General features: G+C 37.5%; 4 protein-coding genes across 10 annotated transcripts; 1 reads left to right on the top strand and 3 right to left on the bottom strand.

Moving 5' to 3' along the window:
• Window positions 1-29,597: 29,597 nt before the first annotated feature.
• On the bottom strand, window positions 29,598-42,423 carry LOC116149725 (uncharacterized). Its single transcript, XM_031441661.2, has 9 exons — window positions 42,264-42,423; window positions 39,779-40,009; window positions 39,082-39,288; window positions 37,590-37,820; window positions 36,578-36,731; window positions 35,108-35,217; window positions 34,437-34,550; window positions 32,987-33,133; window positions 29,598-29,732 (listed from the first exon to the last, which is right to left on the bottom strand). Exons 1-9 carry the CDS (start codon window positions 42,345-42,347, stop codon window positions 29,598-29,600), a joined length of 1,413 nt encoding a protein of 470 aa, XP_031297521.1. The 5' UTR covers window positions 42,348-42,423.
• A 20,259-nt stretch (window positions 42,424-62,682) lies between these two features.
• C28H18orf54 (chromosome 28 C18orf54 homolog) lies at window positions 62,683-86,318 on the bottom strand. Of its 4 annotated transcripts, XM_010997192.3 has the most exons (9): window positions 86,134-86,318; window positions 85,447-85,542; window positions 83,522-83,850; window positions 81,360-82,145; window positions 80,878-81,028; window positions 77,981-78,083; window positions 73,307-73,438; window positions 71,272-71,342; window positions 62,683-67,556 (listed from the first exon to the last, which is right to left on the bottom strand). In XM_010997192.3, exons 3-9 carry the CDS (start codon window positions 83,802-83,804, stop codon window positions 67,484-67,486), a joined length of 1,599 nt encoding a protein of 532 aa, XP_010995494.1. In that variant the 5' UTR covers window positions 83,805-83,850; window positions 85,447-85,542; window positions 86,134-86,318; the 3' UTR covers window positions 62,683-67,483. The 4 variants fall into 4 exon arrangements, with proteins under 4 accessions (XP_010995494.1, XP_064336423.1, XP_064336424.1 ...); XM_064480353.1 differs by lacking the exon at window positions 83,522-83,850 and having other exon boundaries at window positions 62,684-67,556; window positions 86,134-86,316; XM_064480354.1 differs by lacking the exons at window positions 85,447-85,542; window positions 86,134-86,318 and having other exon boundaries at window positions 62,684-67,556; window positions 81,360-82,096; window positions 83,522-83,589.
• A 91-nt stretch (window positions 86,319-86,409) lies between these two features.
• Window positions 86,410-101,452, top strand: STARD6 (StAR related lipid transfer domain containing 6). 2 transcript variants are annotated; one of them, XM_010997190.3, is made up of 9 exons: window positions 86,410-86,596; window positions 87,179-87,238; window positions 87,860-87,943; window positions 89,350-89,443; window positions 89,645-89,694; window positions 91,460-91,586; window positions 94,630-94,747; window positions 96,997-97,090; window positions 100,935-101,452. In XM_010997190.3, exons 4-9 carry the CDS (start codon window positions 89,354-89,356, stop codon window positions 101,131-101,133), a joined length of 678 nt encoding a protein of 225 aa, XP_010995492.1. In that variant the 5' UTR covers window positions 86,410-86,596; window positions 87,179-87,238; window positions 87,860-87,943; window positions 89,350-89,353; the 3' UTR covers window positions 101,134-101,452. The 2 variants fall into 2 exon arrangements, with proteins under 2 accessions (XP_010995492.1, XP_010995491.1); XM_010997189.3 differs by having other exon boundaries at window positions 86,410-87,238.
• A 5,407-nt stretch (window positions 101,453-106,859) lies between these two features.
• Window positions 106,860-128,924, bottom strand: POLI (DNA polymerase iota). 3 transcript variants are annotated; one of them, XR_004133388.2, is made up of 11 exons: window positions 128,777-128,924; window positions 127,238-127,360; window positions 125,100-125,264; window positions 122,248-122,400; window positions 119,015-119,251; window positions 117,299-117,477; window positions 116,380-116,471; window positions 113,987-114,117; window positions 112,455-112,660; window positions 108,352-110,860; window positions 106,860-107,694 (listed from the first exon to the last, which is right to left on the bottom strand). XR_004133388.2 is itself a non-coding variant. In XM_031441884.2 (10 exons), exons 1-10 carry the CDS (start codon window positions 128,922-128,924, stop codon window positions 110,045-110,047), a joined length of 2,250 nt encoding a protein of 749 aa, XP_031297744.1. In that variant the 3' UTR covers window positions 106,860-110,044. The 3 variants fall into 3 exon arrangements, 2 of the variants coding, with proteins under 2 accessions (XP_031297744.1, XP_064336421.1); XM_031441884.2 differs by having other exon boundaries at window positions 106,860-110,860; XM_064480351.1 differs by having other exon boundaries at window positions 106,860-110,860; window positions 128,816-128,924.
• Window positions 128,925-144,179: the final 15,255 nt, after the last annotated feature.

The following is a 144,179-nucleotide window of genomic DNA, read 5'->3' as shown; positions in this document are numbered from 1 at the left end:
ACAGAACTTGGTGACTGATTAGAGGTGACATCTCAGCAAGGGTGAGGGAGGAGTCAGTGAAGTCAGAGGTTTGAGAACAGAGATCTTAAAAAATGGTGATGGCCTTAACCTAAATAGGAATGCCAAGAAAAAGAGTTGGTTTGTTGAGAAGGGCTTGTGAGTTCAGGTTGGAAATAATTAATTTGCCAGCAAGACTTGTAGGACAGTTGGAAAATTAAGAGTAGTATTCAAAGAGGAACAATGGTAAAAAAATTATTAATAAATTGCTAAATGGTAGGCACACTGCCCAGCACCTTACAAACCTAATCTAGTATAATCTCCCCAAGCATAGTGAGACAGAAACTCTCAACTATACACATATGCCCTTTGTATGATGGAAACTGAAGCTTCAGAAGGTTAAGTCTCTTAGGAGATGGTGAGTCAGAGGAACAGTAAGAAGGCCAGTGTGGCTGGAGAGCTGTGAGCAAGAGGGGACAGGGGTAGAAAACGAGACTGAAAACGCCAGCAGCCAGGTCAGGGAGGGCCTCTGAAGGTATCTGCATAGATTCTAAGGGTGATGAGAAGTCACTGGGGGAGCAAAGGACTCGGGTTTTTAATGTAATTTAATGTTTCAGAAGAACCACTCTGGCTGCTGTGTGGGAATAGACTATAGAGGACAAGAGAAGCAAAACACCAAGATCTAAGCCTCTTGGGGGAACCCAAGCAGAAGAAGATGATGCTTCAGACCAGAGTAGGTGAGATGGGGTTGCAGTGGGGATACATTTTGAAGTCAGAGCCTCCAGACTTCATTTAGGAGCTCAGTATTGGGTAATAGAGAAAGAAGGAAACCAAGGATGATTCCAGGAAGTCTGGACTCAGCAAGCGGGTGTCTGGTGGTGCCATTTACCACTGTGGGAAGCAAGGTGGGGGAGAGAAAGCACTAGGGAGCGGGAAACCATGAGCTCTGCTTTAGACATGTGCAAGTTATCAGCGTAATTTAGTAAAAATAACAATATCCCACATTGTTATGTGGGCTGAGCACAGGCTGGCAGAGTAGAATCTCAAATACTGAAATGTGCTCCAGACAAATACTGTCTCACTGTTTTTGCCCGTGAGGGCTTGTCACTTTGGGGACTGAACCATTTTATGTACGTCATAAACCTAACCTAAGCCTCACTATCCCACAAACTGTAAACCAAACAGTGCTCCCCAATAAGCCATAGGTCAAGCCCTAAAAAAAGTCCTGGAGGAGTGGAAGTGATGGATAAGAAGTTAACCTTTCCCTCCTGGGGAGGGAGAAGCTAATGGAGGCTCTCTGGACCAATATTTAAGGGGGATTTAACCATGCTAAGTCATTACCTGCAGGTTTCATTTAACCATGTAAATGGTTAGTAGTATTCTAGCCCTCACTCTGTCGAGAATTCAGCTAAGCAACATACTAGAATGATTTGCTTGGTTGCTGTATGCTAAACAGAATAAGGAGAGAAAGTTGAAACCAGGAAACCAGTTAGAAGTCTGGCTACAATGTCCCACATTTATTAATGAAAAAAATGGGAACAGGACTGGAGAGAGACTGCCTAGAATGTAAGCCCCAGCAGGGCAGGAACCTCATCCGTCTTGATCGCATCTGTCTTACTGCACTCTAAATGAGGATAATGAGTAGAATATAGCAGACATCAAAAAATACATGCTTAAGGAAAAAAGGAAGAATGGGAGGGAGGGAGGAAGGAAGAGCGGATGGAAGGGAGGGAAGAAGGAACATAGAAAGGAAGGAGAAAGGTAAGGATATAAAACTGGGTTCCTGTGTGTGAGTTTAGGAAGCAGTTACACACTGGGAATTTTTACTGCCCAACTTGTCAAATTTTCTGAAAATCTGTCTCGTTCTCCTTAAGCAAGGTCTAGTTTCTCCATCTAAACTTGCCACCAGGTGTCATGTTTTTCCCAGTATTACAATCAAATAGGTGTTGGTGATTACATATAATTACCACTAGGTGTTCTTCAATTTCTTCCTTATTCCTCAGAAGTGCCATAAATGTCTGTAGGTTCAAAGGACTTAATGGAGAGAGAAAACTCCCGACTCAATTTTCTATCACAACTGTAAAACTGTATTATTGTTACTCACATAATAGCTCCCCATATTTTTTCAAAATGATTTATAATTACATGTGAGTTTGTTAATAAATAGGAATTAAGCATGAATACAATCCTCCACCTGAATACTTAATATTTTTTATTCAACATATTTGCCATACAAATGATTATTTCTAAGTACATAGGGTAATTACTTTTGCCCTAAAGATAAGTATCTGGACATGCAAACACATGACTTAAAAATTAAAGGATGTACTAATAGAAAGAAAAAATTCTCTGGAAACTCAAATATCTCAGTCAAAATTGTTCACAATATGCACTGAATTCAAGTGAGCTGTGTCAAAACAAATCTGACATATGTTGTTTTTCTACTCAGTCTTCTCAAGATCTCATTCTGTTGTTTCCTTCTTTGTTTCCTTTTTTCCTTTTTTTTTTTAATTTTTCTCTTCTGTCACTTACATGTGAGTTTAGGACTCACGATCGCAGTACCATCACTCTAGAGAATCCTCAGCACAAAAGAAAGTACTAATCTTGCTGGGTATTGTCTTCACTGATTGCACCAACAATGAACAAACAGATTGTCATAAATATTCTCACTTCAAATGAAATAAAACAATGTTTCCCAAAAATTGTTTTTGAGAATTCTGGGTATTCTACCTGTAGAGGGTATAAATTTCACTGTTATCAAAGGTTGAGAAATCAGAGGTGATTCTGTTTCGGCAGCAACGTAAAATTCTGGTTAACACAAAGAATTGGCCTTGGAATCAGGCTGCCAAGGTTCACATTCAGGCTCAGCAGCTTGTAATTTTTCTGTACCTCAGTTTTCCTCTAGAGAAAGCAGACATACTGGTGATAATAAGGGTGCCTAACTTATAAGACTGTTGTAAGGATTGAATAGGCTAATTTACATAAAGCATTGTGACACCTGGCACTTACTATCATTTCTTCCAGAAACACAAACTGCTGACAGGCAAGCCAGTTTCAAGAAATCAAAAGGTAAAAATCTTTACTGATCTGGAATTTAACAGGCATGGAGATTCTCACCCAGAGAAGCTTGCTGCACATTCTAATTAGGATGGGAATTATTTGCTGTTATGATACTTAAAGCACCAGGAAAAAATAAAAAATTTTGAAAGTGGAAGATAGATCTGGGTTTGTTTTGGTAGCATTAGAAGGCTTGGTGAATAATTGGCTTTTATTTACTTTGATGTCATAATTTTTTAATAATATGCCCATCTCTTTATGTCCTGCCCCATTAACCCTCTTCTTAAAAGTTTTCTTTCATTAAGTCCTCTGATCATTTCCTGTATATTAGGTCTGTCCTCAACTGAACATTACCTGAAGTGATGCTGGGCTCCTCTCATTTTTCTCTAGATCTATGCACCATATTTCAAGCTCTCAAAAAATATCTGTGTTGATTGATTGCTAGTAAGGCCTTAAATTTGTATAGTACTTTATAATTGATAAAGCACCACGACATGTCATCCTAACAAAAAATTACCATTTTCCAGTTTAGGAAACTGGAATTGAGAAAAATTAAATATTCGCTTTTGCATAAAAGCTAGTAAGTATTAAAAGCCAAACTTTGAGTCTGGGTCCTCAAAGAAAGCCCAGTGCTTGTCACGGTACACACTTTCCCACCACTGACTCCCCATGCTCAACTCCCACAACTCCCTCTTGCATATGCCAAGCCCCTCGGTTTTATGTATGTAGCAGTAAAATGGCTTACCCAAGGTCAAGGTTTGAAATTCACAGTTCTGATCCCCAGTCCAGCGCTCTTTGCACAGATGGGAAAGTTCATTAGTCAAATATGGAAAGGAAAGGAAACCAAGTGGGAAGGAAGTCAATGACTCCCCTCCTCGTTCTCACCTCAAACTTTGCCCAAAATGATTGCAAATCCCGAGAATTCAAAAATGTGTATACTCTGTAAAAGAAACTCTGACTAGGGTTTTTGAACCCTGAGCTTTTATAGAAAAACAACCTTATGTTTTTACTTGTTCCTTCTCCTCTCCCTTATTAATACATGAAGTTAATGTAGTTCCTGCTTTTGTTGGGACTTACTCGACCATTTGCCTTTGGTGTGAAAGATCAGTATTTTCCCCTCAAATCAATTAGCCATGAATTAATTCTAGTGTTGCAGATGTGATTCTCAGCCCACAAGCTCAGGTGTTCAAGAAATATTGCTGTTTTATTGCATTTAAATCAACTTAATATGGCACCAAGCCTGCATTTCATCCCAGTCATTATGAGCACCCCTTCCTTTCCCAGGTTGCACCAGAATCTCTGGAGTCATGTGGAATGCAGAAAAGGCAGGAAGAGCTTTAGGTGAACATACTCCAAGCCTGGAGTGGTCCTACAAGGGCAGGAGACCCAGCCTCCTTGCCATACGTGGGCACTAGGGATCTTTCCCTGGACGGACAACCCTCATGCTCAATGTCTCTTCTCCCTTAGGTGCCATTTTTCTGGGGTCTTCCCAATTCCTCAACCATTGCTCCAAATCAATGCATTTATTCCCCCCCATGAGACCTCAAACTCCTTTCTTATGAGTTTGGGGAGAATCTTGGGCCTCAACTTCTCCAGGCCATTATAGGCCTTATCTATGTCCCTTCTCCTACTAGGAAATTATCATTAGCTCTTTTTTTCATTGAAATATAGTTGACTTACAATATTATACTCGTTTCAGGTGTACTACACAGTGATTCAGCGTTTTAGATTATATTCCATTTAGCTTTATTACAAAATAATGGCTCTATTTCCCTGTCCTGGCCATTAGCTAAAGAAGGAAGGGAGGGAAGGAGAGCTGCTTCTCCTTTCTATCCCACAAGAATCTCTGAACAACAACAAAACCAACAACAACAACAACAACAACAACAACAACAGCAACAACAACAACAAAAACTAGACCAGGCTATATCCTCAAATAGAGAAGAAGGGGAAATAAAAGGAGAAGACAAGCAGCTAACATTTCAGTAATTTATTCCACCACACTATTTTCACTCCTATGTCTTTGACATAAGTAAGCCATTGATGCTAAACTATTTCACATGAAACAAGTTTTAACAAGACTGGGTCCTCAAAATATAAAGGTGAGTACTATTGAAAGCACTCATTAAGAAGCATTATGCAAATACAAACTTCTAACAGGCCCTGTGGACATGGTGCACAGCTGCCAGATAAACATGATCTCTCTCTTGGGAGGGAGGGAGGCACATGAGAGGTGACCATGACTGAGGCCCTGCTTAACAGAAGCAGAAATCCCTGACACACCCACTGCCTCGTCCTCCCAGATCCTCTCCTGATCCCTTTCACACCTTCAAATATACCCATCTTTTCAAGGGTTGGCCAAAAGGGAAACAGAAATAGCCTTTGGAGAATAAAATATTTTTCACTTTTCCAAAAACTTCTTTAGCTAAAGGAAGAGTTAGTGAATACCCATAAAACAATACTGGAGGGAAGGGCAGGGGATGGAGAGAAAGAGGAGGAACGACATGGTCAAAGTCTACTCTCTTTGATGTCAGCAAAACATAACTACCCCAGCCTCATTTTTCTAAGTGAAAGGAAACAATAAAAAGTCTCTACAGAATCAGCCAAAACACTGTATTACAGGATTGTAAACTTGAAAATCACTTAAAAAAATTTGTGAAAAACTCAAGTTTTCCAAAGTAGAAAGTTATCAATATTGTTTTTATAGTTTTTGAAGGAAGAACGTCTCCCTCTAACACCCTGACCTCTCCGATGTTTAACTCGCTGTCATTCACAAGTATTATTATGATTTCTTGAGGACATCCTGGGTTTTTCTTTTCCCAAATTAATGTTTGTTTTATTTATCATCAGACACTTTGGTTTTGAACCAGGATTGAAACACAGATTGGACTTTGGAATTATTTGTAATTCTTCTGCACAGATTTGCTTAGTCTCCCTCTATTTATTTATTAATCAATTGTGTATTTATGTCAGTGTTGATATTTTATTTATTTTATGCTTTGAGTTTTAGTATCATTTCATTTGGTGTTCCCCAAATTGTTCCAGCATTGTAAAATAGGTTTTTGTAAAGCCAAATACTATTAGTAATTTTTAAAACAGCAATAAAAAGGCAACCCTATAAAACAGAGACTATTACTATCTCCACTTTACAAAAGAGAAACTGAGGCTCAGAGATCTTAATTAATTTTTCAAAGAGAATTATTTGAACCCTTAACTACAGGGGTCCGAGGCAAGTATAATTTTTACACACTTGCCTCTGTTGTCCAACAGAAAATACTGGAGAAAGGCCAAACTCAGTATCTGTATTGCATTTAAATGAAAAATCTAATGTTTTAGTAAAGCAGACTATTTTGTAAAGCAGAATTGTAATGTGAGCCAAAACACAGTCATTTGATATTATTCTGTCTGGACATACATCAGATCTTACCCGCGATTGAAGAGCAAGTGGATGCAGAAAAACGCCAAATAAATGTCCACAAAGAGCAAAAGTAACTTTGGGGAGTAAAGTGAAGTAAGACTAATACTGTTCACCCAGTATTAATACATTGCCAGCTGGCTCCATGTCTCCAACTTTTAATAGGTCAAAAGTGACCAATCTGAATTTTTTCTCCTATTCTTCAACTTCTTCTACCTGTCTCATTTTTAAAAGCTCCCTTTAAAACCCCTCGATTGCAGAGATGAGCTGAACCAACAAGGTAAAGCTGTAAATAGTGATCTAGGAAAGCTTGCAAGTCCAAGTCAAACCTAAATCCCCTTAGTCTGAGCAGGAACTGTGCATGGTCCCATGTTGTGAGGAAGAATTGTCCACGGTCCCCTGGTGGAAAAGCTCAGGGAGAAGAGAGGGTGGGAAAGGTAGGGTGGGTCCAACCTGCACTTTCCCAGTCCCTCAGAACACACGGGTCCAGCCAAGCAACTCTGAAAGGCAGATGCCTGACAGAGGAGAATTCTAACTCTACTCTCATGCCTGGGAGTCCCCCTTTCCTGTACACTTTTCCCAATAATAAGTCTAAATTCTTCTGTTCTGATTTCACCTCAGAGGCTGGAGTAGCAGAGCCCACCCCTTCACCCCTTCCCTCTTGCATCTGCTTCGACGAGATGCATCCTCACTCTGATTCTGCGTGGCTCAGTCACTTTGTCTCCCACCCTGTAGTGTATCTGTGTCTTGCTTCCCTTTGGATCCAGAGTATTTGGAATTCCAATTCTGTTCCTAATTCTAGCCAATTCTCAATGCTTCTCACCAATTGTTCTCTCTACCGGCCAAGCATAAGTGTTTTTAGAACCATTTTAAAATAAGTCAATAATTCAGAATTTCATCCTTCAGGAAATATCCCTATGAAAAAGTAGAGAGCAGATTTCCAACAGCAGCTGTGCGCTAAAATCATCTATTAAATCCAGAGGCCCAGGCCACAATCAGGGCCAATTAACTTAAAAGCCCTGGAAAGACACTCAGGCACTGACATCTCTAAACATCCTGCAGTGATCCCAACGGATGGCTACATTTGAGAACTACTGTTTGCAGACAGAACCTGCTGGCAGAGGCCGAGCAAAGGTGAACATTCACTTCTAATTTGTTTCAAAAACAAAAAACAAAAAAAACTACCAATGACATGAAGCAAAAAGCCACTTTGGGTACACTTGTAACACTCTTCTATAATATCTGTTCAACTTGTATTTCCATACTAACATAAAGTAATCTTTTAAACCCAGATTATCCATAAGTTCCAAAAACTTTATTGTAGTTAAAAATGTCATTTGCTTGGAAAGAAAGATGCAAGGAGAGAAGAGGGAGGAAAGGGAAAACTAAACCTATTTGCCTTAATGACTGTCATTTATGAGTTCTACATTTTTATATAATATCTCTGTCTTAGATACTCATGCTCTGATCTTGGAGGGGAATTTTTGAGGAACAGAGCTGTTACAGAAAGGTAAGTCAATGTCTTAATTAAAAGTAACTATTTAATAGCTGACAGGAAAAGTGAAATGCATCCTCAGAGCAGAGTTGGGACTCAAATGTGGCAATGCCAGATAGAAGCACGTGCAAAGGACTTGTCAAAGAAAACTGCATCAGACCAGAAAAATGACCATCGCTGGAGGATGCACAAGCTCAGAGAATTCTCAGATTATAAAACAACATTTAACCAAATATAATTAGAAATATGGCTCTAACCACCACATCTACACAGACCTTAGGGTTTACTCTGAAAAGAAGCAAATACATGGCATATTTTGTTTTATTATGATTTTCATAGATTAGGGAGACAGAATTACACCTCAGGTAAAACTTTCACCTGACCCAAAGGGAAAAGGGTATATTCAAAGTTACTGATTTGAACAGGTGAAGAGTATCCTTAGCGGTAGAAGGCCCTGATGTTTGAAAAGAGCAACCGACTCCACCAAGAACAAAGAGGAATTCATGCTGCTCCACATAAAGTACAAGGCGCTCTCAATGCTGCTGGCTTCAGTATCTGCGCAGATCATGGCTTTGAAAAGCATTTCTCTTCCTTAATTTGGACTTAGATTGCATTGAATCTAAGAATAACTTTTGTCCCTGTGAGTGGGATATGGGTGTGTGCCTGTGTGTGTGAGGATTGCACATACATATTCCATTAATTACCCAAGTGGTCTGCTGGAGAATGAAAAGGCGTAACTTTACTTCAACAAAAGCCAATGCTCAGTTTTTCTGTTCATGTCCCTTATGAGTAACTCTAGATAGAAAACCCCAGAATTTGGCAAAAGTATGGCTGCAGGTTGTCGTGTCAAAGGACAGCGCTGGAGGCGAGAAGCAAGGGTGAGAACTACTGCTGTGGAAGGAGGCGCACCCAGTGTCCTTTAACAGAGCGAAGGTGTGCGCTGTACACCAGAACCGCTCTCTCTCACGGTCCTGCTAGCTGCCGGGGGGCTGAGGACTGCTATCTGTATTTTGGGTGGCCAAGCAGCTGCTGAAACTCAGAAGTTACATGCCTATGAAAAGAATATTGAGGAATAGTTAGCAATCTCTGCCACAGAGGAAACGACTAAAAACGAACGATTAAAAGTCATCTGTAAAACCTAGATCATAATATAGCTGTTCCCAGAGTCCAAGAGAAAAGACCAAACTATTCAAATCTTTGGATTTGGGAGGGATGCAGTCCTATAATTATCTAGGTACAATCTTTGCTTTCCTATTTTCAGGTATGACTTCCTTCAGAGAGATGAAGAGACATAGAGAGAGAGATTGGGGTGGGGGAGAGAGAGAGAGAGAGTTTTGGCCAATAAGATGGTTGTGAAAGTGATGTGCACAAATTCCAGGCCATTCCTGAAAAAGACTACTAGAATATAGACATGACGGTGCACCACGCTGGACCTTACACGCGGCTGCCTTACGACAGCGGAACAACAAGGTAGAAGTCTGGGCCCCAGACTCTGTCATAAAGGAGAGCTGCCCTAACAGACTTTAATATGGTGAAGGAAAATTCCCATTATAGTTAAGCCATTATTAATGCTGGGTCTCTGTTTCTATGACTAAGCCTACATCCAAACTAAGACAACCTCCAGTTTATTCCTTCATTATGTTTCGTGTTGATGATATAGTCAAGAATTAAGGAACAGAGCAATAAGAGATACTGTGTCCTTCTCCACACCACCATTCAGCTGAAGCCAGCACAACGGCAAGAGGGTCATATCATAAGGACAACGGTTGTAGTGTCCAGTGACCCCCCAGCCCACCTCCATGAAGTGAGCAGAGCCCCAGGGCCTGACTGAGACAAGTGAGCAGGAACATGTGCTACAGAGAAATAGTTTAGGGGAAACACAAGATAAAACCACCTACCCCTAAATATACTAAAGGAAGCGTAGTCTTCGAGAGAGATTGACACTTGGATTATATTTTGTTTTGGAAAAATTGGGATGGGAGCAGATGGGTTAGCACACAAACTTTTGTGAGGGAGAGACTTGAGATCAAGCGTCTACTCTGTCACTGACTAGCTATATGACTTTGGGCAAGTGACGTGACCTCCCTCAGCCTGAGTGTCCTCATCTGGATTTAGTAACAACTATTTTGCAGGGTGATATGATGGATTATGTTAAATGATGCACCTTAATACTTGGTGCAATGCCTGGCATGTAGTATGTGCTCAATAAATTACCTTTAAAAAAAAAACACTCTAAACTGGAAAATATCCTTACCTTTCCTCAAAAGACAGTGCGACCTTACTAATTTCTCCTTTGGGTCACAATATACCTCCACTCCTAAAGGCCCCTCTTCTTCCCCTCCCTGCAGTTCAAGTATGAACAGAATCGTACCTTCCTCATCAGGCCTCAGCTGATCATCCGCTCCCTTCTCTGAACTCTGTGGATGCATCATCCTGTCTGTATCACTCGTTGCCACTTAACCCCACACTGTTTTTCATTATACCTTAAGACTTTCATGTTTATCAGGTCTGTCTTCCATTAGTGTCTAAATTTCAGAGTTCTGTTCCTTTAGTTCACACATCCTATTTAGCCCAACATGGTGCACTCCTAAAATACTCATTAAAGGGATAAATGATACCCTTCAAACAAATGTGCATGTGCAGCTTACAGAGAGCCAAGTAGAATAAATGTCATTCTATTCATATACTGAGTAACCAAATGGCAGAATACCTTAAACTTTAAAAATCAAATTAATGGAATTTTGACATTTGCAATCACGCACGAAGCCAATATCATGTACTTTAAATTTTCCCTTGACGGAAATAGCTGTTTTCCTTGACTTACCTCCCTAACAGCAGGTATGTTTTAGCTGCAAACTCAGCTTCCTGCATAGCTATTTCCCCTGCCATTTCAAAGCCCATCATGATCCTGTATTTTATTAGGCCATAATGAAATAATATTTATTAATTCATTTCTCAAACATTTGGGTGCTAAGTAGCACTTGGGGCATCAAAAACAAATAATTCAAGGAATTTCCAGTCTAGTATAGTCTGCTACTCACTTACTTCTTGGTGAACTTTGATATTTGTGCCTTATATCCCAAGAACAAACCCGGGGAGGACAAGAGACAACTGTACCTACTGCTGGTCTAACTCCACCAGACGGTATAAACTGTCACTCTGCATGGACACTGACTGGAACTAATGTTTTGAGTGCATAAACCACTCTGTGTAGATCACTTATAATAATCCCTGGCAACACAGTAAGTGTTTGACAAGTGTTAGCTACTAGTAGTAGTGATGTTCATATTATTAGTATTACTTAGATTTAAAATCTAAAGTAATATCAAAAGTAACTGAACCCCAGCTGTAAGTACTGACAATATTTGAGACCTAGAAAAGTGTGGAGGTAAAAAGCAGAGTGCGATGAGCTTGGTGCAGTTGTTCATAACTGGGAACTTATCGATTAAACTTTCAGAATCTAGAATTAATCTGGAACACAAAAGTTAAATTGTAATGAATTCATTATGTAAATATATTCCTTATGTGTGTTTTCACTTTTATCACAGAACAGCAAAAAGGAGGCAAGAATGTCCCAATAGGATGCACTTAATGAATGATAATATGAAGCTTTATACATTTATGAAATATTAGAAGTATAAAAAGAAATAAATGTATTCAGAATATTTAGCTCAAAATCTTGGAGATTTTAAAAGTATAGACAAATGGTAAAGATGGTAAATTGTATGTTTATATATATTTTATGAGGAAAAGAATTTTTAAGTGTACACAAAACAATGCAATATTCTCAAAAGGGGCAACAACCATGCTGATGCATATAAACTTTTGTAACTTTAATGTAAATGAAGTTTATGCAAAAGTGTTAGCATTCTATCACAAGAGGAACTGATTATTAAGCAAAATAGGATTAGGAAAATCGACTTGCTGACAAGCTTAAAAGGAGAGAAATTTGCAGACGCACATTTAAGATCTCCTTGGCTTTAAAAGAAAGTCTTACCCTAGATGTATATAGTTAAGTAGAAGCTTCTGGTCAAGGAAATGGGTACTGAGTTGAGTTTGAAGAGATATGAAATATAATGTCATAATATGAACATATCAGCTATTCAAAGCAGTGTCTGTTCACCAGTGAGATGGATGGTGTAGGTCCTAAGCACCATAGGAGTTTGACATGAGGGGGATCGGGGCTGGTGGTAAGAGGGGCTTCTTTAAAGAGATAGGCTATGAGCTGTGTCCTTTAGGACTACAGACAGTCGGGAGTAAGCGATGACATTGTACTTCAGGGAAGGAGATGGAAGATGCAAGATTGTGAGGGATAAGGAGCATGTAGAGAATTAACAGTCGCACGATGGTGTGGCTGAATTTATCCATCTCCTTCCCCCTTCAACTTTCCTTTCCATTTCTAGTGGTGTAATCGGGCCCACGTGGTCCTGGGAGAGCTACCAGTGTCTGGAGATTTCCACTGTGGCTCAGCCCCCACAACTGACCCAGAGAACAAAAGGGTTGAGAGAGAAAAGTAAGTGAGACTCCTCACACACGATGTACCTGCCATGTCTCCCCAACCCAAATGGCACTCACTGCTTCAATTAGTACCTTATTTATTTATATTACTTTTAAAATAATTAAAAATTGTGTTACCAAAGTAACCTCAGTGGCATGATACACCTTAATAGCAAAGCGAGTCAGTGAGGAAAAGAGGTGCTGTTTTGTGTTCTGTGACTAAGCCGTGGCTCCGGCGTCACTGTCTCCTGCCTGGTGACAGCTCCCCAGCTGCTCCAGGCAGCCAGCTCCGGGAGTCCTGCCTGTTTCCCCTTGGACCACAGCCCTTTTGGACTCTCGTTCATCTCTTTACATTTCTGTCTCCCCCAGGGACAGGAGGGACTAGGAGCCCAGGGGAGGGACTCTGTTAAGGCTCCGGTTCCAGAGCCAGAAGGCCCAAGTCTGAGTCCTGTCACTGCTATTCTCTAGCAGTGTGACCTCAGGAAAATCACCTAACCTCTCTGGACCTCACCTTCTGATTTATCAAGGGGGGTTGTGAGCCTATGAGTTAACACATAAAAAGCACTTTGAACAGTGTCTGCCTGTAGTGAGCATTCAAAATGTTAGCTGTTTGACTCATCCAGAGCCTAGCACAGTGTTTGGCATGTAGTATGTTCAGGAAATACTTGTAGAATGAATGAATGAATGAATGTATTGGGTGGGAGAACTCCTATTCTTCTTTGCATCCCTGCTAGACTCTAGCACAGTGATTAGTAGGTTTGTATTCAAAGAAAGGCTGCGAGGCAAAGATTCTACCTAAAATGAGGAAACAAAGCCATTGGGTGGCATTCCAGATCCCCACGAGATTTTTTTTGACCAGATATCTTATCTTCAAATCATTCTATTCAGGCATTTCTTTAGTTATCTACTAATCCACCAACACATGAGATACCCATGAGATCTTTCTGAATTTCACCTCCTACAGAAGAGGAGTGAGTACAGATGGGAATGTGAAGAGATCCACTTCCACTCCTGAAATATTCATTGATTTTCTACAATACGCACAATGCTGCTGCTACATCCTTCCTGATGCTTTGGAATCATTCTTTCATAACAACTCATAGAAGCATTAGAATTTCAGAGCTAATCATTGGTTTGTGAAACACACCCAAGAATCAGCAATTGGCAGGTGTAAACCTGCCCAGGATTTTATGGGTGGAGTGTAGGTGGTGTGGATATTGCACTCGGGTTAACACCATTGTTACCTAAAAACAACTTATTCCCTACAAGATTGCACTGGTTTTCCGTCAGATATATGGCCTGTGTCTCGCCTAAACACTCTAATATGTTGATGAGAACTTTCATAAAAACAAGGATGAGACTTTAAGTCCAAAGACTGAAATACTAAAAAGATCACTGAAGTAAAAGTCAAAAAACAAAAACAAAAACAAAATCAGGATTCTAGTTCTAGTTCTATCCCCTTCTGAACCATAAGGACAGGGATAAGGAATTCAACACCCCTGAAATGGGGCAGTAACCCCTGCCTTGCCTATTTTGGGGATCGTGTAACCATTTATTCATTCAGCAAGCATTTTTTGGATACCTTCTACAGACCAGGCTGAAAATAAAGCACTAGGGTAAAAAGATACACTTGACAAAAATTTCCAAAGAAATATGTTAATATAAACTGTAAAATGTTATAGAATGGATTTTATTACATTATTATAAGCATAGCTGTTACTTATTATTTAAAGACGAAAAATAAAATCTTTCAGCAGGTGTCCACAGAGTGTTTCCCAGCCTGCTCTGCAGGAGAGTATTCACTTTCACCTCCATCTCCTCTGTATTTTTAGTTCACCGCCCCAAAAAGGCCTCCCCTGACCATCCTAAGATATCCCTCCCCTCGTTATATTTTTTAAATCAAGGTACTTTTCGTTCATAGTAAATATTTGTAATTATGCATTGTTTATTTACTTGCTTTTTATTTATTTCTGTCACTAAATATGCATTCCATGAGATCAGGGATTTTGTTCTTGTTGCCATATACTCAGTAGTACCTAGTACAGTGCCTGGAGCATATTAGATGCTCAATAAATATTTGTTTCATAAACGAACGAATGGAAAAGCAGTCATGTCACAAAAAGCCAGCCCAAGTGAAAAGAAACAAAACAGATGGCTTAGAAGTGCTGAGACTGAAAATGAATCAATGAAGATTTTAGACTCAAATTCTTGGCGAGTGTTAGTCTGTATTTGTTGTTTATTCAGAGGGATAAGAAAGCAAATGATTCACCATATATTTATTATTTTCTTCAATTCTTATAAAAACAACCTTTCCAAGTACGCACTGTAAAGCTCGCTTTACAGATAAGTACGCTGAGGCTCAGAGAGGGCACTGGCTCAGGTGGTAAGAGGCACAGCCTGTCGCGTTGTGCGCTGTTTTATTTTGCTGTTCTGTATTACCCACTTCACCCCCACAGACTGATCACGAAGAGTCCAGGAATAACAGAGGACAGAAAGCCAGAGAAGAGAGATCAAGGCACAAGAGCTGTTGCAGAGGAAGGAGATGAGAGCTGACAGGACACAGGAAAAGTCCATCTCCCCAAAGATCCAAAAGCACTGAGGCAGCGTCCTCCTTCCTTACGTGAAGGAACCCAGGCTTGCTCAGGGCAAGTGATCTGTCCAAAGTACCTGCGTCCCAGATTTCTCTGTAGGTCAGCAGTGATTCCCAAGTCCCGAGTCCAGACAACACCCTCTCTCCAGCTCTCCTTCTCTGCTGTTCCTCTGGTCTTTACATTCCCTGTAAGAAAGCTGTTTAAAAGGCACAAAGACCAAGCAAGACGAGACAGTGTAGCTGCGTTCACAGAAACAGGATTTGGCCTTCAGTCCAGCCTGAGCTGGGTGTTTTACAATTAGGTTTTCATGTGAGTATTAGACCCTCCTTTGGAGAACTGAGCTCTGGCGCATAAGTCTGCAGGCAATCAATTTGTTGCAGAATTTTGCAGAAAGCCACAGCTTTCCCCTTTGGTAAAACAGAAACTTCAGACTGAGGCAGTTTGCAAAAACTTCTCTGACGGTGTGTGAGCGCCACCTGACGCCCAGAGGCAGGATGGCGTCCCTCTCTGGTTCCAGGCTGGACACCCTAACCACAAAATGTGGCAACCAAAATAAGGCGCCACCCACTCAAGAGTCCGTGGATTTTCTGGTCATAGGTTTATTGACCTGGAGGCGATGCAAGCAAAAGATGAAAAGAAAGAAAGAAAAAGAGAAGGGCTCTGGATGGGGAGAGCAATTCAGTCTCCTCTCACCTCACACCCATTCAGGCTTTATTGTTCATTTACAAACACTTTCCATGGTGTGTACTGTTTCTTTCCTTGTCTTTCCTTAACTCGTTTAATGTCCTTTACTCAGAGCCCAAATATCCATACCCCACCCTCCCAGCTTTCCTCCCACTTCTTTTCCTTCAATACTGCACAGTGTCCCAAACACAGAAGGTGTTACAGGTGTTCCTCCAGAAAGGATTCATGGTGTAAGTTTGGGGAATGTTGAATTCTCTACACCTCCTCCTAGAGATTCATAATCTTTATTAGCACTGTGTCCCCTACTAGACTGCCATGTCTCTGGCATTCACCACTGTACCCAGTGCACCAGATACCTGCTCAACGAGAATGTGCTCAACAAGTTTGACTCAGATGGATCAGGATACCAGAGACCCTTCGTAAAAGGGTCTATGTAAGAAAAGCTGTTCAGTATTCTTTAACCCACTGTCTCTGGATGATTTCACCCTAGAACACATGTGTGTGTGTGTGTCCTGCTTAAACACTTTCCGTGTGTGAGTGTGTGTGTGTGTGATTTCACCCTAGAACACGTGTGTGTGTGTGTGTGTGTCCTGCTAAAACACTTTCCGTGTGTGTGTGTGTGTGTGTGTGTGTGTGTGTGTGTGTGTGTGTCCTGCTAAAACACCTTCCATGCAGAGACAATCCCAGAGATAGTAGCAAATGGTTGTTCTGCTACGGCTCCTGTGGCCAATTTAGGGACAGTTTTTTTCACCTGGTAACCCATGTTGCCTCAGGTACAGCCTGGCTCATGGTGCACAAGGGATCACAGGAATACTCATTACCCACATTTGGCTTGCTCTTACACTTAACTGACACACAAGACCCTAAGCCCCTCAAGGGCCCCCCTGTGTATTTCTGAGAATCCCCAAGCACTGTCTTAAATGTACTCACAGGCAAGCCTAGTCAACTATCAGGCAAAGTCCCCCTGCCACCACCTCCTCTGATGCTGGAAGATACCACCACACCCTTTGGGACCTGCCTGCTCTGGAAAGCACCTGTATCATTTCTTCCAGGTACCACTGCATCCTCTAGGCACTGACGCTCTCACTGAACATCATGATCATGCCTGGACCCAATGCTTTTTCTGCCAGGTACTGTCCCATTTGCCAAGCGCTGCAGCCTATGTCCACTGTGCTGATGTTCTGGAACCACTGAGAAGCCAAAGGTACTCTGAATTCTCTGGAATCCTCAGTGTACCAAAACCACTTTGCATTCCATCACCCAGTGGGGAGATCCTCACTGGGGGCTATAATCTGCTGGCTGCCTGTCAAAGGAGTGTCTCAGGTCCCAAAATAAAGACTTAGATGTGGCCACCCACAGAAGAGATTCCCAGAGACATATCTGAACCCCAGTCATGGATACTGCTTGGGTCTCAGCTATGAACCACCCACCGGGCCACCGGACAGCATGGCGCTCACCTCTATCCTCCCCGCATAGCTGCTGTCTCCTTTCTGGCCTCCCACATGCACTGCAGTCACGCCTCCTCTCCCACCTCCAATGGAGCTGCTCCTGAGAGGGCACCGGTGGCCTTCTAAATGCTGACCCCAGACCACTCTGTGGCACTTACCTCTCCTGATAACTCCCCCATCCCTGAGCTGCCTCCATTCTGGGGGTTTTCTATCCTCAGTTTGGCTTCATATGTTTTTCCCTTCCCACCTACTTACCCCAAAAAAACCCTCTTTATGGTGACCAGAGTGATTTTCTGGGCCTTAAAACATTAAAGACCTAAATAGCATATTCATAAATTTAAATCTCTCCAAATTCCAGATCTGTATATTCAACTGCCCAACATATAGCTTCATTTAGATTTCCACAGAAATTTTCAACTCAGCACATCCAAATCTAAGCCCATAGTCCCCTCCCTCCACCATAGTTCTTTCTGTATTTCCTGTTTCTGTTCATTTACTCAGAAATCCTTCAGTATGCTCTTATACATGTATTCTTATCTTCCCAAGAAACTCATGAGAGGGTTACTATTAATTTCCATATTTGGGGAAGGGATAAAGTTGAAATTTAAAAGGTGACATAAAATTTCCAAAGCCCCACAACATATAAGACACAAAGCCAAGGTTTGGCCCTGGTTCTAGCCAACTCCAAAGTCCGCACAATATAAACGGATTTAAAAGCCCCTAAAACTGGAGGACTTAATCTTTGCACACCTAGTTTCCTGTACAACATCTGACACAAAGAAGGTCTGCAATAAGTGTTTGATCCTTGAATTACTAAATATTTGCTTACAGACAAATATAAACAAGGCAATGTGCTAAGAATCAAGGGAGAAAGAATAAAAGAACAAGACATGGAGTCTGCTCTCAAAGAGTTGTGATCTTGTTTAAAGGAAACAGTACAGGCAAGATTGAGAAAAGGGTGACCTTTTCACCACTATTCTTTGACATTATCCTCAAAGGGCTAACCAAAGCGATAAGATGCAATGACAAAATAAAATATTGGAAAGGAGGAAACATTATCATTATTTGCAGTGACATGACTTGCACAGCTTAAAAATCCAACTTTAAACATTACTCTAAAAACAGAGAGCTCGGTAAGGTAGTCAGTTATAAAATTAATATAGGTCAAGTTTTCTTAAAATCAAACATAATTAACTATAAATTACAATGAAAAAATCCTTCTTTCAATGAAAATACCCAAGCATCAATTTAATAAGAAATATGAGAAAGCTACATGAGGAAAACTATAAAATCTTCTAAAATATATAAAATATGACTTAATAAATTATTCAAAATATTATATTTCTAGATAGCGCAATATTTTTAAACTGTCAATACTTTTCAGATTTTATGTTTAGTAACACTCCATTCAAAAGCCCAACATATATATTTTTTGTAATATGGAAAAAAATACCAAATTCATCTGGAAGAATAAAAATACAAGAATAGCTAAGAACTGTAGGAGAAAAAGAAAAATGAAGTGAGACTTATCATTCCAGATACTGAAACATATTATTGAGTAAGGCTATTACACAAAGAACAGACAAATCACTAGAATGTAACGGAGAACCCAGAGGCAGAACCAAGACAATATATTTGAAATAAAAGTGACATTTCAAATCAGTGGCAAGAAGATGAATTATTCAGTAATGATGTTAGACTGCATGCTAACCCTTAGATAAATAAAATAGGATTCCCTACTTCATACATCAGTTACCTTTTACTACATAACCAGGCAAGCTCCAAATCTCAGGGGCTTAAAAACCACCACCACTTATTTAGTTCACTTTTCTGATGGACAGCAATTTGGGCTGGACTCAGCAGAGGAGCACTTCTCCTGGTCTTGGCTCTCATTCACCCATCTGCTGCTGTCAGCTACTGCTCATCTGATATCTTGGCTAGGGATTAGCTGGTCCAAGATAACCTCACCCACATCTCTGGAAACTGACTCGCGGTCAGCTGGAGTGATGGAGAGCAACAAACAAGGCCACGTGCATCTCCTCACCCAGCAGGCTGTTAACAGAATGGCCCTGTAGGGTCCCCAGAGAGCAAGCAGAAGCACGAAGGGTCTCCTAAGGTCTAGCCTTGCAATGGCACACTGTGACTCTCACACCATTCTATTGGTCAAGGCAAGTTACAAGGCCAGCCCAGACTTCAGATGTGGGGAAACAGATTCCACCTCCTTGTGGGCAGAGCTGCAACTTCACATTGCAGAGAGGGTGTGCATACTGAGAAGCATGGAGAATTGCAGCCATTTTTGCAACCTTTCACACATGTTAAACCTGAATAAACTCCAGATTAGATAAATATTTCGATGAAACAATAAAATCAGAAAACTTAGTTGAAAATATGGATAAATACTCATAAAAGAAGTAAGAGACACATTTTTAAGCAAAACAGCAACATTCGATCCCATGAAAGAAGACAGTAGACATAAACCTTTAACACCTAAATTTTTCACATGACAAAAAAACTAACATTTAACACAGTTAAATGAACACTTTAAATTATCACATGACCAAAAGAAATCACAAAAAAAAAGATAAAAAAGTAACCTAAGTGCAATGCAAAATGCTAAGAAATGGTTAATTCAAAAAGAGCTTTTATAACTTGGCAATTTTTAAGAAAGAAAAATAGACAAAGGACAATTTGTAAAAGTAAACATTGCAAATTACCAATAAAGATGTAAAAAGATGTTCATCCTCAATAGTTATCAAAGGTATATAAACTAAAACAGTAATAATACATAACTGCCTATAAGGTTGGCAAAGTTTTTAGTTTTTTGTTGTTGTTGTTTTTGTTGTTTTTTTAGTAATGCAGTGTTACCAATGGTTTGGAGCAAGGAATTGGTAAAGTTCGTTTTGTTTTGTTTTGCTTTGTTTTTTTAATAATGCAGTGTTATCAACGGTTTTGAGCAAGGAATTAACACACTAGTGGTAAAATGTAAATTAGGAGAATCTTTCCGGGTGATAGTTTGGCAATAGAAATTCAAGTGCGTATACCTTGAACCCATCTATTCTTTTTTTTTGCTTTTGCTTCAAACAAACAAACAAAACCCACGCATGAGGCAATTACACTAACCCAGCATCGCTAGCTCCAGTGCTTCCGGCTGGCAGCCACCAACCGTCGCGCGGGCGCGTCTAGACCTCTGTCGCTGAGGTGTCCGCTTGCGGCCCCCTCGTCGGGCCCTCCCCACTCTTTGCAGCGCCCCCGGGGCAGCGAGGCCGCGCGGCCACGCTCTCCGAGCCTGGGCGGAGGCGGCAGGACGCCAGGCCCCGCGGTCCCCTCCGCGTCCTGGGCACGGAGCCTGGGCCGCCCGGAGGGCCAGGTGCCGCGCTCCGCGTAGAACAGTTCTCGGCGTCGGGAGCAAGCTCCCTAGGCCCGGCCGGCTGGACGGCGCAGCGCCCACCCATTCAGGGGCTTTCGGCCTCCCGGACTGTCTGAGGAAGACCGCCGGGGCTCCCACCAGCCTCCTCAGGCCTCTCACAGCCTCGCTTCGCGCAGCCTCCGTGCAGACGGCCGGGCACAGGCGGCAACCGGGCTTCCCGCGCCCCGTGGGCATCCAGTCTCGCGGGAGTTCCGAGCGCCCCTCCCGCTGGTCTATGTCTAGAAATATTCCTCTGCAAATCCACAGGCGAGAGTGGGTGGGGAGAGATGTCTAGGTCGCAGCTATTTTTCCATTTTACCCAGGATGAGTATTAAGAAGGGACATTTGAGCCAAGTCCTTCCTGATGATGTGAGAGAGTTAGAAATCTGGCTGGGGTGGTCCATGCAGAGGGGACCACCCAGTCAGATGGTATAATTTAGAAGAGTGCCAAGAGAGTTGGAGGTTCAGCCCAGAGGCTGGTGTGGCTGGAGTGGAGGGACCAGGAGGAGCAAGAGTAATAAAGATGAGACCAGAGAAGTTATGGGGGTGAGGCATGGAGGGGGTGACCTTGGAAGAGGAGGGGCATGGGGGCGGCTTGGCAGGGTGTGGCTTGGAGCAGTGGAATATGCAGGAAGGTCGGGGGTAAAGGAGACGGAGCATTTAACTTCTCTCTGAGTGAAATGGGGAGCCAGTGGAGTGTTTTGAGGAAAAAATGACATGGGCTGACTTACAAAAAGGACCTCTTTGACGTCTTTGTTAAGAATAGACTGAAAATGAGATTCGTAAGCAGAAAGCAAGCTGAGTTAGGAAGCTCCTGAAGCAAGACAAGAGAGGGAAAATGATCGGGCTCAGACAGAGGTGGCAGCAGTGAGGTAGTGAGAACTGGTCAGAACCAGAGTGGATGGAGGGCGTGAGACAGAGAGGAGGCAGGAACGACTCTGAGGGTCTTGGCCTGAATAATCGGAAGGATAGCGTCACCATTGACCAAGATGAAGAATGCTCAGGTGGAGTTGATTTAGGAGAAAAGATCAGAAATTCACTTTTTGTCATGCTGACTTTAAGGTGTTTTTAGACACGCAAGCAGAAATGTCAAGTAGATAGTTGACAGTAGTCTAGAGTTGAAGAGGGAGGGTCTAAAGGAGAGATGGGTTTAGGCAGGGGGAGGTGTGACAGCAGGGAGCTCCGGCACCATCACAGGTCTAGAAGCTGTCATCCAGGGACTGTGGGAAGTGGATTAGTCATAGTTATCATTTCATCATGGTCTTCTCTAAAGTGTGGGAAGGGAGCTTTGGACTAAAGATAAGCCCAAAGTAAAGTAGCAGTCTTTGCCACAGCACCCCTTGTTTAGCCTCACATTCCCACCAGAAGCACTAGCTGAAAGCTACGATTGAATTTTTTCCTGAAACAACAGTGTACAACTCTCCAAAGGTGTTTTCCAAAAACGGTAGAGAATCTAAAGGTGGCAAGCACATCCTTGGGAATGTTAAAACCTCTCAAGGAAGCCAAAGCTTTACAAAGTTAAGTTGCCCTTTAACTCCCCCCTCCACAAGTGAGGGCTGCACTTCCTGTTCCAGAAATCATCCATTTTTAGAGCAGTTTTGTCGCTACTACACTCATGAGCTTTATACCTAGAAAGTCAGCTCTTCAGGCCCTAATTTCCTTATCTAGAAAGGAAAGCAATTGGGCTAGGTCACTGAGTTTCAAACCTTTTTCTGTTCTGTTCGAAGCAGGGCAGGCTGACAGCTGGTGGGGGCATTGAGCACCACGGTTTGGCTCACCTCTGCTCAAAGTCCCAACTCTTTGCAGGCTGTTTAGGGCACTGTGGAAACACAGTTTGTACTTCCTGGACTAGCTGATCTATATGGTCCCTTCCCAGCAGAATACAGCAGCACGGGGAAGTGGGGTCACCACAAGTAGGAATTCTCCAAAACACAACAGCAAAGTATGTGGCATTCCAGATGGTTATGGAGATGCCATTGCAGAGGACAGAGTAATCTGGCCTATGACCCTTAATGGATGGAGTTTTTCTCTCCTGTAAACAAAGATACTTTGGGGAAAGTCTTCAGATACTAATTCATGTTCGTATTAATGTCTTACATGCCTACTGTGGATGCATGACTGATGGTTGGAGCCAGGGCCCTTAATCTAGTTCATTCAGATCAAGCTGCCCTTAGTAGCATCTGTCCCAAAATACTTAAATACAAATTTTCCACCCACATTTTATAATAAGTCTTCAAAAGGTGAGTCTCCTCTCCCATTTGATCTCCATATGTTACGTTTGGGAAATTTTTAGTGTCTACATATACGGTATTCTCAACATTTCATGTTGCACATCGAAGTGGTTCTCATGCCCCAAAGAGAGGAGCATGGAGGGGGCCTCTATAAATGAGCTGTTGCCTCTAGAATGGCTTTTCCAAATAGTCGGCCAATGTCAAAGACTGTAAGAGGGGACTTGCCAAAAGGATTCACCACTGCCTGTACCATATTCCACCACCCTTCTTGCAGTCTCTGCAGTTCTAGGAGGGTTTATATCTCCCTTTGCATCTAAAACCACAGCAACCATTACTCTGCTTCCTCCCACTTCATCCTAAATTCCTCCCAGTGCTGCAAACACTGATTATAAATATGTAAAGAAGTATCAGAAAAGAAATGCATAGTTCTGTCATAAATACTTCATTTTATAGCCCCTTTGGCTATAACCTGAGAATCTAGTTTGACTTCATGCCAGTGAATATTCTCTGCCTTTGTGGTCAGAAGAGTAAGTTGGAAGAGTGTTGAAACATCGTATTGATTTTCTTGATGCTGCATTAGTATTTGAAGTTGACACATTCAGACAGCTATTGGTTTTACGTCTGCACAGTGCATGAAAATGATTGAATTGACAAGTACTTAGTAAAAAGATGACCTACAAAATTACAGAACTACTATTATAAATTTCTTACTGCAAAGAGACCTGGGGGGAAAAATGTTTATAAAATCAACTGCTCAAACTTGAATGAGTCAGAGTCTTTGGGTTATTTCATCTAAGCTATTTGCTTGTGAAGTTTAAATCTCTTTCTCTTTAAAAAAAAAAAAGATGTTGAAGTTATTTTTATATTTTATAAAATATTAGCTCATTTCCCATGGGCACGCACACCAGGAGGGGAAAAAAAATCATAAGCAAGTGACCAGCCAAGCAAATCATCCTTTTTTGAAAGCTGGTAAAATATGCCTAGACCACCTCCTTTCACTTCTCCCCTTCTAATTAGAGGAAAATGACTCCTGTTTGGGAAAGCATCACCATGGAATTGAACCTGGCTGGTGTAGCCAGCATCTACCATGTTCCTCCCACCAGAGAATGGGGATGGAAAGGGTTAGAGTGAGGAGTAGACTGTTAAAGGAAAAGAAGGTTCCAGCAGAGTGCGCTGACCTTGTCTTTTCCTCCTCTCTCTCTCTCCTTAGCTCTCAGTTCTTCCCAGATGACCATGTAGAGAAGAAAGAGCAGGGACAGCCCCAGCCATCAAGGCCACCATGCGGATCTGCCTTAGAGTCACTCTATTTACACACATGTCATGGCTGTTAACACTGAATCAAGCGGGTGACACATCAAAGCCAAGAGTCTGCTTATCTCAAGAGAAAGAAGAAAATTAAGAAGCATAAACATTAAAAGGAGGAGCAACAACGTGAATGAGTTTCAAAAACATAATATTGGGGAAAGTAAATTAGGTACCAAAAAACACATAAAGTATGCTCCCACTTACATAAAGTTCCAAAACAGACACAAGGAAGTTCATCACATTGTGGGTGGTGACTGAAGCTGGCCCCGCAAGAGGGCCTGCAGGTGGTATAATGTTTCTTGATCAAAGTGCTGGTTGGATGGGCATGTTCCATTTGCAGAAATTACCCAGCTGCACACTTGTGATTGGACACGTTTCTCCATGTATGCTATATTTAAGTGAGAAGTTAAAAGTTAAAAACCTAAGGGGTGGTAGCTAAAAATATGGGCTGAAGTAGGTTGTGTCTGGTTAAAAAAGTGTCCCATCCAAAAGCAAATATTTTAAGAGAAAATTGAAGATCTCTCTTGGGAAGGAAATCCAAGAGTTCTACCCCAGCCCTTAGTTAAGTCATGACATTTTAAAACAACAATTAAAATCATAGTTTTCCCTTTTCTTATATGTGTTCCTGCTCTCTGTTCTGTAACAGTCTGTATATTTAAGAACTCCTTCCCGCACCCAGGTCAAGTGAGAATTCAAAACTATAAACCTGTAAATCCATCTCCAATGGTTTATTTTACAACATAGGAGAAAGTACATTTAAAAGGACAATCCATCCTGGCTGACAGAAGTTGTTTTCTTCTTGGCTTTTACTATCTATAACCCCATACAAAGAGAGACAAAATTGCCTCCCAGGACAATAATCACTTTAGCAGTGCTGATTCTGGGGGGAGTTATCTCGGTACACAAGACAGTTAAAGGCTTTGCATGAATCACTTGAGACCAACTTTACTAGTAATTGTTCTATTTTTATTTAATTTATTCTTGACACATACTAACAGTTATAGCATACTACTTAATCCCAAAACAAAAACAGGTTAAAAACCCTGCTTCTTAATCGCTCAATTCCCTGAAAAGAAAGACTGAATAAAAGTAGCTACTATTTGCATTGGAAATTTGTTTCTAGGTGATGATTTAAATTTTTAAAATCTCTTCATTAACCCAACATCCAAAGTGGGCTTTTGGGATATGTGCTAATGTCTTGGCTGACACTCCAAGAGTCCAGACCCGCATCATACAATATTCATTTATCCTACACATCAAAGCCTGCTTCCTTTCAGTGAGAGCTACTTCACACTCTGAAGCAAGGAAGAATCTGAACACAACAGGCTAAGATAATAAAATGATAGATTTATTGCCAGTAGGATGAAGCCAGGCATTCCTGACCCAAGATAAGAGATGTGAAAGATACCTGCTGAGGCCACTTGAGGTTTCTTGTTAATGTTTAAAAAAAGAAAACAGAATTCAAACACTCTTATCTGGATGTTTAAACTTTAGAAACTAGAATGAAGACCTGCCTTCAAAAAAAAAAGTATGCGAAAAGCAATTTTATGAAATTATGGAAAATTTGAAGACCAAAGACTATTGACACTGGAATGGGAACAACCAAAGGGACTGTGTGTTGCCTTCTCTGGAAACATGAATGCATAATGTAGACTCATCTCTTTAATTTTTTTCATCTCTGCTACTGTGCATTCCTTAACATAGTCTTATGATGAGGGATAGGTTCATACAGGGAAGGGGTGGGGAGGGAAGAGAAATATAGAACCGAATAAGAAACATTTAAATTACAAATTTCCTGAGGCCACATCTTTCTTATGTCTGTTGCATATCCTAGCACAATGCTAAGCACATAGTAAAGGTGTAATTTTTCAAAATGAGCAAAAATTTCATAAAAATAAGCATTGAGTAATATTGTATGATGCCACTTATATGAGATATCTAGAGTAGAAAAACTCATAGAGACAGAAAGTCGAATAAAGGTTACCAGGAGCTGGGGGATGAGGGGAATGGGACGTAATTGTTTAACAGGTATACTGTTTCTGTTTGAGATGTTGAGGAAGTTCTGGAATTGGACGTGGTGATGGCTGCACAAAAATATGGATATACTTACTGCCACTGAATTGTACACTTAAAAATTGTAAATTTTATATGATGTATATTTTAGCACAATAAAAAATTTTAATAAAACTTTTAAAATAAAACTGCTTAGTGAACACTTGGCTACATAGGAACAATGGTCTGTGATCACAGGAGGCGCTGATCACCTCTTTACAGAAGCAGCTGGGCCTGGGCATCCGGCACGTGGGAGGCCCAGAAAAGGAGAGGCAGTGCTGGTGCTGGGGGTGCGGGCATGTAGGCCACAGGAGCTACCACTCTCGTCTGAAGGTTGTACACTTCCTAGGGTAGAGTTCTGCTTCAGGTGGAGAAATCTTTCATGTATTTGAAGACAGTAATAAAAAAAAAATTCTACACAGGAAGTGGGGAGCATCCCAAAGGATCTGGACTTTGCTCTGAAATATCTTACTTGCAATCTGGGTAGCTTACCCTTCTCAGGTCTCACTGTGTATCTCTGCAAATTAAAGCATTGAGACCAAGTGATAGCTGGCCTCCCAGCTGTACAACCTCATTGTTCTAAGTCATCCCTTCTCTTCTCCTAACAGTTCCAACTTCAGTACAATGAAGAAAACACAGTTTCTTATCTCTTTAGCATCGCCATTCTTTTCTGGACTCTCCCGTGCCTTCCTGGTCTATTCAAAGCAACAGTGCTCCAAGGTGAACACACCAGTTTTAAAAAGCGATGGTGAGTCCAGAGCATGGAGGAGACACTGCGTGTAACTTCTAATTATAGAGCAAAATCATTGTGGCTTTTTTTTTTTTTGGCCTTTTTTCTTCTTTTCGTCTTTTAAAGTAATAATCCTATACAACTGAAAATGATTTTCAACCACTGATAAATTACAGTCATTAGGAATCAAGTTATATAATAAAAGTAACTGATTTCCTTTCCCTAAATGGGTTGGAAGATAAAAAGCAGCCTGATTACTCTTCAATAGGAAAGGATGAGAGTATGAACAAAGAAACGTTTTATAACCACCTTGCACTATTTAGAAGCAATATGGAACATGCAGTGCTGTTTACCTAACTCATAGTTCCTCTCTTCAAATTCATTCACTCCATTCACTTATTCAAAGCTGCTGCTAAAAAGTTCTTTCTAAAGATTTTATTTTTGATATTTAAGAACACGCTATGTACAATTCATACCGTTTCAAATGAATGAAATGTGGCTGAATTATAGACTGTGTATAAAGTGGTAAGGTAAGTTCAATTTTAAAGGAGGTTTTCAGTCAAATGAGTGGGTTTTGTCTGAATGATGCCAAATAATCCATCTGAGCAATTCACTCTTCAATCTATTGATTTGGTAATAAATAAAGTAGATACACCAAAAAGCCTGAAAGCACTTGAGGGCTAATGGATGAGGTTACCCTAAAGAATAAAATGGTATGAAAACTAGAAATCAACTTTCCAAGGAGGGAAAAAGGACTGAAATCAAAACAAACAAGTGAAAATTAAGAACATATCCCCCATAAAATAAAATGCCAGCAATATTCCAACTGACATGTCTTCATTAGGTTATTTCTATTTTTGTTATTTTTCTTTTCTAAATACACGGTAGACTGGAAACTTAAGTCAGGCTTCAAGTACATTATTATCAGGAAACCCAGAAAGTTCCAGCACCGTAACATATTTTCTTTAGGTGATGATATATCATATTTCAAATATGCATAGAGGGAATCCAAAAATGCTCCAAATTCATAAAAATGTAAGAACAGGTTTCGCTTAAAATTAGAAGACCAAATAAATGTACAAAATCTTTATTAAATGACCACATAGTAATCTGATATAACACTTCCTGATACAAGAAAATGGATTTTGAACTGGTTTATAGTATATTCAAAAATTCCCAAAGTAAAACAAAATTTGCACATAAAGTCTGCCTACACACATTGCCATTTCCTTTTATGACGCTTTCCCCTGTAACTGGACATCCACCTGCCATATACCTATTTGCCCTGTGCTGTTCCCTGCATCTTCTCAACCATGTTCCCCTTCCTGGATGGTGACCCTTTCACTATAAAGTCTCTTCAAAACAATACCACCACCACAAAATTCCCTTTGCTAACAAGCTCTGAACTCAGCTGGCTCTCCTGGAAAATGGTAATAAGGTAAATACACAGTAAGATGGTTCCAAGGGATGACGGGCCTTTTATGATCTGATTATATACATTATGTAGATGGCTACTTCCCCATGCTAAAAGTGAGCCATTCCTGATTCTCACTGCCTTCTATGTATGTAGTCACTAGAGCTAGCTATCTAGAAAGAGAGAGAAACAAGAGAGAAAGAAGGGAGGGAGGGAAGGAGAGAGAGACCATACAGATTTATCTTTAGGCCAAGGACAAACATTCTAAAATATTTTAAAATTCCATTATGTGTCAGGGAACTATAATTGAAAGGTGATGGTGGATGAAAGCATTAACAAGTATCCACACTGACTAGAGTTTTACATAGGGTGGCCCACAACTGATGGTGGTACCCAAGCAACATGCAGAGGTGCCCAAAACTTGTCAAAATAACCAAAGTAAAGCACAGGTTATACCTGAACAAATTCTTTTCTATTTAAGACAATGACCCCCAACTTAAAGACCACCAGCTCCTACCAGCTTCCGATAAGTAAACCACAGACTTATCTAATACAGGGCCAACTATTCCTCTAATGTAAATAGTTGGGGACGTGACTAATAAAATTCAAAGAAAGTATTGAATTCATAATTAGTTTGTCATTAAGTATTTTCTTAGTATTAAGTCTTAAGTATTTCTTAATATACAATAAGTGTATAACTACTCATATGAGTGAGTCCCTGAAAATTTTGGCATTACAAAAAGTATCTTCATGTCAATGAAAGGGTTGAGAATAGCCATAGAGTTTTATATGAAACTCTCCAAACAAGGTTAGATGTAACTGGGTTCCAGTGCCTCAATACGTACATACATAGGCTGATCTCCCTACTTCCTTCCACAGCGATAAGTAACAAAAACACATGCACAGCGCTAAGTGTCACTGATGTGCATGAAAAGAATGGATTTTCATCTGGAATAACAAATTTGAAGTAACAAAAGAAAAATAAACAAATATGTACATGTATACTAAAATCCATACAAAAAAATATTGATTTAATTGATCAGATCTCCTCCATAGGAGAGGAAATCTGATAATCTGCACAGAGTACACTGAAATGTTCCCTTAGCATGAAGTGCCTTTAATCTTATCAGCTAAATGAGCCCATGGGGCTGCTTTGCACCTGCTTTCCCAATATCACTCTATAAAGAGCTCCAAGTTCGTGAGCCAAGTGGTCCTTCTTTAAAATCAATAATAACAAATGAAGAGGGAAGAATAGATATGAACTCATCAGCAAATCTACGGCAGGTTGATTGCCTGGTCCTCCTTGAATTTGGGGATCTTCTTAAATTCACTTTGCTTCTTGAAGAAAAGCTGGGCCAGGATGTGGTCTGCTGTAGCTTGGAGATAATCGTCCATGTCAAGGGTTTGCAACTGACAGTGGAGACCAAAAGAAGATGTGTTAGCACCGAATTACTCAGGTTTCTACAAAGATCTCACAGCCATCAAGGCATTTTCAAGACTGTAAGCACATGGCTGTGTGACATTACGAGCTATGAAATCCTGCAAATGGTCCCCTTGTGTGCTTGACTTCTCTTGCCATGGGGAGCTCACTTTTTCGACTCTGAGGATAAGGAAAATCTGACTGATGGCTGGAGATGCTGAGGCATCTGAAGTGTTCTTTAGAAGGGACCTCCATCCCCATTGGGGGGGCAGTTCTCTTTAAAGAGGGAGCAAGACCTCTGTCTACCTGTAAGCAGGGACGAGTGACAAAAGGGCCTCTCAGAGCTCCACGCCCAAAGGCACATGATGGAGGCTAACCTGGCTGCCAGGTAAGTGGTCCTCCTGCCGCTCAGCCAGAGAGGGTCGTTAATCTCCACCTGTCTGCCCTGGCCATCCAGTCGGCTGGGTCTGACTCGTCTGTCTGTCCTTGTGCCCTCAATCACTGTCTTTCTGTCCTTCTCTCTCTCCCCTCACCTCTCTTCCTCAGCCAGCCTCTTTCAGTTTCTGCATGTATGTGTGGGTCTCTCACTGTCTGTTCCTCTCTCTCTCTGTGTCTGTGTGTCTCTGAGATTATCTGTCCCTGAATCTCTCTTTTGTCTCTTTGTGTGTGTGTGTCTCTGGGTCTGTCTGCCTTTCCGTGCCCTTCTGTGTACGGGTCTGTGTGTCTTTCCTTCTGTTTCTGTCGCTCTGTAGGTCTCTGTCTCTCTCTGTCCCTCTCTGTGTCTGTGTCTGTATGTCTCCTTCTATTTGTGTATTTCTGTGCTGTTTCTCTTTTTCTCTGTCTGTGTTGCTCTCTTCACAGATCTCTGTCTCTGTCTCTCTCTGTATGTCTCTATTTCTGTGTATGTCTCTGTGCATGTTCCTTTGCATCTATCTCTGTGTCATGGGGCATGTCTGTCTCTTTCTGTGTCCCTGTCTCTCATTCTGTGTTTCTCTCTGGGCGTGTGTTCCTGTCTCTCAGCCTCTCTCTCTCCATCCTCTCTCCCTCCTCTTTCCCTTCATACACCTTATGTAAAACATATCCCCATTAGAAACACCCCCATTCCCCTCTGATGGGTTAGTGGGGGACTACCCACCCTCAAGGTACACATCAGATATTCCTGAGGCTGGGCGTAGAGGCAAAAAAAATTCCTCCAATCCAATCATTTCTTTCTTCCTTACTGGGGATCACTCTCTTAAATTGTTTCTTTTAATTAAAAAAAAAAAACCTCGTTATATTCTCTTTCTAAAAGATTTATACTCTCTAATTTGGGGCTTATATTTAATAATTTTCAATTGTTATTTTTATCCTTCTTTCATATTTTTAAATTTTAATTTGTTTGTATCAGCCTTTCATGTCACATTAATCTCTTCTTTTAGTTTTGGGGGAGTTTTTTTTTAATTTTAATATATTTTTATTGAAGTACAGTCAGTTTACAATGTTGTGTCAATTTCTGGTACACAGCATAATACTTCAGTCACATAGGAACATATATACATTCGTTCTCATATTCTTCTTCACCACAGGTTACTACAAGATATTGAATATGGTTCCCTGTGCTATACAGTGTAGACTTGTTGTTTATCTACTTTATATATATTATTATCTGCATATCTCAAACTCCCAATTTATCCCTTCCCGCCCCCTTCCCCATCTGGTAACCATAAGTTTGTTTTCAATGTCTGTGAGTCTGTTTCTTATTTATTTTACCTCCCATGTTTATTTTAATTCTTAACTTTTTACATTTGGAATATTTCTACACTTATATAAAATTTTTATTCTACTCATTTTTAAAATTCCCTCTTCTTAATCTTAACTTTTTAAACTCTAACTTGCTGTCTATAACAAGTTTTTTCTTCTTTTCCTTTTTGTATTGGATTTGATCTGATTTGGCTTTATGATTTATTCCTATAACAGCTATAGAGAATGGCAGTATCAGTGAGACCCACACCAAAAGTAGGAGACACTGGAATCCTTCTTCCCTCCAACAAAGTCTGTAGCTAGCTTTCCACTGTATCTCTTCCTCACAGAGCTCTCCCCACACCTCATCCTGGGTACCGCCAGGAAGGTTTGGAGACCCAGAGAAGCAGATTCTAGACTTTTCCAGGCTCCCTCAAAGAGGGAAAGTGTCATCATGAGAAATGAGCATCACCAAGCAGGACAGACCGGCCGTTGGGCGTAGGTCCTGTTGGTGATACTGCTGCCTTCATGCTGTGCTCTGCCCCAGAGATCTTGTTAGGCTTTCTTGTAGGAAGAAGCGTGGCCAAGAGAAATGTCTGTCTGCTCCTGGACTTGCCCCAGGCGCACCCAAACTGTTGAAATTCTCACCCAGTCTCAGAAGGAAACCCAGTCCTAAGGATTGCTTAAAAATCTAAATTCTACTATTTATTCTTGCTCTTCAAATACATTATTCCATCTAATCAAGGAACCCTGGGATGAATTTTTAAAAGCAAGCAACTACTTAGTAAATAATTGTTCATAATTTATGTTTCATAATACAGATCTTCATATACCAGATTTGCTTAAAGAATGATAGGAAGAAATGCCACCCCTACTCACTCAGTAGCATTGCTCAGTCATACTCAGTGTTACTTCAAGTCTCCTAAAGTTTCTTTTCGCATGCAAAAGACTCTGTTTTTCCTTTCTTTCTCCACTCTCTCTCTCTCTCTCCTTCCTCTCTCCTCTCCCTCCCTCTCAATCTCTCTGCCAAGTAAATTCCAGAAGAATAAACTATGCTCACTCCCTCCTTGAGAGCTGCAAAGCTTCAAAAATCATGCTGTTTCCTTATGCCATAAGGTACACAAGGGCCCATCTCAACACAGGGAGGCCAATCCAATTCTAGGGCTGGATATTAGGAAAACCACCTTCCCATAGATACGAACCATATTCTCTAATCTCTGCTTGGTCGGTAATAGAAATGATTTCATGGATCTCTACATACTACTCTTTGGTCCTTTTTCTCAGTTGGTTGACAATTTGGGAAATTACAAGGGAATGTAATGTATTGGATCCCTTTATAACCAAGTGGAAAGATTATTTGATTCTCCTCTTCACACTTTGGTTCAGCCAGTTCATTCATTCATTCAACCATTCATTCAACACACGTGTACTGAGAGCCCCCTATGATCCAGCCTCATCGCTTAGCAGGGTATTCTGCACATCACTGGCACTCAGCAATCTCTCTCAAGCTGGCTTATTCTCACACCTGGTCTTCAGTGCTGAAGGCAAGAATGAGAAGCAAGTCCTCATCGCATGTGCTCTTAATATAATGCTGGGTTCCAGTGGGGAAAAATACCACATCTCCAATGTGAATGTTAAACTCTGTGGTACCCTGAGTATTGATGATGCCAACCTAGGGAGGGGGAAAAAGAACTATGTTGAAGTTAAGCAAATAAAATCAAATACTCATTAAGGATAAGTATTCACAGCGAAGAACAGATAAATAAAAGCACGTGGTTATAAAGGGACTTCTTAGAGAGGACAAATAGTAGAAGAGAGAGGCAATCCATCACATAACATCTCCTGTTTCTCAGACATAGTCCGACAAAAATTCCACTATTTAAGTAAGTGTACCTCAAAATGCATTAGTGAGCTGCAGAACATCAAGCAAAAAGAGCATTAATCGCCATGTTCTGATTAAGAGTTATAAACTATGTTCCCTAGTCAGGCAGAAGATTTAAATTTCAGTGTTTTACTACCCCCGTGCCCTCCTTTCTGCTTGCTTGGGAAAATCCAGCCTTCTGGGAAAGCAGCGTCCTAATGGTCTTCCATTAACAGGGTTAGAGACTAAATGCGCATACAGACGCACACACATGAGCACACAAGCACACCAAAAATAAAATCTGACCCTTGAAATAAAATTTGTGAAAGATTCCAATGCCCTTTTCCAACTTTTTAAAGCTTTCACCTCTTAAAAACATAAAATGAAGCTATTTGCTTAGGATGACTTACTTAGGTGAATATCAGTCTGGTCTGGCTCTTTCTGTCAAGACTGAGACAGGTACAAGCCAGAGATGCCCATTTTACCTGTACATTTCCCCAGGGAGCCCTATGAAAGTCCAGAGAGACTACTGTCAAGTCACCACAGTAACATGCTACTTAGTGTGGCTTTTCTTAAGGTAACCATATGATTGATCACCCAAACCAGGACCCTCTGAAGAGTCAGAGGAATACTATTAATAATTTCACCAAGATGACAAGTATACATCAGGAGGATCCTGGATAAGTGGGGATGTATGGCCACCCTACTGACATCCCACACCTTCCCAGCCACCCCCACTCACATTACACTGAGAGGCAAAGAGCCAATGTCATTGTCGTCAAAGGGGAGCACATTAAACACTTGCATTATCTGAGAATGTGAAACTCTGAAAATGTAAGCAGGTATTTAAGCCCCTCCACCGTAAGTGATAAAACCCTTTATCAGTCCTGAAATGTTCTTAGCCTCTTCTTATGCTCAGAGCAAATTTGGAAGCTACCTTGCAGGGCCCGCCTGGTGTCCTCTGTGGAAACTGTACCCAGAAAGTCATTAGCACCGAGTCCTATCTAGTATGTTACCAACAGCTGATCCAAAACAAAGAAATATCTCCTGTTTGTTTCTTTCTGCACTGAAAAGGAAAGTTCAGGGGAAAAAAAAAGATTCACAGAAAAATTACCTGTGCACATCCGCTTATTACATATCCCATTTCATTTGCATTAAAATGAAAATGTGGCTGTCGTAATCCATTGTTATAAATTCTGAGGGTACTCAAAGAGAGGGCATTTTGATGCTTGAAAAAGAAAAAGAATGAAATCCAGTTATTTAGCCAACATCCTACTCAGCAACTTAACAACTCATATAATCATAATAGTAACTAATATTTATGAAGCTCTAACTGAGAATGTGCAATTTTTATGTCCTTTACATTTACTATGTCACTTGTTCCTTATAGCAATCTTTTAAAGTTTCTATTGCCCTTATAAAATGAGAGGAAAATCTAAGTATTTACCTAGGGTCACACAGTGGTAGAACTGGGATCTGAATCAGGGAATTTGATGCCATAGCTGTGCTCTTAGTTATTATGCAATACAGATTGTTGGGCATTTAACACAAATGGAAAGAGACATCTTACAAGCATCTGGTCTCTGTATAAACATAACCATTCATGCCAAGAAGTTAAGATCCCAAATCCACACTGAGGTCTCCATTAGTAGTTTACACTGATCAGATCAATGTGATTTGAGCTAGTGTTTGGCTCTTTTCCTTTTGTCCGAAAGAACACTGAATACAATCTAAATCCCATATTTCACCCATCTTAATGATCATCAAATCATTTTTCTCAATTACCTGATTCAGGAATTCACTAAAAATTTTTTCATTGTTGCTCAGTTCACTTCTGTTTTTCCAATATTGTGCCAGTTGGATTACTCCTCCTGGAAATTGATATTCTTTTGAACCTGAGTCAGATGAAGTTTAAGAAACAAAATAAGACAGAATACTCAAAATGTTACTACAAAAGGAGAGTCAAATGCAGTCCCAGTAACATACGTCAAGTCTTCTCTAGTCAGACACAGTCTATGTGATAGGAACTGCTAACCCAGATCCTATATGCCCCCAACATATTGACCTGATACAGTCAGATACTATCTCACCTTTCCAATATCTCTCAAAATTTCTAACACATAGTGACCTCTTTCTGTTAAGATAGACTGTTCAACTCAGGGGACCTGGCTAGAAAACTTGAGAGTCATCCCAAATACCAATCTCTACCTCACCCCTCAAGTCAGTCAAATAAGTCCTGTCAGCCCTGCCTCTTTAAATTCTCTGCTTTGCAGCAATTTTCTCCCTCTGACAACTATCATGGTGCAGGCCACCATCATCCCCTACTTGAGGGACTGCAAGAGCCCCCTGACTCATCTCCCTGCCTCTCATCTTGCCCCTCCCAATCATTCTCCACAATTCAGCTGATTTGGTCATCACTTCAAAAAAGCAAAACTAACACTAACTCAGAAAGATATCTGCACCCCATGTTTCTTGCAGCATCATTTACAATAGCCAAGATATGGAAACAACTGAAGTGTCCAAGCTCATAGATATAGAGAGCAGAATGGTGGCTGCCAGAAGCAGGGGCTGGGGGTGGTTGAAGTGGGTGAAGGGAGTCAAAAGGTATAAACTTTCAGTTACAAAGTAAATAAGCCAAGGGGATGCAATGTCCAGCAAGGTGGCTATAGTTAATAATACAGTATTGCACACTTGGAAGTTGCTAAGAGGGTAGACAGTATAAGTTTGAAAGGAAATTTGTAACTGTGTATGGTGATGGATGTTAACTAGGCTTATTTTGGTGATCATTTCATAATATACACAAATATCAAATCATTGTTATACCCCTGAAACTAATATAATGTTGTATGTCAATTGTACCTTAATAAAATAAATTAATGAAATGATATAAATAAATAAATAACTTCATTATGTCACTCTCCTATATAAACCCCTTAGTTGCTCCTCTTTTCCATCTGGATAAAGTATAAACTTATTAGCATGGCTGCATAATTGGACCCTCCTCTCTTATCCACTTCTCCTACAGCACCTCCAGCCCCAGCATACCCCTCACACTCTGAAATCTTTCACATTCTCTTTTGCTTCCAGGCCTTTTTTAACATTTCCTTCTCTGTTGAGAAATACGCGGTTTTTTTTCAAATTTCCCTTGACTGTGATGCACCATAAAAAAACAGGTTTCATCTCAATCCAATACACCTATATAATCACATTTATTAATACTTAACTAAAAACGCTTCACAAATTAACGTACTATACCTTTCAGGTCATAAAAGTATCTCCACACGAGGCTATCCGCAGACTGTACGTAAGTAGCATTGACAACCAGTTCTGCCAAGTTGGGAGGAAGGTTGACCCCCTGGTCCTCTTTTTGCTTATGGAATGTTCTAATGAAATTAATTCCACCTTCAGGCTGAAATGCATAAGAGACCATATATCTGTGAAACGTTCTGCAAATTGTAACAATACAAGGGTGAGTAGCTGAGGACAGGGTAGCATTGGTACCAGTGTGGTTTTCAGTGGTCCAGTCAGAAGAGCTGACCTCAGTGAGCCTAAGACTTGTGATATTTATGAAAAATTTCTGAATTTTCAATATATTGGTGTTGGAATTTTGTGGTCAATATAAACTCCTGCAAAAATATGCACTGTTTCCCACACTTATCAATACCCTTACTTATGACTCATTTCTGTTACTTCTCCTTATAACATTAGAGCAGGATTGCTGCAAAGTAAATCTCAGTTTCTAAATTTACCAGAACCCCTTCCCATTGTATGGGCCGTCACCAATTCTGATCACCATTTGCATCGTCAGCATCCACATCATACCCTCTCTATACCCAGCATGATGAGCAGTCCCTCCAGGGACAGTATAACTACATAAAGGGATGAAAAATACCTATTTCTCAGGACAAGTGTGGGATCCTCTGCATTAGATTAAGAAAACGCAATTACATTTTGAGTAGCAAAATTTTCCTTGGTGAGCTTATGGCTTTTCAAAGATGAAAATTATAGTAATTTTTATTAATTATATCATAACCACTGAACCAATTCATTACAGTTTCCTACAGAAGTCCTTCATAAAGGAAAACAAAGAGCAATTCAATTTCAACGAGTTTTATGTCTTTAGTAGAAACACGGGGTATGTTCTTGAGCTCATTACCCAATTGTTACCTTGTTGACTGCCACCCTAGAACTCGAATACCCATGCCCTCTTTGTACCTATGTAATGCATACCCTCGTGGTGGGATCTGTTCTTAGCAGTGGTACAGACCTTAAGTGACCTGGAAGCAATGTCCTCAGGTGTGGAAAAAAATACATCATCAACATCCAGGGTCTGAAGTTCATCGTGTGTGGAAAAGAAGAGCAAGAAAAAGCAGTCTTCATTCCCCACATTCTTTATCCAATGTACTGTGTTTTTAGGGAAGAAGATCACTTGGCCGGCCGTAACATTGTACGTGGTAACTACACCACCATCATCAACCACCCCAATCCATGCCGTCCCCTGAAACATAAACAGAAGGGCACAACCAACATTACTTTAGAGCAATGTTTCTCAACCTCTTTTCCTTACCTCCCTTCTAAGGTACCAAATTAGACTTTTTTTTTCTAATCACTACCCTATGAAATATTAACGGTACACATGTACTGTAGACCTGTATACTGTGTACACATATTGCTTATGTACTATATGTACATCTATAATTTACACACAAAAAGAGTAATGTTTTTTAAACTCTAAGAACCATTTCTCATCCCCTGTGGGGCGATACTACCCTCATTGAGCATTTAGAGTTCTAAGTTCACGCTAGTTTGAAAAGACTGCAGGCACATGTGTGTGTTCATAGGGGCTCACACAGATACGCATGTGTGCGCATGTGTGTGTTTGTGTGTGTATGCATACAGGTGAATTGTATTTTCCAGGTGAGAAAAAGTCTGCATACAGTTTTAACAGTGATAACAATGCTAATAACATAGTGCTTTTACTGTGTGTCCAGGTTTTCTTCTAAGAAAGGTTTAATCTCATATAGATAAGATTCTCTCTCTCTTCCTGTCATAAATTCTAACTTTGAATGAATTGTCCAAGTACAAAAAAAGGAGTTTTATTACCAACAACAGAAACATGTCACCAAAACAACTGGCTGATCTATTCACAAGATCACCAGGATAAGACCAGACCCTGAAAGTTCTATGAGAGCTTAGTCACTGCCACTTCCCCAGTGTCTGAAATACAGAAGCTAACCCATAAATACGTTTTAGAATTAATGAATTATTTGAAATTCAAGTAAGTACACTCATTTCACTCCCAGCTCTATTTCACTTGACTTCCAGAGAATTCTGAAAGGTCTAAATCACAAAAGGGCATTCAATTGGCCTGAGCTCAGGGACTCCAGGCTGAACATTAGTGAACTAGTTTGTTATTCCAGTCACTGCTATTTCCCTTAGAGGGAAACTATAGTCTCTTTGATCATTAGATCAGAGCTACCAGTTTTAGCTTTGGCTCAAAGGATGGAACAGTGATCTTGGTTTAACAATGTATGAAAAATGATTTCATACTGAAGAAAGAAGTTCAAAGTGTTGCCAAGAATAATTAAAACAAACAGGTTAACGCTTCAAGGCACTGCTAACTAATCTAATTGAGTACACAGCTAAAGCCTGGATGCTGTCTGTCACTTGGTTAAGGAGATTTTGCAACAACTAAAATAACAGCCTAAGGACCCACAGCATAAATGCTTAAGTGCAGAATGCGGGCAGACTGGTTATACCTGAGCAAGATAGCCGTGTTCATTAGCATTGAAGTGCCAGTGAGGGGCCCGGAGGCCATTGCTTTTTATTCTCAGGGTCCCCAGAGTCATCTGTGACCTCTGTCTGTTCAAGCTGCTGCCAAAGGCCTCTTCTTCAATGCTGACATAGTCTTTGACGTTGTTCCTGTACCGGGCCCACTGGATTGCACCACCAGGGAACTCAAACACCTGCAAAGTCAGAAGCAAACCGTCAGCACTGGAGGCCATCTCCTGAGGAACATGAGGCCACCATGGCCTACAGAGTAAGAGGGAGGCACAAGAGAAAAGGCAACGGTGGTGGGGTGAATACTGGAGTCTCAAAAAGGAAGAGGAACTTGGTCTGCAAGACTCACAGTAGGACGTGCAGTGCTGTCAGCCCGTTAGACATAAAAATGAACACCTATCCTGGCAAGAGAATAGAAGGCTTTCCACTTGTCCATCTGCACGTCTCCCCTCCAGCAAAACATAGAACTATCTACTAAAGGAAAACTCTTCCTGGAGCCAACATCAACCCAATGTTCCCCTTTCTCAGTGCCTCACCTCCCTTCATCCTGATGGCCCACAGCTGCTTCCTTCCAGTAAGGAGAGAATCAGGCTTAGTAAACAAGCAATAGAAACTTTGTTTTGAAATCACCATTTAGAATAGAGGATTCTTTTTCCCAGTATGAGCAATCCATACCTTGGACTTAGGTAAATGATTAAGAAACTGGAATTTTGTATCAACCGCCTTTTGCACCACAGGAATCGTTGCTGTCTGCAGGGCTTCCAATCCTAAATGAACTTCTGAACGGGGCTGAGAGTGGTTAACATAAACCAAGGAGAGAATCAGTACTCCTACTGCTGTGGTAATGGTGCAGGCCAAGAGACACACCAGGAAAATTCTCATCAGTGACCACTGCCTCTTCTTTTCCTAGGAGAAATTACGAAGCCATTATTCTCTATTCGTGATGCATTAGAAACATTGCCTCCTTTCTCAATTTGATTTATTTTCTTTTTTATTTAAAAAAAATGCATTTGTGGGATAAATATACTGAGTAAAATAAGACATGTGTAAATAAATACACACACACATGCACTCACTGTATGGTCAGGCTGCATAAGATGGCTGCTCTCACACTCTCTGTACATCCCCTGCCCCACCTGCCTCACCCTTACCTTATGCATATGATCACCTCCCCTTCCTAAACGGAAAGTTTAATCAGTAACTATCTGCATGACTGGCCCAACTCCTGGCTAAGGATTGTTCCAGCCCTCAGACCAGAACAGCTCCAATATGTTCAGTTATCAACAGGCAAGAGTGGCCCCAGCAACGGTTGCTAACCCAAAGAGCTGTGGGGGCGCGCATTTCAACAGTTCCCTCTCCCTGCTCCCAACTGCGGCAACCAAGGAGCCTTTCTAATGTCCTGCCCCCTATAAATGATAGCCTCCTCCTCCCTGGGTAGGGAAGACTGCCGTCGTGTCCCGCCTGCCCTCAGCCATACGCGGTGGGGTGGCACCCCAGAACCTATGCCTCTGACTTCTAAGATTCCCTGTCCCTTGAATCATTGACACCTCTGTCCCTGACTCTGGGTTCTTTCTTCCATCTGGTGGCTGAGCAACTGCAAAGACTGCAGGACTGTAGGGCGCAGCCCAATACTCACACACACTCCATATGCCTACAGCTGACATCAATGGAACAAAGATAAAAATAAACAAACACTTTTGGTTCCAGAATGTACAAATGCATTTCATGTACAGGTACATGCATGGGAATCAGAACATCAGTAATCAACGGGCCTGACAGGTCTCTCTCTATCCCTCCCCTTTCATTGAAATAGCTTCATTAAATTCCCTTCCTTCCCTACACTACCTATGTAAGCTACTAACCCATCTACCAAGTCACAACATTTCCACGTATTTCTGTTACTATTTCCTGGTTTCACACCACAGATATACACTAAAAACAACAGTATTATTTCTCTGAGTTACAATCCACATTACTGAAAGCTGCCAAGAAAATACACACCCTAACCTGCCCTATTTCTCTGACCACTACAGTGATACTCATAAGCAATGACGTCAAGGACTCCTTTTCCACTGCCGTCTGAGTCCCTGGCCTTTCTCTCTGAGTAAGTGTGTCTTTGATCACTAATAAATCTAACATAGACACTCCCGCTTTAACATTCTTGAATGTTCAAAAGAACACAAATAACAAGTGTTCCAAGGATGTGGAGAAAAGGGAACCCTTGCACACTGTTGGTGGGAATGTAAATTGGTGCAGCCACTGTAGAAAACAGGATGGAGGTTTCTCAAAAAAGTAAAAATAGAACTACCATATGATCCAGCAATTCCACTCATGGGTACACATCCAAAAAAAAAAAATTCCCACTAATTTGAAAAGATAGATGCCCCTCAATGTTCATAGCAGCGTTATTTACAATTGCCAAGATATGGAAGCAAACTACATGTCCATTAACAGACAAAAGGATAAAAAAAAGATGGGGGGGTGGGTTGCATACACACACACATACACACACACAATGGACTTGGAGGGCACTACGCTAAGTGAAATAAGTCATACAGAGAAAGACAAATACTGTCTGATATCACTTACATGTGGAATCTGAAAAATACAACAAACTAATATATAAAATTTTAAAAGACTCACAGATTTAGACAAACTAGTAGTTGCCAGTGGGTGGGGGGCAATGTCGGGGTTGGGGAGTGGGAGGTACAAACTACTGGGTATAAGACAGGTCACAAGGATATATTGTACACCATGGGGAATACAGCCAATGTTTTGTAATAACTGTAAATGGAGTATAACCTTTAAAAATTGTATGAAAAATTAAAAATTAAAATAATTCTTAAATGGTATATTTTGAATAGCATAATCACTCATCAACATGTTCAGTTTAACATTGCATGAGGGTATTATATAGAAAAATAAATAACGCATTAATGCCATAAGCCACAATTCATAGACAATTGGGCCATTAAACAGCTAAAGGAGTGAAGAGTTCATGAGAGAGAAGGCAAGTGGGGAAACACTCAGAACAGGAGATTCTACTCTGACGAGGATCACCTGAAGAGAGCTGGTCTAGAGAGCAGCTGTTTCCTGAGCTCTGCATCCAGGTTTTGGGGGGAACTGATCTCAAGATGAGAATCCCCATTTACATTCTTACCATTCGGGAGGTGGCGTTCATCTTCCCTGCAGACACAGCATTCTGCTTTGCATCTTCATGCATTTCAAATGCTAAGTTGTCCATTGGCAAAGAGGGGCAAGCAATTCACTGAAAGTGAAAAAGTAGGGAGGGATGTAGCTTTAGCAGGAGAGATCCCTGAGAGAAGAATGACACTTCTCAAACAAGGGAGTACTTATATAGAGCTGCAAGTTAAGGAAAGGAAATAAGGAAGCTGTTTCTTAAGCAATAATCTTGATTTAAAAAAAAAAAAAAAAACCCTAGAAAGAACTGCCAAATTAGAGGCGAATAAAACATTCATTTTGGTCTCCAGCTCCTTGCTCACTGATGACACATACACAGATAATAACAACTATACCTAATATTTATTTCCTTCCCTAAGTACAAGGTACTATACTAAGTGCTTTACATACATTGTGTGATTTATCCTACAGCAATCCTGTCAGGTACTGGGACAATTACTCTCATTTTGTAGCTTAAGAAATGAGCCATGAAGAGGCGTGATACCTGCCCCAAATCACACAACTAGTTTTAGTGTTGGAGCAAAGCACTTTATCAAAAGAGTCTTCCATAACGTTGGTTCTCTGCAGTTTGACAGTGGGTGCTTAGTCTAGCACAATCTTTTGTCACCCAAATCAGTCCTCATTTTTCTGTGTGGTTTATTGGATAATTTTGTTACCTGAAAGTTAAATCTTCATTTAAAATTCATTTTGTATCATCTTTCCTGGGGATGAGTTGCGACCTGAGTCATCTGAAACCTACTACTATCATCCACAAAGCAGCCATCCACCCTTCTTTCCTTTCTATCTTCCATTCTTTATTTCTTCAGCAAACATGGTTGAATGCCTACACTCTTCCAAGCTGTATATCACTCTGCACATTAAGAAATCTTTTATTAGCTTATAATCCGGTAGGAAAAACAGAAAAGAAAACAAATAGTTCCCCCCCACCCCCAAATGTGCTGTGTTATGATAGAAGCATGTCCAAGGTCTTGTGAGGATAGAGAAGAGAGTAATTGTGTCTGAGATGGGAAGAAAAGGCAAGACCACTCTGAAACTGTAATTCTGAGCTCAGCCTTTGAGTCCCAACATGGCTTCACTCCGTAGGCACACTTACTTGCATTCTACTTCACATTTCTGGCTTGTCTACAAGTAGTTTAGTAACAGACCGTGTAGTAAAAACACAGACCCTATCTGCGTCAGGCAGCTCAGGCTCTGACAAGACTGCACCTTAATCTATGCTCCAGTGATGGGGAGCTGACTTTGTGGCTTTCCTACCATTATCTCCTCACGTCTAAGACGCACCAGTTACTCATATCAATTTAGCCTTTTCCCGGAAAGACCTAGAATGCAAATGTATGGCATTGACTTCTGAGGTCATAAAATATTGAAAGTAATTGTTTACCTGTGGGGCCGACAAGGTCATTTCCTCATCTTCTTATCAGAGAACCATAAAACATATTTTTCATGTTAAATTTTCCTCCTGCATTTGTTAGCTGGAATGAATTCTACATTTTAACATCTATAGTGTGTTTTACAACAAGTGGTCCCTAAGATTCAATGACAATATAATATGCCACTTTCCTTTGACCTTATCAGTAAATGATACTCCATGAATCTTCAAAGCAAGTTTTACAGAATTTTCTGTTTTGTTGCTCTTCTTTCTTGGAAGTATGAAGTCACATCCCTCTGCCCCCTGCCTTACTTGGGAGCTACTTCCAGCAGTTATTTAAATGAAAAGACAAGCAAATCATCCACTACACTACACAAAGACTCACTTTAGCACTCAACCAAAGAATGCTGCAGCTGGACGAGGTCCTTCTGACCCTTGCATGTAAGAGAACAGAGGCCCAGAGAGCCTAAGTATTTTTCTCAAAGTAACTCAGTGAGTCACTGGCAGAGCCAAAACCAATGTCCTGTTCTCTCACTTTCAGCCAGAGCTTTTTCTACAACTTCTATTTATTGTACAAAAACCTCATGCCTTTGGTAATAGTTCAAGGTGAAGTGAAGCAGGACAGCTGAAGGCAAGAATATTATCAAAATCATTTTAAAATATGTGAATATAATTCCATGATATAACCCGGAGGTCACCCACCCTCCCCCCGCCTGCCCCCATGGGTGGTATGCCAGCCATTCACATAGCCCTCTGAAGGGAGTAGTTTCCATCAGACCAGAAATATTTGGCAAGCTGGGAAGAAAATAAGCAGAACTGTAAACTGAACCAGATTCTACAAATAGCGGCCAAATCACGAAGCAGGTGCCAGGCTTACAGAGAGAGAAGGACACTGGTGACCCCGTTTAGATTTCTTTGCAACACACCTAATCACACATCTGATAATCACTTTTAAACAAGAACTGAGGGTGGGCAGGGATAAATTGGAGCTTGGGATTTGTAGGTACTAACTACGTATAAAAGAGATAAACAGCAAAATCCTACTGTAGAGCACAGGGAACTATATTCAATACCTCGTAATAGCCTATAAATGAAAAAGAATATGGAAAGGAAAGTATATATATGTATGTATAACTGAATCACTATGCTGTACACCAGAAATTAACACAACATTGTAAATCGATTCAATTAAAAAAAAAAAGAAAACAAGAACCATATACTTACACCTTGTGGCCAAAGACAAACAAGGGTTCATGCCTCAAAACTGGAAAGAATGACTAACAAATTCATGCCCGATACTTTCATTTTCACCTCAAAATGTTTAAGCTCCAATCATAAATATAAACACCTGAAAATATTTCCTGAGGTTCAGTTTTCCTGTCAAATGTACTTGCTCAATTCAAACATAATTAGGAAACATTTATATTCGTCAGGGGCCATGTTATACCCAAAATATTTAACCACCCTTAGGGCACAGGCACCAAGCAGTCAGAACAGGAGAAGTTACTTGGTGTGGCCACACCAGTATATACGAGATGAATATTGGTCCTGCCAATGGCTATAACCAGGGCACAAGTTGATAGTATAGTGGTTAAGAGTGAAAATTTTGGAGCCAGACCACCAAGATTTGAATCCTAATTCTGCCACTTATTAACTGTGTGACCCAAGACAAATTATTTAACCTCCCTGTGCCTCAAATTCTTCATCTGTACAATGCGCCTAATAACGTTCCCCTCATACAGGTATGAGACGATTGAATTAGTTAATATAAGTAAAGCACCTAGCAGCGCCTGCACATAGTAAAATGCCCAATTAATGTTAGCCTTTTCCTTTCTTAATAAGCACAAGTAGACGTGCTATTTTAATATTACCCATATTTTAATACGGTAGAAGGACCTATGAATTCATAAACCACCTATTACCCCTCCTAGGAATTCACAGTACTACATCCTCACCTATTACCTTGAATGCTGTATGGAATTGTCCTTACTTTAGAAATTAGAAAATCAGAATAAAAAGACCTGCTTATATTAAGATAGTAGAATTATAACTAAGACATTGCCATGACCGTGAACTCCGGTCTGGACCACATCTAAGTACTACAGAGCTGTGGCAGTGTATCGCTTATCTTTTAAACCTTTCATCTTCTTCTAACTCACCCTCTCACCATTTAACATCATTTAAACCATGGTCACTTTAGTCTCCGAAGTGGGCAGTGCTAGGGGGATATCTTACCTATGTAAGATATTCATTAGATATCCACCAAAAAACTCTAGTTTTTAATGAAGGAAACAGAAAATCATTAGATTACCACAGCTGCAGGCAAGATGCTTTGGTGAGCACTGAAATTACTGGTTGAAAGCTGGAAACAGAATATATGCATATTCTTAAAGTATCTCTCCCAAATATTTGATAATTACAAAGGGAGAAACTGTGATTTTATAGTGGAGAATCCTGGCAAACACCACTCTGGCCAAGTGATCAAGGTTAGTATCACCCATAATACATACTGGCAGCACGTACCCTGCCGTGAACTGATGCACAAAAACGGGCAGATCGCCTCCTGTCTATGATTCCTTCTAAATAATGTATATCCCCAATCTAATCATGAGAAAAAAAACATCAAACAAACCCAAACTGAGTGACGTTTTACAAAATTACTGACAGTAATTACTGACTCTTCAAAACTGACAAGGACACGAAAAGCAAAGACAAGAACTGTCACAGATGAGGAGATGAGGAAACTCAACCACTAACTGGACTGGATCCTGGAACAGAAACCAGTGAAATCTCAATAAGGTCAGTGGTTTAGTTAACAGTATTATGCCAGATTTGGAAAATTGTACTTTGGTTATGTAGATGTTAGTGTAAGAACCTGGGAGATTAAAAAATGGAAAGATATTCCATTCTCTTGGATTGGAAGAATCAATATTGTTAAAATGGTCACACTGCCCAAGGCAATCTACAGATTTAATGCAATCCCTATCCAATTACCCAGGACATATTTCACAGAACTAGAACAAATCACAATAAAATTCATATGGAACCATCAAAGACCTAGAATTGCCAAAGCATTACTGAAGAGAAAGCAAGAGGCTGGAGGAATAACTCTCCCAGACTTCAGACAATACTATAGAGCTACAGTCATCAAGACAGCATGGTATTGGTACCAAAACAGACACATAGACCAATGGAACAGAATAGAGAGCCCAGAAATGAACCCACAAACTTTTGGTCAACTCATCTTCGACAAAGGAGGCAAGAATATACAATGGAATAAAGACAGTCTCTTCAGCAAATGGTGTTGGGAAAACTGGACAGCAGCATGTAAATCAGTGAAGCTAGAACACTCCCTCACACCGTACACAAAAATCAACTCAAAATGGATCAAAGACTTAAACATAAGACAAGATACAATAAACCTTCTAGAGGAAAACATAGGCAAAACATTATCTGACATACATCTCAAAAATTTTCTCCTAGAAGAAATAAAAGCAAGAATAAACAAATGGGACCTAATGAAACTTACAAGCTTCTGCACAGCAAAGGAAACCAGAAGTAAAACAAGAAGAAAACCTACGGAATGGGAGAAAATTTTTGCAAGTGAAACCGACAAAGGCTTGATCTCCAGAATATATAAGCAGCTCATACGACTCAATAAGAAAAAAATAAACAACCCAATCCAAAAATGGGCAGAAGACCTAAACAAGCAATTCTCCAAGGAAGACATACAAATGATCAAAAAGCACATGAAAAAATGCTCAATATCACTAATTATCAGAGAAATGCAAATCAAAACTACAATGAGGTATCACCTCACACCAGTCAGAATGGCCGTCATTCAAAAATCCACAAATGACAAATGCTGGAGAGGCTGTGGAGACAGGGGAACCCTCCTACACTGCTGGTGGGAATGCAGTTTGGTGCAGCCACTATGGAAAACAGTGTGGAGATTCCTCAAAAGACTAGGACACCTGCACCCCAATGTTCATAGCAGCACTATTTACAATAGCCAAAACATGGAAACAGCCTAAATGTCCATCAACAGGTGACTGGATAAAGAAGATGTGGTATATTTATACAATGGAATACTACTCAGCCATAAAAACCTACAACATAATGCCATTTGCAGCAACATGGATGCTCCTGGAGAATGTCATTCTAAGTGAAGTAAGCCAGAAAGAGAAAGAAAAATACCATATGAGATCGCTCATATGTGGAATCTAAAAAACAAAAACAAACAAACAAAAACAAAGCGTAAATACAGGACAGAAATAGACTCACAGACAGAGAATACAGACTTGTGGTTACCGGGGGGTGGAGGGTGGGAAGGGATAGCCTGGGATTTCAAAATTGTAGAATAGATAAACAAGATTACACTGTATAGCACAGGGAAATATACACAAAATGTTATGATAACTCACAGAGAAAAAAATGTGACAATGAGTGTGTATATGTCCATGTATGACTGAAAAATTGTGCTGAACACTGGAATTTGACACATTGTAAAATGATTATAAATCAATAAAAAAATGTTAAAAAAAAAAAAAAGAACCTGGGAGAAAAGTATTCAAGGAATGTCTTTGCAAGTCTAAGTTCTAAAATGTAAAATTATCTCACTATAAAAAGCAAAATGAAAAAGCAAGAAAGAAAAGGAAAGGGAAAAGAAAAGAAAAGAAACGAAACGAAAAACGAAACTGGGAAGGATGGATGGATGAAGGGGAGAAAAAGAAAAAGACAATTTTTTAAAATATCCTTCACCTCTCTTTCTTAGGCATATGACTAATTTATATTTCCCAGCATCTGAAACAGTTAACGAGTGTCCGTGTGTCTGAGTTTTAGTCAATGATATATGGGCAGAAATGCTGTGTGCCATTTCCAAGCTAAGACATTTTAAAAAGAGGGTAAGCCTCTGTCACTCCTGCTCCTCCTTTCACCAGCTGGTTGCAGTGATGCCCTGGGGGGAATGACAGAAACTCTAAGAGGGAAGGAGCCAAATCCCTGATTTACTATGAAGAGGAAACGCACTTGCCAACCAAGAACACTCATCTCAAGCTCTTGCATAAGCAAGTAATGAAGTTCTGTCATATTGCACCATTATACATTTGGGCAGCCTATTTTTTTTTACCACAAACAAAACCAAACAAATGTATATCCTCGTTAGTCCTTACTTCCACTAAAAGTATACTGCCAGGTTTATTCTTTGAATGCTTATCTGCATCACAAGGACTAGGAGCATATTAATAAATTTGACAAGTGCTAAGAGCAGCTGATTACAGTACCTATCAAAGGGATAAACTGAATACATATTAAGATATAACTCTTCATTAAATGACTTGAGTTTATTTTCCTGGAACACATCCAATCACACACACACACACACACACACAAAAATATTTTCTTAGAAAAACTGAGCCACCTAGATTCTTCCTTTATGCCATGCTGGTAGGGGAAATAACAGTGCTTCTATGTTCAATAAGAATATTTCCCCAGCCTTCCCCATCTCTAAGTTATCTGCCTTCTATAATGATTCAGGTGATAAGATGATAAGACAATGTTGGGCAATTCTTTCTGATTATTTACTTTAAAACGTCTACCTGTAACAAGATTGACCAATGGTCTTATTATGCAAATGTCTCTTATCTGTTGCTCAACTGTCAGACGACCAGACACTGGAGACAGATACCAAAATCATAGAAGATATAGACCCTTGTCTCAAAGACTCACAATGATTCATAGCAGCTAACAAATGCACACGGAAAATTAAACAAGAAAAAACACTATGTTTTACATGGTTCCCTAATAAAAAGATGAGGAAATCACCTTACAGGCCCCACAGGTAAAACTTAAATTATTTTAGGTATTTTGTCACCTCAAAATCAATTCCGTACCTTTCAATTTCAGATATTTGTGAGAAAAGGCTCAAGACATGTTCCCATGGCTCCCGAAGCCCACCGTCACCTATTCCAGAATGTTCTCAGGAAGAACTCTAACATGACAGGTGTTATGTGAGTAGAGCTTCTAAAATAAGTGTCAGAGAAGGGAAGAGGAGCTGGGAAAGGGCTCTGAACTTGTGAAGAAAATGAAAATATTCTATTCATGCAGCTCTACATAACAGTCTGACCTTGGGCTAGCTCCTTGACCTTGCTAGGTTGGCTTTCCTCATGTGTATAAGATTAAGGCTAGATTAAACGACGCTTAAGGCTGTCTAGCTCCACCCACTTGAATTGGAGATATAATTATTTTGAGAAATAACACTAAACTGCTAGATTCCCAACACTCCCGCTTTTTTTCAAGATCCCATTCACATAATAAATCAAGATATTCAACACCCCAGCTGCTTGTTCCCCAAAATAAGCAATTCATGTGTAATTTACAGTGCCAATCCGGCAGCGTATTAGAAGGGAATGCTGTTGAGTGGTGATGTGAACAACAAAATCAGCTGAGTCCAACTACAGAAAAGTGTCTGTTACAGCTCACGTGCATTCATTCAGCAAATAGTGGCTGAATGCTCACTATGTGTCAGGCACTGTTCTAAGCATTCAGGATATATCAACAAACTAAGTAGACAGCAATTCCCTGCCCAATGTGCAGCTTACATTCTATGAGAAGTCAGGACAAATAAACCAATAAAGAAAAAGTGGTGACATACAGACTACATTTACAAGTGGTAAGTGCTATGGGAAAAGAATAAGCAGGGGTGGGCAGAAGATGTTGGATGAGAGTGGGCAAGTTTAATAAAGTGATTCCAATAGGTCTTGTCTGCAGTTTGCTAAAATTTCCTAGAAAATGAAGTTTTATGCTAGTCTCCACTTTATTGGTGACAAGCCATGTGCCCGTAGACAAGTAATATACATTCTTTGTCTTTCTTACTCTTCAGGTAAGTGGATGAAGTTATAAGCCCTTTCCAACAATGTATCTCAGAAGGTTATGGTAAAAATTCAATGAGCTATAGAAGAAAGGGCTTCAGTAAACTTTTAAACTCACCATAAAATTAAAGGGATTAGTAGTTGCCTGTCTTTCCTCTTCAGAGATAAATTAATATACATCTAGGTTTTTCACATTCCTGCCGATGCTTCCATATCACTGGTCCTTCAAATTTTCACCTCTCCTATCTGCTTTCTATCCACTCCAGAGAAAGATGTTAAGATCCATTCTTTAAATAAATTTAAGAGAGGTTTTGGGTAACCCTTCTGAAAGATGATCAATTCTCTCAAAGCCAGGTTATTTCTCAGACATTTCATACTTCATATTTCATTTGACTGCTCCACACACCTAGAACAGTCTCTTCCTCTGACACCGTCTCCTGAACTTGCATCCCACAGACTGTAATTTTTTAACAGACAAAAGCAAAAACTCAGGGTTAAGAAGGAAGCAACCAAGTAAATCACTATATACAAGGATCAGTCCATGGACATGAAAAAACTATGACAGCAAAACTAACAGATCAACTGATAATGCACCAAGCACTTGTACTGTACAAGCAGTGTGCTGAGGGGCTGAATGGAATACCGCAAAACATACCCCATGATTCAAACCCTCAAGAAAAAAGCTGATATTCATTTTCATAGCAGCTGACCCAGGGGAAAACAAACACATCCAAAAAACCTCTGGACCATTCCAAGCCTTGCCCACTAATGACTCAAGTATATAATGTGAGAACACAGGTAATGAAGGCAGCATCTCTGAGGCAATCATCCATGTTTGGGGAAAGTTGTTTTAAACAATGTCAGTGTATATTTGCTGACAAACACTGACACTGTGACTGGCTGTCACCATGGTGGCACATTCTCACCTCTTTTGCATTCTTAGTCTGAACTAACACAGTCGGCAAACTTTGATTCTTTTTTTTATTGATTTGCAAAGCTTTGAAATAAAAAGTAATAAATTATTTCTTTAAAAACAGCAAGGCTTCAAGAGCTACAATTTCATCTCCTGTCTTTTTTTTTTCTATTTAAGTATAGTTCTTTCACAATGTTTCAAAGTGATTTAATTATACACATATGTATACATATATACTTCTTCAGATTATTTTCCACTTTCATTATAGGTTACTATAAGATAGTGAATATAGTTCCCTGTGCTACACAGTAGGTCCTTGTTGTTTATATTTTATATATAGTAATGTGTATCTATTAAACCCAAATCCCTAATTTACCACTTTCCCCCTGGTAACCACAGGTTTGTTTTCTATGTTAGTCCATCTCTATTGTATAAATATGTTCATTTGTACCTGTTTTTAGATTCCACATGTAAGTGATATCATATGTTTGTCTTTGTCTGACTTATTTCACTTAGTGTGATAATCTCTAGGTCCATCTATGTTGCTGCAAATGATATTATTTCATTTTTTATGGCTGAGTAATATTCCATTGTCTGTGTGTGTGCCCCCCCACACACACACACACCACATCTTCTTTATCCATTCATCTGTTGATAAACATTTAGATTGCTCCCATGTCTTGGCTATTGTAAATAGTGCTATGAACATTGGGGTGCATGTATCTTTTTCAGTTTTCATCTTTTCCAGATACATGCTTAGGAGTGGGACTGCTGAATCATATGGTAACTCTATTTTTAGTTTTTTAAGAAATCTCTATACTGTTTTCCATAGTGGCTACACCAATTTACATTCCCATCAATAGTGTTCCTTTTTCTCCATATCCTCTCCAGCATTTATTTATAGACTTTTTGATGATGATCATTCTGACTGGTGAGGTGATATCTCACTGTAGTTTTGATTTGCATTTCTCTAATAATTAGTGAAGTTGTCTATTTAAGTTTTCTGCCCATTTTTTCATTGGGTTGTTTTTTTTTAAATATTGAGCTGTATGAGCTATTTGTATATTTTGGAAATTAACCCCTTATTGGTTGCATCCTTTGCAAATGTTTTCTCCCATTCTGTAGGTTGTCTTTTCATTTTGTTTATGGTTTCCTTTGCTATGCAAAAGTTTTTAAGTTTAATTAGGTTCCATTTGTTTATCTTTGCTCTTGTGTCCCTTACTCTAGAGGATGGATCAAAAAAAAATATTACTGTAATTTATGTCAAAGAGTGTTCTGCCTATATTCCCCTCTAGGAGTTTTATAGTATCTGGTCTTATATTTAGGTCTTTAATCCATTTTATTTTTGTATACGTTAAAGAATGTTCTAATTTCATTCTTTTACATGTAGCTGTCCAGTCTTCCCAGTATTACTTATTGAAGACACTGTCTTTTCTCCATTGTATGTTCTTGCCTCCTTTGTCATAGATTAATTGGCCATAGGTGCATGAGTTTATTTCTGAGTTTTCTATCCTGCTCCATTGATCTATGTCTGTTTTTGTGCCAATACCACACTGTTTTACTGTAGCTTGTAGTATCATCTGGAGTCATGGAGCATGATTCTTTCAGCTCCACTCTTCTTTCTCAAGATTGTTTTGGCTATTTGGAGCCTTTTGTTTATCCATACAAATTTAAAAATTTTTTGTTCTAGTTCTGTGAAAAATGCCATTGGTAATTTGACAGGGATTGCACTGAATCTGTAGATTGCCTTAGATAGTATGGATATTTTTAACAATATTTATTCTTCCAATCCAAGAACACAGTATATCTTTGCATCTGTTTGTGACATCTTCAATTTCTTTCATCAACATCTTACAGTTTTCAGAGTACAGATCTTTTGCTTCCTTAGGTTCATTCCTAGGTATTTTATGCTTTTTGATATGATGGTAAATGGGATTGTTTTTTAAATTCCTTTTTCTGATAGTTCATTGTTAGTGTATAGAAACGCAACAGATTTCTATATATTAATTTTGTATCCTGCAACTTTACTGAATCCCCTGATAACTCTAATAGTTTTCTGTAGTGTCTTTAGGATAGTCTATGTATGGTATCAAGTCACTTGCAAACAGTAACAGTTTTATTTCTTCCTTCCCAATTTGGATTCCTTTTATTTATTTTTCTTCTCTGATTGCTGTGGCTAGGATTTCCAAAACTATGTTGAATATAAGTGGCAAGAGTGGGCATCCTTGTTTTGTTCCTGATCTTAGAGGGAATGCTTTCTCAGCTTTTCACTGTTGAGTTATGATGTTAGCTGTGAGCTTCTCATATACGTGTGGGCCTTTTAATGTCTCAAAACACAGAAAGTTCCTCTGAACATGGTTCACTGCTCCTTATACCCACTTGCCAGTGCTATTTCCTTGCTTCCGCCTTTCTATACCCTAATACTCAAACTAGGTTAAGCACTCCTATAATACATTCTCAGAACACCTGTGTGTTTCATTTGACATTCTCATTTCAGTTAAATGAAAAATTATTTGTAACATGAGTACCTCCACTGCCAGATTATAGATTATATAGAGCAGAGACATCATCATTAAAGCTTAGCATAAGGCCTGGCACTTAACAGGCTTAAATGAGTAAATCATTGACTCTTACATGATCTTTACATCACATCTCTTCCCCAAAACCATCACCAACTTGTGACCAATGCATCCAGGCTTCATCAGTCTCCCTTTATCTTAACCTTCTAGAATGCTGTTAAATAGGAGAAAAGCCAAATGGTCAATGAAATCACATACAGAATTTTCTTTAAAAAAAAAAAAAACAGGTATGGTATAGCAATATGACAAGGTAAATAAGAAATATCAATGTGAATTCGTGTAGACATTTCCATGTCTGTCCCTGCTAAAAACAGCACAGCAACACCTGTAGCAGCTGTGCTTTTACCCACCAGCCACTCTTGCGGCTGGTGTCCAGACTTTGGCCTCTAATACAATTTCCTGCTATAAGGAACAAGAACTCCTAGTTCCTTGGGAGGAGGGTGTGACTATGTTTTACTGCAGGGAAAAAATCAGGAGGTTCTGGAATATCCTGTTTCCCAAAAGCAATGATGTTTTCATGAATGTCAGAACAAAGGAGGCTTCCAAAGGACCCCACAAGCCAGACTGTGATAATTTGAACTTCAAATAATAGTTTTATTGTGGTTAACTGTAATAAACCTGTGAAAGGTTCTAAGTTCATAATGATACTCAAAGGATAAAAAGTAATGTAAAGTGTTGATAATGGTAGTTGTAATACAAAAGGATAAACATAATAGAATGTATTCTAGATTTTAATGAATAGAAGAATATTAATATATAGGGACCTTATTTCTTCTACTAATGATACATATGACCCCTGTTATAAATTACAGATATGTTATTTCTACCTAGATATTACAGTAAATGTAGGGAAGAGAACAGTGAGTGAAATGAGTAATACCGGGGAAAGCAGATACTGTGCCCAAACCAGGAACAACTGAAGCCAATGGTCACATATAGTAGCCAGAAGGAAGAGAGTGCAACAATTAACCATCGCCTGTGATTACACACACTAAGGAAAAGAAGGGTTCAAAGTGTGTGTTCTAAAAGGAAGGATTAGCTAAACTTCCAGAGATAGTTATAGAGTCATTCCTCATCCCCTGAGAGAAAAAATTTCTAGATGGTCCTACTAATGATAATAAAATTAAGAAATGCATATGTTTTTTAAAACATAAGCCAACACACCAGGTCAATAAAATACAGTAACAGGACAATGGCTCAGGTATGGTTGTCCAAGGGAAATTTAAAGATTGCATTATTTCTGATACAATGCCAAGTTTCAAAAGTTAAATCTCTGTGAAAGACAAGTACTTAAGGTCTCATGAGGTAGCAGGTAAAACTCATGATGTAACTGTTGAAAAAAAGGGGGGGACTCCCTCTAATGCTCCTATAAGCAGACCCAACATCTCAACCAACAATTAACTGTTAATACTCAGTTCCTGCAACATCACATGATATTAATAAAACCCTGGGTAATAATCAAAATATTACTAAAAGCCCAGGAAGCTATCAAAAGTAGTATACCAATAATCCTTGGAAAATACAGGATCTAATACAGAAATAATGATTTAAAGTCACAGTATTGATGTTTTAGGTTTACCATAATGCTAGAAATATTTTTTGAATCATTGTATTTATGTATTTTTTATCTCTTATTTAAAGTAGCCAAAAGAATCAGATATATGATTTGGAACTGCAGTTTAAATTACTTCAAGGAATGTAGTCAACTTGCAGTCATTTAAATAATTGAAAAAGTTAGGTTTTAAAATTGCGTATGTTTACAAATTAATCATTTATTGTTAATGGTGTTCTTGTCCATGTTCAGAAGTCTCTGAGACAAAGGATCTATCAATAAGAATTGAAAATATTTGGAAAACTCCAGCCTTAGGCTGTAACTGATTCTCCATAGGACTATAGGTATTCAATATAATATTCTGCCATGTACTTGGAGAATTACTTCTCAGTCTAATATTCCAAGAACATTCCTCTAGAGCATGGGTCAACAAAATCCTCCTGTAAAGAGCCAGATAGTGAGTATTTTAGTCTTTGTGGTCCAAGAGGCAAAATCAAAGATATTACATAGGTACTTATATACCAAGAGAAAAAATTAATTTCCAGAAATATTTTATAAAATTCAAAATATGAGTACAATTTTTTTTTGTAATACAAGTCTAATGAGAAAGATTGAATTCTTTTTGGGGAGACAACATCTTGCTTAATTGAGATTCAGAGTTAGAGCTCCTTATCATCAAAACCACTTACAAATGCTCATCTGTTCATACTGACCCATATGAGATTTTACATATTTCATCTCTGAAAACATCCTTTCACAGAGTTACTGACAAATACTGATGCCAGTCCACAAGCATATTATTTTAGCTGAGCATATTCATCATTCAGAAAGCATGTAGAGAATTCTATTAGATTCTTCTCTTGATATTTGCCTTTTTTAAATACATTAATCACCTCCAATTGAAGGTGAAAGCTCTTCAACTGCATAACTAGATTTTTAAATATGAAAATCTCCTTAGTACTTGCATGGAGGTCCAAAAAATGCTCCTAGTTTTAGCTTTAAAATAAATACAGTGCAAATCTGTAAAGGAGTGGAGATCTTGCTTTGCATTTTAACATCTGAGAGCGTGGGAAGTTTGATATTACTTAAAATTCAAGCAACATTGGCTGTCATCAAACTGACTTTACCACAATATAAGATATGCATATAATTGATGTTTTGCCTGGCAACTTTAGGTTGAATTCATTAAGAAACTTATGAAGTCTGCCTCAAAATCTAATTTCCAAAACCATTCAGTGTTCCATTATAGTGGAACACTGGTTCTGCTCATTAAAAAAAAAAAAAAAAAAAAAAATTCAATTTTAGCCCTAAAATTTTTTTAAATCACAATAAAATCACGTTACCACTGCTGAGTCATCAAACGGATATGCGGTAGGGTAAGAGAGAAGGTTCAGCTTCTATTTCTGACAATAATTCACAGAACTGGTAAAGGTTAAGCCCACAAGAACAAATGAAGCTCACCATTGACACTACTGGTTCAGCAACACGTGGGAGACTCAAGTATTTTCTGCAAAGCACCTGCTACTGAATAATTCCACAAATAATCTATAAACATTACATTGTCACAAGCTCTGTAAATTTGTACAGCTAAGTTTTTTTCTGCTTCACACATATTTTTATCACTGTAAGTTGTAATGCATCATGGCAGATTCCACTTCATGTTTACTGATTAATTTTTCTCAAATTCCTTGAAATATTCCCTTTTTAGTTTTAGCATGCAGACTATTCATAGAGGCTAATTCTATTGTCACTTTAAACTTAGTGTTGACTGCTGGAATGAAAAACAGCTTAGTGGTATCAGTAACATCTTTTGGACTCAAGAACCAAGAAAAACCAAAGAAATTATGTGCCCTTACTTTTCACTATTACTGTTGCTCCCAATATCAACTCTTTGGTTAATTATTCTTCCCAAGAGGCTAATAGTCTTAAACAAATGTATTCTTCCTGGACACATTCCTTCAGTTGCTGCAATCAAGCAGAATTTAATTAACCCACTAGAGTAACTAGTTTTCCTTATTTAGCTAACAAATGTGCCACTCAAAAATTACTGTCACTTCAGCCTTATTTTCATTTTTTATATTTTTTAAGAAATTCTGCTGTGATGATTAAACAATTTTTTTCTAATATGACTGTTGCTTTTCTGAGTTGAAAATATTGTGAGTGCCTAGTCCAGTAATGTCGAGAAAGATTAGTTATTTTTATGTCATAAAATATTCATCTTTTAAATTTTACTCAACCATTTACAAACATAAAAAACATTCCTAGCTTGTGGACTGTCCAAAAAACCAGCAAGTTAAATTTGACTCATGAGTCATATTTGAATCATGACTCGTATTTTGTCCGTCCCTGCTCTAGAACAGAGTTTAATTTCTCCTCCCTAATTCAGGACCTAAGATCATCTAGAAAGGTGTGTGAAAAGAATCAGTCATCATTTATTGGCTTCTCTTCCAGGAAGGGTGGATCCTGCTTTATTCAGGGATAACTGTATCTACTGTTTGTAACCCAGGTCCTGCACAACCAGTGGTTGCTCCCTTTTAGTCAGTGGTTTTGGGGAAACCTCTTAGCTTTCTCTAATTTTCACTCCTTAATTCAACTCTGGCAGCATTAAAAGCATTCCTACCTTGCCCCCTTTTTATTCGAGGTGGTTCTTGGAAAAGGAACTGTTCAAATTACTAAACCAAAGCCCTCATTTGGGTCATTCTTGACAAGTGAGGCCTTCCAACAGCCAGAAAGGCCTCTGCTTACATAGTTAATGCTCAGACTGGAGTTTTTCACTTGAATCGGAGACTATGAATCAGAATGTTATAAAAAAAACTCTGTGCTATAAAAATCTAGACATTTCTGGAACCTAGAACTGAGCTACAGGACTCCAGCTTAGTTTTACAATTCAGAACTCCACAAAGATGACTCAGAGGGGAGCCCTTCTTCTAAGCCCACTGGGGATAGAGAACAGAGAATCCCTAGCATTCCAGCCATCCTGGCAGATCCTCCATTCTCCTCCTCACCCCTTACCTCTGTCCCTTACTCGCCCTTTCACAACTAGGGGTTCTCCTTTGTGGCCACAGCCAGTCGAGGCCTGACATAGTAACCAGGCACCTCACATTTGACATTCCACGCTATACAGACTGAAACAAGGGAGAAAACACTAAGTCACATGCAAACTAGGGTATGAACGTTACAACATCTCCTGCAGAGGTACTTTGAAGGCATGGTCACCAGCTAGGAATCCGAAGCTATCAATCCATGAGATTAACGCAAGCAGGGTCTGGTAGTTCAAAATAGTGGTTTTATCAAAGTATGTATTTCACCTTTTGTTGCCCCTTTATGCCTTTTCTCTGTTCCCACCTCACAACGTATCTTTCCTCCCTGACTTGAAATGAGTGTGTAGCGGAGGCTAAGGCCACTGGTTTAGTCCACTAGCCAAACCTGCTTTAATCATGTATGGGGATGAGGCCTTAAGTACAAGGGTACTTACCTTGAACCTCCACTCCCAGCTCAAGATGTCAAGTCTGTATCCTGCTCAAGACCCAACAAAGCCAAGTATTTTTCTTTCAAGGGCCACCCCTTTGCAATGACAAACACATGTGCCTAGGCTCAAACACCCTTGTATTGTGTGATTGTGGGGAGGGTAAAGAAGAGATGAGTACAAAAGTAATTAATGGTCTAATAGGATCCCTGGGCTGAAGCATGCTGAAGAGAAGGAAGAGAACTGGGGTCCTAATCATAATGCCTACAGTCTTAAAGAATATATCTGGTTTACAGAATGGAGAGATGCTTCTTTCTCCACGGAACAAGATAGTTATACCTTTGTGTGAGAAGGGAGGGAAAGATAAAAGCATTTCTTAGCACATTCCAGCACAGTCTTCAAGAGTTATAACTGGAGAATGAATGCCAGGGGTTGAGCCCAAAGCCAGATTAAGGGGTAGTGAGCCAATCAGAAAGTTTCTTAATCTTGTTACTGCCAAAGTACACAGTGCCCTCTAGTGGGAAATTTTTTTAAACAGTCCTTCCTAACACACTGACCTGTATCTGTTTCTACAAAATACCCATACAGAGGCAGCTAAATGGCAACAATTATAACTAGCTGAAATTCTGAAAACAAGTACTGACATAATCGTATTTAACCAATAATAGCTAGCGCTGGGCACCTCCCATGGTGAGGCGCTGTGCTAACTAAGCAAGCACTTAACCGGCATTCTTTCAATCCTTACAACAGTGAGAGGCAGGCTCCATTAGCTCTGCTTTTCAAATTGAAACTTATAGCTGCAACCTGCCCAAGGCACCCCGACTAACAAGGGGGGAAAACAGGACATTTAAATTTTAAACCCTTGTTAAAAATCTGACTCAGAAAAACACACACAGAATGAGAACTACAGCAGAAAGTTGAGAAACGTTACACTTTGCTCATTTTTAATAGAATATTGATTCTGCTTTAACTGGCAATAATGAAATAAATCTGTTTCTGAATAAATTTTTTTTTTATTTCTCCCAAGTTTCCCTAAAAAAACCAAAAACTGAATGATCTGAAGGGGTGCTGAAGGATTGATTACTTTGTTAGGGCATTATCAAGGTCGTCCCAGGGCTCCTGTCATCAGCTTCTGAATCCCATTCCAAGAGACTTCTTTGTGCTCTTTTGTTGTCTTCTTATACTCGTGTCCAAAATCCCACATAAATCACTCAGTAAATCAAACAGCATTTAGTACTGCAACCTGAGACAAATAAACAGCCCTCTAAACATTATTATAGGAAATAAAACCTATATTCTGGAACTTATTTTATAACACAATATCATAGGAACCTCAGTAAAAGTAACTCTACTTTTGAACAAAAGCTAAATAAGGCCTGCTTTCTTTCTTTACTTCCTAAAGAAATTACTAATATAATGCATTTATGCCACAATATCAGGTTTTAAGGACTAACTACTGGAAAGAAGGAAAACTGCTGATTTTAGCATTTAGAAAAAAGTTCAATAGCCACAAATCAACATTGGGACTAACAACAACAAAAACTAACATTCACTTTAAGCCACATCAAAAATATTGGTCCCGTTCATTTTGCCAACAGCATAAAATCCAAAATTCTCAGTTGAGCATATCAACTGCCTCAGATGGGCCCCCAAGTCACCTTCTCAGCCTCATTCATTCAGAGAACCATTTATGAGTGCACTGTAAATTACTGCTAGGCACTATTCTAGCTGTTGGGGAGTGAATAATGCAAAGTTCCTGCCCTCAACGTTCAGTGCAGAAAAATAAGGCAGTAATAAAGGGGCAAAGTATAAGGGTGTGGGGAGCAGTGGGAGGTCAGTAGGCCTGTCTGACAAAGTGGCATTTGAGCAGACACCTGAAGTGAGGGAGTGAATTAAGGGGTATTCATGGAAAGACTGACCAGATGGAGGAAACACTGCAAAGGCCTGTAGACAGAGGTATGTTTGTAGTTACTTGATAACGGCAAGGCTGTGCAGCTCAGTCAGAGAGCAAATGGAGTGGTACGAAAGGTCTGGCTTTGGGGGGTGAGGGAAGAGGTGTTGGCACATCACATAGCGTCTTTTAGGCCAGGGTAGGAATTTCACAATCACTCTGAGATGGGAAGCCACTGGGAATTCTGAGAAGAGGTGCAACATCATTAGACATGTTTTAAAAGGATAATTCTTGCTATAATGTGGACACACAAGGGTAGAATCAGCCTTATGTCTTATTCCTAGTGCCTCCCTCAACTAGATGAATTACCATATTAGCAGCTAGTGTCGACTGAGATCACATGTGCCAAGCATATCACTTAATCCTTGAAACAAAACTGCAAAATAGCTATTACAAATAGAAGGGAAATTTTAAATAGTCTCAGGCAAGGTCAAATAGCTTGTTCACAGCAAAGAGGTAATAAATGGCGGAATCATAAAACAAATCTGCCTGATATTAAAGCGCGGATTTCTTCCACTACAGCATGCAACATACACTTCCAAGTCAATAAATTTTGGATCAGATCTTTTTAACAATTTAAGTCTTTGCACATCTTACTCTCTGCCTAGAGTACATACCCTTCCATCCACAATTTCTTTGATGGCAAACTTGTTCATTTTTCTAGATCAACTCAAACATTCCCTCCTGAGTGAAATCATTCCTGATTCTTCCGGCCACTTGGCTGTTCCATCGTCTGCACCTTAATAGCAGTGGCTCCATCATTTCTCAGAAACAACACTTACCTGGTGGTAGTGGCACTGTGTCCATCTATACATTTCCACCATGGAGTTCCTCATGATAGTCGTATGTTATTTGTCATCATCTCTCTCACCCCTACTACCTTCTCCTCCATCCACCTCCACATGGAGCCAAGTAAGTGCTGGTTGAATGGAATTATAAATTACCAAAGAATCACGTGTACATTCTTTATGCATCCACTCTGTGCATCTTGGGCATCTGGAGCCAAAATTTTTTTTAATGAAAAAAACTCACCAAAAAAAAGATAATATAAGGTGATAAATGTATTAATAAGATGAAGGCTATCTTTTCACAAAATGTGTATATCAAATCATCATGATACACACTTTAAAAATCTTACAATTTTGCCAATTATACCTCAGCAAAGCTGGAAAAATTACGGATGGCAATAAGAAAAAAAGTAAATGGATGTTAACTAGACGTATACACAAATGTCAAATCATTATGTTGATTTGAAATTAATATGTCAATCACATCTCAATATAAAAAATAATAAAGTGCATGTGCTAAGAGTTCTGCTGTTAAGTAGGGCTCTGGGTCATTTCTACAATACAAGCTCTTAAACACCAAAACAGGGAAAGCTAAACAGCATTCAAAAAAAAGTGAGACAATTATGAACATAAAACTTTGCCCAAAAAATGTAGAAACTGGAAACAGCCTGAAAGATGGAATGTTACTTTTGTTGGTTTCAATATTAGGAAGACTGAAAGCATTAGGAAGACATGCCTTGCATGTGAAAGGCAAAAGCAGGAAACCATATTCAGTATCTTGTAGTAACCTATGGTGAAGAATATGAGAACGAATGTATGTGTGTTCCTATGTGACTGAAGAAGTATGCTGTACACCAGAAATTGACACAACATTGTAAACTGACAGTACTTCAGTAAAAATATACCGAACATTAAAAAAAAATTTTAATATATACAGAAGACATGGAAAAACAAACCATGGCATAACTGAAGCAATATGCTACAAAACAAAGCATTCCAATTGCAGGAAAAGCTCAATTTCCAGAACCATTCAGATAAAAGTTATGTGGCCACCATGACGAAAAACAATTGAAGGAATGCACTCTACTCCTATTTCTGATATTCTGATTTTCATTCATATGACTCCAGAATATTTATAATAGTCTCAGATTTCTAGTTCAGAACTGTTTTCTTTTACAAAATTATCAAATTAATTAATTTTGAAAATATTGGTCCAAAGTTTCTTTAGATTTTCTAAATGACTTGACATTTTTGCTATTTCACCTTTATGCCAGGTTCTTGGCTTGGACAGGCTACGTGGTATACTGCAAAACAGGGAGGTCAGAGGTAGACAGGTGAAGCATTTATTATTTCCCTTATGTTTTCTCCCACAAAAACCTTTGTAGAACCTGATGAGTTTCTGTGCCAGCCATCAATTTAGTCTCTCAGCTCCAAATTCACCCTGAAGGGGCTCAGCTGCTGTTTTCTGGCAGCTCCACCATCAGTAAACAAGGTGGGTATGAAGATATCCAGTGGTTGTCTGCCACAGTCGCAGTCCCAGAATGTATGGTTCTCCTTGATGACCTCACAGACCTGGCCCAGGCTGGTGATCACCTCTGACCTTTCCAATACAAACACCTTATGCTCTAGGTGTCCTGCCAGCACTGTCCAGCATGCAGACGGATCCCTCACTCCCTCTACAGGCCCACACACCCACTCACCAGCTGCAGCTTCCCTGAACCTTGGACCGTGGATTCCTGCTGGCCTAGTTACTAAAAACTAAATCTGGTCCAGGCAAGCCAGTAAACTTCTTTGCCATCCAGTGGGCTGCAGCCACACCTTCAACAAGTTCTGATCCCAAATCTTAGATCCCTCTTACAAGTTTGAACTTCTGTGGATACTCTCCCTTAGCTCTGGGGTACCAGAGAGTTCTCCTGTATCTTTTATCCCTTTTGTCATAGTTAAAACTTTTTTATATTATGCTTCCCTTGTTTAAAATCATGATGTGGTTTCTGTTTCTAGACTGGACCCCGCATGATATACTTTCCCATGAAGCCAGGCTCAAAAAAGCAACACAATGAAAACCATCCAATGAAAGTTTCCCTAGACTTAGTCTTAGATCTGTAAAATAGCTCATGTATCTGGTGCAAAATATACAAAAACTCAAAAAATATTAAAGTTTTGGGGGCTCAAGAGGTTAGAAAGCTTACAGCCAAATCATCCAAAGTACACAAATGTTGCCCCACTTGATAAACAGTATCATCAGAAAATAAATAACTCTCCCAAAATAGGTTTAATTTACCTCATTTTTAAAAAGACTTGCAGGATATCACAATAAATAAAGGATGTTTCTCCCATCTTGAGCTTATGACCTTATACAGACTTTTGAATTATCAATTAACACTTTTAAGTTTACATGTTTCTAGTTATACATCGTAATGTAAGAGACACTATCAAGGAGACAAAACAAAATCAATCATCTAATTTTTTTGAGACACTTTCTCCCCGAGAGAAACAATGTGCTACAAGAGGCATATCCAAAACATAAAACAAGAAATGTAACAGCTAAACAAATGGTGGGAGAAGGAAAAAGGAGAGCCAAACTTCCAGAGTCTGGAAGGTTAGAATGTTTGGAAAAGGAAGTATAAACTCTGTCAGAGATTTAAAGAAATAGCAGAGTAAGTTTTAGATAACCAGAATGAAAGAAAACAGAGTGTTTCACGTACAGGAAATAATATGCACAAAGGTGAGAATATACATAGAAAGTTTGGGAGAATATGAGTAAAGCAATTTAGCTACAGCAAACTTGCTGAAATAAATCAGTAAGATTACAGTGGTGGTGTGTACAAGTGTCTTGCAAAAACTAATCAGGCTGTCTTCGGGGGTATGGACTGAAAATGAAGGGAAGAACGTTTATGGTTGAAATAGGTATCAGTTAAGGTAATAAAGTTACTACACTGTGAGAAAAGTTATTACACAGACAGATCTGGTCTAGGGTATGGACAAAGTAGAATAAACTGGGAGGGTAAAAAGCTAAGATGTTGTTGTTGTTGTTGTTGTTGTTGTTGTTGTTGTTGTTGTTGTTGTTGTTGTTGTTGTTGTTGTACAAAAAAGGAAAATGACCTTAGCCGCAGATGAATTTTGTCCCCCTTCATGCTACTTGTTTTTTGGCAAGTTTACTTCTTGAGGGTACTACCAAAGAGGTTTTAAGACATAGTGAAAGGTGGGACAGGAAAAAAAGGATACAAATTCAAATCTATAAGTGATGCCATATATTCAAAAAACAGGAGGAAAAAAGAAATCTTGTCATGATTTATCTTCAGGCAACATTTTGGTAAACCACATACAATTTAACAAGACATTATCCCAAACATTAAATACAAAATACCCACCAAAAACCACACTTACAAATTTCAAAAACAAATAATATAACTAGAGAGACAAATAACTGAAGACAGAGTTTCTCAATTTGGTCAGAAATTTCTACAGAGCGGATATAAACTGTCCCAGAAAAAAAAAGTAGAGTTACTGATAGTAAAGAACATTTTCACACATTCATCACTTTCATCCCTAGATCTCAAATAATTTCTGGAATTATGTTTGTCAAATTTTTTTCATACCCAATTAAAAATTTGAAATGTCTCATTAAATATTTCTATTTAACATTTTTCAATATACCTAAATGAAAAAAAAAAAAGTTTGATGAAATTTTATATTTGCAATGCTATTTCTTAAATCTAATTGTTCTCATTATCTGCTCTATAAATTCCCAACTCAGCAAGTCTCAATACTGTTGCTTCCTTTTTTGTCTCTGGAAGTCTCAAAATAAAAAATACTGAAATATTTCAAATGTAGCTAAGTAAATCAATACCTTAAAGAATTAATTAAACATTTATCATTTCCATTTTTCTTAGCTGAATCTCCTATATATTTCTTTGAGGCTGGAGTTAATCATTCAGATAAAGTTCATTTCCCTTCTTGCTAAAAGACTTAAACTTCCATATTTAATACAAAGGAAAAATACTTAGGGGTCAGTATAATCAAGTTCCTTAAAAAATTTATATTAACAAAACTGTGTAACAAAGCTTTATAACAGGCTGACCTTATATAGTACTGGAGATATGTTCTTGCAAATGAGAGCCTTAACCAAGTCAGTGCTATTCAGTCATTACAGCATAATCCCTTTGGAGATGCTTTCTAGGTATACTAAATACATTACGTCTGATCAACATATAATATGTAATTATCTGATGCCTTTGTCTTCTCTGCCTTTAGAATTTGTCTAATACTGGATTTCACTGGAACAGGATTAAAATCTATCTGCATTTTAGACAACCACACTTTAATCGTCAAAGTAATGCCTTGTTGGACTGTATGCAAACTATTTGTCGTGAAGCAGAAGACCATAATCAGAAAATAGAATGTTGGTGGCAAAAACACCTCCACAGAATAAACAAAACAAACGTATTAGCAAGTGATTCTCAAACCGGGCAAAAAGAATCGTACAGTGACTCTGACTCACCAAGCTGGGAAAAGAAAACAGACAGGATTCATTCTACAGCCTTCGACAGGTAAGTTCTATAACCAGGGTCTTATATAATGCTTTAAATTGGGAGGGAAAATTATGTACTTAGAAATCCTTTCTGACAGTAAAGCTACTTAGCAAAAATGCTGCCATTTGGTAGTATATACATATACCGATATTCTTTAACTGCATCAGGCTTCACCATGTCTCGCGACTTACTCATTTTTGTTAGTAAAGATGCTTCCTGCTTATTAGAAGCTAACTTGTTAAAAACTGCAAAATTACAGAGCTCTGTTTGGTTCCAGCTTGTGACAAACCTCAAAGACTACAGATAGCTTTCAAGAAGGTTCAGCAATTACAAAATAGCTTTAAAATAGAGAGAGGTGCTTTCTGACTTTCCATACTCATTTTAAGTTATCAAATTTCATAAAGCAAACAGTTCCTATCTCATAGTTTTTACTAGTTTCAGCTAACCTCAAAACTTAAATCTGAAAATAATGTAATATCAAAATAATTAAATTCTCAAATATCCCTCATCAAAATATTTTGTAAACTCAAGTATCATCAAGATCACTTCTTACAGTGATTCAAAGCAATTAAATGAGGTTTTCTTGAATTTCACAATATGAAACATTCCTTTTAGCACTGCATCAATTAACATGACTTGCAAATACAACATATTCTTAAATGTCTGCTTTATGAAACTTAAAAGGAACACATTTCCATATGATACATGGTAACAATTCTGATATCCCTGTAAGCTCCTTAAAAGTGGATGCTAACTTTATCAAAGTCTATTTAAGAGATTTTGGACAGAAACCAGGAAAAATTTCTTAATGATCCAGAACCAGACAATAAAGTGATAAGGATGCTGAAGGTTAAGTTCACATAAGCTTCAAGAACGGAAATCACCCCCTTGAGACATTAGACATTTGATGATAGCCTGAAGACCAAAGTTAGATCAGGACACACAGTGTGGGTCCTGCCAGTTCACATTCTGGTATTTTGCCACAAAATGAGGATAGGCCACAAAATTTATGGACATTTTCAAGTTTGCTTTTTAAAAAAATGTTGGAACTAATCACAGAATAACATACGGCTTAAAATTATTTTGTCAGGTTAAGCATAGGAAAAAATACATTTTCGTTTTGTGGTGATTATTTATTGGTTAGACTTTTATTTTCCTCTTCACATTTTCGGTGACTGTCTCCCACTGGTATCATCAACCAGGTCTCTCAGGCGAGATAAATGGTGCAAAGCCCTTCATTAAAAGGTATAAAACACATTATAAACCAATATTAAGGACTGAACAGGCAATGCAGACAGCAAGAAATGGTGATAACATCGTTTATTAACTTCAAAATTAGTAAGAAAAATAAATTTATAGAATATTCATATGACATAACTGGCCAACTATTAGGCAACTCTAAGTCTAGCTGTTTATCCACCAAATAGTGAGGTCTCACTGGTAACCCAGACATCAATGCTTTCTAATATTCCCTTTCTTCAACTGTTTGCTGATAGACAAGTGAAAGTTAAGTAAAAGACCACACCATGGTTTAATGTTTTTATTCAAGCTATGAAAAAGGACTTTACACTAATATATGTTTTTATAAAATGAATTTCAACTTACCTGTATTTTAAATGTATTGTCTTATTTTAAACACAATAAAAAGCAGCATATATTAGTAATTAGAAATTCATTTTAATGTTTTCATAGTTAATTCAACATAACTGGTTTCCTTTATAATCCTACATAGTATATTTTATGCATTTAAAAAACGATATCAGGTAGAAAGGAGAGAAGGGGAGGGGAAGGGGGTGGTATGATGGGAAGGAATTTTAAAAAGCTAAGCAGAAATGCAAAATCTTCAGTCCCCCCCACCTCAACTACACAATCAGTTGGCAGTTTCTTTCATTTAACCTCTTCCTGTCCTACTGAGAATAAAACAATCAATCTGCTTAGAGAAAATGTTATCAAAAGTGATTGCTATTTCAAAGATAAGTATAGGGAGCAGGGAAGGATAAAACTGTAGAAGGAAATTATTCTTGATTTTCTTCTCTAAAAAAGTGAAAAAGCAACTATTGGGGAAAACATCAACTTAAGGGTTACGTTAAAACACTGAGTAGTCATTCACCTTAAAAACTAGAATTTAAAAATTCATTTTTTATTGTGACAATGTATCTATTGATAACCTTAAAAACTGATCAACCCACAGAAACTCAGTAACACTGATTATGTGATGGCAATTTAGCTATATTTCAATTTCCTCATTGGTATCTTTCATTTGTTTTCTATTAGTACTACTATACTGGCTATTCTCTTAAACACTATGTTTACCGGCCTATATTCAGCCTAGTATCCAGCAAGAACTGAATGAATGAAAGACTTTTCAGAACAACTTGCCTATCACTTCTTAGATTGAAGCAAAGTATGAGTGCACTAGAACAAAGAGAAATCTTTGCTTTAGGGTCATGTTTTACAAGTCCAAGAGCTAATTCTGTCTATTCCTCATATAGAATGAAGACTAGAAAATTGAGCAGGATGAGATATGAGAAATAAGACAACTTTTCAGCTATCATTAAGTTTGGTCTTCAGCATGACATTTAGCATTGAGAATTACAAAAGCTTACACATTCATCTCCAAATTGTATGTAAGACAACATATCCCAAAGCCAAAAACAAATTATTTTTGGATGGCTACAGACTCTGCAATGAAAAATTTAATATGTAAATGCATAAGACAAAGCTGAGTAGTACAGGGATACAAAACAATTACAGCTGTGATTCCTACTAAAAGCAAAATCCCTCTAGAAAAACATTTCAAGCTGCTATCATTCATTTATACTTCAGATCCAGAGTCTTTCTCAGTTATTTCTAATGGGAGAACATAAGAAAAATGAGTGTCCAAGAGAGTAAATAGAGCCCATCCTAAGATCTCGGAGTTTCCTAAGGCTAATGAAAGATATTTTAAAACTGGTTAGCAACCCAAACTGTTAAAAACAAAAGTAATTATTTAAAGAACGAGGAGAAACATAATAGGACTTACCCTAGGAAAAGTCATTAAAGCACCCAAGGTACAAGCTGTAACTTCTGAAGGAGTCTACTTAATATTTGAAAATATGAAAAGATGACCATAACCCTAACCAGAACATTTTGCAGTCTAGAAAGAATTCTGAGACTGAATTAATTTTAAATTGTCCTTAAAGCAGTCAATCTAAAGACTGAGTGGGAAAAAAATGTATTAACATGCTTTTGTAAGTCTAAACTTACTTCATAACAGTACAAGTGCTTTACGGATAATATTTTTGAAATGTAAAGTAAAAGCCAAATTAAGAATGCTTCAGCTAATCCAACAGAATCAACAGCTAAAAGCCATCTAACAAAACATGAATCTTACTCTCTAAAAATGGCATTCTTTATGTAAGCAAGATTACTGATTGTCCAAGCTAGAAAAAAGTTACTATTAAAAAGTTATAGAAAATGATATAAACACCTACAGTCAGTATCAATTTTTCTGGTCATTTAATGACTTACGGCCCAGGCTTCATTTTCACCAAGAAAAACATCCTCCAGAAAACACGTTTAAGTCTGTGACACAAGTTCAGTATCAGTGCTTTTAAAAACCACAGAAAGCTTGAGGTCATCTACTTTAAATTTTAAAACAGAGCGAGGTTTCTATCCTAGATAATCAATTGAGGCATTGCACCTAGTCTCAAAGGCTAATGCACCACTATCATTAACGAGAGGTGTGCTAGGTACACAGGCTACAGAATCACACTGCCTGGTTTGAATCCCAGTGCTATGTTTTACTAGCTATGTAACCTTGGGCAAGCTACCTTACTACTTGATTTTTATTACCTGATCCGTAATATGAAGATAATACCAGTACTTTCCTCACAGGGTTGGGAAGAGCATATGAATTACATACAAAAGCACTCAGAACATAAGCTACTTGGTAAATGTCCAATAAATGTTAGTTATTGTATCATTATTCACAGAATCCTACTAGATATGAAATGCTATACCCAAGCACTACGGCAAGCTACAAAGAAATAACTATTATTTCTACCAGAACACTACAAATTAAGTAGAGGGGAGAAAAATCATACCTATATATATACTTTTTAAACTATGAAAACAAAGGAGACATATATAAATATGTATCATGACAATTAGAGTTTACATGTCTAGTGTTTCACTTTTCCCCCACTTCTTTAGATAAGAGAATCCTAAGCAAATTCTGAAAGGACAAAAGGTTGACAGTATTTTAGTCCCACTTACAGCCAAGTAAAATGGTGTTACAAAGCAAAAAATTTTAATCTTAGCATTTCTCAAGCTCAGTAGTCCATCTTTTGTGGGAACTTCATATTTATACAACCAAACTCATAAAATAAATACTCTTCTCTTCTGCCAATATCATGACTATAAGAAAGATCTGTATTCTTCCCAACTTTTTTATTCAAGATAATGTAACTAAAAAAAAAAGTAGATTAACACCTTAAGGCATTTAGACCTATCTTTATACTCAGGACATTATATCCATTTTAGATTTCTGTGGAGAGATGTCAAATAATAATACATTTATGATTATTATATTTCTTCTAAAGGGAATATATGAAGACACATTTCACAAACAAGTTGTTCTTCCAGGATATCCACACCAATACAGCAGTATCTCAAATTGTTAGTATTACTCAGAAATGAAAAGAGAATTTCTCTAGGCCATTCACATCTATTATGTTTTAGGTGTCCAAGGTTATCTTATTAAGTCCTAAGAACATTTTACGTAGAAAATAACACAAGTTTTAGGAAAAACCTCAGGATTAAACAATATGCTCCAAGAAGCTTAAATATGCCTAGAATATCTATTCTTATAACTACTTAATTCATCCTGTAACTTTCTGATTTCAAAGAGACAGCTAAAATGGATTTGTATCCATAACACATCCAGAAATTAAGAGAGAACACTTACTTTTGAAGTGACTTAGTAATCGGAACCATACTTTCCTTCAATTGTAATTTAGAGAAATCATCTTCTGATACCTATTATTAAAACACCAAATATAACAACATAGTAAAAATATTACATAATTATAAGCTTAAATACTATTTAATACGTGATTAATAAGAACCTTAAAAAATATTGTCTGCATTTCCAAGGGAATAATTATAGCAAATAACTTTCAGTAAAGCATTAAATAATATACTTTTTTTTATTCTAAAAATACTACAGCTACAACTTAGAGTCACCTTTCAGCTGTCCTAAAGTATGCTTCTAAATGTTTGCTCAATAAAAATCAAATCTCGGCTTGAAATCATGACTTTACTGAATAAGGTTATATCTCAAGAATGTTTAAAAGAAGATGGAGAAGGAGGATGGATTATACTCAACATGAATGTTATGATCATTACACTGTATAGAGAAAAATTAAGAAATACAACTTAAGTGAGTAGGCTGTGACAGTCCCAAGAGCTGATCGACTCATTTGTAGTGAAAACTGAATTTCATAAGGATCTACTGAATAACAAAACAAACAATAACAATAAAAACATTCATTAAGTGTTTGCCAGGTATCAGGTTTCTACCAGGTGTCATGCACTATAATAAGTACTTCTACAATTTGTCTCAATTTGTCTTCTCAACAATCTCATGTCAGAGAAGAAGAAACTGAAACTAAAGAGATTAAGTAATCTATACAAATACTGCACTTGCTAGTAAGTGGCAGAATTAGAATTCACTATCAGACTTGGGAAAACATACATTATGTTTATAAACACTATACTACTGTGAGGAAAATTCAACCCCTAGGGAATAGCAGCCCAAAGCAGAAACAGATTCCCAAATTCCTAGGAAATATACAAAAACACAATGGTTTTAAAATAAAACTTTATATAACTGTATTAAGAAGAGTCAATAAACACATGATGACAAAATTAAATTTTAGATGACAAAGGTAATGTGGAGAAGTTTATTGCTGAAAGGTTTTCCAGGCCACCCCCAATATGAATACAAGAAGCTAGACTATACTGAGTAATTTCATAAAACATTAAAAAGTAACTCTTACAATCCTTTCATAATATAGCTGGAATGTCATCATATACAAATAAGATGTTAATCCAGCAGTCCCACTTCTGGGTACATATCCAGAGGGAACTTTTAATTTGAAAAGATACACGTACCCCAATGTTCACAGCAGCACTATATACAATAGCCAAGACTTGGAAGCAACCTAAATGTCCATCGACAGATGACTGTAAAAAGAAGTTGAGGTATATTTATACAATGGAACACTACTCAGACATAAAAAAGAAAAATAATGCCATTTGCAGCAACATGGATGGACCTAGAGATCGTCATTCTAAGTGAAGTAAGCCAGAAACTGAAAGAAAAATACCGTATCAGTCATATGTGGAATCTAAGAAAAAAGAAAAAGAAAAAAACAGAAACAGACTCACAGTCATAGTAAACAATCTTATCGTTACTGGGAAAAGAGGGTGGGAAGGGATAAATTTGGGAGTCTCAGATTTACAAATGTTAGCCACTATGTGTAAAAATAGATTTAAAAAAAGTTTCTTCCATATAGCACAGGGAACTATGTCCAATATCTTGTAATAACTTTAATGAAAAAAAATATGAAATGAATATATGTATGTATATGCATGAGTGGGACATTGTGCTGTACACCAGAAACTGACACATTGCAACTGACTGTACTTCAATAAAAATAAATAAAAAATAAATAAATAAAGATGTTGTATTTATAACCATAAACTTAACAGAACAATCCATTCAAGGGTACACAACTGAAGAAATCTAATACTACTAAATTTGAATTACTTTCCCAAAAAGAGAATAACAGTATAACTCTACAACATGTGTTATATTACCATGCTTATTAACATAAAACTAAAGGTTACACTAAAAAAGATCAAGAAAGAAATCTTATCTTTCACAGATCTCAATTTACATTTGCAGATTTCAATTCATAAATTAAGTTCATGCTTACTTGTTTAACTTCTCCTTTTGATTCTGTGATTTTATTCTGATTAAAACTTTCTTGCACTGCTTGAAGATTAAATAACATTTGTTTCAGAGCTTCAACAGGACCATGATGTTTCCCCCCAGAAAGGGTACAGCTCTAAAGTTAAAATAAATGAGTGATGAACCATCCAAATTCAGAAGTGGAAAAGTTATATCTTGTATTATTTTCCCACAGTAGAAAATCAATGCAAAAATCCAAACAATACATGTCGATAAAGTGCTTTAAAAAATCAAAATTTTAACTCATCAACCTCCCCTTACCCAGTTCCTAGATGGAGTCACTTAAAGACAGTCATTATTAACAATTTGGCATATCCTTTCTAGTCCTTGCTCTTTTAAAATTAATAGTACATGGTGGGGAGAGTACAGCTTAGTGGCAGAGTATGTGCTTAGCATGCACTAAGTCCTGGGTTCAATCCTCAGTACCGCCATTAAATAAATAAACCTAATCACCCACCCACTAAAAATTTTTTAAAGTGAGCACAATTTTTAAACATTAACAGTACATGTTTACATTTGCAATTAATTCATTTAGTATATTTCAAAGCATAGATTTTTAGAACTGAAAGGTCCTCAAAGAGTAGGTAAGCCAACATGCTCCTTCCAAGTGTGTAATGAAATCAGTTATCAGCTGGGCAAGGACTAGAATTTCAAATACAGTATTTTCTGCACACTTTTAAATGTTTTCACACAAAGAATACCAGTTTTTCACCTCTTTATGGACATTCCTTGCTATCTAAAAAACATTCATACCTCGATTATCACTGATCTTACCTGCATCCAAAGAAGGCAACAGCACTTAACCATAAAAGGTGGTCAGTTAAGAGAATCTGTACAGGGTATTTTTAAACTTCTTTTTAAAAATCTTATCTTTATTTTTACATATTTCAAGTGAATTGCTGTGTCCTGATAACTATCCACAAGGTGGCAAATAGGCCTCTTAAGATGTCTATAATTTAACATATTCAGCATAGACAGTATAATATATACAAAGTTAAGCACAATGGCTAAAAAGATTTTAAAGACACTCAAGAGTAGGGTATAAGAAAGAAAAAATAAGGTGTGTGAATGTAAAATGGTGCAGCCACTGTGGAAAACAGTATGGCAACTCCTCAAATAACCAGAATTACCATATGATCCTACAACTCCCCTCCTGGTTATACACCCAAAAGCAGCAAAAGCAGAGATTTAAGCAGGTATCTGTACACCTATGTTCATAGCAGCATTATTCATAATAGCAAAAAGGTAGAAGAAACCTAAGTGTCCATCAACAGATAACTGGATAAACAAAACATGATACATACAATATTGTGTTATTCAATCTAGGAAAGGAAGGAAATTTTGAAAGATGGATACAACAAACCCTGTGGTATGACTGGAATCAGAAATATCAGTATGAACTCATGATTTTATACCTACATATAAAATATACATATATAGACATAGAAATATGTATGTGTGCATGTGTGGGTTAGTAAACATTTATGCTTCCTAAATCTGCCTGCTGAGAAAGTCTAGAATAAATATTATAAACTATAGTTTATTTATATATTATAAGATATATTATAAAAATTATAAAATAAACAAAAAATGTAAGTAAATAAGTAAATAAACAAAACTCAGTAGCCATAAGCACACCGAGTGTCTAGATCTTAGTTTCTAAACACTATTTTCCAATAAAAAGAAGCATGGTTCCTCAGAAAGGTGCTCAGAAAAGGACAGGGACATGTCAAAAGGACACAGGAGTCAACCTGAAGGAACTCTTTATGACCTAAACTGGAATAATTTAAACAACAAAATGAGTAACAATATTTGATTATAAACCTAGAATAAAAATATCCACGAGTCTCTTTTGACATAAATATAATTTATATTTATAAAAAATAAATGAGGTAGAAGGAACTATTCATTACACAAGAATTTAAATTAATGCAGAAGACAAAATCCACCAACAGATACAAAAATTAGTGGATGAAAGTTTTGAGACTGCTTACATAGTCTCAAAATATTTCCCATAAAATATTTATTAATTATAAGTGGAAATCATAATTTTACTAAAGAGAAAGCCAGCAGGCACCAAACATTCAAGACTAACATCACAAGTATTAATGTTATTATAATTTTATATTTTATACAGCATTGTGTTAATATATTGCTAATGGGCTGAATGTTTGTGTTCTCCTAAAATTCAAATGTTGAAGCCTAATCCCAATGTGATGGTATTTGGAGGAGAGCCTTTGTGAGATAATTCGGTCATGAAGGTGGAGTTCTCATGAATGAGATTAGCGCCCTTACAAGGAGAGACACCAAAGGCTTGCTTCCTCTTTGCTCTCTGCCACATGAGGATACGAGAAGATGGCCATTTGCAAACTAGAAACAAGATCTCACCATCTGGACTTCTTAGACTCCACAACTGTGAGAAATAAATGTATGCTGTTTAAGCCATTTGATGGCGTATGGCATATTTATTATAACAGCCCCACCTAAGACACAAATCAATATTATTAATAATAACAATATATCATGAACCTTCCGATACGATGCACTGAGGAAGGCACAGCATGATTTCTGTTGCATTCTTGCCAAAAGTTCATAACCTCTTTCTAATCATCATGAGAAAACTTCAGATAAACCCAATTAAGGATCATAAAAAAAAAAAAAAAAAACCAACTGACCAGTAACTCCTCAAAAGTGTCAAGGTCAATGCAGGACAAGGAAAGACTGAGGAACTGCCACAGACTAAAGGAGATTAAGGAGACCTGACAACTAAATGCAGCGTTGGATTCCGCATTGGATCCTGGAACAGGACATTGGTAGAAAAACTAGTGAAATCAGAATGAGGTCTGTAGTTTAGGAAACAGTATTGTGTCTATGTGATCATTATACTATGATATATGAGATGTCAGCATTAGGGAAGCTGGGGGAAAGGTGACAGGAACTATCTGTATTATTTTTGCAATTTTCTGTACATCTAAAATTATTTAAAAGTAAAATACACCGTGGTGGTGAGAGTTTCTGTATGGACAGGAGAAAAGGGATCAGTTAGTGTTAAACAGTCATCCACCTCAAACTTTATAAAAACTTCTGCAAATCTGTTCCTCTACCAGTGCTCCTTGCCTACATAAACAGCACCACTCAGTCCTTTTGTTGCTTGGCTCAAACATCTTGGAATTATCCTTCAAATCCATTCTATCTCCATCCTACCAGGTCTATCTTCAAAATACATCCCAACACTAACTACTTCTGACCACCTCCAATGCACTCACCCTAACCCAAGCCTTCATATTTATAATCCCTATCCTCAAAGATTGCAAAAGCCTCCTAACTGGGTCCGCTGCTCCTTCTCCAGCTCTTTTCAAGCCTATGTTCCAAACAGCTGCCATTTTGTATTTCAAATGTAAATCTGATCATTTCATTCCTCCAAAGTCTTCCAGTGACTTCTCATCTCACTTAAATAAAACGAAAAATCTTCATTGCATTGCTTACATAGCTACATGACCTGATCCTCGTTACCTCTCTGTCTTATCTCTTAATTACTCTTCCTTGCTCACTCTGACTGAGCTACAATGACTGGACTTTGATATTCCTTAAACATGTCAAACACATTTCTGCCCGGGGTTTCTGCACTTACTATTCCTTCTACATGTAGTTATTTCCTGATTGTACACGGATTATTCATTCATTTTAGGTTTTGGCTCAAGTATCAGCTCACTAGAGAGGCCATTCTTAACTACTCTAGCTAAACTGTACACTCATTTCTCTATCCCAATTAATTTTTCTTCATTACATTCATAGGACTCCCTTATATAGTACACATTGTATTTTTGCTTAGCTTATCTTTCTAACTTGGAAAAAAAAAATCCAAATGGCAAGGATTCTTCTCTCTTATTCAGTATTAGGAATATAGTTCCTAGAAAAGTAAGTACTTGGTACAAAAATATTTGATAGTTAAGCTTCACTTACACAGCATTGCTGTAGTATTTTATATAGAGCTCTAAGGTTGGACATATTTTAACAGCCTCTACTTTCTCCAATAAATTTCACTTAAGGAAAAGATATATTTTATTAAAACTTTCATGGAATTTTTGTTTTGGGTGTTCAATCTCTCAAATATTCCAGATGTTAAGATCCCAAAAGTATATTTCAATATTTAACAGTCATGGCTTATATTTCTAAATCATATTATATATCCTTCCTTATGTGCATATATACACATTTACACTTTATTTTAGGGCTACTTGCAAGATGCACATATGCTGATTTTGTAAAACTGGATAATAATTCTATTTTAAATTATAAACATGTATAATTGCATCTTAGGAACACAACTCAAAATAAGCAACCTCTCTATGGGAAAATATAATTTACCCCATAAGGATCTGTCATGTGTCTTCCAGAAAAAAAAAAATTGTAATGACAATTTAGGCTCCCTGTAGAGTTCAATTCCAAGTCCCTCTACTTTAGAATACTAAAATAAAATTATCAATAATTCTAGGAGTGATGGTTTTATGGATTTGTGGTGGGGAAGAAGGGATCTGGGTCATTTTTTTTGTTTTACAGTACCTAAATAACTTAGAAATGTCTATATATTAGTAATAAATCTTCTTTTAATTAATTAAAATGATTTAACTTCACCCACCTGATTATCATTGTTTAAAAAGTCTTCAAGGAACTCTTTAGGATATTTTGCCCTTGAAGTTTGTTGAGGATTATCATCAGCGTTAACAGGAACAGGAGATTTGCTAAATAGGATTTAAGGATACAGGACAGCAACTAAGTTCCCAATTTATAAAAATTAGACAGTATATAACTGATGGTTATCACTTAAATAAAAGTGGTCAACATGAAATAAACATTACAGACACAATTCATATTGATACTGCTTGGTAATTTCTTCATCTTCTCCCTAAACTGCTAACAGAATCCAACCTCCCCTATCTCCTTGCTTCTCCTTTAAAGCTTTAAGAAAAAAGATAAAGACACTGAAGACATTAGTCTTGAACTAAACAAAAAAGCCTTCAAATATAAACATCCTCCAAAAGCTCACTTGTTTGAAATAAGCAGTACATTTTACCAATTAAACATTGTTAGTTACTTAATGATAACACCCAAAACCCCCACACGTATATAAGCATTTCTACTGATGCTAATTACATGCTCTTCTACATCAAGGCAACAGACTTCTCTTCCAGAACTGGCACTCACATAGAGGACAGATTAAAGTGAGAGAAGAATCAAATGAAATTTGAAATAAAAATTCTTGAGTTCAGATCCCAATCCCACTTGCCATATGACTTCACATAGCTCATCTTAACTTTAGTTTCTACATTTGTAGTCCCACTTATCTCACAGAAGTATTGCATAAATTAACTCTATGTGCCTGGTCTATGTTTAATAGAAGCTCAATAAATAACAGTTTCTTGATGTTCAAGGGGAAGGCAAGGACATCCCCAGGAAAAGTAAAAATTTTCCAAAACCAAATTCTATCAGTCACTGAGAATAAATTCATTCTCTCTTATTTACACAACAATGTAAGATGTGTTTCTAACTCAAGTACTCAGATATCTAAGAACCCTCTTACATTTAAATGGCATAATGCTAATTTTTTTCTCAATACTTAGCAGCACTTCATTATTGACTCATTTGATTTGTAATTTACTATGAACCTTTTCTGATTCTCAAGTAGTCTTTTCTCCCATTCTTTACCAAAGGAACTTGTACATCATCCAAAAGGCATTTATATGATTAAAGAAGATGGATGCTGGATACAGAGGTATTTATTATACTATTCTTCTACTTTTGTATTTGTTTGAAATATTCCATTACAAAAGGTTAAACAAGGGACAGGTATAGCCCAGTGCTAGTAGAGCGTGCGCTTTGCATGCCCGAGGTCCTGGGTTCAACCTCCATTAAAATGAATGAATAAAGAAATCTAATTATCTCCCCTCATAGAAAAATACAAAACAAAAAAAAAAAGAAGTTAAACCAAAAAAAACCCAATTACTCAGTTGTGGTTATTTTATCTTTTAGCACACAATCTTAAGTACTTCCTAGTTAATTTTGTTTTTGATGACAGAATGATAATAATTTGTCAATATCACACTGAAGTCAGGCCTATTTCTTTTTCTCATACCATCATTAAATTTATATAAAACATACTCATCATAACATGAATTCAATCTTCCAAAAATCACCTACTGTATATAAGATACTAGGTCAAACCATTGATAATAATAATTATACAGGTCAGAAATTACAGTATCCAGTTATAAGATACATTAAGTGTATTAAAAAATTTTACTCTTAATTTAAGCATCTCTGATATTATTTTGGTTCAATTTAAAAGCAAAGTATTGTAGCTATGGGACTTTACAAATACAGATATCAACTGGTAAGAAAATAAGAAATTAGTAAATATGAAGGATAAGAGAAGTTTAAGAATTAAGTGAGCTAATTATTAATTTGAGTTTTTCTTTTTTTTTTTTAAGATCTTATTGAACCAACAATTGAGAAATGAAGCCAAAACAAACAAAAAATATTCTGGATGATCATCAACACCATTACAAGTTACAAGAGAGCATCATAAGTCAGAAACTGTCCTAAGTACCTTATATGTATTTTCTAATCAATTGAATCCTCACAACCCCTAAGTACAAGAACTTATACAAAGTAGAATTAATTTGTACAAAGTATCAGCAAGGAAGTGACAGAGCAAAGATTCCAAATTAGAATTAAAGTCAATGTCTACATTCAAAAAAATAAGATGTTTAACTGAGAAGTAATTAAAAAACAGATCCCGGAATTAATAGGCTCTGTCTATAACAGAATGAAAGTTTAGACAACGGAAGATAATAAATTATCAGAACCTAAGGCAGGATGTAGGGTTACCAAAGATGCATTTCTGATGAATACAGAGGTAATAATATCACTAAGGAAAAAAGCTTTCCTACCTAAACTCCCGATTCTTACTCTACATGCACACACATGACTAGGTAAATGCTTTTTAAATTATTCAGAGAAACTATGTCATAGAAAAGACAGGCACACAAACAAAAACAATCTTAGGAACTACAAATATTTACTATACAAGAAAAGGTACCATCATTTATGGAAAATAATGACTTACGGAAAATAAAAACGTAAATAAAAAAATGAATACATCTAATGTGTAGAGAATATAGAGGGAGTAAAAAAAGAAAGTCACAAGAATTCCATAGCCTTCTCAATCTGCAAAATAGTTGCTTTTGGTTCTAATTCTTCATAGTAAATATATATCAATATTTTATAGTGCAACAAAAGAACCATGTAACAAAGACAGAAGTTATATAAAGAACCTAAAGTTAAACATTACATCATCTTGCGGTAACAAGTGAAAAATGCAATTGAAAGCAAGCAACACTGAAAGCTATGTTCTATAGAATTACCATGTTATTATCATTGTTAATTATCATTAAGTCATTTAAAAGATAAATCAGATGTTCACATGACATTCTTCATTTGGAAAACTAAACAGTTTTTCCATTGTAACTTACTTACAAAGTAACAGGAATATTTTCCCATGATCTTTCTGCTTCAAGTTTATCTAATGAACAAGGACTGTCATCCTTTTTCATAGACTTCGGTAATTCTTCAGTACAATCCTCTAGATTTCTCTTGGCCTTCAGGATAAGCAATTCAATTCTGTCACCTAATTTAAAAGATAACATTAATTCTTTAAGAAAAGAAAGAAATGCAAAGCACGGCAAAATCTCACAAAGGCAACAAGAATTCAGATAATTTGCAATATACAAATATCTAACACAGAAAGCTTTGTTTACATGTGACATCTGTTGTGACACAAAGAAAAAAAAAACATTTTCTAGTCACAAAATGCTACATAAGAGACTGTAAGAGTTCAAAACAGATACATCACTTGATCATTACATCGAGAATATAACATAAAAGCTCCTAGATGTCAGGTCAAATTTACAGCAGTTTCTTTTGGTTCTTAAAAACAAAACAGAAAACAAAACAATTACCACTGAATGGCTTTTTGGATCCTGGGAGAAGTGGATTCTCACACTGGCATTGGCTATGTTTTGAATCACATTTATATTCATTAACTAATCCTTTATCATCACTCAAGGAATTTGAAATGTTTGAGGGTTCAAAAGAATATTCAAAACCATCTAATTTATTCATTAGCCGAGAAGTTCTTTGTGCCTGGTAACTATGTCTAGGGGAACACTGATCTTCTTTAAGTATTTTATAAATCCTTTGACCATTTGTATCAGGTAGCAAGTCTTGATTGTAGAGCCAGACTGGGTATTTGAAATCAGGTATACTAGTTATCCCTGAAACATCAAGGTCAGATTTCTGGCTTGTGAGCCACCTTGGGTAATTCTTTTCAAGATTGTGTTCTGAACTGTCCCTAAAAGATGATTTCTTGGAAAAAGATAAAGATGGTACAGAAATGCATTTATGAGCCTTATTCACAAGTTTTGGGTTTTTTAGCCTACCACATTGCTTTCCATTTATATTTGTGTATACAACTGGAGTAACTATGTTATCCTTGCCCATGAGAGCAGAGGATTCTTGAAAATTTTGATTCTTTTCAGTGACAGATGAACTCAGTCTTCCAATGCGTTTCTTGTTTTTCTTGCTACTTCGGTGACGTGATCCAACATAAGTGAAAGAAAATGATCCATCTGCTGGGAGTTTTAATAGTTCATCAGTTGTTAGGCTAATGGAGTCCATGTCATTAATAGTCTGTTCTCTATAGGGTAAGGACAAGGAGTTTTTTTTGTCATCAACATTTTCAAAAGCTGAAAAACAAAGCATAGTTCTGTTTATCTCCCTATATCACATACAAAAATACTTCATTAATTCAACAGTAAATGAATTAAGAATTTAAGAATGGTGTTTGCTGCTTTCCCTTTATCTTCACTAGAGCTTTGAATAAACGTATAAAAGGTATAGGTTGATGAAACAGGATGTGCCCTTCAAATCTCTTCAATTTAACTAATTCCTACACTTTTCTCTCAAAAAGTGAAATTTCTCCTAAATTTTCATATGTTCTTTAACATTTTTCATCTTTTCTTCAACTTTTTTCTAGATATACCCGATGCACTAATAACATTCACATTAATATTAGTCACTTAACACTGGCTGCAACATAAGAAAAAAACATGTCATTAAACTAGATGGAAAAATAATTTGCTTTCTTGCCTACTAACCTTGCAATAACATTAGCACACAGAGAACAGCTGTTCAAATTCTCCTCTTGTGGAATATATTGCCCACATCCTTCTAAGAATAGTATGTAAACTCGTTCCACACTAGAGGCCATTCTGTAAGCACTCAGTAAAGTGTTAACTGGGTTATTAACAAATGCATTTTTGAAACTTGTCTTCATGGAAACCTTATCACGGAAAAACTGTTAACATCTTATGAATATCACTGTCCCACAGAAAACAGATCAGGAAGACTGATACAGCCCTAATCCATCAATTGGAATTGATCAAATATACATTCTGAAAGACTGAGATTTGTTTAAAGTCCTTAAGCTAATTAATGAAAGTTAGAACCACCTAGTCAATGGTCTTTCCGTTACACTATAATAGAATTGCTTAATGGTTTAGGATACGCCACCTGCTAGTATTAGTTACATTCATCAGCTTCCTATCCTCCAAGGTCAAAAGAGGCTCTTAAATAAAATTTAAAAAATAAGGACACAAATGAACTACTTAACTCAGATGACTGATTTCTTGAATATGTATAAGCACAATCTGACTGTCCTTTATGACTGGATTATCGCATTCTGTTGATTCTTATTTTGTGGTTGGCTATATTCCTTTGATAACTTTGTAAGCTTAAAAAGCTAAAGCTCTAATCTGTTCTTAGAAACAATGATCAATACACATATATAAACTAAAAAAAATGTGCAATATATTGTATATGTGTATTTACATGCAATATAATGTATATTTGCAAACTGTAAAAATTCTACCTAATAAAACTAGAAAAGAGGATCTTAGCTGAAAAATTCTTGAGAACTAGAAAATTATACAATCATTTAAGAAATATATCCAGATTTCAATATTATAAAAGTCATTTTTACCACAAAAGAACAAGGCTGCCACACAACTCTCAATATGCTTTAAATCAGTAGGCAAAAAGAATATAAAGAATAAAAGCATACCATGGTTTGGTTTATAAATATAGTTGGAGAATTCTGGCATATTGGCAGAATATTTATCAATGTTAATCTTTCCAGTGCTTGCACCAGGATACATTTGGCTTAGGTCAAAATCATCAATATAGGCCTGTAGAGCCTGAGATGCAGAACTGTACAGTTTATCCTTATACTGAAAAGAGCCATCAGAGTTAGATGAATTACTACCACTCAGGCTGCAGCTTGCTAACAGAGAAGATACTGAAGATTCCCGAGAACAAACTCTGTGTTTTGTACTTGATCTTGCCATGGCTTCCTCAAAATGGGTTATTTCTATTCATTTCTCTTAAAAACAACTGTAATACAAGAGCAAAAGGTTCCAATTAAAAGGAGTAATTGCCTTGTCATACACAGAGAAATTATTAAACATGTAAACTTTTATAACCTTCTTTAGAGAATAAAATTCATTATAAATTATTTTTAGGTAAAGCACATAATAGATTTTCTATTTTAATTATTCTGAATTCCTTCATCTTTGATTTAGAAAACATTTATTGAGCATCTACTAGGTACCAGGAATTGTGTATACAAAAATTATCTTAGACTATGCATAGGAAGTACCAAAGGAAGAGTACTCACTTTTTTTTAAGTCCTAAAAACCACTGGTGTACAGTCTTATGCTGATGTGGTCTATGACATCACAATACCTAATATTCCCCTATACAAAATATTTTTCAATTCATAAGCCTACTAGCATGCACTGTACATAGCAGGTAATGGATAAATTTTTTAAAGCATCAAATGATGTGATGGAAACATAAAGGAAAAATGGAGAATATACACTCAACGTTTTAAATGCCAATATGTAACTTTGGCCAACTTCTTCCCCTAAAAGATTTGAGAAAACAAATTTACAATATTTACCTATAGAGAAATAAACTACAAGTCTTAAGATAAAATAAGCTACTAAAATAACACTGCTAATAATCATTTTCTGACATACATTTTTTGTACTCTCCTCACTATTTTCAATTCTTACGTAAAACAGATTCAGCCCATCTAAAAATTTGGAAATTGCCTTAATGTATTCATCTGTTTTTCCATTAAAATTGAGAGAATTCCTGTCTACTTTAATATAGCAACAATAGGATCTGTATTTGAAAACCTAAGAAATAATAGAATAAACAGGCACTACTTCAGTAAATAATACGACGTTCTTTTAAAATTAAATCAATGATTTCTGAAGTAAAAATGGAAGATTAGTGTCTAGGACTTAATACATGTTGTGAGGTAAAATTAGTATGTTTAATTTGGGCTATGATGTTTAAGTTATAACTGTCAAATTTGACTTTAAAAATATTGAGAACGTTTTCCGTTTAAGAAGAAAAGACAGTAAAGTAAATGTCAGAGCTGACAGCAGTCAGTGGAAGCAGCAGCAGACCATAGGATAATGGTTATTTAGCCTGACTTCCCTGACTGCTGTGACACTACTGGTATACCTCTGAAGCAGGGCTGGACTAAGTCAGCTTTGCCCCCTCCTCACTCCTCTCGCTAATGACTTTAAATTTTCTCAAGTAAATATTGTTTGGATAATAAAATTGACCAAAAGTTTCCTCCCTTATTCAAACACAGTATGGGTTACCGATTTTATTTTTTTATTTCACAAAATCTTAAAAACAAAAACAACACCCTAAAAGGGAAAGCTGCTGGATTACAGTTCTCAGTAAATGGGCAATAACATTTAGTTTAATTCACAGGAGACAAAAAGAAAATCCACAATTGAATTTTTATTGTTTAAAGTTCCCTAAAATACACAAAAGTAGAAAGAATAGTTGAATAAACTATGCACTCATCATCCGGCTTCAATTACCAATACACCCAAACATCTGAGCCACCTACTTCTCCCCACTTCCGCCACAGAATTATTTGGAAGCAAATTCCACGTATCTTACCATTTCTTCCGTAAACACTTCCGTTTGTATCTCCAAAAGAAAATCCATTATTCCGACGAAAAGAATGTTAAACGAGTGGCCTGAGATTTCTATTACCTTTGATGCAAAAACAGAATGCTCAGCGTTAAATAACCCACGGGAATAGCTCACAGGAAATTAAGAACAACTCTTAGAAATAACAGCTCTGTGACTTATGTTATGAAACTTAACATGTGTTTGCTCCGCAGTAAAAAGACAAGAATTAATGGCCCTAGAAAGCGAAGATCGCTGGCGCCCCTGCAGCAGAGCATCTTCGGGTTCAAAGCCTCGGCCCGGAACTAGGAAACACCTGCCACGGGGATTCCAGCACCCGGGGGAGGTCACAGCCTCAGGCTTCTCACACACCACGTGTGAGGCAGCAGGAGTGGGTGCAGCCGTGGGTGAGCAGTTTTTCCGAGGCGACGGCTCCTAAAGCCCAAGATCCTCCCTCCCCGCCCGCTTCTATCGCCGAAAGTGCCCTGAGGTCCACATCGGGTCCCCATTCGTTCCGTACCGCGACCCTCCCCCTAAAGTTGTCCCCTTTCCACGGGGACCCAGAGGGAGATGCTTTCTTCCTCCCTCCCTCCATACTTCCCTTAGCACTCCCCTCGGGCTGTCAGAGGATGGGGCGTCCCCCGAAAATACACCCCCTCTTGGGGCCGAACTCACCGATGAAGGCCCGAAAAGAGAGAAAAATGCACGTCCACAGCTCTCCACCGAAAGCCTTGGCCTGTCACCAGACGGGAGACGCGACAAAGCATCCTCGACCCGGACGCCGCTCCGCCTCAGGCCCCACTCGCTCGCAGCTTCCTCCGCCGTCACAGCTGAGCGCTACGCCCGCGCTCGCTTTCAAACTGACCCAACATGGCGCTGGCTTGCGGTGCGCATGCGTGGCGCGAGGGGGCTGCTGGGCGAGGGGCGGGGTCGGAGGGGACGCAGGCGCGGCGGGCCGTTAGGGCGCTCTCCGAGCTTGGAAGTGTAGTGTCTCCTCCTGGTTATTCTGGGGTGGGGCGTTCGTGGGCTAACTCCACGTCGCTGCCCTGCCCACTGTCCCCGCTTTGTTCACGGCTCTTCGCGGCCGGTCGGCGCAGAAGACAGGCTGAGCTTCCTTCGGCCAAGTTTCCGGGACTTTGTGAGGGGACGGGCTGGGGAAGGGGTCTTGGGCGCGCGGGCGGCTGCCGTTTCGGTCGCTGAGAGCCGGCCCCACAGCCGTCCTTCCAGCACGCGCGCCCTCCCGGCTTTCAGAGCACCCCCATCCAGGATAAGAAGCATTTCCGCCGGCTGTGTGGGGGGGAAAGAGGGAGCAGCTACCACGACCACTTTTTTCCTCCTCCCTCGTCAGTGCCTTCCCGGTCCCACCTCTGAGCCCGGTCCTCCGGGGCTTCCAGCCGGCCCCTCACACTGAAAGCAGACGCGGGATTGGAGGAGGGAGTGTGGTCAGGGATGGGATTTAACAAACTCCTTGGGGACCTTGATTCCCAGGGAAGCATGGCAGTGACCCAGCACGGACTAGGGACCCCGTCAGGTAGCCCAGAAAGAGGGAGATCATACAAATAGATGTAAAGACCCGCTTAACAACATGTGTGAACCTGTCTACAAAGCTGAGACAGGATGTGAGGTGCGAAGAATCCGGTTTCAACCAAGTGGTGTATCAGAAAAAGATGCCATCTCAGTATTGGTTTATGTTTTTTTTCCACTGACCCTGTGGGTGAAGATATCCTTGACCATTACAACTTCTGAATATGTTCCAGTTCATCCGATGTTCCATCACCAGGTAATATATAACTGTAGTCTTGCTGTTTGCTCTTTTCTTCTCTTCACCTTCTCTAGCCCACTAAGCTTAACCTTCCCTTTTCTTTTTCTTAGCAAATGAGAAAGTCCAGAAGTTACAAGATTTAGTTAAGTTACATTTTTTTGGTGGCAGTAAGTGGTGCTAGTGATTTGCAAATGAGTAAGACAACGTCCCTGCGGGAAGTTTAAATTCTACTGGTATGTTCCAGAAATCTGCAGTTTCTTGATCAGTCAGAATCAAGTATCTTGCTGATAGGAAATAAAGAGCTGTGTTATGTATGCTGGGAGAAGCCCAGGTCAGGAACCTGGAGCCAAGGATTATTAATGGCATGAGCTTAAAAATTTAGACTTTTTTAAATCCATGTTCCAACTAAGTGTCTTTTTAGTGTGTTCTTTTTAAAGATGATTTCTTAAAGGTTCTTTTCATAAACAGTATTTTCAACCTTTCTCTTTTTCTTTTGTCGAGGAATCATATAGCAGATGTTTCCTAATGACGACATAAAATGTAATTAGAGGACGATGAGAAACTAATGAGGAAATTATCAAATACATAGAACTAATTCATGGATCAAAATAATTCTACTTCCACTTTGTTCCTTCTCAGGTTGAGAGATATGAAGATCTCCACGAGGATTTGGAGAAGACTCCCGATAGTTATTGAAATTCTGGACTAGATCTACTAGGAAAGGTAAAGAAACCAAGAGTCTACTAGGAAAGAGGAATTTTAATGGTTTACTTACTAATGCTTTTCAAATATAGGTGTTAACTAGCTGTGCCTTGCTGGGGAACTAAACAAGAGAAAATAGATTTATGATCCAATCTAAAGAAAGGCCTTTAGGTAAAAGCTAAGGAAGACATGTGCTGATAATTAAACTTTAGGAAGGTTTTTTTGAGGCAGCTCTTGAGAGAGTTTTTTTTAAAGGTAGATTTAAATGTGTCCATTTTAAGAAAAGAAACTTAACTTTTTGATTACCGAGAAGGGGCCTGATACTCTTTCAATCACTTTTACGTGTATTAACTCAGTTAATCCTTATCATGACACGATGACATAGGTATTACTATCCCCAACCTATAGAAGTGAAAATTGAAATTCGAGGGGTAAGCTGTTCACCCAAAATGATAAAGCTGGTGGTGAGTGGCAAAGCCAAGTTTTAAATCCAGCTCTGTACCAGCCAGCTTCCCTAACTGAAAGCTGGATGTTGGCCAAAGGACCACTGGGACTCCAGCCTCCTGAGCTCATTCAAAGCAGAAACAGTTTCTTACTCAACTGTTTTGCCACACCTACCACAATACCTCATACCTAACAAGGATTCAGTAAATGTGTTTGAATTGAATTGATCCTCTCTGAAGAGGTAACATTTAAGCAAAGACAACAATGAAGAAGAGTCAGTTATGTGAACATACTGGGGAAGAATGTTACAAGCAGAGAGAATAGCAAGTGCAAAAACCCTGAGGTTGGAAGTTACTTGGTTGTATTTAAGGAAGAGCCAGGAGGTGAATGTGTTTGGAGCTAAGTGGGAGAGAAGGAGACAGGTAGGAGTTGTCTTTGGAGAGGAAGCCAGGGGTCAGATCGTTTCATGCCCCTGCCTCTCACTTTAAAAAGATGAATTCTTAGTAACACATGATCAACAGATTATGATGCTTTACAAGAGAAAGGAAGCATGACTTGGCTGTTAGAAATACTAGTGATTTATTGAATAACTATTATGTGCCAGGCAAAGACATTTAAGTGCCTTATTTCATTTAATCCTCATATCAGTTATACAGAGTTAGATATTATCCCAGTTTTACAACTTGAGAAAATGGGAAAAAAGAAATATTAAATAACATGCTTCACAATCAGTCAGGGGCAGAGACAGGAACTGACCCAGGTCTCTTTGACTCCAAAGCCTACTTTGTACTATATCACATTTTCTCATTTGAAAGACTATGAATGAAAAGGAGGAGTTTCATCTAAGTATGCATTCAAAAATTAATTATTATTCGTTGCTATATGACAGGCATTATAGAAATAGTATTAAAATGTAATACAGCATTTACCTTTTTTTGGTATGATTACATTCTTACCAATCATTTGTTTTTAAAACTTTGCAGGTAAATGGACTATCAAGCATTTGCCCAACAAACTACTCAAGAAATTTTAGGTTACTATCAAGATACATCGGGCTGGAAAGTGATTAAGACTTCAGTAAGAAAAGTTAAATATGTTTCGAGAGTTTGTTTTTTAATGAGAAACAATTCATTGTAAAGACATTTTCAAAAATATTTTTATTTTACAAACCAAAAAAAAAAAGTTTTTACTTTTGTTTTATTTTTTGTTTTTGTTTTTTATTCATTTTTTTCTGTATCTGACAGCTAATTTATATGTGGATTTTTATTCCCCTTTGAGAAAAAGATAACTGTTTCCAGCAAGGCTTCTAAAAAATTCCATGGAAATCTGTGAGTACAGTTGCTTTGAGTTCAATGCTGCTTCTTTAACTATAAAGCATTATTTGATAGTGATCAGAAAATAGAAATTAATTATAAAGTCACTTGACTGAAATCTGATATTAATAAAATAGAGCAGTATGTACCATCTAATTTTCAAACCTGAAGACAATCAGAAAAAAAAAATTACTTCTAGTGAATAATTCACTAAGATAGGAAATTTATACTTCAAGAAATAATTACTATAAAAATAGATTGGTACTTTCTTGGTAACAGTATTTTGTGGTCTTTTAAACACTTCACCTTTCCATTAAATGAACCACTTACAGTTTATTTCCTCAATATATTGCTCTTGCTAACATATGCAGCTTTTTCTGTAAGCTGCTTTTTTTAAAACACCTTTATTGTGGTATGATTCCTGTATAGTAAACTACACATATTTCAGATGTACAATTTGATGAATTTTGACAGATATATACACCAGTGAGACCACCACCACAATCAAGATCGCTAACATTTCCATCCCTCCCCAAGAGGTGCAGATTTCGAATTCCCAATTTATTCCTTCCTGCCCTCTTTGTCCCCTGGTAACCATTTGTTCTCTATGTCTGTGAGACTGTTGCTGTTTTGTAGGTAAGTTCATTTGTGTCCTTTTTTTCTCTGTAAGCTACTTTTAAGGATATTTTTGCTTATCCTGTTATTTCAAATACAAGTACACTAAGGGAAATTGTGCTGGCATTTTTAACCTTATTTTTAAGAGTTTCATTTATTGTTTATGATATCACATTAATGCCATCAGATCATCATATGTTATTGAGAAAACCAAATTTTATTCCTTTTTTGGGTAAGGGGAATCCACTCCTTTTCAGTGCTTTTTTTGCTCTTTTTTTTTTCATCTGACTAAAATTATCTGTCTTGTGTTTCAATCCAGTTTTTTACTATAGGACAAAGCTGGTAGTCTTTCTCCTATTCATTTTAATAATTATCAGGGAGATAATCCCTACCTTTGTTATCTAAATAATTAATGATTCTAATAATGGTACTTTCAAAAATAGATCGAGCAGGGAGTGGGTAAGGTCAAGCCCCAGCACACTAGGGGAATAAACTTTTGGATATTGTTTTTTGGTGCCTTAGAGATCAAACAAGTGTAGACAGCAACCTATGCATCAAAGAAAGCTTGGAAGTTAAAGCCACGAGATTTTCAGTACTAACTGCTATACATAAATAAACAACAAAGTCCTTCTGTATAGCACAGGGAACTGTATTCAATACCTTGCAACAGTCTATAATGAAAAAGCATATGAAAAGGAATATGTGTATGTATAACTGAGTCACTATGCTGTACACAAGAAATTAACACAACATTGTAAACCGACTGTACTTCACTTTAAAAAAAAATTAAGGCCACAAGATACTGCTTAACCACATAAACTTCTCATCAATTACTGTTGGTTTGTGATAAATACAGAAGGTAAGTGTTTATGAGAAACAGTTTAGAAAAATTCTGAGTAAAAGTAGCCCCTTTAAAAAGACAGCTGTAGAAACATAAACAAAATTTATTAAAAAAAAGAATTTTGAGATTTATATTATTACAGTGCATATTTACATTAACCTGGCTACTTTCAATTGAATATTAGTGTCTTAAATTGCAGGTATTACCTTCAAGTTTTCTCTACATCATTTGTTACATTAGTTTGCTTTATACTATGATACATTGTATTTTCAACTTAGACCTAACTTACTAAATTTTGAATTTTCTTTATTTTGTTAACTATAGATACCGTGTTGAAGGAGTAATTCCAGAATCAACATCTCGACTATCTGATTTCCTCTACAGACCTGAAAACAGAGTTACATGGGACAAATCATTGAAAGTGTACAACATGGTACAAAAGATTGATTCGGTAATTTGTTGTTTAATATTGGACTTTTACTGTATTAATACACTTTTGGTTTTATATCTTGGTGATTTGAGTTTATTAAACCTATACACACATATATATGGACATTGTATTTTATAGGTTCAAATCGAGTCAAAATCTTTATGAAAAGCTTAAAACTCTCTTCCTCATTAGTTAAGAGTTCAATTCCAATTAGCTTTATTCTGTTTTAAATGCATATCACGTTCTCAGTCTGGTCAGCTCTCTTGTAGATGTGTGCCTTTGGTTATGAGAGGACTGAACTCATGGATTTACCTCCTCCATTAGGTGGGAAAAAAAGATTAAGTATGCCTTGTTGATGGAAAGTCAGTACATTTATCTTAGTCATAATGCATTAGATAGCAGGAACATTGCAGACACATACCGTAAGGGCTTAAGAACAAATGGCATGAAACTTTTTTAAAGAGTAAATACGAAATAACATTATAAAGACGGTTGTGGTTATAGAAACACTTTCAAACACATTATCTCAGAGATGATGAGGGAGAATAAAAACAAAGAGAAAAGAAAAATGTAGGTAATGGGGTAGAAAGTTAAAGTCAGAGGTGAGAGAAAAGAAAATGGAATGCAAGAGGTAAACAGGGCTCAGAAAGGGAGAGAAGAGAAGATCAGTATGAGGTGAGGGTAGAGTGAAAGCTCCAGAGCAGGAAAAATGAATGAAATGAGAAATATTGATACATGGTAAAAAGAGGGAGAAATGGGAAGAAGACAGAAGAAGCGGGGTGAGGAATTCTGAACTTCGGTGCAGCACAGGTCTGTCATTTATTAAGACTGCTAGACTTCATCGTGTGTAAATTATACCTCAGTAAGCTGCTTTTAAAAATTGAGTCCTTCTTTGGCTAATAATTTTATAAGAAAGCAGTGGTAAATGTGAATGTTGGAGTAATGCAGACCTTTATGATTTTTACAAACAACTGCATTTGTAAAACTCCAGATCACCAAGTCGTTGGTTCTTCAAGTCTCCAAGCTGCATTTCACTCATAAAAACAAACAAATGTCCTATATATCTGCTGTCACCTTATCATTTATTTATAACTCTATAGGTTAACTTTACCTCCTTTTATTAAACTGATTTTAAAATTTGGGATGGGGAGAGGTTGTAGAAAAGCCCAGGAAGATAAAGCAGTGTTATCTTGTAGAGAGGCCCTGAAGTCCCTACCCACAAAGAATCCATGTCCATGACCCTCTTGGGATTTGAACATGGTCCGTCACAAATGAAAATCCAAACATTGGACTGTTTCATTCATGATTGTATGATACTAATGATACAGTTTCATTAGCAATTCGGGTATTTCTTCTGTTGCTGCAAGTCAGCTGTAATAGTGGAAAGAATACTAGGCTTGGCATCAAAAAACTTGAAAACAGATTAAGAGAAATTTTGTGATTCACCCAAGGTCACCACAGCCAGTACATGGTAGAATCAGGACTTAGACCTGATCTCCTGATTCCAAATTTGATGCCTTTTCCAGTATACCACAGTATCTCTGAATCACATTACATCACTAGAAGGATTATCTTACCTTCCTTTGAACGTTTGTAGCATTCATTTCCAGGGGTGCATTTTAATTGACTCACTCACCCCGTTGGTGAGGGAGGGATTCCTGCTGTAGGGTTTTGGGAGTGGTCAAACATGAAACACCAGCACTAGACAAATGAGATCAACAGCAGTTTATAAATCATTAATCACAGCCCAGGAAAGGACTGTTAGGACTTTGTTAAATTAACATTTGTTAGTGGAGCACAGGGTGCTAGCGGTGAGCCAGGTTCAACAAAAGACCACAAGAGAAACTGAAATAGAGAAGTTTATGATGGCCCTGGAGGAAGTATACAGCATGCTTCAAGGGCCCCACGTTGGGAGGTCAAGGTAGGGTGCAGACTGAGAGAAAGGACCTGCAGCACATGCCTTTATTAGGGTCTGTGGGTGGAGTGCTTAGGAGTTAAGTCCTGGGCTAAGTCGGGATTGATCAATTTGAACCAAAAAGAGCAGGGTTTTGGTAAGCTCCACGGGGGTTCTTATCTAAAGGACTCACAGGGGAAGATCCTGGGAAGTGGGGGAGACTGTTGATCACAAGAGCTATTGGGGAAGTTGTATCAGGAACTTGCATTTGCTTGTGACCCTGCCAGCTGTTATCGAGGGCATGTGCCTGCATGAGAGGGCCAGTGTCAGTTTCCACCCCACATGCTGCTTGGCCAAATAAAATGGAGTCGCTTAGCTAAATTCGCATGGGTACACTGTGCCACGCATGTGACGTGGGAGTTGCACCCAGGAACGGAGTGAATGACCAGGGCCTGCGCACGGCAGACTTTGTAGTATCAAGAGGTGTAGGTGACCCCTGGTTCCTGCAGGGGGATCTGATTGGTTGTTGGAATAATTCTGCAGGGTAGTAGGAGACTGAAAGCCACTATCCAGGAATAGGTAAGAACTGTGTCCGATCCTGCGGAAAAGGACAGTGGTTTGGCCAAGGGTTCTTATCTATGGGAACGGAGTGGGGAGAGGAACTTGCAGTTAGGCCATTCAGGACCCTCCCAATTTTACCAGATGTCAAAGCAGCACATGTATTGGTCTTTAATTTTAGGCTTTATGCCACAGGCTGCTAAATCAACATGTTTCAGAATATATTATCCAGCCAGTATGGAGTAGTAGATACACATTGTACTGGGAATCTCGAAACCTGCGTTCTATTTCTGTACGTATCTCTAGTTCTACATGTAATTTAATGTTTAGGTTTCAATTTCTTCTTCTAAAAATTTGAAGAGTAGGTAGTATCAAGATTCCTTTCTGAATTTTTTGCACTTTATTAATCCCTTATTAGATATATGATTTCCAAGTATTATCTCCCATTCTGTTAGCTGCCTTTTCATTTTGCTGTGCAGAAGCTAAAGTTTTAGTAGTCCCACTCGTTTATTTTTGCCTTTGCCAACATTATGCCGTGAAATTCTCTGAGGAACAGTACAAAGAATAGATGTTAAATAATTGTTGCAATCTTCATGATTTAATTTGTTTCAGGAAACATTCATATGTCATACTATTACACAAAGTTTTGCCATGGGCTCAATTTCCCCCCGAGACTTTATCGACTTAGTGCATCTGAAGTGCTGCGAAGGGAATATGGATATTATCAGCTGTAAGTTGAAGCATTTTTGCCTACTCTTTGGAACTACTATGAGTCCTTAATAACTTTTTTTCTCTCAACTCAAAGTTTGGAGGAAACAATATTTTCAATTAATTCTTTATTTTTGTATTTATTTAGGGAGACCAATAAACACATGTATAATGTAGATAAGCCTGAAGTTTACCCAATTCTGGAAGTGCCATTTACATCATAGTCAATGATTGTGGCACCTACTAGCCTTTTTACAGCATATTCCCTGCAGCAGTGAGTATAGACAGACACTTGCAGGCTAAAACAGCACAGCATACATTTTAAAACTACTAGGAAACAAAATGGATCTTTGGATATACAATTTATAGTTGAATTACATAGAATGGGTCTGTCTAGTAACTGATAAAACACCTGAAGAAAATTTCACTTGATGATTCTTTACATAAATGTGCTTATATTTCTTTTAAAAACTAGAGGTCTTGATATATCCGTACCCACCTGCCCTCCCCCCAAAAAAAATGTGTCATTCTGTAAAATGCAAATGTGTAACCACTTCCTAACTGGCATTATTCACTTAAAACAGTTCACACTACACAAATCTTTGCACTCAGACAGTTCAAGATAATTAATGGTGAAGGGACTTTGGTAGGACAGTGGCCTAGAGCCCTGTTTTCTCTGTCTCACTCTTCCTATCTGAAGACTACCTGGGGAGAGGGACAGTTAAGTGTTGTTAATTATTATTTTTCAGCGAGCTGCTGTTACTCTGCTGTGTCTGTAGGACTTTACATTTCAGAGTCCGGACTGAGTCATAGCTCTGCTGATAGCACGCACTCAAACCCCATACCCCTGGGGGCTGGAGTTCATCACTTTCACGTAGTTGTCTTATGTAGTTTCATACAGTTGTCATTTAGTTGTCTCATTTTTAATGAGGGCATGTAAAAATTTGTTTACTGCCTACAACACAAAATACTGTCCATTTGAATCATAGATCTGTTATTTTCTATGTTATGAAAGCAGTCCATTTCTATCTTATTTTTAGTGGTCAGAGGGAAGGTAAAAAAGAAATATGGAATTTAAAACAGTAAATATTTGTAATCATTCAGTGATCACTACTGAATTTGCTTTAAGCAATTTTCTTTGAGTTTTTTGATGAATACTGTTAGTTTTCTTCTTAATGTTTCTGTTGTTGTTTAGTTTACTATGTACCTTGCTTACAGCTAAATATTTTGCATGCATTATCTCATCCATGAGGAAACAAGCTCACAGAAATCAAGTTACATAGTTAATAAGCAGCTCAAGTCTTTCTGATTTTCCAAAATCTGTGCTACTACCACACTATATGCCTCACAAAAGACCCATACTTCTTTGTAGAATATAAAAAATTAGAAGAAAGACAAATATAATCTCCATATTTTAAACAGAGAAAAATATGTTAATATCACTTCTGGCAGTATCGTTTTGCCAACATAAGAGGCTCTGGTAAGCTAATGAAATAGGTGATGAAAATGGAAAATTCATTCAACCACATTTGTCTCCTAAGCTGGTCCTAAGGTACCACTTAACATTGTATTTCCCACAGAATTGATTGAGTATGTTAAAATTATATAGGAAAATTCTCTAACAAGGGCGGGATTCAGCTGCACAAAATAGACATGATTTTTAAAATATTTTTAGGAAGAGTATATATAATTATCATAAACTTAATCATAATCAAATCACCTCCCTTCTACATTCACATGCAATTTGCAGTTACGCTGCACAGTTCCTAAAACAAAATCTACTGGTTTTTAATTATATGTTCAAGTTAGCTACAGGGAATTGGCAGAAAAGGGCATTTAAACTACCTTTATTGATAGACCAAATAACCACATCAGATATTTTATTTTAAAAATAATGAACAAAATGACTATAAGCCCACTATCCTAATAGAATAGGCTTTTTTCTTCATATTTCTGCTTTTGCTTCAAATCTCAAAAAGTAATTAAATGATACTTTAACAGTTTTTCCTGTATGTAAAAGGTTAACGGCACCTTTAGGAACACTGGCATGAAAAAGTTTGAGGGGACAATAGTGCTCATACTGGTACTTTTTCATTTTTGGCCTGTGTACACATTCATATGTGCAAACATACATATATGTATAAAACTGATGTCAGTGCTGATAAAATTAAATGCTATGTCATACATTTTTAAAAATATGCTACTAGAAATGGAATTTTTCATCTTTGTGAAACAGATTTGATTTCAGTTTATTTTTTTTAAATCACATAGCTGCTAGCGTGGATTTCCCCACATATCCTCCATCTTCAAATTACATCCGTGGTTACAACCATGCTTGTGGCTGTGTGTGTTCACCTCTGCAAGAGTAAGTGTCATTTCCTTTTTTAAAACAGTTTTTTAGTTCAATTTGTGATTTGTTAACTAAAGGATTCCTAACTCATCAGAAATACGTTCCGGTATATTCTGTTGGGGAAAAAAATTGCCCCTAAATACAATTTTAAAAATAACTTTTCAGTATATTTGTCTTAAGTATAATCAGAATGGCTAATTCCTTATAAAGTGTGATTTGAGGTTTCTGGCACTAGTCACATTATATACACAAACATCACCCCTAAACGTTAACCTTAATGTTTTTATATTCCCCCATTAGAATCACTTCTGTGAATTATTAAGGAATTTTTGCAAACTAAAAATAAATTTCTCTAGAATTACAGTATGCTTACATTTATCAAAAATGTAATAAATTCTTTCCTTAGAATAAATTCTTACCAGTGGACTACCTGCTGAGAACAGATAACTACAGAATGAGCCATCCAGTAGGTAAATTCAGATAAGGGGAGAGCTGGAGAAATTAAAGATGAGTCACTGCCAATAGGTGGCCTGCCTAGGGATGAAACAGTAACATATAACACACATATTCTGTAAATGCATGTACATTAATTCAACTAATATTCCACAAATTTCCTCAAATTTTAACTTCTGTTAAATGATTTTATATTAAGTAAAAGATACTGGCACATAAAAACAGATGTAAACTTTATATTGGTCAGATAAAAACCTCTTGATATGAGGAAAATATTTATGTGAAGGAAGTAAAAATAAAATTACATTTAGACCTGTGTTCCTTAATATTTTCTCTTCTAAATTAGAGAACTAAAAGGAATTCACAGATATTTGCATTAATGGACAATGCAAATATGGTAATAATGATGATGACGATATGGCCTTTGTGACCATCTATCACTTTTGAATCCATGGCCAAGACTTTATTCTCCACAGCTGGAAAGAACAAAACAAGGAAAGAATTATTGCTCCAAGTCAGCTAGGTAAATCAGCTGATGGCAAGGACTCTAGTTGGGAAGCCACACACCCTGAAGTGTGTTTCACCGGCAAGTCCCCTTCTTGCACCTTGTCAACATTCTCTTTCCACTGCAAGAAAACATAAGACAAAAGCTCTAATTTAGATATCCCACCTAGGGTGGGAACTCTGCCTAGCATCCTGCTGGAGAAAGGTACTGACAAAAAAGTGACTTTTGTACCTTCTCTTTCCTTGCAGTGCAACATTTTAGGCAACCAACATTTATAAACAAGTGAAAACATGTTATCTGTAGTACAGGTATTCTCCAGTAAATCTTGGAAAGCCTTTCTTAAGTGTATAAAGCCCTAGTAAACTCAAATAGAGATTTAAGACCATACAAACTGCTAGTGCATCCAGCCATTTGAGACACTGAAAATACTCTAACCTCCGCTAGAGAGCGATGTAAGAAAATAGACACGTGATTTGCTGAAGCAGTCAGCCTCATACCCCTGCTAAGAGAATTTTGTAAAACTGTATGCCACCTTGCACATATCTAAGTTGATATTAAAATTTTTCATAGGATTATATTAAGAGGGTGCAATTTCCAGCATACTCTAAACATTGACACTCCAAAAAATTGTTATATCACCCTTGTAAGAGCATCCAGTGGAGTCTAAATATCATCACAACTTGAAACCCGCCATTACATTGTCAGCTTCAATATGTATAACTTTTAACAGTCAGATTGTATGTCATCTCCTTTTCTCCTCGTATTTTTACTCTTTTTCCCTTAATATAATAATTTTATCCTAATAGAATATATTTTATGCTTTGGGTTCTTTTATTAGTTATTTTACCATACCTCTGCAAAAATAAATACTTAATTTTTGAAATTTGTTTTATTTCCTGTGACCCTAAGTATTAAATGTTAAAATAAATAGTGTGTACTGGGTTAAGTTGTTACTATTACACATTGATCAAAATAAAAAATATATTACAAAATAGGGTACATAATTGTTAGGTTTACCTTTTTCTTTAGAGGAGGTACTGGGGATTGAACTCAGGACTTTGTGTATGCTAAGCATGCACTCTACCACTTCAGCTATACCCTCCCCACCCATAATTGTTAAATATAAAACAAATTGTTATTGGAAGCATATATTAATAGCACAAGATATCATACGAAGAGGAAAATAAAACTAGTTCCAGAAAAATAAATATATCTTACTTCTATGTGACACTGTTAAAATTTACGTATATTGACTTATTTAATCCTCACAATAACCTCATGAAGTAGGTTATATTACTATTCCCATCTTGCAGAAAAGGAAATGGAAACCCAGAGAGATTAAGTAGCTTTCTCAAGGTTACACATAGATAATGGCAAAGCTTAGCTTCAAACCATGCAGACTGGTTCCAGACTCCATGCTTCTATCAGTTACACTCATGGGAAAAAGTTCTGATCTAGATACTCCATCTAATAGAATGAAACAGCGTTTATTATTAAATCTACTTCTATTTTGTATTTTTATAAACATAAGCATAAGAAACTTTGGTCACATAAATAAGTGTGTTAAAATGGAGAGTATAACTCTAGCACTGTCATTCAATCCCTTGAAATTCTTCTGAATTATATAGTGACCTATAATCAAAAAGTGTTTTTAATGACCTATTAGCTGACAGCTCAATTAGATCCTTAAATTTGACTGAAAGCAAAGAATTGACAACATGATTTTGTGAGGTTTTATTACCCAGTCATCAGTCTTTCTCTTTCTCAACTCACTTCCAATAGATTAATTTTTCCCTTTGGCATCTCAAAGATTTTTATATGCCAGAGTAAAGCACCTTGGTACCATTCAGTGTTAGTCAAGGGGGTAACAGGTATCCCTTTGTTCTGTAAAGCAATAGAAGGGTGTTGTGAACAGGCTGGTGGGAAAGGAAAAGCTGGCATCTCCATTAGAGATGTATTCTCAGATCAGTTTAAGGAAAAGGTACATGGAAGTTAGAGGTTTGAATATTTATTCTCTTAAATTTTACTCAGCATCTCATACACCTTGGCAAGTCTTCATCTACTCTATTTTGAAGGTTACTGGGTTAGAATATAAAACACTACAGTCTTCTTGGAAGACAGTTTGGAAATAACATTTCAAAATGTTAAATGCACAGACAACTTTGTCCTGGCAATTCAGTGTGAACATTTATAGAAGTGAAAATGGATACATTACAAAGATGCTTTATTGCAGATTTCTTTATAGTGGCAAAAAATGAGAAACAACCTCATAACAGTCAACAAAGAACTGGATAAATAGAGTATGAAATAATCATATGCAGTCATGAAAAGCAATTAAGCTGATTTATACAGATTTACACAGAAAAATGCACAAGATATCATACTAAGAGGAAAAAAAACTAGTTCCAAAAAAATAAATATATCTCATTTTTATAAAAACAAAAATGTACATGTGTGTAAGTAGGGTACATATACATGTATGTACATACATGTGCTATCTTTGTATATCCATAGACAATAATCTGAAAAGATACAGTCAAAACTATAAATAAGTGATTATCTCTAGGTAATAGATTGAGGTGAAATAATTATGAAAATGTTCTGTTTAAGTTTTTATATGCATACATTACTTTTGTAATTTTAAAAAGGCAATAAAATGACAAAAAGGAAAAGATAACTAAAATGAAGACTTTAAGATATGGTCTGACTACTTAATATTTTTATGTAAAAATTTATGAGCATGCAGTCTTTTGTTTCCCTTCCTTCCCTCAGTAACTAACTGGCCATAAGCACAATGGGGGCAATCAGTGATGGATAAGGAAACTCCTGCTCCTTGTAAATTTGTAAATGTAATAAATAAACCTAAAAATTCTATTTTTTTAACTCTTCCTTTGTTTACAGGAACCCAGCACATTCCAAACTAGTGATGTTTGTCCAGACAGAAATGAGAGGAAGATTGGCCCCATCAATAATTGAAGCAACCATGCCTTCCCATTTAGTAAGCTTCATCCTCAATGCAAAAGATGGAATAAAGACACACAAAATTCCATCAAGATGTGGATGTCATCATAATGGGCATTCATCATTCCTCAAGAAGTGAGGTCATTTAAAATCATGTGTGGCAGTTCCTGCCATTTACTTCTAAGTCAATATACATAAATACTGTTACACTATTCTAGACAGTATTCTTGAACAAATTACTGAAGGAACTTTGTGAAAATAAGAGCTCATAGTTGTACAAGAGAACAGCATTAAATATTGTTTTTAATCTCACATAAGAATAATGTTAAATAACAAGTGTTCTTAATGCACTTTTATCTTTTGTTTTTTTCCCTGGAAAATGCTCTGCAAAAAGCATCAAAAAGAAAGCACATATAGTCAGAGGTCAGCATTAATTAAAGATTAAAATATATTTTAAATTGTTCTTCCTTCACTTCCTGCTTAAATTGTTAACTGCAAGGAAATGAACATAAAAATTGAAAAGAATTCCACTAGAATGCTTGACAACTGATAACTAGAATCTAAAATTGAATGAGTCATGCATCAGTTTCTGGTCTGGCCAGAATGCAGTAGCCCATTCCTCCCAAGTCCCCATCATAAAGCGAGAAGACCCTGCACATACGCAGCAGACAAGCATAGGTGGAAAGAAGGCAGACTGGCCAAGGGCCTGGGGACTTGAGGAATGACATAGCAGTGAGTTCTCTGGGTGTCCTTATCGCCATCCATATACCCCAGAATGGGCACTGCAGACATCTCCCTCCTGGCACTGCTGACAGGCAGGTACAGAAAAGAAAGAGAGGGGGGAGGCTTTAAGAATAAGTCTGCTCCTCTGCTGCTCCTCACCATACAAATGTCTACAAACAAAAGTGTGACCTAAAACAGAACACCAGCCAAACATCAACCTAAAGACTGTAACTACCCCACCATATGGTGTCCCTGGGCAAAGCAGAGAGACATCTTTCACCCACCTCATTGCTGTCCTGCAGAAGCAGGCAGTGGTGCTTTGACAGCTCCACCCTTTGATACTGACAAGGTTGAGCAGGGAACTCATCTTCCATTTTCCAGCTGGCAGAGGCAGGTAGCAGTGCTTTGATATCCCTGTCAGGGTAGTGTTAGTGAGGTCCAGTGACAAAATGAGCTTCTGCCGCCTACCCCCATCCCCACCCCGGCAGCAACGGGACGTAACCAGCTAGTGCAAAGAAGAGCTAGTCACCATTCAGCTGCCCTGATACCTGGTATCACAAAGGCCCCCAGGATGCTCCCCACCCAGCATCAATGTTTCCCCTCTGTAGTGTGTTGAATGGTGGCCCCCAAAGGGTATGTCCTTGTCAACTCCCTGGAACCTTGAATGTGACCTTATTTGGAAAAAGGATCTTGGCAGATGTAATTAAGGATCTTAGGACGAGATCATCCTAGATTATCTGGGTGGGCTCCAAATCCTCAAAAGAGACATGTGGAGAAGAGGAGGCCATGTGAAGACAGAAGCAGAGACAGGTTTTGCAAGCACAAGCCAAAGAACACCTAGAGCCACCAGAAGCTGAAGAGTCGAGGCAGGTTTCTCCCCTAGAGCCTTCAGAGGGAGTGTGGCCCTGTCGACACTTTGATTTCAGCCCTCTTGCTACCAGAACTGTGAGAAAGAATTTGTGTTCTTTTAAGCCACCAAATTTGTGGTAATTTGTTATAGTAGCTGTAGGAAACTAATAACCCCCTCTCGTGTCAGGAGGGCTCATTGGGAACCTGGGCCTCCGCTCCTAGCCGGCATCAGTGGGGTGAAGCAAGGTGTGGGTCGTGGGGCCAGTCAGCACTCCACTTCCCCTTCCCTTCCCCCGGTGTCATTGGGGGCCCCGTGGGAAGTTGGGATTATATTTGCACTTGGAGGCAACAAGCCTATGCAATTTAGGGCCCATTTTTGCCAGGAAGGGGAGCTAAACCACTCCCCGTCTGTAGTTAGTGTCAGTCTTGTTCTACTTTTGCCAGGTTGGTGAGGGCAGGGCCCGGTGGGAAGCTGAACTTATGCACCCACCAGCCCTCTCACTACACCTCAACCAGGAAGCTACCTGCTGCGATGGAAGGGTTCAGTGGGATCCAGAGTCCTTCAGAGAGGAAAGAAGAACATCAGAATGGGTAAAAAAGGGTGAAGAATGTCATATACCATTCTCAAGTATATTTAATCACATTTGATGGTTGGCAAAAGTACAAAAGCAGAGGAAGGACAGCCTTGCAGCAAATGCTGTTGGAGTAACTGACATGCAAAGGCCTAACCTTGCACTTTATACAAAACTAACAACACAGAATGCGGGCTTAAATGTAAAACCTAAAACAATAAAACTTAGGGAAAAAATCTTCAGAACCTTCAACTGAAACTGATACAGTTTTAATGGAAAAAAGTCCTCAGAAAATGGAGAAGTGAGTTTAAAAGATTTCTATAAATAAACCAAGGGTTGAACATGCAAATAATGAAAGCAAAAACAAACAAGAATATAGCAGAGCTGACATTTTACTCCTAATGTGAGATCTTTGCAACGTTACAAAGTAAACAATATATGTGGTTAGATCTCATAAGAAGCTAGAAAAAAAAATTGTCAAGGCTATTTGAAATATAAAACTACACCCACTATCAACAAAAATGAGCTTCATCCTAAATGTCTTTCACGTCTTGAGGTATCATCCAACAACATTAGAACAAATTTACAATTTTAAGGTATGTAAAAACAGAAGTACATTGAATTAAATACACATTTTGGCCAAATAGGTGAGTATTAAAATCAGTATTTGGCCAAATCAAGGGCAGCTCCTATTATCACCATCATAGAATGAGCTGGAATATGGGGATAAATCTGAAATGTTATCAAAAAATATCATACTTTTAAAATTTTCTTAAGTCTACATTTTAAAGTTTGACATTAGTGTACAAGGAAAAATAATTTCAGTATTGTCAGCGTCCAGAGTATACCTGCAGGTGCACCTTCCACACTGCGGAGCACAGGTTCAAGTGGCACACTTGATGATACTACTTCCTTGGACATCATATCTGGGAAAAGTTTTTTCAGTAAAATGAGTTGCAGTATGAACTTCGATTTAGTATTCATAGCTTTGGCAAATCTCAAAAATCCTTTAAGTACCAAAATGGCAGTCTGTAATAATTATTTTAATAAATTGTTTTACATTTTATCCTCCATTTAAAGGTTGGGAATTTAACTGGTTGAACAAATTAAGTTGTATTTCACTACCACCTTTTTTCACTAACACTTTCTTCACATACTTTATTTTTTTCATAAGATTAAGATGATTTATCATGTATATTATTGTAAATTATTATATGACTATCAGGTGCCACAATAATGATGTATAATAGACAATTACAAAACCTCAGGGGCATACAATTAACTTTATTCGTCCCAAGTCTGTAGGTTAGCTGTGCTCACTCACATGCCTGGCAATTGGCTGTGGGTCACCCAAGAAAGGACAGCCTGGGCTGGAAAAACTGGAGTCACATCTTGGCTTCCTGAGTCTCATCCTCCTGCAGCCTAGCCTGGGGGTGTTCTCATGATGAAGTTGAAGGAGCAAAGAAGGAAGCAGAAATACTTTTAAGTGCTTTTTTAAGTCTAATATCCCATTGGCAAAGCAAGTCACTCGGCCAAGCTCATAATCCATAAGCAAAGAAATAGAATCTGCCTGTTTAGTGAAACTGTAAAGTCACAAGGTAAATGAGTATAAATACAAGAGGTGAAGAAATGAGACCATTAATACAACTGACCTATGACTGTCCACCCTCTGGTCATAATCACATTCCTTCCACATGCAAAACACACTCATTACCAAGACCTCCAGAGGTCTCATACAGTCGCAGTATCAGGCTTCAAGTCCAGGATTTTGTGATAATATATCAGGTCCAGAAGCAGCTCCTCTTGATCCAGAGACCAATGAAATAAAAAGACAAGTTTCCTAAACCTCTGCTTCAACACACACACATCTAATATAAAATAATAAAAAAGCAACAGGATAACCACAGTAAAGAGTCCCATGGGAAACGGGGTAGCATGGGAAGCATAGAGCCACTAGTTCATAACAACTCTGATGTCCCACTGGGCCTGCCATTCTGGCAGTGGGGACGTGCTGCCTGACCAGACCCAGACCCTTGCTCCTGGGAGCTGCTCGCTGACTCGTCGTTCCCCAGGCTTTGGTCACACTATCTGAGATGTCCTCCTTTCCCCCTTACCCTCCTTTATTCTTTCTGAAGAAATGATCCTTGTTAGCAGCTGAGTAACTTTCTCAGGCTGCTTCTTACCCAAAGAAAGTCAAGGGCCAGAGGCCTTTTTATAGTCTGACCATCTTTAGTCCAAGCAGTTGGTGTTTTTGCTAGTGCTGCTCTCTTTAAAACTTTGGAGCTGGCTGTCTGGTTATGAGCCTTTACATACCCAGAAGTCACACCCCTATAACTGGTAACAACTTATGCTGCTCTGGACTCTCCTGCTTCTACTTTTGGATCAGACTTTGGTGGAACCACACCCTTAGGCTATTGTCCACTTTAGAAGATCTCAGCACAACCTTAACTCAGAAGTCTTATCAAAATACCTGATAATCACAATCTAGATTTGATGTTTGATCTCACTTTGAGGCTTTTCTAACTGGGGTGGCTGGAGATAAGACAACAAGTTATGTTTTCCAGTTTAGTAGTTCTGGCACTCTATATTACCTTTAACTTCTGCTTGCAACCTAACCTTTTTTTTTAAAAGCCTAGCACTAATGTTCTCGTACATAGTACTTCAACCCATGCAGCTAAAAGCCACCAGGGGGCGCTTTCTACATTCTGCCTGGAGGTAAACCTTGCCCAAAGCCAAAAGTTCAATAGATGTATGTTCTGTTTTCCAAGGTACCACAGGCATCTGTTCTATCAAATGTTTCATAAAAGCTTTTTAATAAATCAGTTTCCTCCTCATTATTCCAGCCTCTGCTAACAGTTTTCTCAACTCCCTACTGAAGCCAATACCAACATTTTAGGGTTTTGTTGTACAGCTCCCCACTTCTAGGTATTAATTTTTTAATTAATTAATTAATTAAATACTTCTAGGTATTAATTTTTGTAGCAGTTATCTGTAACAAAATAATGCCACAAAACAAATAGCCACACATTTTTTGACTCAAAAAGAATATATGTTCATCATAAAGTTATCAAGTATTTGCACTCTCAACATTCATATTAACTGTCAGTCTCTTTCCCTACTCAATAATTGAATTGATTTCTATAGCTTTCATAATGTTTGCTTACTGCAACATTTTACTTTGCAATAATAATTACAAATTTATACTTTGATGAAATTTGGTTACACCTGGAATGCTTAACTATATTTGAAAGTGAATACTCACGTTAATAATCTAAATGTGATACCTTATTTTTATGACTGGCATTATTAACACTGATTAGATATGATGGTAACCTATGTAATCACATGAAAATTTCATGCACAATTTCGGTGATGCCACAGATGATGCTGAAGTACTTGATTATTTAGCCACCCAAAAGCCAAGTAACTGAATTTGGCTACATACTATACCAGGACTAAAGCTAAACTCTGGCACATCTCTAACTTGATATGTTTTATTTCTTGACCTGGATAGTTACATATTTATAAGTTATAATTACTCATTAACATGTCCATGTATTTCTGTACTTTTCTGTATACAGATTTCACAGTAGAAATTTTCTTATATTGATATTAACTCAGATTTGATGAAAGACATAAATGTGCAAATTCAGAAAGCACCTAAATCCTAAACATAAAAAGAAATACATATTTAGAAGTATAATAAAAACTGCAAATCTCCAAAGATAAAAATACTTCTTTTATTTTTTAAGTATCTTAAAACAGTCCAACAGAAGTCAATTCTAAATCCACAGTTCTGAAGACATGTTGCAGAAAGTTAAAATAATTATACTTTGAAGGAATGTTGAGATGCAAGAAAAAAAAAGGTGAGCCTCCCAAAAAGATAAACATATGGGTAAACCCAAACATTAATTATATAAAATATTAATAATACTGAACTTGGAGCTGATATAAAGAACTAGAGGAACTTGATTAAAATTAATATATTTTAACATCTTTGTGTTGTTTGGGAAAAGGGTACAGATATTTACCATCTTTAGATGTTAAGTTTGTTAAATTTTTAAGGGTAATGAGAAACTTAGGATGTTTAAATTTCAAATCAGTAGAAGGAAAGTATAAAATAGAAAATTCAACCAATTCAAAAAGAAGACAGGAAAGGAATAAGGATGGGAAAGAAGCATAGAAAGCATAGAAAAAGAAAGAGAAAGTACAAAATAAAATGGGAAAAATAAATCCAAACAGACTTGTACTTCTGCACTGTGGTGAGACAGACAATCTTAAGAGTTCTCCCTACAAAATATTAGATTCTGGAGAAAACAGACTTGTTAATTCATCACTGAGTTGTACTATATAAGGGAAATTTCTAGGCCCCACCCCTCTACACTCACACAGAGGGGAAAAAAAAAATGAGCTGAAACAAAAGCAGGAAAGGAGCAGGAAGTATGGGCAAGAAGCAAACCTGAAAGGTGGAGTTCACCCTAAAGGCAAATGCAGATAGCAGCCTGCAGCCGACCTCTGGAGATAAAATCTTCGGATAGTGTAGCAAGGTTAGGGAGCTGAAAATAAGACAAAGACAACTGCATTCAGCCAAAAACGCTGAAGGGGATACAGTGGAGCCAGTGGGTTGGTACTGCCTCACTGGAAGCAAACCAAATCATATCTGAAGGGAAGCATACCCAAGTTAGGTCTTTTGTCTTCCCACAGATTACGCTCAGCCGTGCACTAAAGAAAACAAGTCAAAACGGTACACAACAAATCCAAAACTTCAGACTTCTAAGTCTTAAAATATTGAAATGATAAGAAAGAGAATGTGAAATATTTATAAAAATTATAAAATTAGAAATGGACTTACAAAAGACTAATGAATAAACAGGAGAATCAGAAAAATACTCAAATGAAAAATGTAATTACTGAAAATTAAAACCATTATTAATGTTTTAAATAGATCAGACACTGCTGAAAAATTAATCAGTAAATAAGAAACAGGCTGATGAAATTAACCAAAATGCAGCAAAGATAAACAAGATGATGAAAAATACGAGAGAGCAAGGGACATGAAAGATAAGAGTAAAAAATTCCACCTTTGTGCAGAGTCCCAAAAGAATAGAGAAGCAACATTTGAAGAGCTAGTGGTTAAAAATTCTACAGAACTAAAATGAACTGAAAGATACATGAAGCCAGCCTATGCCAAGAATAAATAAAAATAAACTCACATCTCCAAACATTACAGTGTACCTGTGGAACATCTAAGAGGGGAAAAAAAGATTTTATTAAAAGTAGAGATAAAAGATAATATGTCAGATGCTGAGGTACAAAGATGTTGAAAGACTAACTTGAGGCCACAGACTAAGCAGCAGAGTTGGTGATATACCTCTTTTACTCACTTCAGAAAATACACTTTTAACTACTACTTTATGTTCTCTTTTTAAACTGACCCAAACTGTTTAATTTTCTTAAACTTTTTTTTTAACTTTCCAGTTGTCCAATGATTTCTGGCTGAAATAATTACAAGGATTCTTAGAAAATTTTAAAACATGTATTATATGAAAAAGTAATATACGCTTCCCTACGAGTTTAACAACTTTACCAGAATACTACATGTAAAAAATTTTATAGTCGTTGATCCAGAGCGCTAAATATTTACGTGGTGAATAATTTCTGATATTCTTGCTCCAAGTTATTGTCTTTGATAACCCCAAACTCCCTGTTAAAAATCCTTGTTAGGGAATTTTCACATTTCAAGAAATCTAAAACTAAAAGTTCTTACCTAAATGAAACTTTAAGCTGCTTTCATTCGTGTTTGTATACTTTTATTTTTATTATCTTTTCTTTAGATTACATCCCGGAAGGATATAAACTTGAGAAAATGCCTCCAAATCAGTGCTAAGGGATATTTTGGTGTGTTCTAGAAACATTCTCTGTGCCCACAATCTTGTATCTGATGTTTAATGCAGCAGGCAAAAGGCAAACGCAACAACAAAAGGAGAAAGAGGATACCCATCAATTTAGTAACTGTGTGTATTTGTTGTGGGTATGACATCCTTAATCTCATCTCTAAATCTTCGTCTACAAAAACGTAGAGGAGATTCAAAACCATCTAACCCACTGCTTTTAGACCCTGCAGACTGGCCAGAGGAAATGGACTTCTTCTATTACCTTACATTCTTAAAGACCTATCACTTTGAATTCTGGTGTCATCCTTCCCTTAATTGACCTGTATGGAGAGGTCTTTCTAGTTCCTTACAACATATACATTCCTGCCTAAGTCCCCACTGGACCCCTGCCACACAATTTATTCATTCAGTATTTACTGAGCAACTCTGTGTGCCAGGCATTATGGTAGGTTCTAGGTGTATTAAGAAGCATTAATTGAAAACACACTGCTTCAGCATTAAAAAAAAAATCAACTTATCAAATGTACATAGTACTTTAGTCAAAGACATATACATTTTTAATAGGTTAGTTGGCAGTAGAATTCCCCATGGCTATTTCCTAAAGGAGTGAATTTCTTGAGCAATTCTGTATTTCATAGAAAAAAAACCTGTTCTTTGCTATAGCATAGCAATGATTTGGCCATTTTATTTTTTATATACAGGCATATATATCTTCCTCCCAGTGTTTCCACAATTTATGGAAAATGTACTAACACTGACCATGATACTCTTTTTATTCAAAAGCAATATAAAATAGCTTTAGAAATATGAGGAAGGTAATAGTTTACATTATTTCTTGTTATATTTTTATGCTTTGTGCCAGAATTTACTTCCCATAACTGTGCTTGATATGGAACATTTTATATTGTATTTCTACATTATTGAAAGTATCTATTAGTGTTCAATTTAAAAGAGCTTAATAAACTGCTAATCTGAGAACAATGGTCTTTCCCTTTTTTCTGAACATGCTTATTTATGTAGTGTGGAAATCTGATCCTGTTCTCTTCCAATCAGCCAACAGTTCTTTTTGTACCTCTTCTGGTAGTTCATAGAAAACTTCGGGATCAATGTCAGAAGGAAAAGTAATTTTCTCATCAGTAGAATCTTGCTCTCTATTTTCTGTAAGTCCTTCATGATGAGAGACTGTTGCCAGCGGTTGCTTATGGCTATCTGTAATGCGGTTTTTGGAGAAAAGTTGCTCACTCTGCAAATTTGGAAATGAATGGAAAACAGATACAGCAGGGTTTGTATTTGAAAAGTGGAATCCTTGAGATTCTTTCGGTCCTTGACTCATTCGTTCATCTTTTAAGCTACTGTCTAAATAATGTGAATAATCCTTTGGGCTAGACAGGTAAGAGGAACTACTGCTACTTACACCTGATGTTCCTGGTTCACAGGGAGATACAGAGGATATCTGTTTGCTATTGGATAAACGCTCTCTAGGATTTAAAGAGCCATCTTGCATTTGTTTTGTAGAAAAAAAAGATAATATTCCTCTAGAAGCATGTAATGGACAACTCGAACTTCCTTTCCCTTGAACTTTTTCTTTAGATTTCCCAGAAAGGATTTCTTCTTGAATATCTACTGGAAGCTGCTTAAAGACTTCTTGGTCAATACCCTCAGGAAGTGACAAGAGTGGGAATTCATTACTGTCTTTTTCTCTAGAAAACTTTGTAGTATCTGGTGGAGATTCCCCAGTTCTTGTACTCTCAATTCTTCCAGTTGGTAGAAAATCCCAATTTGTTTCTTTGTCTTTGGAAAAATCCTCCATATGAGTGTCTTTCATTTTCTAGAACATAAAGATAACAGAATAATTTAGATACCTGATACCCTTTAAATATACATGCTGCTGAAGTGTGACTATAGCAATTATCCAACCAACATGATTCTATCTGGCTCATAACCGCAATCCTTCTGGCAGGTTCCAAACAACTAGAAATGATTAATCCACCAAAATCCGTCACACTATCGTGTGGATCTTTACTCACTATTCCAGGAAGAGGATTTCTTCCTAGACAGTACTGAGCCAGAATATGTATCCAGAGGCCTCGAAAGGATCTTAACAATCATGTATTCAAATTTCCAATTCTGTGAATAAAAGAATGGTGGCCTATAAAAGTAAACAATTTACCAAGGGTATCTAAAATACATGTATATGCACAGATAGCATCAAGGGCTGGTTTTCTAGAATTCCCTACTTTGAATTGTAACATTTAACTGAAAGAAAAAAATACTTTTATGACAAAAATCCAATATCATTGTAAGATCTAACACTCTTTCATATTTACATGAAATACAAATTTTAAAATGCCTTCCATCTTAATTTGCATAATTTTTTCACTTATATTTTCCCTTCAGTTTGAAGCACCACAAAAATATATAGACAGTCAAATACAATTCAGGAAACATCAACACAATAGTAACTTCAAAAAAGTAAAAGGAGAAGAGTTTGGGGCCACTGTATCTATTGAACACCTACTGTATGCCAGACATATCCAAGGTACTTTCACTTATGTTTACCTCTCTAATACTACTGTGAATATAAGACCTTTAATTCTCATTCTACAAATTAATTAAAAAGAAAGAAGTGAACATCTTTAAAAATTTCAGTTAATAAATAGAATAATTTAAAAAGTAACTTGAGGAGGGCACTAATTGATTATTCCCATAACACTATTCTGTTCTCATTTTAAGTTTCAATGTAAATGAAAATATTACCAAAATTATATTGACTGATTATAACAATAAAAATAAAATAATAAAAACATTTTAAATTAAGAATTAATTGTAGGCATAAAAATTTAGTAAAAGATTATTTTTTAAAGCATTCCACACTTAGTAAAAAATAGTTTGCCAAGTGGCCATAAATACAGCATTTTGTTTTAGTATTTGAAAATATGACTGGCCTCTGTCTCTCTATTACCATACTCTTAATTTCTACAATTGTAAAATGAACAGCCATCATCTATCAATACAGCTACCAGAATTCAGTATAATTTCAAAACCAAGAAAATTTAAATACTTCAACAAAAACACTGGGGGGAGGGGTTGCTGGTAGCTTATGTATAAATTAACACACAACAAAATTTGATTTCCAGCATTTGAAAATATTTTCTTAGGAGCTAATCATCATATTCCTATATACTGTTATAAAATGTTTACAGAGAACTCCATAAAGGTTTTCTCTTTTATCCAGTGATGCTTATGTTTCCTTCTTAGATCACAGTACAATGTACTTAGCAGTAGTAACCATAATATGAAAGGTACTATGTACAAGTCAGTCATTCAAACCTTATCACCCAAAAGAATCTCTAAATTATATCAGTTAAACACAAACTTATATTTGTAATTTAACCATACAAATCCAGTGATAATGTACTTACAAAACTACGCTTGCCAGAGCGTGAAGTTGTTGATAGTGATGGTGTTAAGTAATAATCAATAGTCCCTTTCTTTGCAGTATTTAATGCTTTAAGGTTACAGAAGCACACACTTAAAAGGGTAAGATGAAATGGCATCTTCACATTCACCATATTTCGAAACAGTTTCATAAGTATATCAACCATTGGGGTCATCACATCATAATTTCCTAAATAAAGTGTTCAGAAGACAATATATAAACATATTATATCATAATTAATATTAAGAGATTAATGTACTTTATATTGCTTAGATTAAGAAATTAAAATCCTAAATGGTATCACTGGGACAACTTGACATGTACTGAATGAACCAGGACATCTCAGCATCAGTACTAAGTGCTAAATGAGTTTTCAGATTTGAAATACAGGACTTTAAGTTATGGAAGAACGCTGAGGTCAGAAAAATCTCCCCATAAAGCTATAATACAACTGAAGAAAATGGTAAAAATAAATAACCATTTTGAGATTCTGGAATGAATCAAAGGCAAATAAAGTGAGAAGCACTGATTTATGAAAAGCTGCTAGAACTTAGGTAATAAAGTGAGGACAGCAGCCGTACTGGCTGGAGTCGTTTCTCCCATTTACCCAGTGCAGTTGGCTCAGTCATTTTACCAGGGTGAGGCTGGCTGTGAAAACCAGCATCTTTGCTGCCAGAAAGGACTGACCTGATTTGAGGCAGAGAACAAAAGCCCACACCCAGCAGTGTTGCCAGAAAAATGAACAAACTTGGTAGGAAACAAGTGAAATCGCATAGCTGTGGAGCCCAGGGTTGCAGCTGTGGCTGGGATGAGTGAAAGATCAGTGGACCGGCCATGAGTTTAACCAGGAGACCTGGGAATGAGAGACTCACGGAGGGCCCACATAAGCCCTCCTCAGCACCCACGCCGACTGAGAGGCTGCACGCACAGAGAGGGCCCAGGCTCCCCACACGTCTCCAACTAGAAAGGCAACAAGCATACCAGGGGCGTGCAAGAGGGCCCAGCAGAAAACAAAAGCCAAGCAGACTTGAAAATGGCCTAAATTTTGAAAGTGCTCTTCAACCCATGTATGTATCTGCTAACGGAGATGAAAGCCTTCCAGGCTGCAGCATCTGAGCAAACCTTTGACCAATTATTGTCTAACCACCAAACCGTGCAGACACAGGGGAAACCTCCTAAGGAAGCCAAAATAAAAATTTTTAATTTAAATTAAAAAAAAAAAAAAGCTGAGCAGAGAAATCACGAGAAACATATCACAGGGGAGGTAGATTTTGCATCTTAAGTACAGACAAGTTACAAAGAAAAGAGGAAAAAAAGCCCATAGGGAAAAAGTCCAAATCCAGAGTTGCTACAATACAAGGTTTTCTAGTGAAAATTCCTAACAGAACAAACGTATTTAATAGCTCACTAACACCCTGTGAAGACTACCCATCTTTGGATCGTATTTCTAACTCAAAGTCTGTTTTATTAAGAGTTCAACCTGCTAACTAAGTTATCAGAAAATTAGCCCATTACCTGTCCCTAACTTCTGAATCACGTGGGATGGAATAGGGCACTGCCGACTCTCACGGCTACAGTGCTTCTCAGATGAATACCGACGGATTATTAACCTTACTGTATGTGGCTTCCTTCCATCTTGGCAGACTCTAAAAATAAAGAGAAAGAGGAAACAAGGAATTAGAAAAAATATTATCTAAAGATTTTTCTAAATGGTCTAATATACCTCATTTATCTGAAGGTGCAAGATTTAGTAACTAACAATTATAAAGACAGCTGATAACTAGGCAGTAAAGGTCCCTGAACAGCCCAAGTAAATTTCACAAAGTCTAGGCACTAAAGGTCTTAACTTTTAAATGTAAGCTCTCAGGCCTCACTCAGAATTGAGTGCTATCAGAAAAAGAACAGAAATAAGATATAATTATAACAAGTCATTTTATATTCCAAATTCAAATCATAACTAAAAGCAACATTTTAAAATCAGGAAATTTAAGAACCTGAGAATCATTCACTGACAGAAGCAAATATATAAAAAATGACATTTTTACACAAAAAAATTACCAAAAAAATTTAATGAGATTATTTTTGTCAAAAAGCACACCCCTCAAATAGATCCAAAGGAGTCAGTAGTATCACCATTATATGGCATATCACAGCAATAATGTGAAAGATCAATTATATACTATATTTAGGAAGTTAAGAAAATGTCCATGCATCTTAAAAAGCATTCCAGCCAAATGGTCTTAGTTTGGGTGTTGAAAACAAAAACAGAAAATTCACTTAAAAAGTAGAAAATGTAATTAGTAGAGAAAATAAATGTCACCAAAGAATAACATTTTCCTTCCTATATGTATGGCTATGGATTAAAAAATCACAAACATAAAATACAAATATTATTAAACATACTCAAATTGATTTTGAATTATAAAATATAATTTTATAGTAAATAACTATTTTCTCATTGCTTTATCACAAAACCTGTTGACTCCTGCTTTGCTAAGATAATAAAATATCTTAAATGGTTCCTGTAAACATGTTACTAGTTTAAATATCCTCCAGTTAAACTTGTTCTATTAAGTTAATACTCAATTCAAAGAGTGTGATTTGGTTCCTATAACTAATTAAAACATACTAGAAAAAGGTTATACTCGAAGCAATCTTAAAACCAGTGCCTAGAGAATGGATTAAAAAGTATATGATTTTATACCTCTTACATACCTATAGTATTAATCATCATATGCTCTAGATCATTCACACATACACAATTATTCTTTTTGCCAGTCACTTAGACGGTATTAAATATCTCAGTCACTAAATAAGGGGCCACTGTGTGGAAGAGGGAATGGCAAGCAGAGATAAGGAGAAATGGCTAATAGTTGGTATTTCACAGGTTTTAGAGCATCTAGCCTCATTTCTGGGTTGATTCTTCAAATAAGAGAACCTATAAAACAAACTTCTCATGGTTTCTCCATGTGCAGAACTGTTTCCAATGGCCAGGCATTCACAGTAGTCTTACATTTAGCTGAAGCAAAGCAAATGACCCAGTTTCACTAGCATACTCCCAGGCCCAGGCTGAGTCATATCACTGAAGCTGGGTCATAGAGCCAGCCAGCTGCATGCAGCAAACGGTGAGCTGCATGGTGCTGCTCAACACATGAGAACCGCCACAAATGTGACGGCAAAGTTGTAGGAAATTTCACTTCATCAGTTTTCTGAAAGCTGGAGTCATCCAAAAACCATTTTCTCTAGTCACAGTAGCCATCCTAACATCACTGCAGAAGCACACCTACCCAAAACTGTTAGACCTCTGACACCTGGGAAATAGATACAGGGTGGCAAAGGAGCATCGGAAACCTAAAGGTCTTGTTCAGTTTATGCAATGCTGTTCGTATACCCTTAAACCGCAACTGACACCCTTCAAGTACTTACAGACCACTAAGCCTGCACATAGCCACAGTCACTCACTGCTCACACAGTCCCATTTAGCCATTCCATTCATTGGCTCCATTTTCTTTCATAGTCTGAGGCACAGGACATAAAAGGGTTCTTCTCCTTTTTCCATCACTGTTGCTCTTAATAATTTCCTTCCCTCAACCATCATGAATTTATAGATGTAGAAATTCTGGAGGTACCCATGAAACTCCCTTTGGTAACAATCAGCAGTTTAAGAACTGCAGTCAACCATAATGTTATGAAAATTAAGACTAGTGGAGATAGATGAATTAAATTTAGTTAAGAGCATCTGTCACTATCTTTGCTATTCTCTATGAAGTAGAGAAGTTCAGTGAGAAATCATCTATCTTTAGATGTTTAGTCTCCAGTTAAACAGTAAGTTCCGAAACAGAGCAGCAAGTATTCCTTCCATGTACTATAAACAATCTGTAAGATGACATGCAAAATGCAAAAATCACCTGTTTAAAAGACTAGCAAGTAGTTCTTCAATCTTATTTTTAGCTTCAATTTCTGATGAACATTTTTTAAGTGAATCTTCTTCACTAAAGGACTACCAAAGAAGCACAAACAAGGATTATTATAAACCCAAATAAGCATATCCAATTATCAGTGTTTATGTCAAATAAATATTCAGCAGCCTTTACTAACTCACCTCTTGTGCTTAGTTTGAGCCATTTAGTTCACTTTTATATTAAATCTTTTTATCTGCAAGTTATTGCACTCCACTAGAAAGTACACTGGAAGTCAAGAAAATTACAAAGCTCTAGTATCAACTCCAAGCTTTACTGTGAGATTACAGTGAGGCTCTTAATCCCCTAGGACTTGAATCTGAGCTTCACCTTGGGCAAGTGATTTAATCTTTCTAAAGTACAGTATCTTCATCTTAAAAAAAAAAAAATAACAGGAGGAAGAGGGAATGAGGGAGGGAAAAAATTTTAACAAATGACAGTACTACCTACCTGGAAGGTTTGTTTTGAAGATTTAATGGGATAATTTGTATAAAGCACTTAGTAAAGTGCCTGTCACACAGGAAAAAGTCACTCAGTGTTACCTGGATGATTACACCTTTCTTCATTTCCTAAATCATTACACTAATCCAAAAATAAGATTTTTAAAAATTAAAACGTTTTGCCTCCTATATAATTAAGTGGCATTCAATCAAAGTGGCTAACTTGAGATTTAAATACTAACTCTTAGAGTCAGTGTAAGACTATTTATTAATCTAACACAATGAATAGCATTCTCATAGGGAAGGGAACATGTACTAACCTAATAAGCAAACTAGAATAGACAGAGCAGAGCAGTAAAACTAGAAATCTTTATCTCAAATAATGTGACAACCAGTACTCAATCAAAATAAATACCACCATCATGTACCTGAGGTGGCCCTGAGGGCGTCACAGGAGAGTGGTCCTCTCCAAGACTGAGCTTCTGGATACGCTGAGCAACTGAAATTCCTAATTCCTTTTCTAATATTTTGGATGAAAAAGTCTGAAGATCACGCACATTACTGATACCCAGTGCTTCCAGACGTTTGGCAGTTTTATACCCAATACCTGAGCAAAAAGAGATGCACGTGGTGTTACAGTAGCTTTTCTCCTTAAAACTGGCTAATTAAAATATTATATATTATATAGATACATCAACCACATCTTTTGATAGCATAATTGATATTTTGCTAAGATTAAACTTTATGAAAAATTTGGTTATTCTGCTGCTCAAGGCCTCTGAGTTATGAACCATCTTGAAAACCTACCAACTCTAGTATAATATAGTGAACAGACAACCAATAAATGCTGTCTTGATAAAATGAAATTTTTACCATTTGTTATATAACATTGCAGAAGTACTGAAGTTATTATTCATGTAAAGAAAGACTGTCACTAGAGCAATTAAAATTAATTACCATGTGCTAATGATTAGCTAACATGACAGATTCCTATATACAATACTACACATTTATATCTGGAGACAGTAACCATCCCAAATACAACTTCAAGCCAGAAGAAGAACAAACAAATCTTCTCATTAGCAAAACTCCTATCACAAAGTTCTTACGCTACAACTCAGCCACACGTTATCACAGGAAAATTGCTCAGGCAATTTAGTGCCCCTTTACTCCTTTCATTTAAAAAAAATAATTCTACAGTTGTCTGTTTGCCTTGCACAGTAAAAGAATCAAAGGCAATGGGTGTGTAGGGGGATTATTAAGTGAAGTGACAGACATTTTCACAACTGAAAAAAAAGGGCTGGTAATTTGGCAATAAGAAAAGAGAAAGTCTGTAAAAAAACGAAAACAAGAATTCGAGTAAAGCCGAGTAATACACAGTCCTCAATTTATTATAACTTGACATAGTGATTATTCTTCAGAATGCAGATTCAGAGTCATCCAAAAACCTTTAACTTAACTATTATACCAAATTAAGGAAGGCAAGGCAGTGTTTAACACATTTTGGAATCCAAACATGGGTTACATGGGTTAAAAAAGTAAAGTCATGACATCTAAACATTAAGCTTCAGTTGTCTTAGAAATTCACTTCCCCAGAACCCTATTATAACATCTTAATCCCCAGCAACGCCACAGAAGTGAAGTTTAACATAGCCATTATTGATGGTCTATGAAAACATAAGTATTTGGCCTTCAAAGATACAAACTTGCCCCATGACCTGAATAGGCCACAGAACCCCTCAAGAAAATCAGTTTTTTCATCTTTAAAATAAAAAGTTGATGTAGATGTTTTGGAAGGCCCTTTGTCACCCTAATGTTTTATATATAATCCCAAAACAGAATTAGTGTAAGACCAACTCCCCTCTCTAGACCTGATGTACAGTCTAAGAGCATGAACCAGAGACTAACAATAAAGGACCGTGTGTTTCCAGGTTATAACATTCATGATCATGTTCAAACTACACAAAAGCAGGTGAGACTATAAAAGCACTTTCATATATTTCCTCATATAGATTCCTTTCAGAAAACATCAGCTTTTTGGGTTTTTATCAGGAGCCAAGTACACAGACTCAAAGAATTAATTACGTGTATCTGTAGTTTTTAAACTTAAAGAAATACAATAAAACCAAATATATTTGTCTTACCAGGGATTTCCTTTATGTGGTTCAAACTATGAATGAGATCTTGAGAACTTTCAGGTAATAAGACTGTTTGTTGATTTGGTTTAAAGACACCAGAAACTAATTTTGCCAGTAATTTATTAGAAGCCACTCCAGCGCAGCCAGTGAGACCCAGCTGAATGTACATGGCTTCCCGCATCTCTGCTGCAATCTGAGATCCAACCAGCAGTCTGACGTGCAAGAGGTCACGCAGGTTTACAGCTATAAAAACAGCCAATTTGGTTAAAAGCCACCATCAAAAGTTTTAATTTTCCTTTTCACAAATGAGTTGTAAAAAGATAAAAGGCATAATTTTCACCCAACTCCACCCCTCAGCATCACGATCCTGCCACCCACTTAACTCATCTCTTTGGGTCTTCACAGGAATTCTGTGAAGTAACTACTGCAAATGGTTTCCAAGGACCTGTGACAGTCAGTGCACACTGGCAGCGCTTAATGATTAACAGATTACGAAAGCTGATCTCTCATAAAAAACTCCTATTGGCATTAGTAGAATTTTTATTTATGTTTACCTGCAAGTAATCATAAAAATGAAAGTATTACATTAATGAGAAAACATTACAGCTTTAAAGAGCTGAATCTAAACTTTACACACTAGTGTTATGTGCTACTGAAAACAATTTTGGATTTGTATATAGTTTAAGAGAACTTTTATTAAAAATGTAGGGAAATTATGCAGAAACAAATTTTCTTAGGTATGAAAATGATATTAGAGTTATGTAAGACAGCTGTTAACTCAGGAGTATTTATTTACATTTGAAGTGTCATGACATCTGTAATTTACTTTCTTTTTTTTTAAATGAAATATAGTCAGTATACAATGTGTCAATTTCTGGTGTACAGCATAATAGTTCAGTCATACATATACATACATATATTCATTTTCATGTTCTTTTCCATTATAGGTTACTACAAGATATTGAATATAGTTCCCCGTGCTATACAGTATAAACTTGTTTATCTAATTTATATATATTAGTTACTATCTGCTAATCCCAAACACCTAATTTATCCCTCCCTACTCCACTGTCCCTTTGATAACCCTAAGTTTGTTTTCTATGTCTGTGAGTCTGTTTCTGTTTTGTAAATAAGTTCATTTGTCTTTTTTTTTAGATTCCACATATGAGTGATATCATATGGTACTTTTCTTTCTTTCTGGCTTACTTCACTAGAATGACAATTTCCAGGTCCATCCATGTTGCTGCAAATGGCATTATTTTATTCTTTTTTATGGCTTAGTAGTATTCCATGGTAGAAATATACATCTTTATCCAGTCATCTGTCAATGGACATTTAGGTTGTTTCCATGTCTTGGCTATTGTAAATAGTGCTGCTATGAACACTGGGGTCCATGTATCTTTATGAATTAAAGTTCCCTCTGGATATATGCCCAGGAGTGGGATTGCTGGATCATATGGTAAGTCTATTTTAAGTTTTTTGAGAAATCTCCATACTATTTTCCATATTGCCTGTACCAAATTACATTCCCACCAGCAGTGTAGGAGGGTCCCCTTTTCTCTACACCCTCTCCACCATTTATCATTAGTGGACTTTTGAATGATGGCCATTCTGACAGGTGTGAGGTGATACTCATTGTAGTTTTGATTTGCATTTCTCTGACAATTAGCAATTTTTCATGTGCCTACTGGTCATTTGTATGTCTGCATTGGAAAATTGCTTATTTAGGTCTTCTGCCCATTTTTGGATTGGGTTGTTTGCTTTTTATTACTAAGTTGTATGAGCTGTTTATATATTCTGGAAATTAAGCTCCTGTCAGTCTCATCATTTGCAAATATTTTCTCCCATTCCGTAGGTTGTCTTTTTGTTTTCTTATGGTTTCCTTTGCTGTGCAAAAGCTTGGAAGTTTAATTAGGTCCCATTGTTTATTTTTGCTTTTATTTCTATTGCCTGGGTAGGCTGCTCTAGGAGAACACTGCTGAGATGTATGTGAAATAATGTTTTGCCTATGTTTTCTTCTAAGAGGTTTATAGTGTCTTGTCTTATGTTTAAGTCTTTAAGCCATTCTGAGTTTATTTTTATGTATGGTGTTGGTGGTTTGAAGTGTCATGATATCTGTAATTTACTTTCAAATAGCTCATCAATCTATCAACCAAATCTATAAACAGAGCAAGATAAAGCAAATGTGGCAAAATGACAACAACACGTGAATCTACAAGGAGGGGCATAAAGACTGTTCTCACTGTACCGTTCTGTCAACTTTTCTGCAGGTTTGAAAAAAAATTTTTTTAATTTTATGGGAAGGAGAAAGATTTCATAAAGAATTAGATGTTTTAGGATGTAAAAGCTAGCTCTCTATAATATGTTCTAGCCAACAGAATCCAAGTTTGCTTTAAAAATTATACAGAAACGTATTTGGAACCTTATTACTACCTAGACCTTGAAAGTGACAAAGGAGCCACAGGTAAAAAGACACATGAAAAGCTTCATATCTTCTTCTAAGAGAGAACTGTAGCTCTATCCTTTTCTTCTTAATATCAGGGAAGTGGAGAGTGACTGAAGATTGATGACACCAGCTCTCAAAAAAGGGGGTAAGAGGAAGCATGTGCTGGCTGAGACCAAGGTGCAGGTAGGTCAGGGCAAGTCTTACACAAAAGCAGAGTAGCTTGCCTCTCTTGCTAAGAGTTGGCAAAAATAATTGAACTGATAAAAATGACTGAGCTTGCAAAAGATGGCAGGTAGGCCTGGACAAGCTTCCACAAGGGGTAACTTGGGAAGTTAGAAGGCAAAGCGGGGCCTTGGTGCTTTGGGGGAATAGAAGGGAACAAGTGAAAGAGGCAACAAAGGCAAATTTAGTCTACCTAAAAGTTTGCTTAAAAATGGTTTTAGGAGAATAAAAAATTACTCTAAAAAGCCAATTCCTGTAACTTCAGGATCACCTAAAGAAGTATGACACTTTTGAAAATACCATTTTTAAAAATGGTAACACAGGACTGTGTCAGAGAAATGAGAAGTGCACAAAGCACAGAGCTACATGTCATCAAAATCTCATTTTCTGCCTATTTACTATGGAAAAGCACTATCTAATTTTTGTTCTCTTAGATTACCAAAGTATGGCTATACCACCAACAAAAGCCATAAAACTTTCAGAAAGACACTGTCACCACATTGAACTGATTGAACATTAAGAAATGTAGATATTTCTAGTTACTAAATAGAATGAATAAGAACCCACTTACCCTGATTATTGTACACATGACCAGACACAGTCAGTGCTGCAAGCTCGTCACTTTGAAGCTGCTGTAGTCTCTTCCCCACCATTTCTGTGAGATCCACAAAATTTTCATCGAACCCAAGTCTCTCAACAACTGGACTAAATTCTTCCAATAACTCTAAATTAAAATAATATTGGAGCAGAGATGTAACTGATTATAACTAGAATAGATTTAACTCTTTTATATTTAAAAAATAACAAAATATGTTAAAGATTTTACATATATTCACAGTTCCACAATATCTTTAATAAGGTCTTCAGTTAACTGGGATTTTTTTTTTCTGCATCACATTCTGAGTAAAGGCAGTATTTTCCAACAAAATAAGTCCAATAATAACATTTCCTGGGCAGATACTCATCACAATATATTTAGCTCCATCTCCTACACCTGTAATTTTTTTAGCTGTAGTACATTAAATATCAAAGCCGTAGGTCAAAGAAGAAATTATAGTCTGCTTAGAAAAGTGAAAACAAGTAATATATTCTAGCTATATTCTTCACGATAATTTTTAAGAGGCAAAACAAAATAAAATTTTAAATTTCCAATTAATACTGAGTCAAAAAGAAAAGTCATTTAATTTTCAAAATACATTACAATGCAGTATTTTGATTTGTCACCCTTCAGCTCATTCCTTACGGGCAGAGATAGACCATGACTTACATGTATTTGAATGTCCAGCATCAAGCACAGTACCTAGTTCTTAAGTCAAATGTTTACTAAATTAAACTGAACCAAAATTTGAAATAAGTTCAAAAAGACTTATCAATTCTCATTTTTAGGATTAAAAGTAGTAACTTTGAAATCACTGAGAAAAATTCTCACTTCTCTCTGAATCACCTATTGATACTAGCTGGATGGCAGAGAACAAATTATTAGCCTCATTATATAAAAATGCATAGGTTCTTAAAGTCTTATGATATGAAAGCTCAGAAACCAAAGACCTATGTCATTCCACAGAGGTGACTTTTTTACACAAATACTAGAAATACGTTCTGTTTTATTGATGCCAACACTGACAACACCAGGGGAAAACAATAAATATAACAACTTGATCTGGTAACCACCAGAAAATCACTTCCGACCCTCCTAGACAAAACCATTTATCTACTCTGAGGAATACTGAGTGTGTCCGACAACATAAAAGGATCCTTTTGAATTTCCCTCATCAATTTCTATTTTTTTTCCCCAAAAGTATATACCTGATATCCAGCAGTAACAGATAGAAAATAAAAGTTTATCAAAACAATACTATATAATAAAAATAAAGGACAAGGTTTTAAGTACTAAGCTGAAAAGCAAGTTAAATAGAGAATCACGTACAAAGCTGGTGGATCACTGAATAGTGATTGATCCTATTGGTTCTATTACTAGGTCACAGGAATAAATCACTTATCCCACTCCCAAAGTTAACCTCTTTTTGTCAACGTCATAATCAAGATGCATTTATTAAACATATGATTACACAAGGCCAAAGAGAGGAGTCTGTAATTAGAGAAAAAAGCTATCTAGACAAAAATGTATATATACTGTAGAAAATATGAAATAGTAAGGTTATACATCATAAACAGGTCTGAGATAAATGCAGCTTAGTATCAGAAAACTCGATACACGTTTCTGCATCTTGCCTTTTATTCACTTAACGACAAGACATATTTCTATGAGTCAAATAGTACAGCACCAAAGCTATTCTTTTTAATGGCCATATAATAGTCCATCCTAGAGAAGTCGGTTTATTTAGCCATTCTCATCCTGATGAGCATTTGTTTTCATTCCATGCTAAAATTATGAACCATGCTACAATTAACATTTTCCTACATATCTCATTATTTTATTTCTATTAGATAAACCCTCAGCAGTGATACTACTGGGTTAAAGAATATAGTATGTATCTTTAATTTCAAAAAATGTTTCCAGATTGCTTAAAAAAGGCTGTAATACTTTGTTTCTACTTTTTCTCACATTCTTAATTTTTTTACAAGTATGATGGATGTAAAAATAATTCAGATTTCCTTAGTGCTAATGAATTTGAGCATTCTTTTTCTATATTGTTGGACATTGGGTTTGCTCTTTTTGTCAACTGCCTACTCATATCCTTTGTCCATTTCTCCTGAATTTCTTTTTCTTGGTAATTGTCAAGAACTTCTGGATACTTAACTGCTACAAATAACAAAAGAACAAATAAACATAATAGCAAAAATATAAATAAAAAGCTGATTCTTATACATTTTAAAATTGTATCTACTTGCCACATGCCAGTACAAATGTGGTTTCACTTTTCCTGTAATTTACTAAAACACTAAGATTCAAACCTGAACCTTAGTAAGGGGGAGTTTATCTGTCATGCTAAAATATATAGAAAATCTTAGAAAATATTAATATACCCATTATCTTTGCTAATAGTTCCTAACCAGTTTTTAATTATGTTAAACATTACTGAAGCCTCTCTCAACAACCATTAGTGCATTAGAGTACAGCATATTTCTTCATAATTCATTTAAACTTGACATTTAAATTAAAAATTTAAAATATCTGGTTTTCTTTGGTATATCTTCTCCCATTTTCTCCTTTAAATTTTTAAAATATTTTCTCATATTTATAAAAACACCAGTCATTACAGAGTTCAAATTCCAACTATACATTTTTTGTCACCATTATTCATATTAAGTCATCCTCATGTAAATGTTTTTTTAAAGTGGGAAAGACCAAAGTAAAAAGGAACTAACTTACGGCATTTTATATTTATTAAAAGATTCATGTAGTTAACAAGCACCCTATATAAAAATTAATGCTGAAACTACATTGCCCATAATCTGTACCTGTAACCTTATATGACATCTCTCTGTAACGAGTCAAGTCTTCTCCATTAATCAATACTAGCTGTGGACACTTTTCTTTAGCATCTCTGACATTCATAAGTTTCTTAACTCCAAGCTTCCTAGCTTCATAGTTGCAGGTAACCACCAAATATTTCTGCTGAACCCCTGTAAAAAAAAATAAAATGTTTTATGGAAAAACTGAACAGGATTGAAGAAACATCTTAAAATATAATTTACCAATTCCATATTATAAATGTAAGCTGTAATGCAATCTGTTTAGATAAGAATAAAAAGCTCTCAGTTAAAAAAAAATAGCCTCTACTCATAAAAGTCCTGTGAAGTACGGTTTAACAAAAACGACCATAAACCAACAGTTCTAGGGAGTCTTCAGCAAAAAGGCACAAATAAAATTCTTCTAGGGTTTTTTTTCCAGACAGTAGAAAACCAAACTAAGTTATACTAAATTAACTCTATATAACTTTATATATAACTGTAGACCATCTTTTACCAAAAAAAAAAAAAAAAGCAGATGAAAATAACTGAGTACAATTAACTGGTGGCTGCTTGACATCCTCCCTTATCTTCTGAGTAACTTTCTAAAGAATTTCAAGCAAGGTTCTGTTACAGCTGCCAACCTACAGCAGTTATTAGGGATCTCCCCCAGTAAACGTTCTAATTACTGAACTGTTCTTCACAGTAATCTGCAGAAAAGATTAGACAGTGGGGTGGAATGAAGAGCCCCCTATCAGAAAGGATTAAACTATGATCATGCACAGACTTTAAAACTTCTAGTTTACTGGTGGCTTAAAACTGCTAAAATTATTTGCTTTTCTCTTTACACAAGTTGACTACTTGTTTACCACGATTAAAGTAACATTCACCTAAAATATGTAAAACACAAACATGTAGAGGGAAAGAAAAGGTTATGTCCATTCCCCTAATGTAAGACATTTTGTTTCTAAAATTTTGATATTATAAACCAGGCAAAGAAACATTATTTCATTATTTTTGATATGTTTATGCCCAAAAATAGAATCACTGGGTCAAAAGTAATAATTTATGATTCATCAGTTAACTATATAAAAAATCAGATTAGTAACTTCAACTGAAAAAAAGTCTTTTAACACAGAATTATAAGGACTCAGCACTATGTCACCAGCCCAAGTACTCATTTGTTTGCTAAGTACAAATGAAAGACTATTTTCACTTTCTCCTAGAAACTTTCAGCATCACATCCCTCACATCCTGGTAATCATTCATTCCTGCATCTTAATTACACAATACCTTTTTATTAAGCATTATTTACAGAGCACCTTGTTACAATGCTACTAATTACAAATACCTTTAGGAGAAAATTTAGGTCCCCTTATCCTCACTCCTTGACACCCTTAGGAAATTTTAAAGATCCCAGACTGACCTTGGCAAAACTAGTAATCAGTCATCCCTTTGTTCTTTAATAAATCAGCTTGGTTGGGTTGAATTAGGATTTATCAGAACCAAAGTAGACATCAGAGCAGCAGGTGAATAAAATTGCTCTTTATGCTTATATTAAAAGATAAATCCTTACTACATGCATAAAAGAAACTTTCATAAATTTACTTTTCCAGTTTAAGATATAAGAAGAAATGTTAAAATAAGCCAACTTAATAGTAAGTAAATCCTCAATGTAAAATTTCTCTTTGCCTTTTATTTTAAAAGGTACTTACGTTTTTTATGGAAAGCTTGTACTATATGCCTTAATATTTTAGGTTCTGTTCAAAATTCAACTGTTTTGTCAGATGTTACGCAACAATTCAAGAGTTATGGGGAGAACAGATGAAATTTTCCATTAAAATTAATACAAGAGGATGTTCTTGAAGTAAGGTGGTGGTAAAATTTCAAACACTGAGAAAACGACTAAATGTTTATTATGTTCTTTCTGTTCACTTATTTGGCTGGCTCTACCCACCGTGTCACATTCACCATTTGTTAAACGAGGCTTATAAAGTTAACACCTGGTAGTGAAGCAAAGATAATTGTCTATAAAGCATCACAAAACTGCTTCCAACATTTACTAATATGATTAATAAATCAGAATATAATAAACATAATAATGAATCCTATTATACAATGAAAATAGTATCAAAGTCCAGAATTACCTAAAGGTTTGTCCTTTAGTTCTGGATTTGAGATCATTTCTACTTGTGCATAAAAGCAATCCAGATCCACGTGTACTATGACTCTAGATGAAGAACTTCCTGCGGGTACCACTTGATCATGAACTGTAGCAAATTATGCAAAGAAATACAAAAATACTTTCAGGCTGCTTATCATCTCTGAGCAATTGCCAGATCCCTGAAACATGGTAACTGAGAAAGAATACAGAGTAATTTTTAAAGTTTTTCCTGGGTTTATTACATGTGTCAAAGAATCTGAAAATTAGACATGAGAAACTCCATCTACAGTAGGGTCTTCGGTCTGGTTTACTTAGCATTTCTTTGTTTACTGTTTTTTTTTTGTTTGTTTGTTTGTTTTTTCAGAATAGTAATAAAGTTTAGGGGGAAAAATTTTTAACAATAAGGGAAGATGCAAGGGGTAATCCTACCATTTGGAAGTTTATAGTAAAATTTAGAGTAAATTGGAAGGAGTAGAAAAGTTTAAACACTGATTTTCAACCAACGTAATTATTCTAAGTGGCGTGTCCTTAAATTGAAAAAGTAATCTGAAATACAACACGCAGAAGACGGAACCTATGGTTCCCAGTGTACTATATTTAGCTCCCATACGAGATCAGGATTATCTGGTTCAATGCTGAATACCCAATACCTAAAACAGAACTTGGCATATACTAGACTACCAATAAATACTTGCTAAATTTAAAGATCGAGTAAGTATCTCTTGGATTTTAAAAAGCCAGTTCATGTCTTGGGGGAGAGGGTAGACGGGTAAGACAGAGGAGATTCCTGCTCTTAACACCAATTACAAATAAGGTAGGCTAAATGCAATGTGCTATTCTGGTTTGGATCCTGGAGCAGGAAAAAAAAAATTGCGGAAAAAAAATTGGTAAAATCTGAATAAAGCTTGTCCTTTAATCGTTATTATGCCAATGTTAACTTCTTAGTTTCGACACATGTTCCATGGTGATGTAAGATACTTTTCATCTCTCCGTAAGTCTAAAATTATTTCAAAATTTAGAAGTTTTTAAAAGGAGGTGGGGTGTGGAAGCAGGGAAGGAGAGCCCTGGCCCCAGGTCCCGGGGTTGAAGCGGTACAATGCAGGGCCCAGAGGCTAGAAGAGGGTCACCGGAGAGGCGGCCACTGCAGACGTGCCTCGTCCTCGGTTCCGATAAGACCCATCGCTTCCCGTCCGGGCTGAGGCCGGGCCCAACCTCCGCCAAGTGGGCGCTTCCGCAACCATTAGGCGCCCGGTTACCTCTTCGGCTTTCACTGGGCTGTTTGAGGGATTATAAATGCACCCTTCACAAACAAACTGACGCGCCCACCCACTCCTACTGGGCAAATCCACCCCTTCCGGGGTCTTCGCTTAAAAACACCAGGCTTCGAGGGCAGCTCTCTCGGCGGAGCCGGGAAAACGAAAGGACCCGCGAGGGGCGGGGACGGTCGCACCCCAACGGCCGCCGCCGCCGCTGCCGCCCCGGGCGTCCGCCCGCCCCGCCCCGTCCCGCCCTGCTCATTTACTCCAAGGGAGGCCGCCGGGTTCCTCAAGCCCCCGCGCACCCGGCGAGCCGCCGGCCACCCCCGCCTCCGCCCGTTCCATAGCTGGAGCCGCGTCCTCTTCCTCGTCGCGGCCGCCTTCCGGCTCGGGCTCCACCCCCCGCTTCTCCATCCCGCGGCGGCGGCCAACCGCAGCGCAGCTTCCGGCCGCTTCCGCTTGGTCTCCAGGGAAGCTGCTCCGGGCTTCGGGCCTCGCGCCTGCGCAGTCCGGGCCGCCCCGCCCGCGGCCGGGAGGTACGCGCCGTCTGGGAATCCTGCAACCCACGTGCGGAGGTTCTCTTCGCCCAGGCGGGGCAGGGAACGAGGAGCTGTTGTCCCAACAGCTCATTTTTTATCTTGAGGTCTTCAATTAATCTCACACCACAAATGTTCACCTTTCACCTTTACTCAGAAGGCCGCCTGTTCTCCTGATCAACTGGTAGCAAAATCGTTCCCTTAGACGCTGAATGATTTGTGGGAGTGAGGGAAAGGATAGAAATTAGTGTAAGAGCAAAGCGACCGTGGAAACTAGTATGATTAGCAAGTACGTTAAAGTTTGCTGCATTTTGTTTGTTTGTTGTTTGATTCAAAGAGACTATGACAGATTGGACCCGTGAATTTTTAATCGTCTAAATTGAATAGTATTTTGATACATGAGCTTGGGAGTCAGGTAAAATCTCCAATGCTAACTGTGACTTTGGGCAGGTTAAATAACGGCTCCGAGCCTGTTTCTTCACTGTAAAAAAAAAAAAAGAGAGAGAGAGAGGGAGAGAGAAAGGAAAAAGGAAGGAAGGAAGGAAAAATTGTGTTGAGTGTCTTCAGATTAAATGAGTGAATGAGAAGTAACATACGCTTTAATACTCCGGTGTTTATTAAACACCAGGTACATGGAAAGATCAAAGGTGCTCAGTAAGTGTTCATTTTCTTTTGTCTTCTGTTGAGATGCCTTGCGTGCCTCTGTGTGTGTGTGTGTGTGTGTGTGTGTGTGTGTGTGTGTGTGTGTATTTCTTCCAATAGAGAAAATTTAGAAATTTCTCTGTGTCTGTATATATATATATATATATATTTTTTTTTCACACAAATATTTTGGGTTTTATGCAGGATTCTGCTCTTACGAAATGGACAGGAAAACTTTGGGAAACCCATTAAAGCACATGCTGATGCTTCTGTAAAGAAGGAATACAGGCAGAGCTGGGACTCAGTGATTTGGAGACCAAGTCTTCCTCTGAGTATTTTACTCTTGGACCTGTTCCCTGGAAGTCTCCAGTCTAAAATCTAAAACGCCAATTTAAAGCTATGCTGCTTTCTTTGTGAATGCTGTTAGGAAAATTTTGATAAAGTGCTTTTGAATTAAGTGTCTCTTTGGCTGTCATCAAGGGTTCAATTACTTGTAGACAACTAAGGTGTTTTGGTTTAATTCCCCGATGTTGAGAATGATACAAACCAAGGAAATACCATAGCCAATTAAAACAGTTCCTTTATAAGAGACATAAGCTTGCTAATGTTCAACAGCTTGACTAAAAGTGAACCGGTGTTGAAAAACAACACACATAATCAGGTCCTCTAGTTAGTTGAACTCATTTCCCTGTCAATTGTCAAGTTGAAAAGTGGCTTTTAATTTAGTAGAAAAATAGACAAATGGAAACTTGAAATCCCTAGGGGAGCAAGCAGGGCTGACTCTGTGCAGTAACACAGAGCCTCACACTTAGAAAGGCTTCTCACTTGGTTTAATGTTCTGCTGTTGCTGTCTTGAAATTCTTAATAATTTTTGAACAAGAAAGCCATCATTTCCCTGTTGCCCTGGACCTCAAAAATTACCTAGCCAGTGCTCCGAACAAAGGAGGGAAGTGGCATAGAAAATGAAACTTATAAAACACCTGTATGTCAGACACAAGTTTCAGTCTTAAAGCAGAGTATGTCATTCCATATGCCTTAGAAGGCAGGTATCATCATTCTCATTTTACCAAAGATGAAACAGGCCAGCAGAAACTAAGATGCTTACTCAAGATTGTGAATCTAGTAGTGGTAAATCCACTTGCCAGAGTTTTCAATAGAGAAGAATTCATTAAGAATGTTTCTTCCATAGAGGAAACCACTCCCCCTGCCCATTTTCCTTGGTGCTTCAAACACCAGACAACTTAGATATACTAGGAGGCATAAAAATAAAATTTATATTAACTACTATGTTACTTTGTTGTGGGATGAATTAGGGAAAGCATTTCTTTTAATTCTGTCTCTCCTCCCCTAGTTTTAATTAATTGGCTCCAATCTTGGAGAATTTCAGGAAATAAATATTTTAAGTATGCATTATAGTTGTATATTTAAGTGCCAAATGAGGAAAGCAATTGCAAGGCAGACTAAGCATTTAATCCAAAGAAAATTACGGTTGAAACAATATTTGTTGGGGAGCATGGGGTTGCAGAGTGTGGGTAGTGGATAAAGAAACTGAGGGCATTTACAAGCTTCAGAAGTCAAGACATTATGAAATTAGCATACATTAAAAGTGGTAACCATAAACACCCATGTCAGGGAAGGCTGGGAAAGTTGCCAGTGCCTGCTTCTTTTCTCCTAGCCAAATTGGCCATATATGGTTCAGAGGAAGGACTCTAGACGATGTTCAAGGACTTTATGTGAAGAGTGTGAGGTTGTTTATGAATGTCTGTAGTTGATGTGGTTGGTGGCTAGGTAAGTAGAGGTTGATCACAGGGTCAAATGAACTATTTGAACTGGCGAGGCACAAAAGGCCTGGTTTTGTAGTCTTTGGCCTAGTGCAGGGGTCCAAGATATTGTCCCCGGGAGATAATCTGGCAATATCTTGGAGGTACTTGTGGTGGTCACATCTGGGGAGTTGCAGCTCTGCACTGCTGGCCTGCGGTGAGTAGAGGCCAGGGCTATTGTTGAACATCCCGTAATGCACAGGACAGCCCTTCACAATGAAGTTATCAGCCTAAAGGGTCAGATGGGCCAAGCCTGGTGCACTCTGGCCCAGGAGTGTTTACATTGTCCTTCTCCCAGATCCCTCCTCAGCTTAAAGTCCCCAGTTGTAAACTAATATGTAGAATTGGTCTTCCGTTATGTGCTTTTTAAATTATAAATAGGACATTTTTAGAGAAAGGAGGATATGAGAGAGGGAGACAAGCATTATTTAGTTGCTCTCCACTGTGGGAATTTACATTCTGAGGCTAAACAGCAAATGCATGCATTTGCTAGAAAAGAGATTTAAGAAAAATATTCACACTTTTATGAAGTTTGTGAGTTGTCCCTTAGGGTGAAAAAGGCCAGTGAGTCAGAAATAATTTACATGGCTTGGAAGCTAAAACCAGAAAGGCTTCAGATGATTGAAGGCAAGCTGTCATTATTTTTATGCTGTTGTACAATGTGCATGTTGTTCAGTATTTCCTAAATAATACTCATCCAAGGACCTCACACCTATTGCATAAAATTTTCAATTGTCATAAAGAAACCCTCCTCTCTCTTTTTGCACATTACATTATACACCAAACCTGCAGTTTCAAGCTTTCTCAGTGTGACCTAAAAATATTCGCTGCATACCATGTGATTGTGGCTAAGAGAAGGTGTAAGAAGCTGGAGTTTTTCTAACAGTCAGCTTCTCTTTGCTTTGACCTTTGTGGTTCTATAGAAGTCTGAAGAAAGGACTGAATAGTCATTTTAGCAATGACATTTAAAAAGTAGCTTCTCAGGGTGTGCTCAGTAGATTTTGCCTTGTCATTTTGGACAGAGAGAGGTGGGGACCAATGTGATCACGATAAAAGTCATTGGTCCCAGTTTGTAAATAAAGTCTGCAAGCTTCAGTCATTGACAAAAAGAGAACTTCTTGATGTCATATAGAAAGTGCAAGCAGATAGACATTGATCAGATACACTGTGTTAGATTTATAGACACCTAATTTTAATTAGACATTTTGTTTTTAAAACTTCTTTTTCTGATGGCAAAAGTAGTTCGTGATTATTACAGAGAATTTGGAAAATATAGAAAGGAGGTAAAAAGAAAAAATCCATAATCTGCTGCTCAGAGATAACCAAGCTTTTATAGTCTTCTCATAAAGCACAACTTAAAAAGAAAGCTTTTGTTTAATTTTGCAAATAAATTTCTGTATCTGTTTCTTTATTAAACCACAAAACCATTGTGAGGTGCATTGCCTGAATGAATGACAGGAAAATCTTTGTATACATATTTGTTTTTGATATTAATTTGAAGGAAATGAATAAACATGGTCTCAACATCATTTTGGAAATGTTAATAGTTTCAATTTAATTAATAATAGTCTCCATTTTCCTGGTTTGAGTGTAATCCAAATTCTTTAAAAAGGCAAATACTTTTTTTTAATTAATTTTTTTATTTTTTGAAGAGTGATTTTATTTAGGTTTTTTTGTGGGGGAGGTAATTAGGTTTATTTATTTATTTAATTTTGAAGGAGGCACTGGGGATTGAACCCAGGACCTCGTGCATGCTAAGCATGTGTTCTACCACATGAGCTATAACGTCCCCCCTGGCAAATAATATTTTTATTTATAGGACTTATTTCTTAACGTTGATTCAAAGATTTCATTAAAGTACCTATTAATCCTAAAAGCACTGCTTGTGCCTCTGATTTAACATTTTTTTTCTTTTCATCCATTATTTAAGATATTCTAGTAAGACAGATAGATAATAAGGTATAATGTAAAAATCTCCCATAATCTCCACTGCACTGACATCACCGCTGTTAACAGAGTTAACCACTGTTAATATATATTGATATACTTCATCAGACTTTTTCTTATGATGCTTAACATAGCGTAGACATAGTGGTAATCATTTCTAACTCGCATCATTGGGATTGTACTACACAGACTCTTATGTACCAAGTTTTTTCACTTAGTATCTCTTGAACGTCATTTCTTTTCCACGCACAAAAATCTACTGCATTCTTTTTAATGGATGTGCTGTTTTACCAATTCCGTATTTATGGACACTTATTTCTGATTTTTTGCTGCAGTGAACATCGTTGTATATCTCTCGCTATGCCCTTCTTTGGGAGTTTGATCCCAGCCAAATCTAACCTCTTAAAATTCTGTAAGGTTGCTATCATTATCTTTTTAAATTAATGAAAATCATTTGAAAGCGCACTGTGATACACGAGTCCTGTGGGCTTTACTTCCAGACAATCTCTCAGACCCCTCCACTTCAATGCATCGGCACTGATCCAGCGCAGCGCAGGGCATCTCACACACAGTCATCGCCCACTCAGCCCACAGCAGTGGCCTCGGAACATCTGCTCTTTACCATCTGTGAGCCCTAGAATGATGTTTTAATAATGCAATACATAAGTTTCCTGCTAAGAATCTTTCAAAGGATTCCTGCAACCTTTAGAGTAAAATTCAAATGCCTTTTTCGCCATGGTCCTCAAGCATTATAGCTGTTTAACGCTTTTCTTCCCTACATCCTCTCATAGCAGTTTCTTTTTTGCTTATGTTTGGGACAGACCAGCCCCCTTTCTGTCCTGGGGACATATATTAGTCCACAGTCAGCAAGCTGGAGACCCAGGAGAACTGACGATACTTCCAGTCTAAGCCCACAGGCCCGAAAACCAGCAGAACCAATGGTGTAAATTCCAGTTCAAATCCTTGTCTGAAAGCAGGAGAAGACCAGTGTCCCAGCTCTGACCCAGTAAGGCAGAAAGAGCAAATTCTCCCATATTCAGCCTTTTGTTTCTAGTCAGGCCTTCAACAGACCGAAGCAGGCCCATCCCCGTCTGCTTCACTCAGTCTGCCAATTCCAGTCTTAATCTCATCCAGACACATCCTCACAGACACACCCAGAATAATGTTGAACCAAACACCTGGGCCCCCCATGGCCCAATCAAGTTGATACATGAAATTAAAGATCATAGAACCATTTCCTGCCGGCAGACCACTGTATTGTTTGCAAGGTTTTTCGTAGAACTGGCTTGTTCTCTTTCTCCAGTTCTCAAGTCAAATGTCAACATCTCTGACTTTTCCAAACCACATTCTCTCAGGTGGCCTTCCCCAGAATTACCACATTCTCTCACAACATGCTGAGTATCATTTATCACTTATCCCAATACATAACTTTTTGCTTGCTGTTTACTTGTTCTTTATCTCTCTTACTAAAATATAAATTATATTAGGGTAGGGACCTAGCATGTGTTGTCCTTTTTGGTATCTACCAAAAACGTGTGCCATAAATGAATAGCATTATTTCAACATCAATTGGATAATTTAATATTAGATTTTAAAAGTCCTGTATAGACAAATTTTCCTTGTAGAAGAATTCCTAATAATATATGGAGATAAGCCCTCCTACAGGAGGTGGAGTTTAATCTTCCCCCTCTTACAAGAGGACTGGACGGTGACTTGCTTCCGAAGAACAGAGGATGGGAAAGGAGGAATGGTAAACTTAGACAGTGGAGAAACCTGGCAATCACTACCTTAATCAGAAGATCATGCGGATAGCATACATCCCTGACAGGATGCATTCAGAAAGGCACAGCATCGCTTCTGTGGAGTTCTTGCCAAAAATGCATATCATGTAATGTAATCACACGAAAACCTCAGACAAGCCCAAACCGAGAAGCGTTTTACAAAACAGTTAACTGGTTTCATCAAAAGTGTCAATATCACAAAAGACAAGATAAAAGGAAATGTCACAGTTTGAAAGAGTTGAAGACGACACAACAGCTGAATACAATGTGGCATCCTGGATTGGATCCTAGAACAGAAAGAGGATATGAATGGGAAAACTGGTGAAATCCAAATGAAATCTCAAGTTTACAGAAATGTATTAATGCTGGCTTCTTAGTTTTAGCCAAAATATGATGGTAATGCAAGATGTTAACAGCAGAAACTGGTGAGGGTTATGTGAGAGGGTTTGCAACTTGTCTATAAACGTAAATTTATTCCAAAATAAAAAGTTTATTTAAAAAATAGGTAATCACAAACCAGAATCTAAATAAACTGCAATATTTTTTTTCAAATCTTAGACATAAAAGAACAAAACACTGAAAACAGAAAGTCCCCCAGACTCATAAACACACACACATGCACATAAAGGTAACTATGTGAGGTGATAGATGTGTTAATTAACTTGACCATGATAATTATTTTACATATTTTACATAATGTATGTTTACTAAATTATCACATTGCACAACCTAAATATATACAATTTTTATTTGCAATTGTACCTCACTAATGTTGTGGAAATAAACTTATATATTGCTTCTGATATTCAAAAGTGCAATGATAAATCTATCTTTTTGTTAGTTAACGTGTATATAGAGAGAGACTGATAACAACTGTCCTTTGAATTATGCTTACAAAATTTCAAAATCTCCTAAGTCTCAACTATTACTTTCCACTTCTGTTACCGTCCTTCAAAATCCTTAAAAGACACTGTCTTTGCAGTTAATTTCCATTTAATGTTTATAATTGAAGAATATTGTTGCGTATACTGGCACCAAACAGATAGTTGCTGCTGTTAAAATGATCACTGCTTACAAAAGTTTCCGCATGACATGATTCTTACTTGTCTATACGTCTTAGCTTTCTTTCTTTTGAATAAAGCCAGAAAGATTATTGAGCAATCAATGGTAACGAACACCTGAAGTCAAAACTGCTGAATCCCCCATCCCTCTGAGGCGTTAGACACAGAGAATCACCAACAAATTCTTCCACCAGTGTCTGAAGTGGCTTCTACTCTAAAATAGTCACTATCCAAAAGCAAGAAGAACAGTTTGTCCTTTTTGCTGTCACTTGGGTAGTTATATTCATTCCAGTGAATGGCATCTGCTACAGTCACTTGCGCAATACGTTGATAAATAATTCACTGTAGAAAACATCCTGGTTTAGGATTTACATGGAATTAGCTAAGAAATTGATACCTACTTAAGTCTTAAGACATTTTTTAAAATGTTGACCTGAATTGTTTTTCTTTACCTTCATGGAGTCACAGATCAAAGTCATGAAAGATAAGGAAAGATGTGGAATTATCACAGTTTGGAGGAGACTAAGATAATGGAATAAATAAAAGGTACCATCCTAGGTCAGATTCTGGGACAGAAAAAGGACATTGGAGAAAATCTGGCAACATCTGAGTAAGCTTTGTAGTTTGGTTAAGCACTTTATGCCCATGTTTATCTTCTGCTTTTGATACTTACGTCATGTTTTGATATCACATTTTGATACTTATACCGTGGTCTTGAAAGTTATTAACATAGAGAAACCGGGTGAAGGATAGACAACAGCTTTCTGCACTATATTTGCCACTTTTTGCAACTTCTGTTTAAGCCTAAAATTATTTCAAAATGAAAAGATTTTTAACCATGACATTGGAAAATTCCTCAGGAAGTTGTTACTTCAAAGAGAGACAGTATTTCTCAATAGTTCTAATACAGCCAGTTTACCCTCCAGCTTTGAAACAGGCCATTGTTTCTTCCGTCAAGCGGCAGATAAAGTGCAGTTGCTGGCTTGGGCTGTAGGAATATTTTGTACACAAGTGTGTATTCCAAGATCCTAGGATTATACTTTGTACAGCAAAATTTTCATGTTTTGAGAGGCCTGTGGAAAGCAGGACCAGTTGAGAGAGTCACATTTTAAGTTTATTTATACAGAATATTTATGCTCATTGGGTGGAACTTTGGGTTGAATTGTCTAGATAATTTTTAACTTGGGGGATTTTTTTCCTCTTTCCACTTTTTTTTTTCTTTCTTGTCTAGGGCATATAGTTGAATTTGAATAAGTAAAATATAGACAATGTCACTGTAGTCCAAAGGAGGAAGCAAATACACAGGAACTTTGTTAAATGGGTAATAGAGGAATTCATTCTTTGAGATTACTTTAAAAGTGATCATCATGAAAAGGAGGTCCTTTTGGCAGTTCAGAAATCATACCCTGTCTTACTATTACATCCATTCATCACTTACCACTTGCCTGCCTATTCTTCTACCTCTAGCCTAACTCATTCCTCGAACTCTAGTCTACGTAACTCAGCAAGGAAGTGTCCCTATTTCACAGAAGAGGGAATGGAGGTTCAGAAAAGTGACATAACTGGCCCAGTCTAGGCTTCAAATTCAGACTGAGCCGTCTGCAAATGACTAATACTTGTATTGGTTGAACTACCCTGCAATAAATTCTATCCTTAGTGAATTGTGTCATAGTGAGATTCAGTATACAAGTTTAGTTTTTTGGGGTTTTTTTGACATATTTGAAACATCCTGTTAATTTTAAAAGAAAATGTGATATTTCCTTTGAAAATTGGTCATACATAATTAGATTTTCTTCAAAATTTAGAAATATATAAGAAAATTCCAAGTCTTCCAGTTACTGTTACTAGGTTCCATTAATAGCAGAATGTATCAAGCTGATAAATTGTATGTTTCATAAGTACATTAACATAACATGTCAACATCTTAGAGGACCTTTTAATAACATATAGTATTGCAGCACCCTAAAATGTGTTTCTTAAAAGCCAGAAAAAAAATTAGTGATCTAAAAGAAGTAACTCAATGTTTACTTTAAAAAATCTACCTTTGGCCCTTCATTTATGGGTTCAGAACTATAGTGAAAAATTTATGAGTAATCTCCTTGGCACAAAACAAACTTTGCAAAGCAGAGATAAATAACCAGTCCTACTCTGATCTCAATGAGAGTTTCTACTAAAAAAAAAATTATGTACTTTGGATATGGGAAATATTACTCCGAGGAGCTTTTATTCTAGAATTCTGATGCTCTGTAATTGGATTAGTAGACGAAGATCATTTACTTGATAAAGAGGGAAAGAAAACTTTGTGGCCGTTGTAGCTTTCACCTTACAATTAAGAGTGACATAATTAAATGCTCGACTTTAGCACCCTGTTATAAGATACAGGTTTAAACCTATCCCTTACATCATGAAACCAGCAAGTTTCCTTCTGTGTGCCCCAGAGCCCTTCTCGGTGAAGTTGAAATGCATTAAAGGTTCTGAGCAGACAGTACTCTGCTCAAGCTCTCAAAAAAACAGAGAACACCAACACTCCTTACAAGTTCCAAAACGACAGTGTGAACTAGATAATCATTGTTTCCTAAACCTTCCTGGTCTCAAGAATCATCTAGGTACCAGTTTAAAATACCTTTTCCTAGGCACGTCATCTGGAAATTTCAATTTAATAGTTTGCAGTGGGGCCTGAGGATCTGAATTGTAGACAAATGTCACCGGTGACCAGGCATATTTGAGACACAAATTTTTAAAAATAAAATAAAGCATGTGTTACTCCTACCAGGAGTTAATACAGAAAGAATAGAAACTCTGCTATTAGTCAAATTCAGGTTTCCTCATTTATGAGTTTTTTAATCTCTCCTTCAACATCTGCTTTAAAAGGTAATCATATTATCAATCTCTCAAATTTATTGTCAATATTACATACAAAGGATCTAGGCTCTTGCTACTCAAACTGTGGTCTGGGGACCAGGACCTAGCAGTCACTGAGAACTTGTTCAAAAACGCAGAATCTCAGGCCCCGCCCCAGACCGTCTGAACATGCTTGTTAAGAAAATGGGCTGGATGATTCACATGCCCTTTGAAGTTGGCTAAGTGCTGGCCTTGTCGCCGAGTCAGGGTTCAGGAAATGCTAGAGTCTTTCTTTCTCATTATAGTTGTTGTACCAATAATTCAATTGAGCTGAGGTTCAGTGAGTGTCACCACCATTTCTTACTGCTGGGTTAAGCCCATCAGGTACACTTTCAATTCCTGTACAGTGCAAAGGCATAAATAAATCAACAAATGCATGGGCTGAACATCAGACTCCCTGCAAAAGGTAACTGAGAATTTCACTTTCCGGCCTTTACTCCCGCACTCTGCCGCAGGCAGGGAGCAGACAGTTCCCATTTTTCAGTCTCTTTTAGGGATTATTTCAGATTTTCTCACACGTGCCTCACTGACAGTTTCTTACACAGCTTTCACTATTTTTAGCAATCGTTGGTAGCAGGAGAAGCCTACATCTTATAACTGAATTGGTCGCGGCTTGAATAAAAATTGGGGGAAGATTTTATTAAAAGGTTTTGGGTTCCTTTTTCTTTCTTTCTTTCTTTCTTTCTTTTTTTTTTTCTTTTTACTTTCAGAACTTACCATTGAATTCTGCAGAGTCCGAGGAGGAGAATTAGGTACAACCTGTCTTACTGCCTCAAAGACATTTTCAGTAATTGCCAGCAGTTAAGGTGCACAGCACATGTTAGTACATGACAAATGAAAATGAAGACTAAGTTTTAAACTTTGGGGGTGCACTCAGGGAACAGTGGAAAAGCCTGGCTGCTGCACTGAATATTTTAGCTGGAATGCTTTTATTAAAACAGTAAATGAATTTAATGTTTGAAAAGAAATGAATAGGATAATTCTCAGATTTGTAGATACTCCAGCCACACACAAAATAGGTTTCTTCAATGCTTTGTGTCTCTGAAGAAGTGTCTATTATGTGCTTCTAGTATAAAAAAACAAGTCTACCACTTTGATGATTTTTTTTCAGTGCTAACCTTGGCTTTCTTTTAGCTTAATAGGAACAACTGTGTCTACATTATAGTTACATTGCCGCAGTTCAGGAATGCTTTCACTTTTATTTTCTCATTGTTGTTACCCAGTCCTTTCTCATTCATCAGCTCAGTTGATCTTCAGGGGAACCGTGAGCCAAACAGGAGCTTAGCACATCACTCTCACGAAAGGGGCCTCTTGCCAGGATGTAAACATCGCTGGTACCTTCTGTCTATCACCTTTGTTAATCTCCCATATCCTTATGGAACTGGGAGGGTATTTTACTCCCCAATCAGGAATAATTGTGTCAGACAGCAAAAGAAAGCAGAAAGCATTCTGGTTTGAGCTACGCACAGACTTTTTTTCCCCTGAACTATTTGGGAGAAGGTTCCCTGCATCATTCCCTTTACCCCTTCATATTTCAATGTGCATTTCCTAAATTCTGTCACTCATTTTGGCATATAATTTTGCAGTCACAAACATTTTTTATTGCAATCTAACCATCAAGTTTATATCCTTTCCTAGTTTTAATTCTTTCCAACATACCTTATGTTTTTCGTATGTTATTGCTTTTCAAATGTTTTTAGCCCATGAGTTCTCCTACTTAACCTAGCTGAGTAGTGAGAGCTTGCCAATTCCTTGACTTTCCTCGTGGCTTTGTCCCCTACCGCCTGCAGCTTATCTGTACATTTCTGGTAAGGAGTGGCCATAACTGCATCGTAACTTTTTTCCACAATGCAGCCTCAGACTGACCCACCCAGAGCTCAGCTGTTATCTTTCAATCCCTCGTAATTACCCCATATTCATATCAAAAATTGTTGCACATAATTAATGATTCCACATAGTTATACTGTCTCTTGCATCTTTTAGTGGTCTTTGCAGGCATTCACTGCAGTCAGAAGACCTGAGTTCTTGTTCCAGCTCTGTCACTTATCAGAGAGGTAATCTTTGCCAATCACCTAATTTCCCACAATCTTAGTTACCAAAGTTAAAATGATATCCAGCTTCTCTATCTGTTAAAACCAGCCTTATCCACTTTAGGCTTCTTTTGAGGATAAAATGATAAGGTGTATGGGAAAGGGCTTTATGAGAAATGCCAGAGTATTGTAAAACAGTATATCTTCAAATATTCAGAATCAGAAAGGATCATAGACTAAAATGACTGGGTCATCTTGCAGATGAGGACATGAATGGACAGAAAGATTAAATAATTTGTTCACAGTTTGGCAGAGCCAGGCTTCCTGGTTCCCAAACCAGTGTTTTTTCAATCTCAGTAAACTGTCTTCCGAGACGGAGTCAGCCTCTCAGGGTGCTCAAGTTTATGCCTTGATGTTGTAAATAACACAATCCCAAATCCCCCAATTTTTTTTTTTTTTGCCAAATATTTAAAGCACTAAATGTGCAGAGTATAAAAAAAAATACAAGTTTAGAAAGAGAGTTTAAAGAAAACTCACGAAGATTATAGGTGACAGAATTTTACTTGAGATTATTTGCAATATCTGTTAAGAAATCATTCTTGCTCACTGAGGTTCAAGCTTCATCAAAGCATCAGCAACTAAGATTTATGTTAAGCTTGAGCAGATTAACCCTCAGTTCAAGGTCAATAAATGGCCCCTATAAATTGTCAATAATCATTGTTTTTCAACAGATTTCAGTACAAACATGCAACCACAGGATGACAGGTTAGCAGTGGGATAGTTCTGCCTAAAGCTCAATTCAATATTGTTCTAAAAATTTAGACTTGCAATTATTAAAGAGGCGACTAGCATGATTTTTAGATTAAACTAAGTGACAGATTAATTTGTTTTTAGTGATAAATGTTGAAGGGATATCCCCCTAGACACTGGATTGACTCTGCTCTGTGTCCATTCAAACAGAATCTCCCTCGTAGAATTTCTAAAAAGATAAGAAGGGAGACGAGGTCTGAAGCTCACAAATCTAAGAATTCTGTTCTGAGAACAAAAGTCTTCACTGTGTACTCTATTGAAATCAAACTTCTAATTCCAGTGAATTATAGGGGAGTTATGCCTAGATTTCAATCAGAGAAAAGGATGCAGTCTACAAAGTTCAGAGCAATTGTCTTGAGAATGCCCCCAAAATTTCTGTCAGGGCAACATTTCTGTACACTCATGCATCAGAGCTATTTCACGGTTCTCAGCAAAGGTTTGAACAGTAAGATCCAAGACTTTATGCATATTTTTACAGATAATAAGTTCATATTAACAAAACTGAAAATCACTGAATTCTCAGAGAACCTCACCCAGACTGTTCCTCTGACTCACTGATCCTGGAAGTTTAAACATGAGAAGGATGGTGTCAGTTTTAGGTTGTTACCGATCTGTCTTTTGGTATCGGAGAGAAACATCAATAAATAATAGAATTTGAAAGCCCATGATTTTCAATCAGTGCATTTCATTTTTCTTTTTTTAATGTAATACCTTCCCCCCCCCAAATATAAAAGCAACATGGCAATTCTTTATCAGTTACAGATGTTGGGTTCCTAAAAAGCCCTGCATTTGGCAAATCCTGAGCACAAAGTATATACAGCCTGAGGAGAAAAACACACGCCATAAAAATATGATCCGTGTTTTTAACTTAGTAAATAAAAGTAGAAGGCATCTGCTTTAGAAACACACCAGATTTGCTGGCATTAAATATTCGCTTCAGTAAGTCACCCCCTTCCTGAGTCACCTTTATCCATTATTCAGGAAAAATTGCTGAAGTAGATTCTCAAGTTACCCTCATGTTATCAGGCTATAACTCTATTTAATGCTTTCCGAATCCTTTCTACCTTAGAATTTACTGTTGTTGTTCTTTAAATTATGCTTTTCTTTATTTGCTTTCTGCAAGTCTCAGCAAATGCTCGCGTAATACCTAAATTTTTTACAAGGTATCTATCTTAATACTTAGGCATTAGGGGAGAGAGAAGAGAGTCTGGTCATGAAGGCATACACAGAGAGGTTGGGGAAGGCAAAAACAGAGCTGGCCACAAACATGCATGTGTCCTCTGAACTGGGCAATGCTTCCATGAAGGGGACAGGATGGAGCCACACATTAACCTCAGTCAATCCAAGCTGGTTTTTTGTTTTTTTTTTAATTAAAGTCCATAGCTCTCATGTATGGCTGAAGCATCGTGCTGTACACCAGAAACTGACACAACATTGTAAACTGACTACGCTTCAGTAAAATACACACACACACACACACACACACACACAAGTCTATAGCTCAAATCCTCTTCAGATCATACTAACTCAGAAATAGAGCCAAGGAGACAAAAGACATTTTGCTTCTAAATTTTAATAGCCATAAAATGAGGTCTGAAGTAAAAAGCTTTTTTCTGAGGCCTTCCCTACCTCCCGCATTGCCCCACCCACCGTGACTTGAAGATAAACAGGCAGACATGAGCAGCCGACCTGACTTTTCCACCCAGTAGCAGCAGGGTGAGGAGCTGGTTCTGAGAGCACAGAGGCCTGTCGGGGCCTGCAGGAGGCCAAACACACCTGCCAGCTTAGTGATGAGAACCTGGGAGCGCAGTGAGCCACCATGCCGCGGGGGAGGCAGCCCGGGAAGGAGCTGAAGGCTGAGCCCACCCGGCCTTAGGATTGTCGGGCTCTCCCCACTAATTAAATAAACAACAGTGCTTGCCTTGGGGAAGAGAAAAGAGAGAATGAAGAAAGAAAAGAGGGAAAGTCAATACACTGCCCCTGGGAGAGTAGGGCAGAAGAATCTTCATTATTGAAAATAGTAAGAGCAATCCTTTAACAACCATCCCCCACACCCCCCAGCACATACACACACATCTGCTATCGTGGAAAAATAGATAACTGTTATTATTTTGAATGTGACTCCATCTTTTTATTTGGAT

Source organism: Camelus dromedarius, chromosome 28 (assembly GCF_036321535.1).
Source record: "Camelus dromedarius isolate mCamDro1 chromosome 28, mCamDro1.pat, whole genome shotgun sequence".
NCBI lineage: Eukaryota > Metazoa > Chordata > Mammalia > Artiodactyla > Camelidae > Camelus > Camelus dromedarius.
The sequence above is the reverse complement of the archived record's forward strand: the minus strand, read 5'-3'. Positions and strand labels throughout refer to the sequence as shown.

Excerpts from the sequence above, each read along its gene's own strand:
- LOC116149725 (XM_031441661.2), bottom strand. The coding sequence starts at position 42,347 with ATGGACAACTTAGCATTTGAAATGCATGAAGATGCAAAGCAGAATGCT. Across the intron at positions 40,010-42,263 it reads TGAACGCCACCTCCCGAATG|GAAAAGAAGAGGCAGTGGTC; the intron begins GTAAGAATGTAA and ends AATTTCTCCTAG. Across the intron at positions 37,821-39,081 it reads AACACGGCTATCTTGCTCAG|GGGACGGCATGGATTGGGGT; the intron begins GTATAACCAGTC and ends TTTATGTTTCAG.
- C28H18orf54 (XM_010997192.3), bottom strand. The coding sequence starts at position 83,804 with ATGGCAAGATCAAGTACAAAACACAGAGTTTGTTCTCGGGAATCTTCA. Across the intron at positions 82,146-83,521 it reads TATTTATAAACCAAACCATG|CTTTTGAAAATGTTGATGAC; the intron begins GTATGCTTTTAT and ends TTTGTTTTTCAG. Across the intron at positions 73,439-77,980 it reads TTTTAAACAATGATAATCAG|AGCTGTACCCTTTCTGGGGG; the intron begins GTGGGTGAAGTT and ends TTTTAACTTTAG.
- STARD6 (XM_010997190.3), top strand. The coding sequence starts at position 89,354 with ATGGACTATCAAGCATTTGCCCAACAAACTACTCAAGAAATTTTAGGT. Across the intron at positions 89,695-91,459 it reads AAAAAATTCCATGGAAATCT|ATACCGTGTTGAAGGAGTAA; the intron begins GTGAGTACAGTT and ends TGTTAACTATAG. Across the intron at positions 97,091-100,934 it reads GTGTGTTCACCTCTGCAAGA|GAACCCAGCACATTCCAAAC; the intron begins GTAAGTGTCATT and ends CTTTGTTTACAG.
- POLI (XM_031441884.2), bottom strand. The coding sequence starts at position 128,924 with ATGGAGAAGCGGGGGGTGGAGCCCGAGCCGGAAGGCGGCCGCGACGAG. Across the intron at positions 116,472-117,298 it reads CGCCCTCAGGGCCACCTCAG|TCCTTTAGTGAAGAAGATTC; the intron begins GTACATGATGGT and ends CTTCTTTGGTAG. Across the intron at positions 114,118-116,379 it reads CTTGCTAGTCTTTTAAACAG|AGTCTGCCAAGATGGAAGGA; the intron begins GTGATTTTTGCA and ends CTTTATTTTTAG.